Source organism: Styela clava, chromosome 3 (genome assembly GCF_964204865.1).
Source record: "Styela clava chromosome 3, kaStyClav1.hap1.2, whole genome shotgun sequence".
Classification (NCBI taxonomy): domain Eukaryota; kingdom Metazoa; phylum Chordata; class Ascidiacea; order Stolidobranchia; family Styelidae; genus Styela; species Styela clava.
In genome coordinates, this window is record NC_135252.1 from 14,319,794 (window position 1) to 14,443,511 (window position 123,718).

A 123,718-nucleotide genomic window follows, 5' to 3' on the forward strand; every position below is an offset into this window, starting at 1 on the left:
TTTAAATTTCTGCTTTGTTGTTTATTATTCTATAAGTTTGCCCTTTGTAAAATTTTCAAAAGATTTTATTGCAAAAGTTTACAAATTCTTTATAGTTGTTCATTTAACAGAAGGGCTTGTATATTATGGTTTTGTGCTCTTGGAATATTTGAGGTCACCTCTATGATAGCCTTATCTGGACACTACAAGGTGATATGTCAATAAATATTTGAGGTTCTATTCCATATCTATTCCTCAAGTAACTAGTAAAACCACTTCCAACTTTTAACATGAACAACGATATATTCTGCAATTTCATCCACTTCAAATTGCAATCCATGGCCAGATTGCAACCTTTCCTGCAAAGAATAAACAATGTAAGCTCAAGGTCGTCACGAATATGACCTCTGATTGTGTAACGAATCAGACTGATTCTTTGGAAAAGACATTTGTCATGACATCTTGCTTTTACGAACGGAATCGACAGGTCATGAAGTGGTAGGTCGACCCACAGTACACATACCAACTGCAAAGAGTCTGTATGTTATTCTGATATGTAAAAATCACCGTATTAAAAATATTAAACTAAAATTTTATTATTAATTCTGTATAACTTTGTAAAGCTTGCCATACTTCAGCCTTAATCGGGAGCTCAGGTAAATAGTTCGACGTTAAAATCAACCGTAAAACTCAAGCAGTCGAAAAGCGTTGCCACAGGCGTTTTCTCTTTAAATGTGTTTCAGTTAGATTGATTCGTGTTGGAGTTAAACTTTTAAACGATTACCTGGTATGTGGATGTTTTTTAAAAACAAATTGAAGTCGGGTATTTAACTGCGGTTTTATCAATGAAATATAAATAAACTATTGTGATACTTTGTCAATACCGACATTCAAAATTAATCAATTTCAATATAGAATTTTACTTAAAGTTCGAGATTTTTTAAAGTTCTTCTTTCGATATGTTTTTTGAGCGATGTTGTTTGTACTGCACTTTTATTCACTAAACCTCGTTACATCGATATATATATTTATATATATATATATATACACTATATTAACTATAACATAACGAGACTTCGGCATACTCAGCGTTCTGCCTTAGTTACTGTTACCGGTCTATACAAACTTGACTACGTACAACGTTACAGCCATTCTCTGAACTAGTGCGAAATCTATCAAAACAGCGTGACTTGTCTAATACTGCTCTTCTGCAACGTAGTGTAACATAGCCTGCAACGCATCGTAATACCGCGTTCAGCGTTAGTTCTGACGTTTCGGGGATCAGACAGGAACGCCTCTAAAATGAGACAATGCAGTGGATATCCGTTTTCTCTGCTGGATGTACATGTACATTTTTTATGACTCTGTTGGGCCAACGAGATTATTCTTCAATGGAACTGATTTTTAAAAATAGTTTAATTGAATATCTATTTGTCTTGTCGAAAGCAGATATCATAATATACATATTTTATGAATTTCCTAAAGAAATATAATTATAGTTCATCAATATACACGCATATCTGTGTACAATGACTCAAGTCGGTGGTGCAATATGCCATCTATTTGAAACGCAACCGAAAAAGCTTATCAAGCAGTAACGTTGCCGCCTGCTACAATGCTATTATTTTGTACTATGCTATATAAAAAATTTATCAATTCAAAATCACGAGTAATGATGCCGTAAGCCAATGAGCATTAGTACAATATATATAATACTTGAAACACAAAAAAAGTCTTGTTTTTATGAATTATATTTCTATTCCAAGAGTACAAATACTGTTATAAGTGCAGTAATTTGATTGTGTAAAACGTTTGAAAGAAAAATCCTATGCAAAGTAACATATATTACAATATTTGATTGAATGCAGTCACTTATTAACAAACGACCACGGCTTTAGGTTAGTTTAATTAATATGCTATTGCTAATCCTAATACAATATACATCAAGCGAAAGCAATTAAGCCTACGCAAAAATCATATACATACATAGTTTACACAAATGCTCAAAAAATACCAGTGAATGCCATATCTACATAAAATATTGTTGCACGGCTGAGCATGTGCTTGGTCGCCTCGACGTGGTTGTGCAGACATTAGAATCAAGCGTAACATGAAAAGTACGTCAACTTTCATTGATTATGATGGCTCAATAACTTCGGTAAGGTGAAATTAAGTGAGCCGTGAATTCAAGCAACTTTGCACAAAATTTAATTTCTTTCGAAGTTTTACTACAGAGATTACATATATATATGTTATATATATGTTATATATATAATATATATATTATATATATGCACTCACAGGTTAAGTGCACGGTCCTAAAACAACTCAGGCAAGCAAGATTTCAGATCCAAAAAATCCGGGGGTAGATAGGTCTTACAGCGTATGTCAATGAAATCGGGAAATTTGGTTTGGTTGAAGTCATCAACGACGGCTTAGACATATCTATTATACCACCCGCGTGTTTTTTAAAGATATTTTAATCCGGATAATCTGCTTAACAGTCCGCTTCTACAGGAATGCCCCGAACACTGATACGTGTACCGGGGCCACGCGATAGAGAAAAGCGAATTTGGCCAAGTGGGAAATCGATCGGGTTTACTAGGGCTGACAAAAACCTATCACGATTCGCACCATTCGCAGACATGAAAGTTACATTCCAGAGTCCTTACCTAATGGAAAATAGTCCTTCGACGATGGGTTCAAAGGGGCAAAGCTGCTCCACAGATGGAAAAAGGTCGTAAAAAGCTGACGCCGTGGGAATGTCCTGCGAAGTAGTCGCATCTACCGACTCACCACTATGTATCTTCCTATTTCCTCTTATTCAATTGCAACCTCCGGGAGCGACGCCGCAACACTTGGAAAAAGATGGCTTGAGCGTCGACGCAGAGGTGTGAGTGAGTAGAAGGCCCAACTGCCATCAGTTTGCCAGAAACCCTCTGGCTTGAGTCAGTGCCGAGAGGCAAATATGTTCTTGCAGACGTGAAGAAGTACTGCTGCTTACTCCGGTTGTAAAAATTAGAATTGTGAAGGAAACTTAGGACTATCAAGTAAACAAGACAAACAAAAGCGGCAACAATTTATTTATAACAAAATTGTTGCAGAAACGCCAGGGGTGGCCTCTAATAAAATTCCCGAACGGGAGAGGCCACTCCCAATACACCTATTTGGATCGGGCTGGTAAAGCCCTGGAATGGCAGAAATGAATAACGCCTAACGCTCCATGATATTGATTAAGGCTCGAGTTCTCACCGTAATCAAATAGCGAATTGATACGATCGTACTGAACAACCACAATACGTTGCTTTTTTACGCATTTACTAATTTTTACGTAACTTTCCATATAAGTTATCCAAAAACAATGTTAAATGATTAACGATCTGGCAGAAAATATTATGAAGTCCGATGGTTTATTTATCACAACAGCTACCTGCAAACCCTGCCTTACATAAGCAAGCGATATATATGCCTCAAAGTGTTATTTGCAGAGCCGCAATAATTCTATTCATTGTACTCGAATAACCTGAATCATAATGTGTGACCGCAATGGGATGTTCTTATGTACAATACATGAAATACAATGATAACGTAGCAGACTATACATACGTATCTGCATTGAAGCAAAACGAATGAGTGTGCTCGTTGTTTTTGACTGTGCTGGCGACTTGTTGTATTGTCCAGCTGGAATCTGTGGACCACCCTCTATTGTCGTTGAATATAACTTTACCTGGCCTGTAGTGTCAAACTTAGATCGACTAAACAGATGGGGCGAACAAAATGAGTGTTAACGATGTGACACTTTCCGGCGGCCCATCTGTGCTTTCGAATATAAGTCGGGGAATCGCCGGTTAGGAAAATGGGGAAGAGAAGACTGTGAGTTAATATTGACTTAATATTATACTGTTAATAAATATCTCAGAATTTAAAGACTGTGGCACTTTATCTGACTTGAAAAAAGTATAGCACACCATACTCAGACGTTGATAAAGGAAAAAAAGAACGATGGGCGCCGGTACGGTCCCTGCATTTGGTGAACCGACGTGTATCTAACACATGCTGATTTCAACTTGCAGACTTTCCATCTTTCTTTATGTTTGTGAACTTAATTACTGTACATGTCTTTCACTTATCTATGATTATCTTTCGGGTCCTTGACTACAATCAGTGTTTGTTGAATAATCTGGTATGATCTGACTCCAATCAGATAGCGGTTCTTTTTGTCATAGGGTCACCAAATGCAGGGACCGTACAGGCGGCTATCGCTCTTTTTCTCTTTTTTAACGTCTCAGTAGTAGATAAGACCAACTCAATTGAAATTTGCTTGAATCATTTATGAAGATTTTTATTAACATAAGAAATTACAAAAACTTTATAATATTCAGTATTTATTTTGGTAACGCCTTTTAGGCGCCCAATATAATATCACAACGTTTAGAAATTGTAGTTGTGTAGTATGTAATACATATATACATTCCATCTTTGAAATTGGGTGCCAATTGATGTTGATTGCCTTCAAAATCCATTTTATAATCAGACCTTAGCAAGCAACATATTCTGCAATTAAAATTCCAAAACGTTTTTCAGGCTATAAATCATAGATTTTATGCTTTTCCTATGTTCATAAGTCTTCAAAAGTATATGTAATAATAATAATGCCAAACAAGTGATTATTCATGAATATATAATTGCATTGAAAGGTGTCAAGAGAATGAGTTGTCACAGTCAGGTGGTTTATTGGACATGAAGTGTACGTATGGATGGATTGATATTATGTTGCTGTTGATCATGTGGTTAGTATTCTTTTTTATTCAATATTGTTGTGTACTACTCACTACTGGACCAATTGCTTCGGAAATTTCAATGATTAAAGATTGTTGTTGTCGCTAGAAGGCTATTATTTTTATTTATTCCTGAATTGTCTATGGATCCTATGAGATTTGATATTTTTTAGAAATTTGGCTGTACTATTTTTTATTCGTGGAAACGCGGTTTTTAATCTGCTAATCATGAATTTTTTCGATACCGACGACCTGACGCAGTGTAGGTAGGTAAGACACGGCAAGTGACTGTAAAAGGTAAAGTACTTAAGTTGTGTGTTGAATCAGTTATCATTTGAATTCACGTTGGCCTAAGAAGTATGAATCATCATTGACATAGGACCTGGTAAAGTTAGGGCAGTCCGGTAACGCTTCTAATTAGTCACGGTGGTCCTTAGTTTCGGTTTTGTCCAGCATATTATTGATGGCAAAATTGTGGTTAAAACATTTCATTTTGTTTTCGTGCCCATATGTTTGAGCATTGTTCTCTTTTTATTTCTGTAGTGCTTTTTTTGGGACGAATTTGAAACTCTTGCTTGCTATACTCGTCAGCAAAAAAAGTCCTGTAAACATTTGTGGATTGTACCATACGGAATGGCTTATTCAATACTTTCTCTATTTTTCAGTTTAACATAAACGCCATCCATAGGTCTCAAAACTAAATTCCCGGTTCTTCGTATATCTTCCAATTTGTCACGAGATTCAACGTCAAACTTCCTTAAAATGTGTGCAAGTACAACTTTTTCTTCCATTAAAGCAAACTTCTGACCAATGCAATTTCTTGGGCCGGCGGAAAATGGAATATAAGAATACGGATGTCGACTTTCAAACTGCTCGGTCTTAAATCTGGATCAAATCTATTAAAAATATTAATTAGTTACATTTTTAAATTCGTATGTACAAAGCCTAAAAATAAAATGATATTCTTGTTATTCCCATCGAATAAAAATTTTGTTAATGTGTATTTCCCATTTAATCCAAGCTCAAAATAACAAATTTTAAGATTTGTATATGTAAAATAATCTTTTTTTGTTGTACATTGTTAACAATCAATAACAGTGTAAGATAAAAGGCATGGCTGAAATCTTCAACTTGGAATGCCAACAAAATTAATTCCGATGCTTCAACTGCTTGACTATCGCGCCAATGTATGATAAATAATATTAATAATTAATCCTCACTTTTCTGGATTGGTCCAACATTCCGGATTGCTGTTGATCAATTGGATGAAGATCATGCAAAAGGTTCCTTTAGGTACGTCATATCCATCAATCCTGAAATACGTTTTGATTATTGAGTGAAGTCTCCTCTAATACTTAAAATTATAGATATATATCTCTAGAGCAGTGATCTCCAAAGTTGATTTACTGGGGGCCAAAATTAGAAGCGGGAGGATATTCGCGGGCGGGAGATAGGAGCGCCCAAGGGGCGGATACCGGCACCGATACATATAATAATAAGAAACCAGTACAATTGAATTGTTACGAATATACACTGCTTAAACTGTAATAATGACGTAACAATAGGCATTATTTAGAACTTAAAAAGGTGAAAACAAAAAGTTGAACTCTTCCACTCAAGTTTGGCGGGCCATATTAAATCGTTACGCGGGCCGTAATTGGCCGCCTGCCGCGATTTCGGAACCACCGCTCTGGAGAAACTTGTGTTTTTTTGTTTCGAGTTTCCGATAAAAATCAATCTGAAACTGAACTTCATGAAATTAAAAGACTAGTCAATATTTTTAAACTTTCAACTGCATCAAATATTGTATTTTATATGTAAAACAATTTTCTATTCTATAATTATGGTTAGTTAATAAAAGATATTTGTTCGAATCGGCGAATAGTTGAAAAAAAAATTGCACAAACACCGAAACTTTTAGTATATTTAGTTGTGACTTATTTTTTAACGAATATATTTCATCTGATAAATATTGTAGATTGTTTTAAGTGAAACTGTTTTCTGTTGTCTTGTTGAAACAGAAAATTTCGTGGAATATTTTCTTATAGCCAAGTGATTTAGATATATTTTTGGTTTGTACTGAGGCTGAATTCATAAAACAGATGAAAAGTTTGACACGTTTTTTAAGCTTTAATTTTATTTGTTCAACGGTCAGTTAGACTAGTGCGCTAGTTCTACGCGCTGTTGGGCATTACTCTAAATTACTTGTCATATATATGATGAATAACATTTTCATGATATTTTCAATATCGACATTCATTGTGATACTTACTTGCAATCATGAGCTGTATTTCTACTGACTATTGGGACAGGTGGAAGGAATCGATGAGATTCTTTGATGACCATTTCTAGATATTGAAGTTTCCGAAGATCTTCAAATGTTATTTTGCGATCAACATCGTCGACAAAAATATTGTCCAATTCCTCTTGAATTCGACGTTGAACATCGGGATAAGTACCTAATTAATTTAATTTATAAACTACAAATAAAGCATTTCTATTGAAAATTACGAACAGATACGCGTTGTAACTACATATCATTATTATTATAATATTATCAATACATTACATATTTCTAAGACGTTTAAAATATAAAAAAAGTATGTTTTAGTATAGCCTACTTTGCACATTCGGAAAATATTATGTTACCAATAAGATAAAGAGTCCATGTCATTCCTGCAGACGACGTGTCATGACCTATAAATAATGAGAACAAAAATGTGTTTCAAATAAAAAAGAATTTGTATTTTGTCATATTTCAAATTTTTTTATTAAATAGTTGTATTACGAATGAGAACAATTTTACGAAAAGAAAAGACACGGCAACAAACATGTTTTGTGGGAATGTTAAATTTGAGGGGTGATCAAGTTAATTTATGATCGGCCGAGTTAATTACATTATATCGCAGCGTAAAACAAGAGGTGCTCAAAAATAGGAACACGATGGCCAAAACGAAGTAGCATCAAATATTTTACAGTGCCGGTAAGTAGTAGTAGGGTAGTTGAACTATGTATGTCTGAAGAAGTCTGACCTTGGTCAGACGAAACGGTACAGAAATATATTTGTGTTAGTGTGCAGCAAGACTCTTGAATCACTTAGACTAGTACCGGTAGTCCTCTTTATCAATAAAATTCTGACTTTGCTGACCAAGAGATCGATGAAATGTTGCCGCAGAACCGCCACAAGACGCGATTTTTATTTTGATGAGGTCATCACAAAACACTTCAATATAAAAAAAAACTTCCACGGAGCTCACAAAAAAATGAAGGTAATATCCTTCTATAGAGACAACAATAATGTTCAGCCTATAAAAATTTCAAAGCGATTGGCTCAGTAGTTAAAAGAGATCTTTATCCTAAAAAACAAGAATACGAAGAACATAAACAAATCAACGAAACGATCAATAGTGTCCAATAATTGCAAGCTTTGTTACCTCCAAACATGAATGTATCAACTTCCTCTCGAATGTCTTCTATAGAAAGGTGTTTTCCTCCTTCTGAAACTTTTATTAACAGATCTAAGAATGCATGACGTCTATGGTTCCAAGTTTCGTCTTCTTTTTTGAATTTCGACATACGATCTCTGATAACTGATTTTGTGAATGTGTGAATAACGTTCAGCACCTTCCTATATTCTTTTCCCATTTTTGTTAAATTATAAGTTACATCGGGCCACATCCATGGATATTTAAATCGTTTCATTAGCAAATGAGTGATTCTGATTTAAAAATAAAAAAAATTTCAACTGTTTATCCATGTACATGAAGCACTCACAATTTAAAGCAATTCCTACACTGATTGTTTAAATATGCATGTAACTGCTTTTCGTGTTGTAGTTGAACTATGTATGTCTGAAGAAGTCTGACCTTGGTCAGACGAAACGTTACATAAAAATATATTTGTGTTAGTGTGCAGCAAGACTCTTGAATCACTTATAATTCGTATGTTTGTTTTTGTTTAGACACGATTGAGATGCATAGATAAGATACAGAATAAAATTGCAAGACACGGGAAAGATTTGATATAAAATTTGATATCGATTATAATCGATAATTGATAATTATCAATTGAATCTATTAAATTTGAGTTGGGTTGCGCGAGACTAACTTCCTATCTTTTCTCTATGCCTTTATGCTAGTGGATCCGTATGCGTATACTGCAAGGAAGTCTGACTCTAGTCGGACGAAACGTTACAGAAATACATTTGTGTTAGTGTGCAGCTGGACTCTTTAACACTTTCGATGCCAAGATCAGTTTTTTCAATTTTACCGTTCCGTGCCAAGGTGAAAACGAGAGAGTTCTCTCCTATTCATTCTCTCTCGTATTTAGTTTTTGATTCATCGGGAAAGGGGCGAACCCAGCGGTGTCATCAGTTATCGTTCACTCCGACACTTCAGTCGTAGGTGAAAGAACTCACCTACACACGCGTATCTTGTCGGAATTGCTCTCTCATGCTATTATAACATAAGTTGATGATAACTTGTCTTGATCTCTCATTGCGATAAAGATTCAATTCGAACATTTTATTCAGCAATCAGAATCATTTTATTATACGAAAATATCAAATTTGAACAAAAAAAACAAAATCGTTTACTAGCATAAAAATATATCCTTCATTCGCTATATATTCCAATAACATTAATAATGGCCAATTATTGTCACTCACAAGGATAACATATTGCAAAATAAACAAAGTAGTCACATTGCATATTCATACAACTGTAACACATATGTATCTCTATGACCTCGTCACCATTACAATACGTCGAAAGTATTGAAATCGGCCTCTTATCTTGCCATAGTAGTGCGAGTAATTGTCCTTTTCGTAGTGAGATGATTTCCCCTTTCTTTAGTTTTGTTTTTATTTCTGCTGGAAGTCCCTTCCGGTTTGCCATGACTGTTCCCGTTATCGATGTTTTCCTTCGCTGCAATTCCTCGGCTAATGCGACAGAGTTATAGAGTCTAAATTAAAAATGAATATTATTAAAAATTGGTTGTGATAAAACAGTTTATGCAATTGATTGATATATCCGACAATGATTCGTTATCTAAAATAGAACGCAGTATGGCGCCGAGACGTAAATTATCTAATTTGTCTTATCAATACCGAATAATCAACATACCTATCAACAAATACGTGATATCCTCTATCCAGATGACTTTCCATTAGTTGCAAAACTAAATTCGAAGTTTTTGTGACGCCGGGTGGAAGTTGTTCCAAGTTTGGATTACCATAATCTATTTTTACATTGAAAATGTATCCAGTTGTTGAATCACTCGCACTACTATGGCAAGATAAGAGGCCGATTTCAATACTTTCGACGTATTGTAATGGTGACGAGGTCATAGAGATACATATGTGTTACAGTTGTATGAATATGCAATGTGACTACTTTGTTTATTTTGCAATATGTTATCCTTGTGAGTGACAATAATTGGCCATTATTAATGTTATTGGAATATATAGCGAATGGAGGATATATTTTTATGCTAGTAAACGATTTTGTTTTCTTTGCTCGAATTTGATATTTTCGTATAATAAAATGATTCTGATTGCTGAATAACATGTTCGAATTGAATCTTTATCGCAATGAGAGATCAAGACAAGTTATCTCCAACTTATGTTATAATAGCATGAGAGAGCAATTCCGACAAGATACGCATGTGTAGGTGAGTTCTTTCACCTACGACTGATGTGTCGGATAATACCGAAACATGCGTAATACATTTCAGGTGCGTTTGTATCTTAGTATTGCTCCTGAGTTTTCGTCGGGCGCTTCTATATTTGGTGGGTTCAGTCAGTAAACGATGAAATTCGAAGTCTTTACTTGCCTCGGCAAACATTTCATTCAATCTGGTATTTATAGCGAGCAAATACTTATTTGTGTGGATATTTGAACTAATATTGGCGTGCAAATGAAGTATTTCCAAATGCAATTTCAATATTCATTATACGCATCCGGTGTCTCTAAGTTGACATAATAAAAAGGTTTAAAGCTTCATCGAAATTCGTCAGTTGATCTGTCAAGAACACGATTTTCCGAAATTGTCATCTCACGCAATTTGCTACGCAAGTCGTCTCGACTGCACGTAGTCCCGTCTTCGTGGCGCCAGACACGTGATCGCTATTGCGTAGCTACGTAATCAGTACGCCATGGCTGCTTATTGAACTTGTTCATCCGACACAAAGTCGTAGGATTGCATATTTTGCTATAATTATGGTTATACAATAGCTACGGAAGTAATTCAATATGAGCTGAAAGCATACGAGGGGCTCTGTGTTATTGGTAATATATTTCCCGCTAAATTACCATATCTCGGATCATATCTCACTGACAAGTAGAAAAATATATGTTCCGAATAATATCAATTTCTCACTTTATTATTTCAAAATGTAACATTTCACCTCTCAGGACGATAAAATTTGCTTTCGTTGCAGATGTCCGTCAATCCGTTACCCAAAAATGATAAAAAATTAAAAAAACGTTCAAAAATACCAACATTTTGAATCATTTCATCGTCCTGCCAATAAGACGACGATCATGCATATAAAAATATTCGAATTATTTCCCGGTTTAGTAATGTTTTTCTACATCTTCGTAACATGATTGATAATATTATCATCTCTCCTCACACCTTTCAATCATTTCACCGTAAAAAGTTGAAACCGTGTGTTGGCGTCAGTCGGTCTCGTACAAATTTTTGATGATAATTTGCGGCTAATATGTACCTCGGCCATGCTAAATAAGTTGATAATTTACTTCATGGCAGACCCTCCTTCCATCTTGGTATTTCTTGAATGACGCGATTGGCTGACGACGTCATTCTTTCTCCCCAACTTGACAACAAGAGAGAGAGAGAGAGAGAAGAAAAAATACGGCAAATACCTGAACTCGACCTTCTTCTATCTATTAAACTTTTTCCTTTTCGAATGACGTATATATACGTCATTTTGCATTGATGGCACGGAACGGTTGGCGCCAAATGACGTATATATACGTTCTTGGCATCGAAAGTGTTAATTGAATAGAATAGTCATGTTTATTCCAGCTACAGTATCCTTGCAGTATACGCATACGGATCCACTAGCATAAAGGCATAGAGAAAAGATAGGAAGTTAGTCTCGCGCAACCCAACTCAAATTTATGTTATTGTATTCGTGGGACTTCTGTATCCATAATGGATCCTTCTAACTCTGGACTCGACAACAATTGCAAGAAAGAAATATACAAATACCACAAGAAAGAATTCGATATTTCAAATTCATTTAGCAAATTTATTTCTTGCCATTGTTGTAAACTGCTTGTCTGAGGAAGTCTGACTCTGGTCGGACGAAACGTTACAGAAATACATTTGTGTTAGTGTGCAGCTGGACTCTTTAATTGAATAGAATAGTCATGTTTATTCCAGCTACAGTATCCTTGCAGTATACGCATACGGATCCACTAGCATAAAGGCATAGAGAAAAGATAGGAAGTTAGTCTCGCGCAACCCAACTCAAATTTATGTTATTGTATTCGTGGGACTTCTGTATCCATAATGGATCCTTCTAACTCTGGACTCGACAACAATTGCAAGAAAGAAATATACAAATACCACAAGAAAGAATTCGATATTTCAAATTCATTTAGCAAATTTATTTCTTGCCATTGTTGTAAACTGCTTGTCTGAGGAAGTCTGACTCTGGTCGGACGAAACGTTACAGAAATACATTTGTGTTAGTGTGCAGCTGGACTCTTTAATTGAATAGAATAGTCATGTTTATTCCAGCTACAGTATCCTTGCAGTATACGCATACGGATCCACTAGCATAAAGGCATAGAGAAAAGATAGGAAGTTAGTCTCGCGCAACCCAACTCAAATTTATGTTATTGTATTCGTGGGACTTCTGTATCCATAATGGATCCTTCTAACTCTGGACTCGACAACAATTGCAAGAAAGAAATATACAAATACCACAAGAAAGAATTCGATATTTCAAATTCATTTAGCAAATTTATTTCTTGCCATTGTTGTAAACTGCTTGTCTGAGGAAGTCTGACTCTGGTCGGACGAAACGTTACAGAAATACATTTGTGTTAGTGTGCAGCTGGACTCTTTAATTGAATAGATGAATCTATTAACCTGTGAATTGACGTAACATATTCTGATCCCTCGTCAACTTGAGCATTTACATTTTCTCCCATTGCTGTTTCACATATGATGTCCAAAGCACATAGACCAACATGTTCCAATAGTTCAAAATATTTGTCCGAATTTGCAAGTTTTTGTAATCTTTCCGTGAATATCTCGCACTTATCATTCATACTTGGCAAAAAATCTTTCAGTATACTAAAAAAAAGCCATATAGGTAAAGACAGTTCTGAAATTTGATGGCCAGATTTTCTAGTTGATTGACAAGTATATAATGCCCATTCAGTTTGTTGGTAAGACTAAATTTAAATCAAAATGTTATTAAGATTATCTGATTGCTTCTTTCTGATACCCAAATATCAATCTTTGTGAAAGAATTATAAAATCAAACTACTGGTAATATTTTTGAAGGAATCAATTGCTTTTAATTCTGTAGACATTTATCTGCTGTTATATGCACTTATTAAGATTTTTGTAATTTGATCAACATTTTCCAACGCGACACTGGACAAATTCAGCGAAATTTATTCTATAGACTACATCTCTAATGGCAAAATTTCAAAAATTATCTGATTGCTTCTTTCTGATACCCAAATATCAATCTTTGTGAAAGAATTATAAAATAAAACTACTGGTAATATTTTTGAAGGAATCAATTGCTTTTTATTCTGTAGACATTTATCTGCTGTTATATGCACTTATTAAGATTTTTGTAATTTGATCAACATTCTCCAACGCGACACTGGACAAATTCAGCGAAATTTATTCTATAGACTACATCTCTAATGGCAAAATTTCAGGATTGAATTACTTGACATTGTTTTATTCCTATAATATTTGATTATATCATAATATTATATATAGCTTGGAAAGTAAACTCAATACTTGAAGTGGAACGCAGGTGTAAGTAATTTTCTTCTAGATTTCCATTTTTCGCCTGTTGCTGTTAATAATCCAGTTCCAAGCCAGTCATGGAAAAACTTGTAGAAATACGATTTGTCCAAGTGTTCAGAACTTTTTAAAATCTCTTCTGCTGCTTTTGGACCAGTGATAAACAGAACAGGCATTGGCCCCCACCATATGCATCCTACATTGCTTTTGCAGGGTACTATGTAATCATTGATTATCTTTATTCTGCTTGCGTATATATTGTCAGGGTAGAAATTCAAAAGCTTGATGTGTCCGACAGGTGGATACGATGTGGGTGGACCAGGAATCTTTGAGTAAATTTTCCATTTTGTTACGAAGTTTTTGAAGAATGAAAAAGTTTTTATTATTAGCCAAGCCAGCACAACCGTAAACACTATTGCAGAAATGCTAAATGCCATCTCTTACGATCAGATATTGTAATTCTTTGTAATGGAATGAACAGTTCGGATTTCTGAATATCTGAAAAATGCAAGACTTCGGTTTATAATATAATTACGGTGACAAATCTTTATGATCTCAATTAGAACCGATCCAAAATAACATTATTGTTAATGCTATATATCAATACTAGAAAAAATTCCAGAATTTTAAAAGTTATATCTGACTTGTACATTTTAAATATGTTTGTAAATGATTTTAATTAATTAACGAATGGTCCTTCAGACATTTCAAACTCGTTGATACAAAATTTATCCTGTATACGATTAACTGGCATTCACCTCCCGACGGATATGGTACCAATTTTACCAAAAAAATAAAAAAAATTGAATTGAAAATATTTAAATTGAATCGTAATATAATATTATGGTTTTGTGCTATATACAATTCTGTATAACTTTGTATAGAAAATCTGGCTATACCCCGACAATAATTGGGAGCCCAAGCAAATACTTCGACATTTAAATCAAGCCTAAAACTCGAATAGCAGTCGAATAGCGTTGCCTAAGGCGTTTTCCCTCGTAATGTGTCTGAGATATATTTGTGTTGGTTTCACTTATGAACGATTGCCTGGTATGTAGATATTTTTTATAAAGTAATAAAAGTCAGGCATTGAACTCCGGCTTTATCAATAAAATATAAATAAACTATTGTCTCAAATACTCAATAGGTTACCTGGGTATACATACTTGACAACGCATAACTTTACAACCATTTTTAATCTGATGCAAAATCTATCAAATCCGGGGGGACTTGTCTAACACTTCTCTTGAAACACTTGTTCGGCGTAGCGTAACATCGCGTGCAACGTTATTTTTGACTTTACGGGAATCAGACAGCAATGACTTTATTATAAGTATTAGATATGACAATGAATATCCGTATTTCCTCGTTGAATTTATGACATTTTGGGTGACTCTGTTGCGACAGCGCTATTATTTTTTCTTGAAACAGAATTTAAAATTAAATTGGTTAAACATCCATTTGTCGCAAGTAGATATCGTAACAAACATATTTTCTGAATTTCGGAAAGAAAGTATATAGAAATTTATACGCAATATACCCACCGACCTGTGTACAATGACGCTTACTTAGAAGTGCCATTTGCGAGCTATGTAAAACACAATCGAAAAAACTTATCAAGCAATGAAGTTGCTGTCTGTTGCAATTCATTCATCTTGAACTATGCTACATAAAACATTTTTAAACTCGAAATTACGAGAAACATGTCGTAAAGCAATAGACGTTTGTACAACATACTTCTTGAAACACATAAAAAGTCATGATTTCATGAATTCTATTTTCTATTCCAAGAGTACAACTACTGTAATAAGTGCAGTAATTTGATTGTGTAAAACGTTTTGAAAGATAAATCATATACAAAGTAACAAATATTACAAAATTTGATTGAATGACGTCACGTGTTACCACGACTATAAGCTGAGTTTGAAATGCTATTGCTAATCCTAATACCATATACATCAAACACAAGTCTTCTACATAGTTTACATGAATACGCAAAATTTTGTTCCGTGGCGGGGCATGTGTTTGGTTCAAACACGACTCGATGTACTCGAGCTGACATTCGAATCAAGCGTAACAAAAAATACGTCATATATGGCATTGATTCTAAAAGCTCGATAAGGTGACATTGGTTAAATTTTTTTTATTCATTTTGAACATTTACGGCAGAGATTATTATATATGTTATTCATTCAAATATTGTTGAAAAAAATATCTACTCAAAGCTAAGGTTACACAAATACTCACATAGACTACGTATTACAAGACTACTTTTCAAATTCAAGCGTGTGCGAATAGTTTATAACATACAATGATCAAATTATAATTAGGTTTGCTTGGTGATCCTATGTCATACATAGAGATATATAAGTACCCTTATAAGTCATTTTGTATTTTAACTAAGCTTAGAAGGAATTATTTGTCCTGTATATAGAGAACTAAAATCTGCAACGCGGTTTGAAAGACAGGCGACCATACATTCGTTTTCTTGCAGACTTTCGCTTTCTATCATTGTAGCGGATTATCTGCAAACTTGGGAAAGCCATGTTGCTTCTGTACATTTTCAGTAACAAATATGGAGGTTTTGTTTGCTCGTTGGAACTTGTCGTTGTTGTCGAAGCCGGTGCGATAGACGTAGTTGTAGAAGCCGGTTCGGTAGTCGTAGTTATTGCAGCTTAGAATAGTAAAATATTATCAGATAAAAAACACAAAATTTCATAATAATCATGAGTGCATTCACATTAGACACATGTTGATGGCTAATTTAAAAAACCAAAAAAATAAAACTGAATTAAGCATAAAAATCGACTTGAATTCGAATCTAATACGTATTTGTCGACAAATACGAAAGTCCAATTTTGTATATAGAACATATGTTTAATGCTTCGAACCTTCATACTAAAAAAATGAATAAAATTATTCTCCAAACCAAAATCAACCAAACTAAAAAGTTTGAAATTTTGTAATAAAGACCCATCAGCATAAAACCCTCCAAACAGATACAACTAAAACCTCATCTTGCTATCACGTCGCTATGAAACGGGTATTTAGGACGCATCCTTACATTATCACCTGACAGAATGGCAGAGATTAATAAAAATTTCACATATAAATAACTTGTTTCATCGCTTCCATAAAGTTTGTTTGATTTTCCGACAGTGGGATTAATGATTTTATTGAAATACCTTCACAAGATATTCCATCTCCTTGAAACCCATCTTTACAAGCACATGTAAAGCTTCCTTCTGTATTCTCACACTCCGCATTTAAATGACAATTGCCATGTCCCAATGTACATTCATCAATGTCTGTAATGTTAAAATATGATAATAAAACATATTCGATTTCTGAAATTTCAAAAGAAAGAAAAAAACTAAAGAGCTGATTGACAAATCATTACCTACGCATAGTTTTCCTTCGCTTGAGAATCCAGTGCTACAAGTGCATTCGTATGTTCCGTCGAGATTGTTACATTCTCCGTTTGCACATATTCCGGCTGCTGCACATTCATCAATGTCTAAAAATAATATTATAGTGCAATTCTAATTGTAGCATAGTATATACGTAAGCACAGAATTTGCAACTTATGATATAAATGTGATAATTGTTATTGGACTTATGAACAGTATCAATTATGCAGACTTCCGCACCTGTACACGATGTTTTACCATCACCGGTATAGCCGTCCAAGCAGGAACATTCAAAGCCGCCTTCAATATTGATACATCCAGCATTATCCATCGCGCAATCATGAGTACCCATGGTGCATTCGTCAACATCTTAAAAAAAGAAAACATCTTCTTGAATTTTCATAAAAATACCGACACAATGAGGAGACTGGATTAAGAGTAGGTGTTCCTTGCGGCGCTCATTGCGTGGATATGGTAGAATACAGTTTGGGAAAAGTCCAAACGCTCATAGGCGGTCGACAGATATGATGCGGGTTATTTTTGTCGCGGCCAAAATTACAGAAATTCGTCCGGTGTAGTAACCCCGATCTATTCAGTTAATGAAGTCGTTCAAATAATGATATCAAACACGACAAGCTCTTTTCTAAGCTCTAATTGAATTGGGGTAGCGAGCAATCGATGTTTAACGTGATTAAAGAAACAATCTTTCCTATGTTTTTCTGCTCTACACATATATATAGTCTGCTGTTACATTTTTTTTCATTGTTGGACGTATATACATTACCTGCGCAGTTTGTTCCATCCAATTCATATCCAGCTTTACATGTGCATGTATATGACATAAACGTGTTGGTACATACTTCGTTAACTGCGCATACATTTGGATCCTCACATTCATCAATATCTGTATATTTAAAATGTTTAAATAGTTTATTAGTAATGTGACAATTTTGTGGAATTTCTGCAATACTATTCCACCAGTTTCAAAATGCAAACATGATGAAAAGTTGCGATTCCTTCTTAATACTGTAAAATATTCAAACGATTTCTAGCAATATTAATATTTGAAAATGGGAATTGGGTAAGAATAAAAGACCGGATTTTAAAGTAAATAATCCCATTTAAACAATAAAAATTTTGAAGTACTCTTTACATGAGATTAAATGATAGCTTTAAATAACAGTAATTTATATGTTTATCCGTTCTTCTTTAAGACCGAATAGAGAGAACTTACGAATCAATTACATTGCAATACTCAACATACATGGTGTATACTCTGACTTCATACGGATGTCTTCCTTACGAAATTTTAAATAACGGTAATATTTCAAATGAGTTTTAGCCCTTTATGTGTCATATAATTAAAAATACACTTCAGGGTCTTTATTGGAATCAAACAGACCGTACGGTCGTGCCTAATTCTCACCCACCGCAAATTGCGTGACCCCATTGCCTATTAAATGACATTATGTATATAAATATATAAAGTGCCTCAATACAAAATACAATCACTGCCAGATTGACTGGAAAAAATTCTGAATGATGTGTATTTAATGTATTTTTAATTTGAACCAGAATTATAAAAATATATTGACCAGAAAAAATGTTCGAATCTTATGTAACTGTATATAATGTATATATATTGTATACTGTAATGTATAAGTCTATTGTACTTATCTATGTAATTATACTGTTTTTTGTGATGTATTTGGAATGAAACAACGTTAAAAAACATAAATGAAAACAATACGTGTGAATGTGATTAAATACGGCAGGAAATCTTGGATTATGACGTATATGGGACTCGTATATATTGTTCCTATATTTGATGATTTTTATGCGATAACAATATTGATAAAACTGAGTCCGAGTTAATGTAGTTCCAAATTACCTTCGCATGTGTCTCCATTGCTTGCGAATCCATCATTGCAGACGCAAATATAACTGCCTGGATTATTCGAACAAAAACCAACGATAAACCCACTGATAACACGTTTATCACAGCCATCACTTCCAATCGAACATTCATCGATATCTTTAAAACATAAAACATAGGAAAATAATTTAGGTTAGTTTCAAAATTTTGTTTCTGGTGTGAGATATGTTGCAAAAATGCGTATATTTTCCTCACAGATTAATATTTATATATCAACTGTTCTTCGGCATATTTGCAAAGTACAGTACTACCATTTCTGTTTGGCGGTTAAGGTAAAGTCTTTGGAGCTTATTTACCATATTAACATTTGATCGCATTCGAACTGCATCAGGCTTTCGATTTATTACTGATTTATAAAGCTATTTCGTCTGATCACACTCAATCAATTTCATTCGATCCACTAGGTTTGTATAAGTTTTATAAATTCAATTTAAATTTTCGTAGCGAAGATATCCGAGTAAACGAAACTTGGTGTGGTGTGAAGAAGTAAATAACGATGACTTGAAGTCAGAAAATTATTAATGGTAATACCTAAACAACGTGGCACAGACATGTCCGAATCTAGTTGATATCCTTCTTTACAGCTGCAAATATATGAACCGTCGGTGTTTTCGCAGAAAGAATTCTCCATCGTACAAATTCCTTCTGTAGTGCATTCGTCAAAGTCTGACAAAAATAAGGTTAAGACTAAGGTTGTGCATGAGGTAGTATTTTCTACAAAGTTTAATGTTTACTTACGGTATTGTGTGATAATTCTCTGTGATACTATGTTATATTTTTATTGTACTGCTGATTTCGAAGGCCACTTGGTACACACAAATTGTTTGACAACATAAAATCATCAATTCTAACCGATGATGGGCCTACAGGTCTGCATCTGTGTATTTTCGACACGTTTCTGGGACGTGGGTCGTTTTGCCTCAAACATATTAAACCTATAAACCACACGTTTATATATAATATATATTCTATTTTTCATACCTTCACAAGTTAGTCCGTTCCACGCGTATCCGGTAGTAAGGCAATTGCATTGAAAGGATCCTGGTGTATTCTCACAGACCGATGTTGAATCACAGTTGTCAGTTTCAAGTTTACATTCATCAATGTCTACGAGAAAGATAAATGCATTTTTTAACCAGAGAGCTTTGATAGGTATGAAGGTGAATAAATAACTGTAATCTTGTAATCATAAATCAAATGTGTAAAGCAGGGACCTTCAAGTGTACACAGCGCGATTGCGTAGGGAGGAATGCATAGATAAAGTGCTAATCATATAAATGAGTGTATTTTATTGAAGTTGTTTCAATTTTCATATGTTGTTGGATAAACTGAAATAAACAATAGGAGCAATCTATGTCATTTGTCTTATGGTTATGAGAAAGGAAATATTTGAATAAACCTACCATAGCTTTACTAATTGAAGTGCTTTGACCACAGAATATTCAAAATTGGAATTGAAATGAATATGCAAACCTAGTACCCGAACCAAACGAAATACGTTCCTGGCAGTTTAAAATTGAATACGGTAATAATACTGAGCACACTAAAATTGAATACTGCAGTGCCAATAAGGCAGCAAGTGATTTACTTTCGATATCTGCAATAAACACTTGAGGTCACACTACTTCAAATTAAAATTTAGGATCCACGGCGAAAAAAGGTTGAGAAGCCCTGGTGTAAAGCAATAATTTCAGTATGGGTTTTTGCAACCATTCAATGTCTGTCATGCTTACACAGTAAACAGAAAACTGCGAAAACAACGAACATTGACCACTCTTCCTTTGCTGAGGACCGTGCATGAAGCCGACTATTAAACTGCTACATTTCTTCGTGAAATGTTATCAATGATATTAAAAAGATTTCAAAATAAGTAAAACATTTAAATTTCTTTCTCAATTTTAACATCCGCCATGTTCAGTGTTATACCCTTTTTGACGACTGAATGTTACATGTAAAAATATTGTGGCTAAATTTATTTTTCTCACCGGTGCAGGTATATTTTGTTTCTGTCCTGGTTTCATTGAGATCTCCAGCAATACAATTACATAAATAATAGTCTGAGTCAGGGTCCGCTGTACAAACGGAATTTTCACCACAGGCAATATCACGATACGTGTTGCATGCATCAATCCCGTTTGGAGCTTTAATATTAATTTGTTGTGTTAATTTTTCGAACAGATAATATTTTTTAAGAAGATAGGAAAATAATGTATTACAACATATTGCTTGAGAAATCAACAAAAGTGGTTGAAAAAAGTTTTCAAAACAATCATAGTTGTGTTAAGAGTTGAGAATCAAACACTATAGCTTTACAGCACATAAAAAACTACATTGGGCTCTTGTTCAACTAATACCGCAAATTATTACAAATTTTAAAATGACTTTCCGAAATGTAATATAACATGTCATTATTATTTTAATGTTTTGGTATTAGAGTCATAACATTTAAAATAACAATATTCCAACTCTAATTTTGATATAGATTTTTTTTTTATTTGATAGAAAATAGTCATACTTAAAAAACCCAAACTCGTAAATTGTGCACGCTTTGTTTCGGCTATCTCCGGAGTTGAAAATCCACGTTGGAATGAACCTGAATTCATAATGTATATTTTACTTAAACACAATGGAATAAATTCGAAATCTATAATGTAATGAATGTTCAGTGGTTACTATTTAGCATAAAACTCTGTAAAAATTGCCTATTCTACTTCAAATGCTGTTTATGATTTATTCCCAATAGAAATTTCTTTTTTAATATCCTTCAGAGCAGAGACGAATGAACAATTCAGAATTATTTTTGAGAGATAGTAAGATTATAACAAAATTTGATAAAACAAATATGCGACTTTCAATATATGCTCAAAATTGTTTAATAGTTTTATTTAACACTGAACAGTTTGTGCATCAAAGATTTTGATAAATAATAAATGAATAAAGCTTTCGCTATGTATTATTTTCAAGTTTTGTTCGTGTAAAATTCATTCTAATTTTACTATACCTGATGTATCTATTGCCAATACATAATATTGACAGTCAGCACAGTTTTCTTGTGCTTGTACCGTTGGGTGAAAGAAAGTCAGAGACATCAGTAATGATACTGAAAATAGTTTCAAATTTTTTTCCATCGTGTTACATTTAAATGTACCGAACTGCAAAACAATAATTGTATTTAAATATATTTTATAGATGTCCGAGAATTCTATGTTATAAAGATACACCTTTATATAATAAGATCTCAAACTATTCCGATATTCTTCCATCAAATTTTAACAATCCTCTAGCCTTTTTTGGTATAAAAACGAACTTGTTATTGTTTAAAATTAATTGTTTATAGCTAGCTAAAGATATTTTGCATATTCCACCTTCAAAATATACTTCTAGCACAATTTTACTTCGTACCGTTGTATCAAAAATTTCACGAAACATAGAAAATTTTTCACGATAAAATTACTAGATAAATTCAGTTGACAAACACAACCTAAATACACAAAGAACAAAATCTAACAGGCAGACAAGCCAGAAATATTTCAATGCTATGGCTTGCTTCGATTTTGAAATATTTCAATATGATCTTGTCGTCAAAAAAACTTAGCCACACCTTTACCAATTGAGAGCGGAAGTTATGAGAAAGCTTTTGGGGTTTTATGCTTTTTATGGTCACTTAACTGTGACAGTTTCTGTAGCCCTCTCAACAAAGATCACGCACGTCATTAGGGTAACAAGAAAACATCATTGATCTATTTTAAATAAAATAGATTCATCTTACAGTTACGTTAAGGAATTACGTTCCAAGCAGAACGCAATTCTACTGAAATAATCTGCACTATTTCATAAAGTTATTGAACTTTTGTCACAAAATCTATTTTATATACTCATAAATCTCCTCAATCTACTCATCACTCTCGTATTCTTTACTTTTTTGATCAGACCTCATGATCACGACGATATGGCAGCATCATAAAATGTTCTTATAATCGATAACTCGAGACTTCCGTGAGCGAAGCTACTTAACAAATTAGATGTAGAATCAATGCAATAGCAATGAACTATAATAAAAGACAATGAGCGTAATTGCCTCGCCCCTTTTCAAAACTTAACTTCGTGATATAGTTCAGTCATGAACGAGAAGCTGGGGAAATGGTTCAAATTTTCTACTTACCTTTATGATTTGTCAGTAACTTCAATATTTTGGAACCCTAATTGAACTGAAGTGAATTTTATTGTATTCAAGTCCCAAAGCATGGATTTCTGAAGATTAGTTTGAATATATTTTGAAAGCTGATAAAATTGAAATTCAGATGAACTGAATCATGTCTACTAAATCTCTGCATTACATGTTGATCTCAAATTTATTCAATGTGAAAGCCTCATTTTTTTTATCTTTATTTTTTGTGATGCCTAAAAACCGCTTGCTGCAAATACAAAACTTTTTTTAAATTATTCTATAACTTTATTTATTGTTGATGTAACCCTTTAAATATACAAATTTGGCGGCACGATTGCATAATTTAAGAAGATTTTCTAACAATTTCCCATATTGTTTATTGTATTCACTATTTAGTATATTTTGATGTTGATATTGACGAGCTGCGGAAATTCAATAATTTATATCAAACTACTTTTAACAGCAACAAATGTATGACAGACATTAAGGAATTGGTCACATATATGACCACAAATAATAAACGATCCAAATGGCCACTGTACAGCCAGCAAACTTATAGGGTGTTTGGCAAAATAGTTTTTTTTACCGCCCGAATTTTCTTTGCGTTCAATGAACCATTTGTAATCAAAGTGAGTTTCTCAATACCATATACACGGGCATTTTTCAATATTGAGTAAGACGTGTTCATATTAGTAGACGTATACGGAATTATAATACACAGATTCAGGTGAGTTGTTACTTTCTATCTGGAGGTATAAACCTGTTGTATATTTTGTCTGGCGTGTATTATATATAGAACCCGGTATGAAATGTTTTGTTTGATTATAATTTTTGTATTGATTGCCCTATATCAAATTCACGATTAAATTTCGTGATTTACTAATTTAGATTCGGCAAGGTACCTGAAAACGTTTACAATGATTGTTGGCACTTGGCAGATATTTCTCCTCATGCTTCTTATTGTTGTAAACAAAACCCAATCCATCTCGATGAAATGCCCCAACTGCAACTTTTATGTTTTTATCATCACTGATGATTCCACTGGTACTGGAATTCAACGGGGAGCAAGGAATGAGAACGAAGCCATTAGAATACAGCAAACCGCTAAATCTGTAGAATTACATGGTGAGCTTACTGCAAAATGACTATTTTATTGCTTAAATTTCAATATTCTTTAGTCGAGTGAATTATTTCAACAAATTATGAAGAATTAAACAAAAGTTATATTTTCGACCCACAACGGCAAACTCGATAGAACATACAATTTGAACCTAATTTACCTTTTATAACATATATATATATATAATAAATATGTTTCTAGTTATTACAGGCAAAGAGGCATGCAGTTCATACCCTAAATTAGCTTGTGGAAAAAATTCCAAATGCGATCCAGTAGAAGACGAAGTTCCGTATTATAAATGTTCATGTATAGAGGGAAATTACAAAGAAGTACGAGAAACTGAAAGATTTACTTGCTCAGGTACATACTCATATGCACTCAATATTTTATAACATGTGATTATATAATATTAGAATGGGAAAAATTAAAAAATAACGTATTGAATGTTTTGGGTATTAAAAAAAAAATTCCACCCTTGCTCCCATTTTCATATCAAATATTTTTCACTTTACAAAAGTCTCCACTAATAGCATATTTTCTTAGTTTATAGCCTTCATTTTTATGAAGCTCGTGGTAAATAGTCCATTTTTTATTTCATTTCAGAAATTGATCGGGATCTGTAATCGTTGTACGAGGAAGAACATTTGGGGAATTATACATAGCCATGGAAGATTAATAACAACAACCTAAAAATATAAAACTGCAATGCTATTATTTATTTAGTGAATGCACTCATATTGATTTAATGCATTTCTTGTAATGAATTGTTTTCATAAAAACTTATATCCGATTGCTTGTGCTTAAAAATGCTATTGCGCGGTATGGTAGTTGATTAAAATCCAACATATCAAGCATATCACATTTTATACTTTACCTAGGATCGTTTTAAAACTAATTTAACAATATAAAGAATATTCATTGGGAGTTTAAATGTTCGCAACATTTTAGAAGATACGGGATGACGTTTTCAAACATTTTCTAATGTGGTGATTAACGTCCTAAATTAAGAATAAAAATTGAAACTCAAACATTGTAATTTTGAGCATAAAATATGAATAACAAAGTAAAATTTCGACATTTGTATACATGGAAAAATATCTAATATTGTAATTTTTAAACTGCAAAAGCTTCTAGTTGTTGGTGTACAATTGTGTTTAATTCAACATCTGATTTGCAACGTTATGTGTTAGGGCAACAAAGAGAATTGAACAAAAAATTAAACTCTGATGTATTATGATATTCAGGAAATATTTCTGTGTGAACCAGATAATTTTCATTCACAACATAAATCAGATTTCGAAACAGCAAATAAAATCCTATTATGCTTCAATTGCAATTTTATTTATTTACTTTAATTTATTGTCATTGTACATCACAACAAGAACAAAATTCGGGCATTTGACACGATCATATTACAATGAAGTGATCTGGTCTAACATTTTTATTGTTGAATTGGATTTTACATTCAAGAAAGACGTAAATTTTAACAACTTCAATTTGATCGCCTTTATTTAGTCAGGCATTCATGAAAAAGATAAAGGTTTAACCTAGGTAGCATAGTTTTTATACCTGAGATTAATTTAGCTGAAAGACTAATTTATTGATCATCAGTTATTATTTTGAAATGTTAGTAAAAATAAATAGGACAAAAAGATTTCATGATACCATAATAAATTACACCTAGTTGACAATAATCTAGACTAAATACGATATATATATATATATATATAGTAACCACACAACGTAACTCGGTTCGTGATTACGAAAAGATTTTATTACCAAATCATGGCCCAACCCCGGATAGGAAGGTTAGGCTTTTTTACGCCTGATCGCAAATGTTAAAATATAAACACACCTAGGCACTCCAACGTTGATCAAAACCAATTTGTGGGTATTGGCAAAAACGAAATGACATATTCGAAAAAGCAAAAAGTGGAAACAGAAAGCTTTCATGGAAATGTTGTGATAAAATGTTTATTTGATAGTAGTCTTTTCTTTGTAAATAAAGGATTAGTTTTGAAGTATAAGGACTTTTAATTTCTCTAAATTACATATCAATATGTTACAAATCATAAACAATGCAATGTTGTGCAGTATAGGAAGATCAGTATTCACAACAATGCCATTTATATCTTGAATATTATTTCTTTTGAGCTCGATTATTAATAGGTTAGCGCAGTTAGTTATTCTGTTTGTATAATGTTTTCATATTCAACATTCTATAATAACACCTTATAGCTAATTCATAAAATAAGGGAAATATATAGATAAAAACGATCCTTTGATGGGTTAGTGGTGAAGAACTTGAGACATTTAAATGCCATTTTCGTTAGCTGTTTTGATATTATGTTCAATGAATAAACCCTTCTCACAAGGTCCTGTATACTGTTTATTGTTGTCTTCGTGTTTCTCCCGATACGACACTGGTCTTTGGTGCGATGAAACTTTTTGCAATCATTTTTTTTTTTACAAAAACAGCTATATCTGCAGGCAGTAAGATTATTTACTTTTGTGCTTCATTAGATTGATATGTTTCAAATTACAATACAATTATTGACGGATCTCGTCATTTTAGCTTTGATATCTCGAGGACAATGTGCTTCAGTAACATGTCCTGATTGCGAGTATTATATATTAATGTTAACTGCCGATAATGAAGGTGAGTGGCTTATTTGACTTTTGTTATCACAAAAAAACTGACACATGCGTTTGGCGATATTATAATCAACCTAATGAAATGAATAATAACATTTTGTTGCAGGTATTCAACGTGGTACAAATACCTCAGAATCAGTAATAAATATGTGGAACTTGTTTGAAACGTTCAATTCTAAAAGTGAGTTGAATATAATTTAGTTGATACTTCAACCCCTTTTCCTAAATATTATAGCCTCACATTTTCGATGCTGCTCAGACGTCAAAAACATAAACTCCAAAAGGATCCAAATCATGACATAGATGAAAAAATGTGAGTTCCTGTCCAGAGATGGAAAACCCGTGACCAGCGAGTGACAAAGTGACCCATCATCTTTTTTGTGACCCACCAAGTCACTAACTAATAAAAGAAACCTACCAACATTTCAAAGTTAAAAACTGATAATAAATTAGTATAGGCAATAATTCAATCCAACAATAAGTGAATTACTATAGTATATCAGTATATTACATTGTTAAAACTTTTGTATTGTTATTTTTTTGCAAAACTTTTTACAGCGGTTATCCTTCGAAAATGCAAAAAACAAAGGAGGCCACAGCATATTTTGGGGAGTAGGGAAGAACTAGATGCTACTTTTCAGTTTATGTTTTTCTTACACACAATCCCGTTTAGTAAACAAAGCTTATTACACTTAATTCACGACTACAGGATTCTTAAATAATAATGGAGCTGGATGATAGTGAATTCAATACGGTCGAAAAATATAATTCTTTCAAAGTGTAATACCCTTCCATACAATTTTCAACCATAATGTTTTTTAGTGATTCATACATGCGAAGCCGTGTTTTCGCTCATGAATTTCGTAAAATATTTTACCAGCCCACTGTTCTGATGTAAATACTGCATGAGTTAATATTCAAATACACAATATCAAGCAAGAATTGTAAGACTATCAGAAAAATGCAACAGCATGACCCATATTTATGACCCACAATTTTCTTTTCTATATCGAAAATATAGTTTTTAACCCATTTATTAAAAAACTTCCACCAATATTGCCGTGGTTAACCGCGTCTAGGGCACCATTCTGTTTTTTAATATGACCGTGAAACAATAAAGATGTGTCAGCTACAATAAAGAAAACTTCTTTGTCGAAGTTGCTATCCTTTTGCATTTTTCAATAAAAGTGTAACATTGATTTGAAATGCACAGACTACAGTGATGAATTTTAACCTACTCAGGGCATGGTGACCCCCCCCCAACAAAAAAAACTTAACTTATACAATATGTTCCAAATAAGCTGGTTTCCGCTTTTTGTGTCACTCTATACCAGCGTTTCACAAACTTCTTAGGCCACAGAACACTTACGATTTTTATCTCGTCTCGCGGAACACCAACAAATGAAAGGATAAAATTGATAAAGAACACTCGGAAGACGCCAGTGGAACACTAGTGTTTCACGGAACACAGTTTGGGAAACGCTGCTCTATAGTATACTTTCTTATAAAAATCACTAGTATTTTGGTATAGGCTAGCTACTCCATTCAATCCAAGAATGTTTCATAAATTAAAAAACGATTAAATTGAAGTGTGAATCCCAAATTTGTGCTAGTTTAGCCACACCAAATTGCTTGATACGAGACAGTTGAAAATTTGATTATTAAAAAGATGTTCTATTCAGTGACAACGGGAAACGAAGCTTGTACTTCGTATCAAGATAAAGCATGTGGGTCAACCTCAGCAATCTGTTCTCCAGGATCAGATGGTGCTGTTTATTTTCATTGCCAATGTGTCCCTGGATTTACGGAAACACGAGAAACCCAAATATATTATTGTACAGGTTGCAAAATTTTGATTTATCTCTGTATATTTTTACTTTTATTGGGCTTAATCTTGAACGATTCCTTTAATATATTTTTGAATTTACTGCCATCTCGTGGCTTTTAGAAAAATGCTTCACTCGAACTTATACTGATGATTATCAAATATCTTCCCTTGTAATATTTTAAGGTCTTGATATCATACTTTTCATATGATTGAAAAACGTTACATAGCTGTTTTGAGGTTATAAACGTGAACTGAACGTAATACGTCTTACAGAAAAAAACATTTAAAAAAAGTTGAAAAAAATTGCAGCAAAATTACTTACAGAGTCTTCGACAATAGATACTGCAATGTCTTCATCAGTTCCAACAACAACAACTATTGCTCAATATGAGAGAAACGCAACAATGACAACACTTAACTCAGGTCTGACATGTCATTCTTGCACGTGTACAACTAAATGCAGACTTTTATTCCTGGGAACGACCAAATCAATAAATTGAAATTCAAGATGAAAAAATTGCTTACAAAACATTACTACTATGTATGATTGTATAAAGGACATATCCTGCCTGAGCCGTGCAATTTTTTATTCACAAAATTAAGCGAAATTGTAATTCATTCCTGTTTTTCGTATGTCAAGTATTGTGGTCTAGTCTAGACTTCAAATGATTCAATAAGATAACATGTAAAGAGTATTTGTTTCATAATTGTCTTCTTATTGGAATTACCAACATTTTCAACAACTCTATACAGCAGGCATTAGTCAAGAGTATAATGTGATCTATTATTTGTTCATATTCGATATAAAAGTTTTAACCGCAGTTTTTCCATCCCGTCCACAGACACATTATGAGGGTGATGCGTTAATCTGGCACTGAACATAAAATTGTAAAACCTGGTAATTTTAAACACTGCAAGATCATCACACAACTAACGATATCATTTATTCAGATTTTCTCACCACAACTACAACAGAGGGGTCGACTTCACCTACCAGATTGTCAACAATGACTATTTCCGCAGAACTGATATCCAATAGTAGTTTTACAAGTAACTTAAATTTGCAAATGTTACATTTATATTACTATCATAATTATATTCAATTTATATATAATCCTCATACGCATTTACACGTCGGGCATCAATCACTTCACGGGTTAACAAAGACTGAATCCCAATTCAGTCATATTTTTTCATAATCTTTAGTCAGAATTGTTTTTAAATTCCCATATTTATCCTTCTAATTAGTTATTGAGCTTTCTCAATTTCAAGTACTAGTCTGATTCCGAACGATAGCTATATAGATTATTGCCAAATTGCACCTTTGATCCTAGAAGGATTGCTAGAAGATGTTCATCTTTTTATAATCTCATCGGATCTATTCAGTGATAATTATAGTGATTTTGAATTCACTTTGAAGTGGAAAAATTGAATTTTATCAGCTGAGGCAGCAACAAATAAAGCCTCACCGGCCGATAACATAGATTTACATGCTACTTCGAGTTCAATTACGACTTCCACAACAACATCATCAGCAACAACAACTTCAAGTAGGTTTCCACTCCTTGATATATTTTTGGGGGATTAAGTCGTAACATAATCTGAAAATTATCAAAAATGGCTTCCATCCCTGCAAGAAATATATGCTACGGAAGCAATTATTGAAAAAGAAATACAATCATAAATATTCAATATTTTGCTACATGAATTTCGTTTCATACTTACTACTTTGGTATTCTAGAGCAGGGCTACCCAACTATTTTACCGAAGATCTGCATTGAAAACTTCAAAATTATTTGGGTCCGGCGTTTCCAGAAATTATATTTCGGCATCCGTAAACGCGCACTTCCTCGACCGGCTAATGATTATCAGCTAATCAAGATTGTTTATTATGGTGTTATAGTTCTTTTCATATATATTCAAAACAATAAAAGTCATTTTATAATATGAAAATTAAAAGTGGGGCTAATGATCCAAAATAAAGAATTAGGTGCGGTCCGAATCAAATACTTAAAAGGTCCGGATTCGGACCATGGTCCGTCAGTTTAGTAGCCCTGTTCTAGAGTAGTATTATTATCTTAATTAAATTTTTATCTAAGTAGTCCGAATGAATTCACAGGTATCATACCAGGACAGAGTTCACATACCAGCAATAACATGGCATTGAATTCAACTTCGATCTCCACCGCGACCTCCACAACAACACCACCAACAACTGCAACTTCGAGTAGGTTTTAGATTCATGATATAGTTGTTAATTAAATTATTCTGCTACCTTTGGAGAAAAGCTGACTTAAAAAGAAAGACATCTCACAAAATGAAAGGATTTTTGTAAATATCTGCGTGATTTTGATACCATATCGTTTTGGTACTTATATATACTTTTTATTTCGTTTTATACATATATATATATATGGCCACCTACGACCATACGCTATAAAAGGTACTCCCGTAGTATGTGAACCACGATGGCGAGCACCGGAACGTAGTATGTGTACCAGGTTAGGGTTAGGCCATAAGTTTATTCCATTTTTCCTTATTTTAGTTCTATTACAAGTTCGAGGACCAGCCAAGTGACTCCCGTAGTATTTGTACCTGAAATTATGGCCCAATTAATTATTATAATAAATTATTTGGTTCATATACTACGGGAGCACCCTATAATACATATATATATGCCCACCTATGACCATACGAGATAAAATCTGCTACCAACGTACCAATGCCACATAAATAGTCTATTCTTGGTAATTATAGGGCAAACGTGAATTGGATAAACAAGTTTAACCTCCATCTGAACCCAACGGCATATATGCATTTAATAAATTGTAGCCCTGGTTATCAGTGCAAATAAACATACGAGGTTGATCTATGTGCTTTTGATATTTTACAAATATATTTAAACATTTCAGCATCAAAGAGCGGAGCAGAGAAGTGCGTCACAGGAACCAAAATGCTTTTAATAAGTCTTGTTTTTTATCGATTTTTGGTGTAATCATTTATCATAATTCAAATAAATAAATAAATTTGTTGATAAAGGTTGCCGTCAATTTGGGCGATATTTGTTTGGAAAGCATAAGATAAAATTATTTAGAACAGCGTGCGATTTCCAAAAAATGCAATTCGAGCGTAAATTAACTGTATTGAAAATGAGGAAAGCATTTACTATATTATACAAATACAAATATAAACGGTATACCTGAAACAGTGCAAGTTCGAAAATACCGCGACAAAACGGCATTCTTTAACAGAAACCAGACCATGTTCGAGAAGGCATGAGAAACGACGTTATCCCTTTTCGTTCTACACAACTCAAAACGAATGTGGTTGTCGATACAAACTTTAACAAATCGAAGAAAAAGATAGTGTGGAAAAACTAAAAATGCGTATAATTTTACTGTTTTTATTCACACCGTCACTTTTTAAATTAAAACAGATCAAATTATAATAGAGTATCAAATATAATAGTATCAGTATTGGCTCTTGCGCTAATAAATGCTATCTTTTTTAAATAAATCGTTTTTTTTTTTTTGGTGACTTGATTGGATTTTCCAGTAATAAAAAATCTTTGAAGAATGTTTGCCTCCAAGTCAGCGATTTTTTGACGACTCAACTTACGGAATGTACAGTAAAACCGTTTTAGAATAACACAACGTTAGGGTTAGGAACTATATTCAAAATAACTTTAAGATCTAGATTAAAAAAGCCAAGAATCCCGTGATCCCGGGATCGCAACACTAAAAGAGAATTATTCATAAAATAAATTAATAGTTATTTTGTACTTTGAACTCATCATTGAACATACGTGTTTCAATGAATCTGAATCGATAATTTGAGCTGAGAATTCAAAATTGTTGTTGCACCAAATACTTATATTTTACACAAATACTCAAATTCTACTTCATGAGATGTTAATTTCTGCATTACATTTCACTATTCTTTACATTTGTAATAAAGTTAAAAAAACAAACGATGCACACTGATGATAACAGGATATCTTGTTTTGTATTTTTGAACTCCGCTTGAGGCAAATTCTGACATGAGACGTTACGGGCGACACATGCGTCATTCAATTTAATGAATTTCGTATGCGCTTCCATTTATTATATTGTTTCAAATAAAAAACAATTCAAAAAACATGAACATTACCCAAAATTGGATATAAAATAATAGAAGGCGTTGAAATACATTTTCAATGCGAGTAGATTTTAGCATTGAAGAAAATTTGTTTCAACAAAATTTTTATTCGAAAATCTGCATTATTGAAAAAAAAAAAATTGGGCAAAGAAATGACTACATGTCGTTTGCATGTGGGAAGCGTCAATTTGCTATTTGGCATTAAGGAATGGCATTTCAAAATGAGGCATTACTAGACATCAAAACTACAACTTATGAACTGATTTGTTTGCTATTTTTTTTATCTTGTTGTTATTGTTGTCATAGAAAATCGTTCATATTAAATAGTTGTTTTTAAAATAGAACTCCTATATGTTATTTTAGTTCAGTCATTTATTTTATTTGGTATAAAAAAATTTTGGTGCACTAAATTAAACAGAAATTATTTACTTGAAATGAGGAAGTACCTATGCGATACTCTGCTACATAGCCTATAATTTGACTGTTAATTTATACTTCCACGAGGAAAGTAATAAAATCTCGTAACGCTGTCTAGTACGTTTTGTATTTTGTTTTGAAGCATTTTGAAATAAAAATTAATATAATGCTAATGTTATTGAGATACTCACCAAAACATATATACCTATCTTTCAATTCTAACTTCGTTTTGTATTTTACTCAATAAAACTTACTATTCATCTACATTAATTAATAACTTTTTATATCTATAGATTGCGTACTATGTACTTTATTTTAAGCATATGGCAAATATTCACAAACATGACGTTATGCTATTTTATGGTTCACATTCAAAATAATTTAAACTGGTTCTAAGGAACAGGTAATGTCACTATGGGTTGTTTGCGTTTCTACGTGCTCAGATGCTTTTAAAATAAACTAAATTAATTCTAAATTAGGTGCTGATTTAGATAAAATACAATAAAAAGTTACCTTCAGGGCATAACTTCGCACTATATTATCTGATTAAAAAGAATAAATCGTGAAGACCGTACCGGGGTATTTATGGCACTTGTGGCATTGCATAAACATTGAAAATCTTTCTGTGTGTCAGTCAGGCAGAATGAATGGTGATGTTCTCATGAATAAAAATGATTATTTTCAAATTTTTTTTTAGTTTAAAATTTACAACATGTTATACGCTATAAAAATATTGTTTATACTTGGAGTATGTTTCTCTGTTTCGTGTTTGGCAAAGCCGGGTGAGTCATTTTAATATTATATATGTTAAAGGGCTCTCTAACGATGAAATTTTGAGAAAGAATATCATATAACGAGAAATTTACTTTAAATGTATATTCGATGGAGCGAGTCAAATGAGTTTTTTCATTTTTGACAATATACACTATTTGAAGAAAATATCTTTTATGTATACGGCTGTGGTTTTTAGTTGGGATTCCGCCAGTCCAGTTCAGGGGGTTCCACAATTTTCATATAAATCTGCAAGTTTCATTCAAAAATTCGAGTCTATATTATTATTAATATTAATACGTTAATACGTTTATTAAGTTTATAACCAAATACCTATTGGGCTTACCCTATTTTAAGCTTGCTATACTTTAACGATAATTTTGTTTTGTCAGTATAAGGTTTGATTTCATGTATGTATTCGTGGTTAAAAATATCAGACAATAAAAGACAATTAAAGTGTGGAGCAGGGGTTTCTCAAGTCTCTGGAATGTTTCAAAAAGATTGAAAGCCATCGGTATACGGAATAGAAAACCGCAAATATTTATTTCCACTTACTTCGCATAAAAATAAAAGTTTTGTTGCTCACTTCATATAGAGTAATAAATCAAATTGTTTTTCACCGAGAATGAAAACAATGCATTTTCATAGACTAGTAATAAAACTCATTTCATTTAAGGAAAAGGAAAGAGTAAAGGAAAGGGAAAGCATTGTCTCTACAATCCATGTCCGCGAGGCAAAATATGCCACATAAACGGAAAATGCATCGGTTCGTATTGTTTGTGTTATAGTTTAGTTTGAATTCACAGGTTTAGAAACAAGCGAGACTTGTGATTTGTACAAATAAATTGACCTACATAACAAATGGAAGTAAATATCACTACAGATATATGTAATATATTCATTTAGTAAGTCTCATACATGGCACTTCTTAGTAAATTGTATACGATATTCTATAAAGCGATTGGGAACTTAGGATTTTGCTAAGACAATTAAAGCTAAGACACTTTCGGAAATTAGAGATTCTTTAACTGCTTTTTTAATTTGAGGTTTTAAAACCTGTTATTTTTTTTATAAAGCGGGATAACGGTATAGTTGTATATTAAATTTTACTTGATTTTTTTATAAATCGTTCCATATTCTGCAGGTAAACCTTTTCCTTTGCCGCATCCTTGCGCAAACAAATACTGCCCACCTAAAAAAGTTTGCAAACTTGGGAAATGCGTTTGCAAAACAGGTGTGGAAATCGCTGGAAAATGCTTGCGTGAGTATTTTACAACTTAATTTTTAATGTGTTAATTTTACCTATTATAATTTCGAAAAAGATTTTTAAATTCAATCAAGACTGTATGGGCTGGATACCGAATTGAGATAATGTACATTGAAAAATTATATATACTGAAATTATTATGCGCTAAAATAATGTTTAAGCTGTTTTGATCGCGTTATTACTCATTTTAAGCCCATTTCTGATTAAAAAATCAAAAAATATCAATTTGTGTAGGGCAGCTATTAAGCTGGACTGATTAATCCTAAAATGCCCTTGGGCGACATGCGTGCATTCACGTGTTTGTTGTTGCATTATAAATGTCAAACCCAAGATATGAGTGAAAAAAAATAGATTTAGATTTAACAGCATACGTCATTAAAATCTTGATGATATTTACTCGTATAGGTCATACTACGAAATCATTTTTTTTAATCAAAGCTCGCTTATCATTAACATCTAACTATTATAACTAACTATTTATAACGTAAAATTTTGTCACGACTGGAAGGATTAAGAATTCGCACTGGCTTTAGCTTCCAAACTTTGTCGTTACCTAATCTACGAGACTGTCTAATATAGGAAAATGTAGAACAAAAAGTCGTGTGAGAGTTAATCTCGTTTACACGATCCGATTTCCTAAAATAGGTGAGTTAAAATTCTGTTTAAAACAGGGAAATCGAAAATTAACGCACTTTATAGAGCCGTTCGTAAATATTGTAGTTAAAATTAACTAAAGGATCCATTATATTAAAAGTAAAAAGGAAAAAGTTGAACAATATTCTGTTTTGGCATAATTAGCAGTATAATAAGAAGAATAAAGTACTTTTAAGCAGAATGGCTAGCAAATAATCTGAATGCGGCAAACAATTAAAAAACCGAATCTGTACTGTTATCTGTTCTTTATTACAGAAATGCTTAAACTTCATACCCTGAAATTGTTTTGCACTGGTTTCATGATCACTTTGTTAGGTTTACTCTTAACAATCAAGCTTTATTGGCATAACAACACTCATTGTTCGATATGATCAAATATTTGTGCCAACGATTAATATTAACATTTGTCTTGCCTGTCCATTTATTTTTATTCAATAGTTTTAATTAAAGTCCATTTTTTGATGAACCCTTAAAATTGATTTTTAACGAACTAACAAACACAACCATTTTCAGTACTGCCAAGGTATTGCCCGTATGTTCCTTGTGGAAAAGGGAAAAAATGTTTCAATGGAAAGTGCATTGGTAAGTAGCGGTCATATCATGGCCCTTGTCATAGTTTCTAGGCATTACTGAAACTAGTTTTGAATACTCCATGTTTTTGAAATATAAGTATTTGCTTAATTGAAAAAAATCTTTTTTGTTCTTGTGTCGGAGACTTGTATCTCTATAATCTTTACGAATTTTGTCTTTTCAAACATCTGAATTAAGACACGAACGAAACTCCTCCGTGTTTACCGTTTTCTATTAATAAATTTGGCCGTAAACAATATTGGTGTACAGTTGCAACAACTAGAAACAATGATTCATCAAAAACACATCAGTATAGCAGACGAGGACACTTTTTCAAATGTACAGACATTTCATTGTAGGATATGCTTTTGAGCAAAATTGAAACGATATAAATTTAAAGTGTAATGCGAGAAAGCATATAAAATATTGAACTCTTGTCAGCTCTTTTGTTTTCAAAAGTACGAGTACACAAATTTTTCGCGAAAAAAATGTCCACTTTATTGAAAAAACTACAATTTATTACTGATTATTCTGTATATGCTGATTGCGAACCCAATTACAATATAACATTTAACGTTTTGCCCAATGAAAGATCTATTCAATGGAAAACATGCAAGTTAAAGTGAAGTATATAAAAAGTCTGATGTCCTAGGCCTCTTTTCCAATAGCGGTGCGTTTTTATTCTACACGTGTTTCCTAATTGGTATTTTAATTTGTGTAGATAAATTATACGAAAAATCATCATTAATAAACTCACTAGCAAGTTAGCGTCAAAGCAAATTCTTTATAAGAATATTCAAACAGCATGCCGCAGGATTCTATATTTTTTATATCACCTCTATATATATTCATTAGTGTCCAAGTCTACTTTCATTTGTATCGAACAATTAATTGCTTACACTGTTAAGCAATTATAAAATGTATCTTATTTTAGCACTGAGTTTGCGGTGTCCGTTTATTCCCTGTGGAATTGGAAAAAGATGTTTGAATGGGAAATGCATACGTTAGTATGCATTATATATCTTTAATCTGTAATTATAAACTCCCTAGCAATTTATCGTCAAAGAAAATTCTTTATAAGAATATTCAAACAGCATGCCGCAAGATTTTATATTTTTTATATCACCTCTATGTATATTCATTAGTATCCAAGTCTACTTTCATTTGTATTGAACAATTAATTGCTTACACTGTTAAGCAATTATAAAATGTATCTTATTTTAGCACTGAGTTTACGGTGTCCGTTTATTCCCTGTGGAATTGGAAAAAGATGTTCGAATGGGAAATGCATACGTTAGTATGCATAATATATCTTTCATTCGTAAATATATATTTGTAATCTTCCAAGGAAAATATTTTCTATTCCACCCAAATTTGACAATATTAGTTCATGGAAAAAGACAATATGATATTCGTTGAAGTGAGAAAAACTTATTCGCCCAATTACGAGATTTGTCGGAAGAAATCTTGCGTTCAATAACGTTTGCCAAACAGTTTGTTTGTTTTTGAATGGTATTTTATTGGACACGAAAAGGGAATATTGATAGTTTTTTTAAATTATTGTTGTTTTTGAAGTGATAGTTGTTTTGAAAAAAAAATTGATTTCCTTCTCAACCAATGTATCAATCGTATCAAGTTTTAGTTTGAGAGGAGATCGCTAAAAAGGCATTACGTTTATTTTTTAATGTCCCAAGTCCTGTGAAGCCTCTAAATTTCACAAACATTTCGCTGCTTTTTAAAAAAAATTTAAGTCTTAAACGCTTCCATCTTGCTTACCTGTCCATATTTCAGCACACGGTGTTGTTATATTTCTTGAGACTTACCGTAAACCGTTACAAGTAGGTGATATTCGTGCTTGTTTATTTGAGCATTGCTCTTTTGTATTCAGATTCTGACTCGTGTTATATTCACGGATGCAACCCAGGCAAAGTTTGCAAAAACAATGTGTGCGTATGCAGAACTGGATATGACTACAACGGAAGATGTTCTCGTGAGTGTATATCCCATAATAAAATCACATACTCCAATGTTGTCAAATACACCCAAATTGATTATTAAAATTGAAAAGTGACTAATTCAATTCAAGTTACCAAAAATGCCCTTTTTCAATTTTCCTTAACTAAATTCTTAACTACTTAAGTAACTTTATTTACTTAATTCCATTGTATCAGATTTAAAGCACGATTCCAAATAAGTTACAATTGTCAGCTGTAAACCATATAGCACGATTTATTTCATATAGCTTTACCACATGTAACAACAAGATCTTTCATTGTATTTGCATCGAAACTTATGTTGCTTAGTAATTTTTGTGTAAGCGAGCTTATTGACGTATATATATATATATATATATATATTCCTCAAGCAGGCTTATGTTGTATGTCAGTAACCCAATTAAAGAAAATTGGAAATATCTGAACTATTCATGATATTTCTATAAAGTATTTTCAAATAAAATCCCCATATAATATTCTCACTTAAGTCTTCAGAACCTCATCTTTATTCCAGGATGCCCAGCTCCGAAAATTCCCAAGCGATGCCCAACGAGTTGCCCGGCGACTTGTAAAAACCCAAAACCTTCATATTGCACAAAAGAATGTGACCTCAGCAGAAAATGTGTATGTCCTCCCGGTTTGGTACAAATCAGCAAAACTAATGATAAATGCGTTCGACCAAGCAGTTGCAAAAGAAGTGAGTATAAGTAGTTTCGAAAAATTAATATTGGTTAATGTTTATAATGATATGATCTCAAATTAGTGGAAAATATTAGAAGCATTCAAAATGTATCAGTATTCATTGCGAAAGGTTTTTTAGAAGATAATTGCATAATTCACTTAAATATTTTAAGATTGTGGCAACAAAATTTGCCCCGCCGGTTTCAAATGTCTTGCTGGATTATGTGCACGTCTTGTAGTTTCATTATGTCCATATAGCTGTCCGACAAATAAACACTGCGTTGGTGGACTTTGCGTATGCTTGCCTCCTTACTTCTCGTATAACGGACGGTGCATAAGTAAGTATTGTTTTGATTTTTGTTATGAGTTTTTTTGACTAGCGCAGCAGCAAACTAGCACACAAAACTGGAAATAGATCGTATCCTTCCTTTCCTTGAATTTTGAAAGAAGTCTCATTAGTTGTTAGTTCCACAAAAGTAATATGAACCAGTCGCTATATTGTCGTTCATGTAGATTGTATAGATCCAAATATTATCACTGACAACGATTTATTTCATAACAACACAATTTGGTGTTATAGTACAATTATTGGAGAAAAAAAGTTCATGTTGAAACCAGATAGGCAAATAGTCAAAATATCTGCTCCTGAGAATATAATATAAATAAAATACATCAGAAAAAGACGGTCTATGTAACATAATTTAGTTAAAATGAGGCGTAAATAGTTACTGTATTTTGTGTTTTGTGCAATTAAGTCATTTCGCATTGTTCTTAACAAATTTACTTTGTTCTCATCAGAACCTTGTTGGAACAATCACTGTCCTCTGCACAGTTCTTGCTACAACGGAAAGTGTGTTTGTCACGCTGGATACATGAAACATGAAGGAAGATGTTATGGTAATGAATGAAATTATCATTTATTTTTTATAGATAGTGGAAGAGTAAAGCAATTGTAAATTGATGATATTTAAACTTTCGTGGTTCCTAAGTTCATCGTTTTTGTTTTCGAAGAAATTCCCAGGACCAAGAAACTGTTTAATTTCACAACTGTACTCAATGATTCAATTTTTAAATTAAATTCAATTACCTCGTGATTTTTATAAAACATGTATATCTAAATAATTTAATATTCTCACAATTAATAATATTCCGTTTCGCTTACAGCTATACCAACATGTGACAGAATCCATTGCCCATATGGATACTATTGCACAAAGGGAAAATGCATACGTATGTATAAGAATCATTTAAAAAAAGAACTTATCTCAAAATTTTGAAATTAATAACAAAATACTAGGTTTGACCAGGGCTAAGAACAAAGTTAAAACTATTTTTAATACATTATCTTGTTAACTGCTTGTATTAAACAACATATTTGTTTGTAAAAAACACTACATATCGTCACGCTAATAACCGAATTGCGTAAGTCATTTTTGACGATTTTGAGTTTTTTATAAAATAGGTATTTATGTAATGCTGCGCACCTGTCTGTTAACTCAGATTTTATTTTAAGAATTCTAAAACCCATAAAAATGGAGATTTAGTATGACATGCACATTTGTGCAATTGTTTCGTCATAATGAATTATCATTGTTATCGCAGGACTATTGTGACGTCACAAAGGTAAAATAACCTCGGTGAAGTATTTTCGAATTTTTTCATCTTGGATTCTAGCTTAGCGCGTATTAATTTGAATTTATACTACAGTATAGGAAGACGTGCACTTGTGATATTCACTGTCCGAGTCCAATTCACCTTGGTTGGCTTTTATATTGGGTGCCATGTTTTTTTTTATTCTTTATATTTAATCTTAGTCTTATTTCGGAGGGTGTGCAGAACGTGTTATAATGATGAAATATATATTTTTAAACATAAAAAGTAATGTAATTGAAACTGATTAGCTATTTTGGAGATTAGACATTGTAGATACTGAGAATTACATTTGTTTTTGGAATGTTTAGTTTCCAGGACTGGTTCATATAGTGAGGTTGACAAATTGCGTATGTCCCAAAGTCATAGACACATTTCTGCCTAAGTCACAGTGCGCCATTATGACGTCACCTAACTGCGTCATACAAATTAACTTAAATCCGGCCACGATCAAAAAGTTCAACCATGGCAAATTATTGACTCTCAATGGCATAACAATATCATTAGGAAGTTTTTTACGTTTTTCTCAAAACTGCTAAAAATGACTTACGCAATTCGGTTATTAGCGTGACGATATTTTTATTGTGAGAATTTGGTTACAACATCTTATTAATATTGGTAATACTGTAATATTATTTAACAGCAAGCTGTACAGCAGTCCACTGTCCACATGGGCATTCTTGCAAAAATGGAAAGTGCATACGTGAGTAAATTAATTATCAATTAGAACATTTGATGAGAAATGTATTTTCAGTTCATTTTTCATAATTTTTTTTAACTAATTCTACGTTTGCAAGCAAATGAAGTTGTTCAATTAATTTGTCAAATAATATAAGTGATTCTCCTAACCTACTGATATGGTTTCTATATTATTCAATCTGGCTAACTGTGACAAACAAAAAATTCACCGTGTTATGTCTACAATATGTTACATGATTGTGAAACATTTATACTTTTACAGCGGTGAGTTGCGACACAATAAGCTGCCCACATGGACACATCTGTGAATATGGACATTGCAAACGTAAGTTTCTATTCCTATTGTTGTGTGTATATCCTGATGAGAAAACTTTAAATTAACCAATCCTAGTTTTAGTTATTAAATTCTACGTTTACTTGCAATTGAAGTTGTTCAGTTTATTTGACAAATAATATGGGTGACTATGCCAAACTATTGGTAGGGTTTTATATTATTCTATTTGGACAGCCAAGACACACATAAAAATTCTCGTGTTGTGTCTACAAAAAGTTAAATGATTGTGAAACATTTATACTTTTCCAGCGGTAACTTGCGACACAATAAGCTGCCCACATGGACACATCTGTGAATATGGACAATGCAAACGTGAGTTTCGGTTCTTATCATTGCGTAACTTTTGATAAGAAAACTTAACCAAGTTAGATTAGACCAGGGCTCAGAACAAATTAAAACTATTTTCAGTACATTATTTTGATAACTGCTTGCATTGACAACATATTAGTATGTTGAAACACTGCATATTTTTATTGTGGGAATTTTCTTACTGCATCCTATTATCATTGTTGATACTATAATATTATTTGACAGCAAGCTGCTCAGCAATTCACTGTTCATACGGGCATACTTGCAAAAATGGAAAGTGCATACGTGAGTAAATTAATCATCAATTAGAACATTTGATAAAAAATGTATTTTCAGTTGTAAACATTTTTTCTAATTTTGTTTATCTAATTTTACTTTTGCATGCAATTGAGGTTGTTCATTTTATTCGTCAAATAATATATATGAGTGATTATCCCAAACTACTGGTATGGTTTCTATATTATTCCACTTGGAGATCTATGGCAAACAAAAAGTTCACCGTGTTATGTCACAAAATGTTACATGATTGTGAAACATTTATACTTTTCCAGCGGTAACTTGCGACACAATAAGCTGTCCACATGGACACATCTGTGAATATGGACAATGCAAACGTGAGTTTCGGTTCCTATCATTGCGTAACTCCTGATTAGAAAACTTTAAAAAAATTCAGTAGCACACGACAATCCGCCGTAATCGAGCTATAATTTGCGCTTCAAAGCCACAAAACACTATTGGATAGCAAATTTATTTGTTGCTTTCATTCAATAAACAAACCTTGGTCAAATGCAGTTTAATAGTAATGGCGGCAAATAAAGAAATTTGATATTACAACAACAGAGGAATTCTTAACTTATAAATCAAGGATCGATTACCAGACACATTTGGAACATAATCTTGAGAAATTTTGCATTTTTATCTTTGTGGCGGAGAAAACTCTTACGAGGCAGCGGCCATTTAAAAAGGCATTAATGAATTTTAAAGTCATTTCTCATATTTTTTGTTATCTCAGATTGAGCAAAGTAATTTTAAATTATTTTGCGTGGTATTTCGACTGAAACGTTTTCACATCAATTTCTAGTTATTTCCGTTTACCAACAATTTTTACCAAGTCTCGAATAAATCAATTTATCAGTTAGTGTTTGATTTGTTCAGGAATCTGTCCGAGCTTCAAGTTGTACACTGATTGCGCAACCAGTTGCCCGAAAACTTGTGATAATCCTAATCCATCAATTTGTACGACTGTATGCCGACCAGGCGTACAGTGTGTTTGTCCTGATGATATGTATGAAAAGGGCGGTTCAACAGGAATTTGCGTTGCAAAGACCCAATGTAAAAGTAAGATTTTTGAAGATTTTAACATATATATAATTTTGACCTGGAATCAAAATCAATCATAATATAAAAAGAAAAATAGGTAATTTAGAAACCTATGGATGTTTCCCCGCGCATCGACATCCTTGTTAACTTCCGTAAAATTGGCTATCAGCAAGATGCAAAAAGTGACGTAACAATAGACGTTGTAGCAGCCGCTCAGATAATTTTGTCAGTCAGACAGATTTTTAGGCAACTCGCAAAACCATTCTTAAAAAACGCAACAAAATTTTGCAATCGTAAAGTATAGGAAGAATTTAACAGGGGTCAAAAGTCGTGGAAACATCTATTGTTTTGAATATGCAATTTTGTTTTTTCAGGATACTGTGGATGGAAATGGTGTCCCCCACACAGCATATGTGCTGGTGATCGTTGTATATGCACTGGTCAGGGACCACATTTTGGGTGTGAATATTGATCAATTTGTGAAGCAAACAATTTCAAGGATGATTGTGGCATACCCATTGACTATAACTACTTTAGTTATAGATTCTGTATTTTGTGTCCGATGCTTAATTCCTTATGAACTTCTTTTTGAAAGCTGATTAATTTTTTCTGTGTGATTTACAGTTTGAATTTGGATAAATGTACCACTAAATAAATTCTGAGAGCGCATGTGTTTCTAGTATTACATGTATTCAAAGTCTGATAGTGTATTTTATTATGGTAGGCGATATGTATTTTCGACAACAACTCTACACCTGATGACGGTTTCGGCTATACCTTTGCTCGTGAGTGGCTTCTCTTCTAGTTATATATGCAAAAAAATTCTTGTAATTTAGTTTTAATAAGATATTTAAAATCTGTGTCTCGCTGTGAAAGACCCAGTTTTCAAACTAATTACATTGATGATAAACGAATTTCATCACAAGAAAGATTCTAATGGCATGAAAAAAAAGAATATGCTCTTATTTGAGTAACTGTGGAAAAAAGAGTTAATAACATTGTATCTCAAAAATCTCTCACTCTGGCATGTCAGAATGAAGTAGTTCTCAAAAAATATATCCTTCCTGTTTGCTTATTTTCAGTTGTCAATAAAAAATACAATGTAGCTTAATATACCACGGCCTCTTAAAATTTTTTTAACACAACACACACCAGCATAAACTTAGTTACCAATTACATTATTGCAACAATATACCAAACAGCACATAAAATAGCAATCACTTCAAAGTCGATGAAAACATCCTTCACAAGCGCACAGTTGTGGATCACAAGTACAATTCGTACAGCAGTCAGACCTGCTTGATGAGACTTTAGTGGAAGATAGAGAATGACAACCCTCAGATTTTGAGTTGCTAACTTTTGAACAACTGCATGACTTTGTAGCTGAAACAAATACGAAGTAGTCACCATTGGATTTTTTTTTGTCAAAAAAAGTAACTAATTTTATGTGAATTATCATAACACAAAGGCCGAATAAAATTTGCAATTTTATGGAAATGAAAAAAAATCATGATATTCACAAGCTGACCCCTAATGTCTTTCAAGAGCCTACATTAATTGTTGGTTAACGCTACAAGTAAAATCTCATCATCAATCTGCATGAGTGATACATGCGCGATATCTTCTTTCTCTTTCAATCCCACCGACGAAATATGAACATAATCCTATTCAGCTGAATGTTTTATAAACTAAAAAGGCAAGAGATTACATCCAGTCATACTGAGAATTAAACACAACCATGCATTCATTACAGTTACACCAACTTACATACCTGCGCATTTGCAAACTTGGTATCTTTTTGTGCTTTCCTGTGGAATTTTTTTGTCCGACGAAGACTCCATTGTTTGAAAATAATGTTGTAACTTCAACAAAAATATCTATGCCAGTCCTCTGTAACGTGAAGCGCTTTCACTTTGATATGCTGATTCAGATAGTTAAATAAAGTTTCAAGTGTTCCGATTGCCAATGTCTGTTTTGCAAACATGCTTGTATTAAGTTTGGCAACGCTTACAAAAATATGTCAAAGGTAAAACCTATGTTTGGTTTGATGTATTTTGTGTTTGTGCAAGCTATATTATCCTACATACGTGAATTAAAAAGGCCTGTGTTTTATACGATTCATGCCAGTTCTGAATGCGTAACGTTTATCTTCGTATCACATATATTTACTAGGTAAATATGCTTGATAAGTCTGTTGACTTTTTGTGTGCTCGACTCCTTTCAAAAGCTCACCCTGGTCACATCTAGTGAATTTAAGCCACGATGATACATGATTATGGGTCATTTTCGATCTACTATCCGATGCGAGTGATTTTTGCCTAGTACGATATTGGATCTTGATTGTGGTATTTTTCTCGTGTAGCATACCAATCCACTATATGCATAAAAAGTAATCTTAAATAAACAGAAACAATAAAACATCAGCATGTTGCTTATAACAGTGGTCGGCAACCTTTTTCAAGTGACGGACCGCTAATGCGTGACCAAAATTGTGGCGGACCACATTTATACAAATGGACTAAGCCTATGCAATAAATTATACGCATTAGGAAATTTATGTTGACAATATACTTAAACGACTGTGATGCTATTTAATGCGATATCTGTATTTGTTTGATGGTCATTAACTGTTCCCATATTAGAGATATGGTCGACATTGACACACGTAACCTGTTTCTTACATCGAGCCAACTTCGATATTTCGTTTTTGAAGTTATCAATATTGAGAACCAGGCCTCATGTTAATAAGAAAGTTTCAGGAAAGTTAACAATGCCTGTATCATTTTGTTGGGGAGATCTTTTTCGGACTGATGAGAGACATTCTTTTACGGGCGTAGAGAAAACAATTGACCCAACTTTATTGCGACATACTGACATGACAATTGTTTATGAAGCCAGACATGCTGCTTAATAGTGTTGTGCAGTGGTCGGCAAACTTCATGTACTTGCGGGCCAAATACACATATTTCCGGTAGCGCGCGGGCCGTAATATTTACGCGGTCGAACAATCGTTACATTGTTTAAACCTCAAATTATGGCGCATTCGCATTGCTGTCCTTCTATTGCTGTGTTGAAAGCCCGTCCCAAGGAAATGTCTATGTGGCGTTTTATATATATTATGTTTTATATATATTATCCAACAATACATTGTTTTTATTTACTTAATATTATCAATGTGAAAGATGATGTTTTTATGGCAACTTGTCGTCCAAATGATGATCTGACAAGCGAGTACGAAATTTAATCTAAGTACGGTAAGCGTAATGCATTTTAGATAAAGCTGCTCGAGGCCATATGTTCTTGTGAACGTGCACATTACACGTTTTGAACTGTCGCACAGATGAGCTGTGGCGCAGTCCCGGGGTCCTCAGGGTCGAATTTTAGACGACTCGTTTCGTAACGAGTTTAACATTGAAACCCTTAACAACTGCATGGCTGACAGGGCATATCGAGTAAACCGTTTTTGGAATGCGTAAGAGATGAAAATATTTTTTTGTTCAAGCACTTTGGAATGCTCGACCCTCGTCGCCCCGGTTTACTGTTGGGTGCTGTTTTTTAAACGTAGGGTTTGTGGGTGAGATTGTAGAGGTTTTATTACGACCTTGTCCGTTTTTGTGTCACCTCTCTGCGGACCGGCAGTAACCTTTCTGCGGACCGGCGATGGGCCGCGGCCCGGTGGTTGCCGACCACTGGCTTATAACATAAAGCCGGTAGACATGAGCGCATTGAATAAGGTATAAAAGAATATTTACGACAACACGTCGGTTGCAAAGATTTGTTGACTTTAAACAGCTCATCACTCTTCAGCATCGTTTGATATACTTCTCGATAATTATTATTTATTGATGATTTCATATCAAAAATTAGGTTGGATGTTGTAAGACTTTGACATTGATGCAATCTTTCGTCTCCCAACCTGATCCTTGTATTAGATTTCAGACTCTTTACAACGGAGAAAGTGCTTTCCTAAATGAAGTGCTCTCGAACATCGATAACATACCGTTTTAAATTATATTCTTTTGGCACCGACATAACTTGCAGACATAGCCTAATATTTGGTGACCATACATTTGAACCCAGCACGTAAATTTGAACCCATACATTTGCACCCGTATATCCGCAGATTTGATCTATATGAGGGTGCTAAAATCCATGGGTTAGGGTTAGTATGGGTTCAAATATCTGTAAAAAAAATTTTCATAGGTGCAATAGTATGCAGGTGCAATTGTCGTGGGTTCAAATGTAATGGAACCTAATATTTATTTGTCTACGTAACCTATTGGAATATTGTTAACGAATATTCACGAAGGAAGAGATAGAATCAATTTGTGGAACTTTAATTCAAGAGTGTCATAATCGAGTAACTGACTTTTAAATCAGTTTAAGCTGGCCAAGCACACTATTCAATTACCCTACCGAAGTCACTTTTGTCCACTGACTGTCTCAGCTATCCATGTCCCTAATAAATTCAACGACGTTAGTGATGAGACAATGTGTCAAAGGATTTTCCGGTTGTTTTTATGACGAAACAGTAACAAAATGCTATTTTATGGTTATCACCAGTTGTTGCGTATATCAGAAAATGTAACGTGGGCCACTGTAAATGGCCCGCGGGCCTGGGTTTGGACCACCCTAGGATAGATAGTGAAGTGAAAATGTGAGGATTTTGATATCCATACCCATGAGTGCAATGTCTTATGAACAAACCTATGACATCCAAGTCGTAAAAAAACAAATGCTATATTTATTTACTAAAAAATATTCCTCAACGAAGTTATAATTACCACCAGGTTTCAAGTGTGGTGGTATGTATGTCTGTTGTCATGAAATAGGGCATTGAATATGAATTCTGTGGTATCAACCCATTCACAATAAGTGGAAAACGTGAAGATGAATGTCAGCAGATCTTTCTGAACTAATTGCAATTATTAATAAAAAAAGAAATATCATATCATGTTTAAATAAACCATAAATTAGCTGAACTTATTTGCTCAAATAAATAATTTCACAAATTGCAGTATACCAAGACCTTTTGTAAAGTTATGTCATCACATTGTATTTACAGCCGTATACCAACAAAAAAAACTGAAAACGTGAAGATGAATGTCAGCAGATCTTTCTGAACTAATTGCAATTATTAATAAAAAAAGAAATATCATATCATGTTTAAATAAACCATAAATTAGCTGAACTTATTTGCTCAAATAAATAATTTCACAAATTGCAGTATACCAAGACCTTTTGTAAAGTTATGTCATCACATTGTATTTACAGCCGTATACCAACAAAAAAGTAAATAATAACTATGTATACCGTGATAATTTTTGTTAGAAATGCCGAGCAACAGGAAACATTTTATTTTGTGTTTCGTTATTTTTAGCGCTAATAAAGTTTAAATTTATAACAGATGACAAAATGATTTATTTTGTGTTGGGTTTATTTCTACAATCTCAAAACCGTATTGTAAAATTATTTTGAATAAATAATGTAAATTTTGCTTACTCATGGTGATTCCTCTATTTTGAAACCTGTCAGAGTGAAATGATTTGACCAATTATTTATTGAACAATAAAAAAATCCAAGTTTTTTTTTTCTTTAAAACATTAAATTTTTATCACCAGATCACGGAAATTGCAGTGATGAAAGAATAGAACAGTTTTTAGTGGTATGCTATAAAATAATTAGTAATATTACTCAATTTGCCAGTGTATCGTTCAATTATTCAAGATAAATTCCTGATGATGAAAAATATGAATACCTTAGTCATATACAGAAATACAGATATATTGTGAGTCAAATTATTAGTCATTTATAAACGGTTTGGAAATCCTAATAAACGAGCGTGCGCTTGTGTGCTGATTTAAATCAACGCTTCCGTATTTGCGGAAAGTAGTTGTGTTCGTGATTTTAGGCATTAGACCAGCCTGGTAGCATTTGCAAAAAAAACTAAAATTTATTTGGATTTAACTTCTAAATACATTGTGACGTACTTTATTAGTCATTTATAAACTGTTTGGAAATCCTAATAAACGAGCGTGCGCTTGTCTGATTTTAATCAACGCTTGCGTACTTGCGAAAAGTGGTTGCATTATCAATTGCAAAAAATACCTACAATGTAATAGGTAATTATTCAGAACGTATAGAAGTATACAAGCGATAGTTTTAAGAGATATATCAGAGGTCTTTTCGAATTGCTTAGTATATTTGGTTTGGTATGATTGAATTTTTAAAAGATGAAGAAGATGAAAGTATACGGCGTAATTATTTTTAGGATATGTGTGACATTTGCTGCTAAAGGTAAGTTGTTGATAAGTGTTTAAGCGTTATCTCTAGTGCTGGATCAATCTACAGAAATGGGAAGTAATATATAAAAATCGATGAAAAATTTTCTAATTTTTTTAATTTCAGCTTAATTGGTATTCTGTTAATTAACAACTCCAACAATATTCGAAATCGTGGGGTATGAAGACAAGTTACTTATTTTTTTTACTACAGGTGACAAATGCTTTTCACCTGCTATTTGTCTAAAAAATGAACAAGTAACACCGAGCTGGATTCAAGTTCGTCCTATTGAACAATGCCACTGGTCTGTGTCCAAAGGTAAGAGCATGTAAAGAAACTTGCTAATAAATCAAAGCCTGTATATGTTATATAAGTACGTCGAGATATGGCTCTTTTTACCAACGTCGTACTTAGGATTACAGGTTATCAGGTAACAAGTTGTAAACGCGTTTCATTCTTTTTTATTCCAAACGCAATAGACTTATTAAATTATTATGAATTAATGAACACGAAAAGAACCCTGGAATTTTTTTTTTTAATTTTACCTTCTGGTCTATATATCTTAGCATTGTTCTCTTGTTACTCCAGGAAATATTTCTCTTCAAAATGAAAACAGTAGAATGAACAAAACTATTGAAGAATTACAATTAAGTAAGCAATAGATATTTTTTAAAAAAAAGAGATAAAATTCTGAGAATATTGAAAATGATTATTTTGTAAGAACTGATTTGTTAAAGTAATCCAGATATTTGAATTTGTCACAAAGTTTTTTGTTTTCTATATTTAATATAAACATATATAAATAATAAGCATTTATGTAAATAAACAAAAAAAAAACGTTCTATGAATATTATTTACGTAGAAACTATTCATTTTCAGCAATTCAGCTACATGAAACAAAAATGGAGAAAATGAAAGTGGAATTTGGAGAGATACTTGAGAAATTTAATGCATCCATGCTCTTGCTACAGAAATATCATTCAGGTTGGTAGAGAAAAATTGGAAAAGCACCTTATCATCATTTTCAATTATATAAATAATAAAATACTATTAAAATAATAATATTCACGTATAGTAGGGGTCTTAAACCACGGGAACCTTTTAGGTACGAAGCAGTAAACAAATAAGTACGAAATTATTGTTAACTTATATACATTTATATATATATATAAATTCATTTATTATTACCCAGAAACAACAATTAACAAATTGTTGATTTATTGATTATCTTTTGAAAAGCTATTGTAGGTACGGTGTTGGGTAAAATTTCAATACAGCTCAAGCAGTGCGTCTTTAAAAAGTGTCCACGTTGTCATTTTTCTGCGTTGTTAATATATTTTCAATATTGCATCTTACCCTTAAGAAATTCTTGTTTTTGTTTGCCTTTCCTAACCTTCTCTATTTCCAAATAATGTTATATAGACAAATCCGGAATGTTAGTCTGTGATATCGATATTCTTCTTACTCTTCAGACATGTTGTAGTGTAGTGTTTGATATAAACCAGAACAGGTTGCAATATCAACGTTTGAAATTATATTACCTGAAATTCGGGTCTTATTTACTTTGATATTAGATCACGCGTAATCTTAATTTCCTCCATCGTAAATCAATATCTTGCCAATAACGGTTAAACGAATTTTCAAAAAAACAATTCATTTTTTCAGATTGTGACGTTTACTACAGCGGAATGTGCTTCAAAATTCCTTTAAATAAACTGCCCACGAAAAAAAACTTCAACTTAACTCACGCTGTGGAATTTTGCAAAAAAATTGGATGGAAGCTCGCAAGCGTATATTCCGTTGATCATTACAATTTGATTGCATCGTATGTTCGTACCAAGATATCGTCATCAATGTCTTGGACGATGATTTGGCTTGGAATGACTTGGGATTCCAATGTGCGTAAAATTAAGTAGCACGTTTCTTAACTTTTTGTTTCTACTGGTTAATATTATTATTAGTAAATATTGATTCAATTGCATTTTAGGCGGAAACTATGCATTTGTCAAACGGGGAATTGGCTCCAGAACTTCCATGGCGTGAAACTAATTCTTCCAAAAACATGGGATGGGATAAAATTGGGATGCTCGTCAAACTGGACGAAAACGCTATACAAGGAATAGTGACCGTGCAATCGGATAACATGAGACACGGAGCATTGTGCGAGAAATGAATGAATTACAATGCTAGAATAGATGTTCAATTTTTTTTTGTGTATAAGAAACTTGATATAAAAATGTGACACTTACATTGTTATTGAATTGTTTATTAGCAAAAGTATATAGAATGGCAGGAATCAAAAATTTAAATAATTTTCGTTATTTTTGACTACAGGGAGCAGGATCATCCTTGTACAGTGATGAATTTTGAACACTATTTTTCGATAGAAGTTTTAGATTTCAATTTGATGGCGAGCGATAACGTGAACAAGTTTTTATTAACGACTAACTATTATGTATTATTTACTCTAAAAATGTCTAAATTTTACTTTTCTAGTGTACATTTATTATATGATTCTAAGCTAAATTACTGGGAGTTAGAAATAGAGGGGTCAAAATTACATCAATTCTAAAACAGAGAAGTCCAGCACCTCGACGAGAAGATATCTGTATTTTCCCCTTTCCTCTCAATACATTTGTGCTATTGCACAAATTGCATGACGGTCTTCAATCAACGATTTTAATCAATATTTGTATTCCAATATCTGTCTGTAAAATGAACAATCTGACAAGATAATAAAGATTTTTGAATTTATTTTATCTTCTATCTTTTTACGATTTACGTGTTATTATCATTTTTGGTGAAATTACATTTTTCTCTGTAGACGCCATGATTTCATAATTATTTGTGGAAATAAATTTATTGTTCAAAAAGGCAACGTCAACAATTATGAGAATAAAATACAAATCCGATAGAACAAATTTACAAACCTTATCAGGAAAATAAATAATTCATAGGGCCAGTTGCTTGTTTTATAAACTATTATGGCTATGGACAATTTTAGGTGTTTGTGAATGAGAACGATCGCTACACAAGGTAATTAAACCATTTTAAATATGAATGTCATGATCTGTTTCCACGAAATAGCAAGTAAGTTTTTTCAGGCAAAACAAGATACAATTGCAAATATGAAAAAACAGAATAATGGTCATTTTAAGTTATTACAATAAATTTTTAATATGATAGAGATGGGTACAAATATACTTGCTATTTTGTGTGAAGAGATTAAGCTATATACCTATTTATCTCTATACTACTAACTCGTTCGGGCATGCTTGAAGCAACTGGATCAGAAGTAGGAGGTAAGCAAAGTGAAAAGACTTACAGTTCAGTATAAACAAAACCTATTATCCTAGTAGTAGTCTCTACTTTTATGAAGTTTATTGACCAAATTACTAATATTTTCAACATCTGCATTTTAAGTAACATTCTCACAATTCTTGCTTGTAAATAAATGTCGAAAAACTAAGAATTGCAATTGCGTTACAATCTATTATGCACTTTTTGCGAACTTACCTCGAAGAAATTGTTGGAAAAGTCAAAGACAGATGACCTGGGCTTAGTAATTTGAGTAAAATCCGAGACTAGAATGATCTGTGTCCACGTCGAATGGTAGTTTTACGCATAATGAACCTGTAACAAACGTCTGAAAATCTGTGATTCAGACGAAGCTTCAACATGAAAATTATGGATTGCTGGCAACTATTAAATTGTCAATGATTGTCACCAGGCATGAATAAAATTCTCTGATACGCTAAACATTTTGAAGCATGTTTGCAGAAATTCTTTTTTCATAAATACCTACTGGAATAAACTTTCACCTCATTTCCTGAAGTAAGTGCAAAAATCACAGTGGCATCACATTCGTGGCAAAAGAGAACTGCTTCACAATACGTACTTGTAACTGTTGTAATATCTACCCTATTTTTCTATTTTACTCACCCAGAACAACATGCCTGAGTCCTTGTTTATCTATGCGTTGCTTGGTGGTAGCGCATCACTTTGCAAGCAAAATGGAGGCTGCCATTTTTTTTTATTAGATTCGTGATGATATACTAACTGGTCGCTGTTACCATTGAGCACCATCTCATTTATTTTAAGGCAGACTGTCTCAATGTCGATATGGGTGGGACCGCCACATGTTATTGCTCAAAGGTTACAAAACAATTGTGATTAGTTAAAAATTTAGAAAGTCTGTCAGTTACACTGGAACTGTGTGAAGTCGACTATATATATAACATCTTGCTTTATATTGCTGAAAACTACAATCTTAAAATTTTGAAAATTTCAACGCATTTGGTAAGTAGTTAATGAGAAAAGCATTTGTTCGTAACAACAATAATGAGAATGAAAAAAAGAATTCTAACAACAACAACAACAACAGCATAATGACGACAAGAATCATGTGTGCATTTCGCGTCCAATAAAAGCAAACTAAATATTTGCAAGCAAATCAACTCAAAAGTGAAATTTGAATTTAGAAACTGTTTCGGAAATTCGTGTTAAAATAAATTATCTCATTATTTTATTAATACGAAATTCGAATGTAAAATCCATATAAAGTTTGTTTGCGTCAATTGCTTTTTTCACTGATCTAACAGGAGACAAGGATAGCTTTAATTTCGTTTCGTGTTGTTCGATACAACTTTTATTTTTGGCAACTTTATTTTTTGATTTAGTGATAAGAATGCCAACAAGCAAGTTTTTCAAAGTATTTCAAGTTTGATAAATGTACAGTATATTAAGTAAAATCTATCCTACGGGCAAAATTAATCGTGATTATTATTACTCGGTAATCTACTATATTAAACCGGGTCTTTTTATGAAAAATAGATTATATGGGCAATTTTTAATAGGCTCACGTTTTTGTTTACAGCAGTTTACATCGAAATTGTTCGTTAAGTTCTGCATGATGATTCACGGTGTAACATTTTGCAAATTTGAATGTGCAAGTATACGAAATAAAATGAGTTGATCATTGATACAGACACCCCTATATGTCCAAATAATATGATTATTAATCAAGTTCACAGGCAAAATAGAGTAAAAGCATCACATTGGTTGCACTTCGGAAAATGAAAATAGAGGCAGGCAGTACATGCCGCGGCGATAAACAACTTTTCGAGAAAAAATGATGATAAACTTTTTAATTAAATTCTTTGCGGATTGCAGCTCATACTTGCACTGCTTGCGGGCAAAAAACATTATGGCTGCCTTAGTAAAATGTTTGATTGTTGTTACGCTAGTTTTTGCGCTTTTTGATGTGACATCGGGATTTAGTAAGTTATTTGACTTTATTAGATATAGAACATTTTACATACAGTAATATATTAATAGTCATATTTCGAATTTTCCCTGTCGTTGTGACTCAACTAAAATCACGATGCAAAATAAATTTGTCAAAATATTATAGATTCTAGCATCAATATTTTGCATTAAAACAACTGATTAAGACTGATTAATGCTACTATTGTTGCAATTCTGTTTTTTTCACGTTGACCGTGAATAATGCGTTCAGGCAATATCACATTTGGGGGTACACCATTTTGTACTTTCTGGTCAGTTTTTTGTGAATAAATTTGATGAAACATTTTCCTAATATTATTATATTATTCTGTTTAGCTTTCGGATGTTTTTTTGTGCGATGCAAAAATGGAAAAGTTTGTAAATCTGGAAAATGTGTTGGTATGTATACAAAACAGATGCATGATACTTTTTAATTTATTTTCATAAAGATTTTCAGTTGGCTGGTACTTCACAAATGTTTTGTAGATTTCATTTTATTTTGTGCTTGACGCCATTGTGTGTAGAAGAATGATTTTATCATATCCGATTCAAAACCTGACAAGGTTTTGCATACGTGATCTGGGTTGAAGATGAGGTAGAAAATTTAACGTTATTCCCAATAAGCTAACAATACTGTATGAAATATATCAAAATCTCTGTAGGATATGAACTCGTAAGTTTGAATTCAGACAAAGATCCGTGTTCGGCAAAACATTGTGGAACGGGCAAAATTTGCAGAAACGGGGAATGTGTGTGTAATAGAGGACAAGAAAAAAACGGAAAATGCGTTGGTAAGTATCATTCATTAACAGAACAGTTTGACTATGACTGATTTCAAACTTATTGAAAAACCAACTAATCGTTGTTCTATATTTTACGTTTTGATTTCCTTCTCATTGTGCCCATTGATTAACAGAATCGTTTTATGGTTTTCAACAACCTTGAACATAATATTCTTACGCAAAAAGAAATTTCCGGATTATACTTGGTAATGGTTAAAATGCTGTATTTATATTAAATATTATTTCAAGAAAAAGTTAAATCTGATTAACTTTTTTATTTTTTGTTGTTACCCTGTTTAATACAAAAAATTCTATTTTTAATTCTAATTTTTCTAATTCAATTTTCACGTTTCGATACAGAGGATGATGACAAATGCCCAGCAAAGCCGTGCAGTAGAGATAAGATTTGCAAACGTGGAAAGTGTGTATGTGAATCTGGGATTCAATTTGGAAGCAAATGCTACGGCGGTATTGATTTAATATCAATATAATAATAATAGCCAGTGCCACTCTCTTTTCTCTGGTCACATATATATGGACTTAACTAATCAAAGCGTCGACTTGCATTTACTGACAAGTGCAGAATAATGCCTTTGTATGGTTATGTTAAATTTTCTTCATTCAATTGTTGACAGTTTCTTTGCTCAGACACAGTTTTGCTTTACTTCAAAGTGATTACGCGGCATCTTCCCTTAAGCACATTTAAAAAAAAACATATCCGAGACTTATTCTGGGTTTTAAATGAGAGTAAACCTTATGAATGAAACACATTATTATACATCTTGATATGTTGAGCCTTTATATGTTGCGTCAAACAAAATTTAAAGACGACGCAACTATAACAAACAATACTTGTTGATAGTTTAAATATAATTGTGATCATATACCGCCCTCTTATTTAATATCGTAATTAATAAACTTTAAATTTTATATAATCATTTCAAGTGCAATCTAGCATTAGCAATAAAAGCAAAGAAACCAATATATAAGACCTGAAGATACAAAAATTAATCAAGAAATTTTCCTAAAAATATTTATTTTGTACATTAACTGTACGCACCTTGCTATTCTAAACATATACAAACTGACATTATCTTGGTTTATATTTCGATTTTCGGTGGTGCCAGGCTGTACTGTACGGCTGTGGTGTAAAGTACAAATAAATTTATATATTAACAATTACCACGCCTGCATTCACTTCAAAAATTCATATTTGTAATATAAAACAAAAAGATATTTTTGAAAATGCGTTTTCTGTGTCAAGAAATAATTGCAGAGGATGAAATTATTGATTACATACTTTATTGATATATATACCTACATTATCTTATTGATTACAAAAAGAAAAACAAAATGAATTTGACCCTTGAGTTGTTCATATCCCACTACCAATAGTATATATTTAGGCATAAACTTTAGTGCAAACAAGTATAGTTGTGATTACGGAAGGGTTTGTAAAAAGGGAAATTGCAGTTGTAGATCTGATATACTATGTTCAGCTGTGAATACTTGATAATACAGCTAGTTATAAATTTCATTTTTATCAAGATATTAGATAAAATATGTAGTTTCATTGCCAATTAGCTATTTCCTGAGGCGTAAATCACCAACATAATTATGATAAATAATCTTCGGACCAAAGCAAAATATTATTAACAATTGACTATAACCTGGTTTGAACTGTGGTGTTCTAAACATACATTATAACTACTTGTTGTTTTTATAAAAAAAACATTCATAAGCCCACACAGTCAGTTTGTATACAAAATATTCAAAACATCTGACGAATTTGGTAGACTTGAATTTTAAAATTATTTTAAAATGCGACCATATAATTAATCGCAAGCACAGCAAATAAACAATCCAAGTTTTAGGTCCTAATTAATAGATACGAATAAGCAAATTTTTAAAAAAAGTTTAATATATGCATTATCAGTATACACTCTGACAACATGAACGTATACAATCTGTCCTTATCTTTGTATAATTTTCGATTTCGGTCGTAAAAATAAATATTCATTTGTAATGTTCCCCACACCTTACATCCGCTTGAGAAAATTTATGTTTATGATATATATCAACAAGGTTCTGCTCAGCCTTGTTGTTGTTGTAAATATTTTTGCTGCTGAATATTGGCATATTTTAAAATCTTATATGTATTATTTTTTTTTTTTTTTTATATTTTCATCATGCGTTTTTCTCATGTTAAGAAATAATTAATATTACATTCATATGTTTTAAAACAATAAACTCATGGCTTACAAAAATACCAAACTAACAGAGCAACAACAGATAAGACTCAACCCTAGTCATAGAACACTATTAATCTTTTTTTAGGTGTAGACAAATGCAAAGGAGTTGATTGTGATCATGGAAGGGTTTGTAAAAATGGAAAATGCATTTGTAAGTACGGATATCATGAATTTGGCAGCAAGTGTGTAGGTAAGTTGGAAATTGTCATGAAAAAATATTTTTTAAGTGTATGCCCAAGATCCAGTACCATTTAAAAAATATATATATATTCAAATTCAATCTCAAACTACTATAAGATTCATAGTATATATAAGTACTGCAAGGTGCAATATAAATTTTTCCTCCGGTTAATAAATTGGTATCGCAAAAAAAGAAAAAAGTTAAACAAGATAAATCGACGTAAAATATAAGTTATTAATCATATAAATAATATTTTTAACCTCACGGATAAATAATCTTCAGAATATATCTATGTATTGTGTCTTACATGAAAAGTACAAATTTTTATCACAATCTGTTTTTCATATGATCTTAGTATGTAAAGATCCGAAAAAGTTTGACGATTGTGCAACAAAATGTCCACCAACTTGTGGCGATTTTCACCCCTACTGCATCAAATCTTGTGATTCAAGCAAATACTGCGTTTGTCCTCGTGGATACGTTGAACACGGTAATTCCTGTGTCAAGCCGGATCAATGTCCAGGATGTAAGTTTTTCCTTCGCGATATTACTGATCAAAAAATTCAAGTGTTGTTGCCACTTTCTTTCAAATGTGATTCAATATCTTGTTTTTAAGCAACCATTGAATTTTATTCACCTTATTTAAATTTTTTATTATGGTCAATCATACACATCAAGAAATCATACAACCCAATCGCTAACACGGCATAGTGACGATATTTGATATAAACGAAACTTGGACCTCCTGAAGTATGCGCACCAAGATGGCGCACAACCTGAACTCAGGTTGTGTACCAGATTAAGGTTCAGGTTGGTGCGCATACTTCAGGAGTACCCGAAACTTAACCATATCATCAGTTTTAATATAAATGATAAAATATAAGAGATAAGTGAAGAACAGTGAGAGATTAGTCACATAACAATTGTACGAGGGAAAATTATGGAATACCATAGAGCACACAAAAAGCACGATGCGATCTATGTGAAATAAATAAAAAATTGTATTATTTGTTCATAACTATGAAAAAAATTGACAACAGGTAAACAAAAATTGAAACATATAAATATTAAAAATGTCAAAGGTATGCAAAATATGAAATACGTCAGCAATAAACTTGATATACAACTTGAATTTATTAAACTTCCAATTCGACAAACAATACATGCTTTGTAATTTAGATTGTCACGGAAAGATTTGCCCCCCGGGTTATAAATGCTATGGTTCCAAATGTGTCAAATCAGGTACGTACTTGAACGATTGCATACGAGTAAGATACATTTTTAATCAGAAATTGCGTATAGCCTAGATCCTAAAAGTTACAGAAGTTTATTTATGTTGCAGTGAATTGAGCGGGTTGCACCATGTTGGAAATGTTTTAAACCATTAACCTAGAACATTGATACAATTGAATAACTTTATGGTAGAAAAAATCAACTAACAGATAGTGCTAATAAAGTATTTAAGTCATGACGTAAACCATTGGTATTTGGTTTCGAAAGAAATTCAGCTATAAGATGTTATGGATTCATGCTAAAACCTTAAAATAAATGTGAAAAGCTATCATACAGTCGCCACCTTATTACTACATTTTTAATTTAACTTAATCAATTCATTTACTTTAACAATTTTTTGAAATGGTATATTTCCTTATTAACAGATCCATGTTACATGGTAAAATGCGAAAAGGGGAAAGTATGCAAATATGGAAAATGTGTTTGTGCACATGGTTACGAGGACTTTCGGGGAAAGTGTGTTAGTGAGTATGATCGTTAATGTGCAATGTGAATTTTATAACCATACTAGTACTTTTCTGAAAAGTCCCCAGTACATAGCCACAAGTAAGCACCTATACATTATGGTATTCTTATTCTAGAGTCAAATCATTTCACAATAAGGAAGTCTTTTGTCCAACATCTTCTGTTTATTGGCAATGCATTGTTTTAAACGTTCAGATGAAAATTGCAATAATATTGTACGATTAAACACAATAAATAATGTGGAAAATACCCATCGATTTCATATTCAGAATGTCATCTACCGAAGGTATTCAACGACTGCGCAACAAACTGCCCAGCATCTTGCGAAAATTTGCATCCGTCGTGTACAAAAGATTGTTCCCGTGACAGATATTGCGTATGCCCGAAGGGAAAGGTTTTGAAAACAAAAAGTGACAACAGCTATTGCGTATATCCGAAGGAATGTCCACGTTGTTAGTAAAAAAATCTTTTTGTTTAATATTGAGCATGTTTTGTACGAACATTGTAAGAATTTTAATCCTAACATAGACATCAATTATTTTATATTAATTGACAAATTGCATTAGGAAATAGTATTAGATGTCGTCTGGATGGAAGTATAATCGAATGTATTGTGGGTAGTTATTCTCGTTTGCTCATATGTTTTCAACTTTTATACATTAGGTATCTGTAAATGTATAATCCCAAACTTTCATAATTTTCAGACTGCTATGGAATAATTTGTCCACACGGTTACAAATGCTACAATCGAAAATGCGTTCTATTTTGGTTTCTTTATAGCTTTTATTTTTTGTCACTTTCTTCTAGTTTGTTAAGCTGAACAGATATCCTCACCAAGTAATAGGTATTCAGTCAATATTCAGTAATGAGTCACGATTTTGAAACATAGAAATTGTTCCAATTTCCAGAACGTTACACGTTCCAGTCGTAGTCATTAACGGTTTTGAACTTAAACTTTAATAACAGATGCTTGCTACAACATAGAATGTCCAAAGCACAGTTATTGTAAAGATGGAAAATGTATTTGTGATGAAAATTACGTCTGGAAAGGTGATAAGTGTGTTGGTAAGTAATCTGTAAATATAACGAGCAATATCATTTAAAACAAAATATTAGCATTCATGATGTTGTGAGCAATAGCATATTAATTTCCGCGGAATGCTATTCTACTTACAATTATGTTTTATTTGTTATTCAAAAATGACACAAGTTGTGATTGAAAATATTTTTCACAGATCCATGCCAATGGATAAAATGCGGATTTGGGAAAGAATGCAAATGGGGGAAATGTGTTTGCAAAAAAGGTTTCAACGAATTTCATGGAAAATGCGTTCGTAAGTGGCAGATTAAAACTACTACTATTAATATTATGTAAACGTAATAACAGTGTTCAACATTAGTCAGGTATTTTTAATATTTATTTTTAGTAAAATCTGTCAGAATTATTATATGTATTGTAATACGCGTTGTTGGTATAATATAAGGAATATAAAAAATTGACGAATCTCCCGGTTCCTATTTCGTATCTGTGAAAGCACTTATTATACTTTGAAAAGATTACCTGAAAGTGAAACTAACAGCTTACTGTTTATGATATAAATATCATAGCTACAAGCAGCTGAAAACCGTATCCTACATACAATTATAACAACGTGCTATTATCATTATGTTGTTAGTGGTATTATTTCTAGGCAAAATTAGCAACTCAAGCACGATTAAAACTGGTTGTCATTAAAAACATAATAGGACAAGATACAAAACACGTTAACTGCGAACTAACTGATAAACAGCCACTTGGAATTATTTCTCATAAAAACAATTCACGGAGATCGCCGATAAACGTTACATTATTGGTTGAACTTGATCACAAAGAACTTAATTGCTGCTTCCATTGTGCCACTTTTTTAACTTGCCGTCACAAATGGACTAGAATTTATTATAACAAAATTTAGGATCATCCGAAATGTTTTTCAGAGTGTCTTCCACCAAAAGTATTCAAATCATGCGCAACGAGATGCCCGGCATCTTGTGAAAATCTATACCCGTTCTGCACCAAAGACTGTTCTCGTGATAGATATTGCGTTTGTCCCGATGGAACAGTTTTGAAAACTAAAGACGATAGTAGCAGTTGTATCAGCCCGGAAGAATGCCCTCGTTGTGAGTACATTGTATACCATATTATAAATATATTATTTTAGTGATTCGTATATATCATTGAATCATATGTTCATACTTCTTCCAATTAAATGCCTCGTAGTTACAACACTGTTGATTTTTTCTAGGCGGTAATTTTCGTATTGCAATAACGTATAGGGTTGTCTGTAATAATGTGATCGTTTATTACTCAATAAAATTATTTTCTCATTTTTCAGTTCTATAGAATTCCAAATTGTTGCTAATGTTTAACCTTTGAAATATAATGTATTTACAGATTGCTATGGAAAGATATGTCCACATGATCACAAATGCTACGATAAGAAATGTGTTAAATCAGGTACATAAATTATACGAATCCACGACGAGAAAAAAAGGGTGATGTAACAATTTACAACACCACGATGCGCACATCGCAATGCGTGCAACCGTGAATCTTCATCTGTTTTTTTTTACACTTTTTAGATCCATGTAAAAAGGTAGTATGTCCGGATCACAGCAAATGTGAAAACGGAGAATGTGTATGTGATGAAGGATATCAATGGAAAGATCATAAATGCGTGGGTTAGTGTTTGTTTAATTGATGAAAATTAATTTCTGTGATGAAATGCAGTATATACCGTCGTTGTTTGAGTGTCGCCTCAGATTATAAATCCCTACAGTGATGTCAATTCTGGTAAACACCAATGCTGTCATAATTTAAGCAGTGATTTCTGATCAATGAACAAAAATATTTATCATGTACAGAATATCTTTCGGACGTTTGGTATTCGTTCAAAGTAAACTCATAAATTTGGAGATATTTAGTGACGCTAAATGTTCAACATAATTTCTGCTATAATTTTAAGCTCACGTTAATTCATTTTTTTACAAGCCATCTGCTTTCATCCGAAGATTTATGAAGACTGTCCAACAGCGTGTCCACCAACGTGTGATGATTTGAATCCTAGTTTCTGTACGGATAATTGTAGGCCTGGAGTAAATTGCATTTGTAAACATGGTTATGTAGAAAAAAGCAAAACAAACAACCGATGTGTTAGAAAAGAAAGCTGCCCAGGATGTAAGTTCTACGTCATTGATTACAAATGATGAAACAACCATTTGGAAAAAACAAACAAAGCCTAGTTTTTTATGACAGAGCACTATTGAGTTGTATTTGACAGGATAACAAAAATAGTTAAATTGTTTTAATTCTTTTTCACACTTATGAAAAGTAGAGAAATTGACTTCTTTTATAGAAAATAATTAGATATTGCCCACATTGCATATTACATTTTTTTTTTATTTAAAAACGTATTTATGATATAATTTGTGAATCTAATTCTACATAAATTGAAATGTGTTGAAAAAATATGTGGGTATATAATGTGAAATCCAAACTACCGATACGTGTATTAAAACCTTTTTAATAAAAAGTACTCCATTACAGTTACAGTCATTTACAGTTTTTGTGTTTTACTTGAAATAAGAAAATATTTTTGTATATTTGTACAATATATATTAAACTCTAATATGATACAAAACAGATTGCGATGGAAAAATATGTGCTCATGAATACAAATGCTACAAAGATAAATGTGTACCAGAGGGTGAGTTTGCTGTCCAACATAAATTATGCTCTTTTCCATATTTTTTAATTATAGCATAGTAATCTTAATAATCAAATGAGTATTGATCCCCAGAAAAACTGATTTATTTTTACATTTTATGTGTTATGCTGAATACAATTTCATTTATTTGTAAATGTTCGTTATTGTCACTCACTAACAAAATTATTTTCTAGATCCATGTAAAAATGTTGAATGTCCAGATTACAGTGAATGTAAAAATGGAAAATGTGTATGTGATAGAGGATATCAACGGAAACACGATAAATGCGTGGGTTAGTGTTTTTATGATCAGCGAAAACTAAAATTGAATCAAATTGTGTTGATGTTTGACTATCGGATTGAAGAGTGAAAATTATATTAGTTTACTATGATTTATGATTATTGTTAGTTCATCCTTTTCGAATTTGCCGCAATGATTATGAATTAGTTTCGCACTGCAAATTTTTTCTAGCAATTTGCTCTCATCCAAAACAATATGATGAATGTCCAACAGCTTGTCCGCCAAGTTGTGACGGTTCGAATACAAGATTTTGTACCACCGTTTGTAGGCCAGGTGTAAATTGTGTTTGCAAGCCAGGATACGTTGAGAAAAGCAAAAAAGACAGTCGATGTACTAGGAAAGAAAATTGTCCAAGATGTAAGTAATCATTCGCCTTACATATCCACGTATTATATTTAATTTACACTCTTTGATTGGTTTAATTATTCACTAATGTAAAGTATTATTGATGTGTGTAAGCAGTGTTTTGACCTGTACAATACAGAGTGGCTTTTGCTAAAATTTAATATCGTTTTCTATAACGCATTAAAAAATTGACTTTAATTCTGATTAGCATATTGTGTCAATAAAAATTAATGCAATATTTAATTCCTCGAAATCAAATTACAGATTGTGATGGGAAAATTTGTGATTATGGATACAAATGCTACAAAAATAAATGTGTACCAGACGGTGAGTTACAAATAATGAGCAAACGATTGTATACCATAACGGCGTAACAATTCTAATCTAATCAAACAAACTTCCAGTCAACATCGAAAATTTTAAATTATATATTTTTGATGACACAAACTTTGGTTAAAATGCATGGAAATATTTACTCTCGAATATTGTGTCAATGTGGAATGAATTTATATGATGTTATATATATATATGAAGCTATATATTATGTTATATATATGTAATATATATATATGATTTTTACAATACATTGCATCAATCAATTAATCTAATCGTGTTGCCATAATTGCAACCTTTAAATTTCTGGGAGTAAAAAGCAAAGGCATTCGGCTCCATAATTAAATCCAAAATAGTCTTCATGATTTTCTTAATTTTTCATCATATCAACGTTACAAATTAAGACCATCTTGTTTATGTAAAGAAAAAGTTCTCTGAATGACCATTTATCAGATAACCATCAGTTCTTTAATGAACAACAAATAACATTCTAATTCGGTGATGGCAAACCGCTGAGCCGTGTTTTTTCAACGAGCGCTAGGTCACGAATTGCTGTAAAATTCAACTCTCTGTAGGATAAGTGCGCTTTAGGGTATAGCACTTCCCACTACGGCTCTAAGTACAGCATGTAACTGAAGTTGTGACCTGTTGTTTGGACCTCCAAATAAATGTCTTCAATTCATCAACAACTGACAGTACAAGAATACTATAACAATCATACCGATGCCCACAAGCGCAGCACGCTACTGACCATACACTTGTGTCGAAAGAAACATTAATCTGTTCACAACTCAAGAGGTGTGTGCATTGAGAAGAAGCCATAAGACGAAGGCTTAAATACAACTAGTTTTGATGTCGTTGTTACTGTTAGAGTACTGTCTTCGTTGTAGAGATAAATAGGCTGTTTTGACATGGTCTTAATCAACTGCCGCTAGTATGCTACAATATGAATGAAACAACAATAAACAATCGAATTAAATCGATTCGTCAAAGTACAGTTATCTACAAAACCCCGCAGGCCAACAGATGAACAATCCCGACAAGATTCTAAGTATAAACTCACAAGAAGCTATGGGCCGCGGCCCCGTCAGGAAAAATTCAATTATCTTACCAAAATTTTCAATTTTTACAAAATTGTCAATATTCGAACCAAAAAATAAACTCCTGTAGGATGTGTACCAGGTTAGGGTTAGGGCAAAATTTTGTTCAGATTTTTTACATTATAGTTCTATTATGAGTTTGGGGACTGTTTGTGTTAGCCAAGTGAATAGTTTCTTTACACAACTTGATGGGCCGCGGCCCATAGCCTGATGGGCCGAGGCCCAATTTGATGGGCCGTGGCCCCGGCCCATGGGCCGAAGAGGAGTCACCACTTCCACTCCAAAACTGTTCAGCCGTCTACAATCTACATCACGGGAAGAAAAGTTCAAGAAATCTAGGAAGGTCTCAAAGCGTCACCCACGGTAGAAAACGAAAGTGTACAATCATTTGCCAGTGCTTAAATTAAACATAGAAATCCGTGAACCGTGTTAACCTGAAACTGAAACACAGGGTATAAATTAAAGTCGTAAAGTAGTTCCATAAAATGGGTATCTCCCTTATGCGCAGTGAGGGTGTAATGCAGAGGTTTGAAATAGGCAAAAGGAGTAATTAATCGAAAACGATTGGGAGTCACTAATCTGAATACTACTAATACCTGGATACTATCTAAATACTTTTTTCTGTATTTCAGACCCATGTTATGGTATAAAATGTACTCCGAACAGTAAATGCAAATACGGCAAATGTGTTTGTTTTGATGGATATATTAAGAAAGGAGATCTGTGCATTGGTAAATATCATTCATATTATGCATTTTTGATATTTTATGTCATATAACATTGGTCAACGAAAAACACAATTTGTTTATACGCTCTCACATTATGTGCAATCAATAACAAAGTTAACTCACTTATGTGTACTTGACAGGAGATTAAGAATAACTCTACCCTTTGTGATACGTTTCATGCAAAGGTTGGAATGAAAATTAACTTAAGTTTAAATGCAATTTTATCTACAGATGATCCATGTCATGTAATAGATTGTGAACCGGACCGGTATTGCAAGCTCGGAAAATGCGTTTGCAGATCAGGATTTATAGAACACAATGACAAATGCGTTAGTAAGTAACTTTTGTATTGTCGGGGACATTTTACATTTTAGTGATAACATGGTACATAGTTTCAAATTAGAAGAAACATTCGACGTCAATCATTTCTTCCCATTTATAAGTAACAATTATCAGACATAAAAAAAAACATAGTTTTATTGATTATTAGAAATTATAATGTAAGTCTTAGGTTACGTATGATTATTATAGATTAATAAAAATTATAATGTAAGTCTTAGGTTACGTATGTTGGAAGAATGTTACGAAAATGCCGTTTCAAATACATTTTTATTTAGCACTATTTTTAAATCTGATTACTAATTCTAATTTGATTTAAAAACACTTTATTTGAGATGAAAAACGAACTGAACTACGTGTTGCATAAAAATCGATCAAGTTTCGAATAGAAAAAATCGTCTTTATATTGAATGTTATCAGTGAATTGTAGCCTATTAGCACAATATTACAAAACTATTATCTAAAATTATGTGACATGTTTGTAACGAAGCATGATATTTAATTTGTTAAAATCAAAAGTGAAAAAATAAAATGGTCGGTATAATCGTTTGGTTTCATTTTGTACGAATATGAGTAATTAGCGCAGACATGCGCTCGATTAGGCAATACAAAAGGTTGAATCAAAAATTTCAACATTAAAACTTTAGGATGCAACAAACCGAAGGTTTTTGACAGCTGTGCAACAAGGTGTCCTGCATCCTGTGATGATCTGCGTCCTAGATTCTGCACTACCAAATGCGACTACAATAAATACTGTGTTTGTCCTGAAGGATATGTGCAGAAGAGCAGGAAAGATGATTATTGCGTCAAACGAGAGCATTGTCCGAGATGTAAGAATTTATTATTTTCATAATATCTTTGCTCCGTAGTAATCACGGCTTCAATTGTATGTTCTTGCGCTATCTAAGATCATATATAAATATCGAAAAAGTATAGGGTTTCTCTATTGGATTAAATTTAATCCTTATATATTCGGTTCCCACGGGCTTGTTGTCTTATTGACTTCCCGAATTATTCACATTATCATTCCCATTATAAACACGAGGACAGTCAACATCACCAGAAATTCAGCATAACTTTTTTGATTCAGATTGCCACGGAAGAATTTGTGCGCGTGGTTACGAATGTATAGATGACGAGTGTTCAAGAACTGGTAAATCCAAAAAAATTGTACTAGTACTAGCTACTACAAAAAGTACTAGCTAGACGCTAGACTTTAGACTCTAAAACATTATCTGGTATTTATTTATCTAAAATCCGGAGATATATATAGAGATACATGATGATCTTTAGCACAACGTCAATTTTATTGAATATTTTATTGCGGGATTGCGGTATTTGGCTATAGTGGGACTGGGTGTATAATATAAGGGATTAAGTAGCTTTGCATAAAAATCCTTACAATGCCCAACCTTCCGAGTAAATTTTCTACGCCATAGACTGCTTATAATAGAGTTCGTGTCTCTAGATAGATATAAGAGATGATAAAGTAAGCTAACGATCTGTGGAGAGGTAAGGATTAATAGCATTCGTGAAGTTTGAATAACACATGAGGCATAAGGAAAATGGGTTAAATCAATAATTGCTACAAGTTTTTTTCTGCTTTCGCGTAATTCAGAGCTTCGTGAATATGATTTCATAATAAAGTACACAAACAATGTGAGCAATTAGCTTGTTATTTTTGTGCAGCGATCCAAAATAAATCTGCTTCTTTAAATACGGGGAAACAATCATAAAAACTTGGTTATTTCATTTTCCTCACTCTTTTTTCATTTTACATTTATTTAAATTTCTTAATTGTACTTTTTTGATAAAGAAAGCCTTTAACTTTGATCTGACAAATTTTGTAATTCAATAGAACATAAATTACGTATATTGAGGGTGTTCAATGCACAATTGTCTTTCATTGAAATAATGTTAATATGTGAATTTTACAACAACAAAAAACATACTACTTCGTTCTGATTATGTATAGATTCATGCAAAAACAAGGATTGTCCATATCACAGCAAATGCGTAGACGGTAAATGCGTTTGCAAAGATGGATATTACTTGAGGAGAGGCAGATGTGTAGGTAATAATGCAAATATTTTTTATTTTTCTAACATACAATCTAAGCATTGTTTCGAGTCTTCATAATATCACTGTTTTCAAATATTATATCATAATAGATACTGATAAAGTTATACTTTGATATCTATATTCCACGTATATACCGTCCGTTAACTCGGGAGGTGGCCTCACATTTTATCAACGATGATTTATATATATTTTTTTTATATATCCAGAATTGGCGTTCTAAGTGAATATTTAATGTTATTTTATTTCGTCTTAGATCTATGTCGATTTAGAAAATGTCCTGATCACAGCGAATGTAAATATGGAGAATGTGAATGCGAACATGGGTATTACATGAAAAGAGGAAAATGCTACAACGATGGTACATCTATTTTCATAATTAATGTTCAAGTTAGATCATCTCTATTTTGGCTTAGCTGGAGAACCGTTTCTTGCGCAGGCAGTATTCATTTCATCGACAATATTAAAGATGTTACAAAAATTATTGTTGGATAATATTATTTTCACATAAAACAATCAAACATCCAACAAAAACAACGATACAAATTTGAATATACTTCCAAGTAGAAGTGAATGCGATCGCGGATAATAACCTCACGATGGGATCACGTTTGAAACATACACTCTATATCCTAGTGTAACTTTTCTATGCGTCGCAACCGCCGCTCGTTACTTTTGCAAATTATTTTTTTCCAACCTTAGCCGGGATGTTGATTATGTGCTTATAGATATGGCTACAATATGATTAGTTAGTAAGAGTTTATATATTTTAAGTATACGTCTTATCGCGGACGTATGTTGTAAACAAAAGCAATAAGACACTTTTGCGCCGTACTCAACCATGATTCATGCTTGATCCGAGTGTTCGTAATTACGGTAAGCGTGTCATTTTTTTCGCATATTTTCCATTCCACTAAATGGTGAGTTTTATGTGTGTAAGTATTGAAATATACAAAGAATCTGTTATTACTTGGAAGAGAAATAATTTGCTAGCAAGAGTTCTCCGCACGTAAGCAAGCGAGCAATCATTCTCCGCACATAATAAACAAACAAAGATACTGTACGATCGCAACGGCTCGCAAAAACAAGCGCGCACATAATCTTGAATATATTGTGTTTCTTTACACTTCAAAGGTTAGTCTGGGCTTGTTTGGAAGGGACGTAATTCGTATTTCGAGAGTATTTGATGTCTCGTCCATCCCGCTTGTGCCTATCACAGCGCTATAAATTACAAATCTTTTTTTTTTAATTTCTTTTTAAATTTTATTCATATTCATCGCGACAGGGTAGATAAAAGGGCGCACGTATCTCGATCAACGGCTGGTATAAAGCGACACAAACAAGCTTTACAGCAAGATGCTAGTGAAGTTTCTCACACGTTTGAACAAAAAGTTATGACAATTTTAAGATGGGTCATACAAGAGGCTCATAAGCCGACGGGGGGGGGGATTAAGTTGCAATTGAGCAAATCTAATACTATAATCGTTCATGTTTACAGAGAAAAAGTGCGGATGGTTTTCTGAATGTCCAGATAACTACTACTGCAAAAACAATTATTGCTATTGCAAAGATCCACACGGAAAAGGTTGCCAAGACATCATTATCATCGGAGATTAGTAACTACGAAGATCTTAAACATACAGCCCATGAAAAGTTTTCAGCATGCCTATTTTAAGATTAGATCTCACGCACGTGCTTGTTATTTTACGCGCTTGCTATTACAGCGGCCTCTTAAATCGAATTTAGTTTTCTAGGATTAGGGTTTAGTTTTGGTTTAGGTGATTTTTTTGCCAAGCAATTCATTAGCTACGATCTGTTAATTTCCGCTTAAAGATGATGATAGTCCTATTGTTTGAAGAACCATCAGCTGTTAATCTTGTATCAATTTTATATGTGGTCTCTGAACATTTTCTAACTTGAAAAATAATGGATACATTTGGATTTAGAGTGAAGATCTGGATTGGAACGCTATTCGAATATTTCATTCATAAAATTGCATATTGAAGTTTTTCCATTTGAATAAAGATAAGAAATGGACATTTGTTCGAAATCTTGATTCGTTCAATTTTGCCATTTCTACTGCAACCCGCTATTACTTAATTGGTTACTTTTCAAATATACAAAAATGGGAAAATTATTAATCGGTATTTAACCAATAATTTCGTTCATTTTAAATTGTATATCTGATAAAATATCTTGCTGTGCGCTCAGCTTCGCTAATGGTGTAATAAAACAAAGAAATCAAAAAGTGCAATTTCAATTAAATTTGTTGGTGAATCTTATCGGCGATGACAGAAAGTTTATACAAATTTTGAGATGTGGGTCGCAAGTGAGTGATGCTCGTGCTACTACTTGTAACACTTCGCCCTTATTTTTGCAGTATATTATTGTTATTCCAAATCATATTGACCTTCTAAACTCGAGTTGAAGTTTGTCTATAGGAAAACTAAAAAGTGCTATATTGAGATGCGAAAATGGCGGTAAAAAAATGAAAAACTACCAGAATCTTTGAAGCAGTTCACAACTCACGCACGAAATATTTTTTTAACTGTTGTTACTTTTTTGACGGTTGAGTTACTTGAGCGTTTTACATCTCTATTTTATTCATTTTTTTATGATGAAACTGTCATGTCAAGGATAGCTAGAAACGTTACGGTCAGAGTGAAGATCAACTAGCTAGCAACCGCTGTTGCTAAGCAAAAAAACTTCAAAACTTCAACAGCTTGACTCTGATTAAGGTCTTTTTGATTGTTATGTAGAACACTATGTTATTTTTCTTTGGTACGTTGAACTGGCGGTTTAATAATAGAATACCCCGGTCTTGTCACGGAGGCACTGCGTATGTTAAGTCAGGTTCAACCAGTAAAAAACGATCGCCTATAAATTACATAAATAAAAATAAGAAAACAGTTTTACTGGCGAAGTAAAGACGCTGGGAACCAAAGTTATCGAGCTGCGACACCCACGGATTTAACTTCTGATTGAAAGTTTAAAAATCTTGACTTTGAGGTCTTTCTCACTGCTGTTGTTGATGAGTATGGCTTTGACAAACTACCCAACCAGCATCGCACTACAAGGATTAAAATAAAGAGCTATCAAACCACCATATGTTTTTTCCCATTAACTGGATGACTTGGAGGCAAAAGTGTTGCCCCAGACGAAATTAGTTTTTGGAATTTAGTGATCTAGTCGTACTGGTATCAATATTGTTGAATTGATAAAAAATACAAAATAAAGAAAAATTTAGTGCGCAATAAAATTATATTGACATTTCATTGGTAAACACCTGTAAAGATATTTATCGTAATATTATTCAAGGTTCATGGTCTGAAGTGCCATGTCGATTGTGATTGAATGCTGAAAATTAATCAGAACAAATTTTTTCATCAAAATATAACTAAACAATCTTGACTTCCTGTGTGACGAAATAGTACAAGTCTAAGAATACCGTAATGCTAAAATATCGCACAACTGTACGGAAATCATAAGAGATTAACAGTTCAGAACCTATACACGTTATTCAATAAGTCATTTTGTAATATATAATAAAATTATTATTTTATTTTTCAAATTTGTTTGTCTCTCTCATTTTTTCTCTCTGTGGCAAACAACATTGCTAATGTCCTTGTCCAAGCTTTTCTCAAAGCCAAATATCATAAAATTGTCGAAGGGTTTGTCGTTGTTGTATTTAGCATGCTGTCAATGGTGTTTGCTTCCGAAGACAATTGTTCATCTGCGGCCTACAAAGACAAATTATTTCTTGTTTTGAAAGGAAGTGGATTAAAATATGAGATTCTCAATGAGACAAGAGCGTAGTCAACCCAAAAAAAATTTTGTGCAAGGCCAAATTTTTTGAAAAGACAATTACTCGGTTCTTCGCTTTGAGCAAGGCAGTCACTATCATCTAACGACAGTTGTTCCAACCTTTTATGGCTCGTGGCGTCATGCCTGAGTCATTAACACTCATGACCCCTTTCCTAATAATTCCATTGGTATTTATAGTGTTATTTTGATTGGTAGTACAAGTCATAGTTACCCGAAAGTAAAAAAAAAAAAAAGAGAGCTACGCCCAAATATATGGACACGTCTGTTCTCAGTACAGTACGGTTTACCGTACCGTCAGATCACAGTCTACAAATATATTCACACCAAGTAGTACAGTCGGACATAAAATGGCGTCCGATGTCCGCAGAACGTTCGGTGGCGTCATAGCAAACAAAAACAAATCTCACAGAGCTAACAGAAATATTTGAAATAAATAAAAGTAATAAATAGCCTTATAGAGAAAAAATTTATCTGTAACCATTGAAAATTTCAGAGCAATTGGTCCAGTAATCAAAGAGAAAAGCGACTTTTTAGATTTTCCACTAGGTGTTCAAAAAGTGTCAAAGAACAAGAACAACAACATAATATTGAAACGATCGCTACGTCCACTACGTGACCAAACACGGTGATTACGGAAGACTACATTGAACTTGACAAAAAATTTTTTTTTTTAATTTTGCAATCGTTATTTTAGCTAAACTGGGTCCCATTATTTAAAATTTGTGACCTAACAGCTCTTGTTCTAATTTCATATAAAATAAGAGAATTATCACATTCATCTAAATTATAAATAAATAATGCTGCACTTACCAGACTAACGACTGTTACGAACACAATAATTGGTACAATGATTGTACACCAAACAGCCATAATTACTTGATTACGAAAGTCTGAAATATAGGCAGAAAAGCAATAAATACACAACTTTTTCTTTTATTATCTCTTCCATATTTCTTATCCTGGAAATCTTTTTCAAACTTAATCTTGTCAAATACAGTTACTTACTAGTAGATCTTTTGTACGGTTCTTCTTCATTATATTGAATTTCAACATCCATTCAATCTTGATTCAAATCTTGATTCAAATATTATTTATCTACAGAGAATATCTGTTGTAACAATTGCTCAATAAGTTACTCGAAACAAATATCAAAATCAATTCAGTGAAACATAATTCAAACATTGTCACCGTTGGCCCTAAATCTAAACCCTTTAGGTATAACTCAACTTTGAGCATACTCCCGGTAAGTGCATACTATATGCTGGTGAAGAAGATATGATTACAATTTTTGATCGTACAGTAATACTGATTTTCTATTTAATTAAATACATGGAGGTATTAATTTATATTGTCGTAATATGTGTTCTTAGTCACAGTGTTGTCATTAGACGCTACAAAATATCATGATCATCGGAAACAGATTGTATACTTTACAAAATATGTGCAAATACAATATCTTTATGTGAAATTGTGGTATGCAACTAAAGAAAATTTAACCGCCGAAGCCATGAAGCATTAGCCATTAACCGTATTACACACATATTTATTTTTTTCAACTTTAAATTATCATTATTGTCCCTTTTTTGCTATAAAGTAATAATAGTCATAAGTGCTTTTTAATTAATGTCGTATTGGAACTGATTTTTGCACGTTGCAGTAAAATGAAATCGTCTTTAGTCTGAGTGTGTTGGAAATGGCCAACGTATATCTGAGAAAACAGCTTCAGTGAGCTACCTAGTCGCTTTAGCACTTGCCTGTGAATTAATAGTTATGTAAGTAGAGCCAAAAATCTGAGTAATGAATAATCGCGATGAGAAAGAACATTGCTAACTACATTACAATATTTCAAATTATGTCGTTAACAAACTGACTCCCGATTATTCAAACTGAAATTGTGCGATCAAACGTGAATAATGAAAACATGTGAAAAGCGATTATCAACCTGCTGTCTTTATACACTCGACCGAGTAATATCTACTGAGTTATTGACATATTATTTAAAAATTCAAGGTGAAGGTTTATTTTAAAAATCAACAAATTTTGAATGATTTAATTCCGCTTCATTCTCGTAGAATACTAACAACATTAATTTTGCATTTTGAAAACAATACACTCCCTATAGCATTTTGATCAAAATACATGAACATAGATTATTGAAACAGTCTCAATGATGTTCTGCAACTTTTTTTATTAGTTTTTTTTTTCTCTGAATTAACTTTACAAAAGCACAAATTTCCCGACTGAATTCAATTACGTACCCAACCGTTCCCAATCTTTTTTGGTCGCGGAATATTTTCTCACCGGCGAAAATCTTTGTGGACTCAAGGTGCGTTTATTGCAACCGTACTCTGTGTGAAGAAGCAATAAAACCAAACACAACCGAATTATATTGAATTTTAAAATCGGAAATTCACCGCAATTGCGTATTCGTTAAAAGAGCCGACGTTTTAAGTGTATAACGACTTTTTCTGTCGCACAATATTCAATCCATGACAACGACGAGAATTTAGAATGTTTTTCTATTATAATTTAATTGTGTGCAAGATAACTCTCGGTTGCGTAGACTTACGACAAGATGAGAGCATTACTTCTTTAAAATGTCACTGCAATCTGCGAACATAATAATGTGAGAATTTATTGCCCAATTATATTTAGTTTTGATACATATATTTTGCAATCTCGCGAATTTGGTATTGCAAAAACAAAACAACAAAAAACTCGAAAAATAGAATGACAATCCGTGGAAACAAAAATGCGTGCCCGGTTATATTTTTTTTTTCGTATTTTTGTGAATTCGACAAATCTGAGCTGTCCGTACAACACTTATGGGGTTCTAGGACTGTACGTACCAATGTGGCAATAACGCAAAGAATCCTAAGGAAAATGCCCTGGTACGTATACTGCGGTAGCACCCAAAATTTTGCGATTTGCAATTTCTAAAAAGCGTTTTTAATCGGTCGCGGACTATCATAAAAGAGAACTTTTGGTGTTCTCCGTTTTATTTTTAGTATTTTGTATTGCCGCTTTTCAATTTTGAAATTTTGGGTTGCCACCATTGACGCCTACCACCTACCACCTACCATCACCTCGTTGCCCAAACTCGCGAGAAACACCACTTAAGTATCTGTCGAAGGATGTATAGACTCGTGTTTTCGTCGGAATTCTGCAAGTGAGTTATGAAATCTAACCTGTTACCAAATTTTCGAATAGTAAATTGCTATTCTAATAGTTGAATATTCGAATATACGCCCAGCCTTACTCAGTAACCAGTAATTATTGACTCGATTATTATTGTGTAAATAAACTTGCTTTTTATGTTCTATGTGAATTCTAACGTAAATCGTAACTTGGCTAATAGTTCAGTTTTGCAAAAACGTTCGCGGCCCGCAGTAAATTTCTGGCTCGTTGCAGACTCATTCAAACGCTCCGCAGACTAATTTGAGACCGCGGACTCGGGTTGGGAAACACTAGGAAAAATTATAGTGGAATATTCCTCGTAGAAGTGATTCTTGGATATACCAGTGTCAACCAAATATTTTTTTAAATCATGTTTCCTATTTTTACTATGTTAATTAACTAAATTGTTCCTCGAAAATAAAAAGCACGAGACACATTTGAATGCTGAATATATTGTATTAGGAGAAATATGGTGATTTAATTCTGTGATTTACCCACGATAATTAAAGCATATTCTTTCACAATAGTGTAACAAGTATTTGGACTTGTCAAGGTTTTATTATTACGGACAATAAATTCCAACGCACACACAATTTCCCGAAACGCATTTCCATCCTGGTTTACAACGAGGGCGACATTGTTCTGTAGAAAGAATGAAAATTAATATCAGTATTGGTTAGTCGATATTTCAAAAAGGGGATTATTTCGTTTCAGAAAATTGAGAAACAAGAGGAATATTAAGTAATCATTGCTAATTAAAGCAGGTCGTGAATTGCACCAACTCGAGAGTACTTTATATTTGAGTTTGAATTTCATATTATTTTACCTACGGTGTGGTCGAGGGCAGTTTTGTAGCAAAGTACATCTAGTGTCATGTTGACTCACTTGGACGAATCCCTTTCTACACTCGCATTTTTTTATTCGGATCGCAGGGGGCACAAATCTCGGGATTTGGGTTTTGGCAAGTGCCCACACAAAACGAAGCACATGTGGTAGGTTTCTCACCATACCCACATTCTAATATTCAATTTATAAGCAAATTCCATTATATGAATATTTTCTATACGACGAGAAAAATGAATAAAGCAAATTTATTTATTGGTTTGAACAGGCAAATGCTTTTCTAATAGTTTATTTGTTCATGTCAAAGGAGAAAGACAAAATGCAGTTTAAATGCATAGAAAGTCATACCTCAATAAAATGAAGCAAGTAATTAGAGGATATAACTCAGAAATTTAGTGTTTTTACAGATATCAAGTATTAAAATAAATCTCATTTGAAATTATAACATGACAGGTATGCTCAATGTCTAAATTCATTTTCCCTTATGACTCATACAATACCGTAATTTTAAAATTGATGGAATTTAATTCAAAATATAAAACCTATAAATGAAAAAGAAACATCTGTCACAGCAAACAAAATATAGATACTTATTCACAGGACATTCTAAAATGGTACAGGTCAAAACTCATTAATCTGAACCAATGATGTTAGAAAGAATGAATCATCGTGGAATTTTTAACAATAAAAATGTCTGCTTAGGGTGTTGTTGTACTTTATATGTATGCAAAATATGGTACTAAAACGAATGTTCAATTTAATTAATATTCTTTGCTAGAAAATATTCTAGAAACCTACTATTAGGACATTGGTATCTTTTCACGCATCCACCATTGTGTTCCAGAAACCCATTAGGACAAACGCAGTACCTGTCCAAATTACATTCCTCTGTACAAACTTGCGGGAATGGTTTTTCACATGTCAATGGACAGTTCGAAGGACATGCTTTGAATATTTTACCGGGAGGACAAGCTGAAAATTAAAATTATCGAAGGTGATAATGATAACAGGTTATCATCGCTAAATGAAAAACTAATATAACGCAGCGACATCACGTATTCGTTTTGGAAAATTGTGTTAGAAACAATGAATTCTATACAAAAATAAGTTTCGAGTTAAATTCAGGAATCACGATGGAATTAAACAGACAAGCATACTCGTAATTGACGGAGAAATATTAGTTTGATATTCCAGAGAAATATGCTGTTGGGTTATGACTGTTATTGACGATATTGAATTATATATAAAATATATAACGCAAAATTTACTTGTATTGGAAATGATTTGCCCACAGGGATATGCAACGTCACAGGAGTCGTGTTCTTATATATTAGCTTCGAAACTACAAATTAGCTTTATTTATTTATTTTTGTTTAGTTTATAAAATAAAGAGGCTTCTCTTCATTTCAACGGTACCTGCGGAATCATGTTTACTTGGAATAACAAAAATATTATCAACTTGAATATGATTCAGAGTTATTTGATAAAACCTCAAATCGGGTTAAACGCAGGTTATAATTAAAAAGTTGTGATCTCAACAGTATGATTAAATCCTTGTTGTTACTAATTATAGAACTGAAACATTCCCGATATACTTCTACACTTATAAGGCATTCGGAAATATTCAATTTTTATACTGTTGTTATACATAAAAGTGCTCATGAAGATTTAGATTAATCAAGCACATGCAAAAAGGTAACTAAGTGATTACTCACGTCTTTCCAAATCATTCGAGTTTTGGAAGGGGTAATGTTACGTATGGCCATAATGTGTTGATATATTTTCACTTGACAATGACTATTGAAAAAATAAATTGTAAAAGATTAATCATCCTTACTGACGCATCTTCCATTGTAAAAGTCTCCTCTTCTGCAAACGCATCTGCCATCTTCACATACTTGACCAGGCGCACATGATGATGAACACGTGGACACTTGAAATAAAATTACTCTTTTACTCACTGACACATTTGTTTCCTCTATACCCTTTTTCACACACACATTTTGCATTTTTACAGATACTGTTAGGGGGACAATATAATGGGCAGGTTTTATCTGAAAATCCAGAAGAAAAAAAAACCGAAAAACAATGATAAACGTATATATCTTTGATATATATTCATTTTTTGACCAATCTCATGCTGTATTATTCAACTGAGTTCAATAATTTTTAAACTTAAATCAAAAAGCCTTTATCTTTTTTCATTTGACAAGTTAAGTCTAATTTCTAATTGTTTTACCTCAATTCTAACTTAGACCCCAAAACGACCCAAATATGTAGGTCTAATTTGCAATTCTGTTATGCCTGCTGAAAGTTTTTGTAAAACTGTTTTGGTATATCAGCGTTTTGATGTTATAATTATAACTAGAGAGATTGGTTTTCCTGGAGAGTATAAAAGTCACTTACATGACACGCAAACTCCATTTTTTCTGTAATGTCCTGGTAGACATTCGCATATCCCATCTGGGCAATGTTCGTTCGGGGGACATCGTCTACGACATTGACACTTTCCGTCAATACAATCACTTCCAGGCGGACAATTTTTTTTACACACTAAAAAAATATGACATCAAGAAAAATTAAAATTATGTATTGATTGTGATTCAGAGTCATTCATATTCAATGAATAGTTTGCCGTTTGTCGTTGAATGATCAACGTTACCTCATAGTAATAATTCAGTTTTCACAGTCAATTTGAAACTCTCCATAGTGTGGCGTCATTAACTTTTATTCATAGATATTTATGAGCATGAACCACAACTTTTATGACATTGTAGAAAATTGAATTGTTAACTGGTAAGTTTCAGGTTTATATTATTTTACTTACGTTGCGGTCGAGGGCAGTTTTGTAGCAAAGTACATCTAGTGTCATGTTGGCTAACTTGGACGAATCCCTTTCTACACTCGCATTTTCTATTCGGATCGCAGGTGGGGGCACAAATCTCGGGATTTGGGTTTTTGCAAGTGCCCACACAAAACGAAGCACATGCGGTAGGTTTCTCACCATACCCACATTCTGAAAATCATAATAGTCAATTCATAGGTAAATTCAATTATATGAATCTTTTCTATACGACGAAAAAAATGAATGAAGCATATGGATTTATTACTATTTATTAGTGTTTAATTTAACTAATATTTTTTGCTAGAAAATAAACTATAAACCTACTATTAGGACATTGGTCACTTTTCACGCATCCACCATTGTGTTCCAGAAACCCATCAGGACAAACACAGTACCTGTCCAAATTACATTCCTTGGTACAAACTTGCGGGAATGGTTTTTCACATGTCAATGGACAGTTCGAAGGACATGCTTTGAATATTTTACCGGGAGGACAAGCTGAAAATTAAAATAATCGTGGGTGATAATGATAACAGATTATCATCGCTAAATGAGAAACTAATATAACACAGCGACATCACGTATTCGTTTTGGAAAATAGCGTTAGAAACAATGAATTCAATACAAAAATAAGTTTCGAGGTAAATTCACGAATCACGATGGAATCAAACAGACAAGAATACTCGTAATTGACGGAGAAATATTAATTTGATATTCCAGAAAAATATATTGTTGGGTTATGACTGTTATTGACGATATTGAATTATATATAAAATATATAACGCAAAATTTACTTGTATTGGAAATGATTTGCCCACAGGGATATGCAACGTCACAGGAGTCGTGTTCCTATATATTAGCTTCGAAACTACAAATTAGCTTTATTTATTCATTTTTGTTTAGTTTTATAACATAAAGAGGCTTTTCTTCATTTCAACGGTACCTGCGGAATCATGTTTACTTGGAATACCAAAAATATTATCAACTTGAATATGATTCAGAGTTATTTGATAAAACCTCAAATCGGGTTAAACGCAGGTTATAATTAAAAAGTTGTGATCTCAACAGTATGATTAAATCATTGTTGTTACTAATTATAGAACTGAAACATTCCCGATATACTTCTACACTTATCAGGTATTCGGAAATATTCAATTTTTATACTGTTGTTATACATAAAAGTGCTCATGAAGATTTAGATTAATCAAGCACATGCAAAAAGGTAACTAAGTGATTACTCACGTCTTTCCAAATCATTTGAGTTTTGGAAGGGGTAATGTTACGTATGGCCATAATGTGTTGATATATTTTCACTTGACAATGACTATTGAAAAAATAAATTGTAAAAGATTAATTATCCTTACTGACGCATCTTCCATTGTAAAAGTCTCCTCTTCTGCAAACGCATCTGCCATCTTCACATACTTGACCAGGCGCACATGATGATGAACACGTGGACACTTGAAATAAAATTACTCTTTTACTCACTGACACATTTGTTTCCTCTATACCCTTTTTCACACACATTTTGCATTTTTACAGATACTGTTAGGGGGACTATATAATGGGCAGGTTTATCTGAAAATTCAGAAAAAAAAAACGAAAAACAATCATAAACGTATATATCTTTGATATATATTCATTTTTCGACCAATCTCATGCTGTATTATTCAACTGAATTCAATAATTTTTAAACTTGAATCAAAAAGCCTTTATCTTTTTTCATTTGACAAGTTAAGTCTAATTTCTAATTGTTTTACCTCAATTCTAACTTAGACCTCAAAACGACCTAATTATGTAGGTCTAATATGCAACTCTGTTATGCCTGCTGAAAGTTTTTGTAACACTGTTTTGGTATATCAGCGTTTTGATGTTATAATTATAACTAGCAAGTTTGGTTTTCCTGGAGAGTATAAAAGCCACTTACATGACACGCAAACTCCCTTTTTTCTGTAATGTCCTGGTAGACATTCGCATATCCCATCTGGGCAATGTTCGTTCGGGGGACATCTTCTACGACATTGACACCTTCCGTCAATACAATCACTTCCAGGCGGACAATTTTTTTTACACACTGAAAAAAAATTTAACATCAAGAAAAATTAAAATATGTATTGATTGTGATTCAGAGTCATTCATATTCAATGAATAGTTTGCCGTTTGTCGTTGAATGATCAACGTTACCTCATAGTAATAATTCAGTTTTCACAGTCAATTTGAAACTTTCCATAGTGTGGCGTCATTAACTTCCATTCATAGTTATTTATGAGCCTGAACTACAACTTTTATGACATTGCAGAAAATTGAATCGTTAACTGGTAAGTTTCAAGTTTATAATATTTTACTTACGTTGCGGCCGAGGGCAGTTTTGTAGCAAAGTACATCTAGTGTCATGTTGGCTAACTTGGACGAATCCCTTTCTACACTCGCATTTTCTATTCGGATCGCAGGTGGGGGCACAAATCTCGGGATTTGGGTTTTTGCAAGTGCCCACACAAAACGAAGCACATGCGGTAGGTTTCTCACCATACCCACATTCTGAAAATCATAATAGTCAATTCATAGGTAAATTCAATTATATGAATCTTTTCTATACGACGAAAAAAATGAATGAAGCATATGGATTTATTACTATTTATTAGTGTTTAATTTAACTAATATTTTTTGCTAGAAAATAAACTATAAACCTACTATTAGGACATTGGTCACTTTTCACGCATCCACCATTGTGTTCCAGAAACCCATCAGGACAAACACAGTACCTGTCCAAATTACATTCCTTGGTACAAACTTGCGGGAATGGTTTTTCACATGTCAATGGACAGTTCGAAGGACATGCTTTGAATATTTTACCGGGAGGACAAGCTGAAAATTAAAATAATCGTGGGTGATAATGATAACAGATTATCATCGCTAAATGAGAAACTAATATAACACAGCGACATCACGTATTCGTTTTGGAAAATAGTGTTAGAAACAATGAATTCAATACAAAAATGGGTTTCGAGGTAAATTCACGAATCACGATGAATGACAAGCATACTCGTAATTGACGGAGAAATACTAGTTTGAAAATTTGATATTTTGATATTCCAGAGAAATATGTTGTTGGGTTATGACTTTTATTGACGATATTGTTGTGTATATTTTCAATGAAATATATAACGCAAAATTTACTTCTATTGGAAATGATTTGCCCGCAGGGATAGGCAACGTCACAGGAGTCGTGTTCTTATATATTAGCTTCGAAACTACAAATTAGCTTTATTCATTCACTTTTGTTCAGTTTATGACATATTGAGAGGTTTTTATTCATTTCAAAGATACCTGCGGAATCATGTTTACTTGGAATAACAAAAATATTATTAACTTAAATATGATTCAGAGTTATTTGATAAAACCTCAAATCGGTTTAAACGCAAGTTATAATTAAAAAGTTGTGGTCTCCACAGTATGATTAAATCATGGTTGTTACTAATTATAGAACTGAAACATTCCCGATATACTTCTACACTTATCAGGTATTCGAAAATATTCAATTTTTATACTGTTATACATAAAAGTACGCATGAAGATTTAGATTAATCAAGCACATGCAAAAAGATAACTAAGTGATTACTCACGTCTTTCTAAATAATTTGAGTTTTGGAAGGGGTAATGTTACGTATGGCCATAATGTGTTGATATATTTTCACTTGACAATGATTATTGAAAAAATAAATTGTAAAAGATTAATCATCCTTACTGACGCATCTTCCATTGTAAAAGTCTCCTCTTCTGCAAACGCATCTGCCATCTTCACATACTTGACCAGTCGCACATGATGATGAACACGTGGACACTTGAAATAAAATTACTCTTTTACTCACTGACATATTTGTTTCCTCTATACCCTTTTTCACACACACATTTTTCATTTTTACAGATACTGTTAGGGGGACAATATATTGGGCAGGTTTTATCTGAAAATCCAGAAAAAAAATGAAAAACAATCATATATCGTTGATATAAATGCATTTTTCGACCAATCTCATGCTGTATTATTCAACTGAATTCAATAATTTTCAAACATGAGTCAAAAAGCCTTTATCTTTATTTCATTTGACAAGTTAAGTCTAATTTCTAATTGTTTTACCTCAATTATAACTTAGAACCCAAAACGACCCAAATATGTAGGTCTAATATGCAACTCTGTTATGCCTGCTGAAAGTTTTTTGTAACACTGTTTTGGTATATCAGCGTTTTGATGTTATAATTATAACTAGCAAGTTTGGTTTTCCTGGAGAGTATAAAAGCCACTTACATGACACGCAAACTCCCTTTTTTCTGTAATGTCCTGGTAGACATTCGCATATCCCATCTGGGCAATGTTCGTTCGGGGGACATCGTCTACGACATTGACACCTTCCGTCAATACAATCACTTCCAGGCGGACAATTTTTTTTACACACTGAAAAAAATTTAACATCAAGAAAAATTAAAATATGTATTGATTGTGATTCAGAGTCATTCATATTCAATGAATAGTTTGCCGTTTGTCGTTGAATGATCAACGTTACCTCATAGTGATAATTCAGTTTTCACAGTCAATTTGAAACTTTCCATAGTGTCATTAACTTCCATTCATAGTTATTTATGAGCCTGAACCACAACTTTTATGACATTGCAGAAAATTGAATCGTTAACTGGTAAGTTTCAAGTTTATAATATTTTACTTACGTTGCGGCCGAGGGCAGTTTTGTAGCAAAGTACATCTAGTGTCATGTTGGCTAACTTGGACGAATCCCTTTCTACACTCGCATTTTCTATTCGGATCGCAGGCGGGGGCACAAATCTCGGGATTTGGGTTTTTGCAAGTGCCCACACAAAACGAAGCACATGCGGTAGGTTTCTCACCATACCCACATTCTGAAAATCATAATAGTCAATTTATAAGTAAATTCAATTATATGAATCTTTTCTATACGACGCTAAAAATGGATAAAGCAAATGGATTTATTAGTTTGGACTGGAAAATGCTTTTCTAATAGCTCATTTGTTCATGTTAAATGAGATAGACAAATGCAGTTAAAATACATACTAAGCCATACTTCAATAAAATTAAGCAAGTGATTAGAGGATATAACTAAGAAATTTAGTGTTTTTACAGATATCAAGTATCATAGAATTTTCACCAATAAAAATGTCTGCTTAGGGTGTTGTTGTACATTTTATGTATCCAAAATATGTATTAAAACGATTGTTTAATTTATTTAATATTCTTTGCTAGAACATAATCTATGAACCTACTAGTAGGACATTGGTGTCGTTTCACGCATCCACCATTGTGTTCCAGCAGCCCATCAGGACACACACAATACCTGTCCAATTTACATTCCTTGGTACAAGCTTGCGGAAATGGTTTTTCACATGTCGGTGGACAGTTCGAACATGGTTTGAATATTTTACCGGGAGGACAAGCTGGAAATCAAAACATTCGTAGGTGATAATGATAACAGATTATTATCGTTAAATGAGAAACTAATATAACGCAGCGACATCACGTATTCGTTTTGGAAAATTGTGTTAGAAACAATAAATTTCATAGAAAAAAAAGTTTCGAGGTAAATTCACGAATCACGATGGAATCAAACAGACAAGCATACTCGTAATTGACGGAGAAATATTAGTTTGAAAACTTGATATTTTGATATTCCAGAGGAATATGTTGTTGGGTTATGACTTTTATTGACGATATTGATGTATATATTTTCAATGAAATATATAACGCGAAATTTACTTGTATTAGAAATGATTTGCCCGCAGGGATAGACAACGTCACAGAAGTCGTGTTCTTATATATATATTAGCAAAGATACCTGCGGAATCATGTTTACTTGAAATAACAAAAATATTATCAACTTAAATATGATTCAGAGGTATTTGATAAAACCTCAAATCGGGTTAAACGCAGGTTATAATTAAAAAGTTGCGATCTATACAGTAGGTTCAAATCATGGTTGTTACTAATTATAGAACTGAAACATTTCTGATATACTTCTACATTTATCAGGTATTCGAAAATATTCAATTTTTATACTGTTATACATAAAAGTGCACATGGACATTTAGATTAATCGAGCACATGCAAAAAGGTAACTAAGTTATTACTCAAGTCTTTCCAAATCATTTGAGTTTTGGAAGGGGTAATGTTACGTATGGCCATAATGTGTTGATATATTTTCACTTTACAATAACTATTGAAAAATTAAATTGTAAAATATTAATGATTCTTACTGACGCATCTTCCATTGTAAAAGTCTCCTCTTCTGCAAACGCATCTACCATCTTTACATACTTGACCAGACGCACATGGTGATGAACACGTATTTGGATCTGTAAACGAACGGAAGTCAAGCAATTTTGCACTTGTTCACTTAAATCAAATAAAAGCAAATTCAGAATAACAATAAAACTATATACAGCAAAAATGAAACTCTTCGACTATAACATTAATATCTCATAGACTTACCAACACATATTCCATCAATACATATCTGTCCTACAATGCATGTAACTGCTGCACATGAAGTACTTCTTCCTGTATATGGAGTGTTGTCTTGTTTATTCAAAAGTAATACTGTGCAACGGTTTTATCGCGTGCGGAAAGTGCATTTATATTATCAAAATTATCTTTAACAAAATTACATATTTTAACAAATTTCAAACATGAGCATTGTATATCTATATATGTTGGTTTTTCTGGTGATTACTGTATCCTAGCCTATAACATAACCTAAAGGATGTTTACGCCTGAACTGCTATCTGGAGATTCTAATTATAATAGTACCCAAAACATGCTCTTTATGAGAATTCACTGAAAAGACATTCATTTGTTATTGTATAATGAAATTGTTTAAAATTCGAGAATATGCAATTGTATACGTACGGACGCATTCGCCAAACCGACAGTCTTCCGTATGTTTGCACGGGGGCCAGCATTCACCAGGTGGTATACCGATGGCTATAACTGAAAAAAGATTTTAAAAAGTAATAAATAAACATGATATTTTCTTTCTTTCGTATTTTTACGTTATTTTGAAATAAGAAATCACTTAGTATGCAGATGTACCCTTATACGCGCTTGAACAGCACACACATAATTTATTACGTAAATTTTTTATCATTTCTATCATTTTTGACAAAGTATACAATTTTTAAATATATTGTTAACCAGTACTGTGAAAATTGCCTAACTTGACAGTTTTCCACACCTATACAGATATAACTTACGATCGATACATCTTCCGTCAACACATTGTTTATGAGGTGGACAACCAGTAACCTCACACGGGGGAACTGAAAAATAATTTTGGTAGAAAATTATTCTCAAAAAAACGCTGTTTATGCCTGAATATTTTAGTATATAGTAGACACAATATTCTCATCATATCAGCAAGCATAGCCAATGAAATGGTCGGAAGGTATTCAGACAAAATAAATTCATTTCAATTATATTGCGTTCTCAGATCTCAATTAACACCATTGTAATGTTTTTTATTACAATAATATTATGGGATGTATTTCAAAGCTATCACTGTTTTCTGACATATTTTATTCTATGATCAGTAATGTTTTCACTGTTTCAAATAACGTGTTGTGAATATGAAAAAGATAATATATCAATACACTACTTGTCTCTTTAAATGATAAATTTGTAAAAAATGATATATACAATACAACAAAATTAATGTTACATTTATGTCTATTTTTCAACTTACCGTATTTGTCAACTGATAAGCATGACGCGGTGACAAATACAAAACTCGTCAAACACAAACTCGATAAAATGGAGGCCATATTAGCAATATGAACCTCTCAGTATCAAACAAGTTCTAGTTTAATGATTTCAACACGCGAATTACATTTATATATACCTATAGGAAAAGCGACAGTTGTTTTCTCCTCCTTGACTAATCTAAAAATATGATTTAAGTTCACGGTTTGCAAAATTGATTAAATCAAATTTTCAGCTTGTTTGCTGTAATAAAATAACAGTCATTCACGTGAATTATACAGTAATTGCTTTAATAATTCATTGAAAATTTTCTTGTTAAAGAAAATAATCGAGTATGCTTATGTATATAACTGAAACGAATCATGTCATCCTTTTTCTACCATTTTTTGATCAACTATTTCATTACTATCACAAAGTTACAAAGATATGACAAGTACTTCACTATTTTTTTTAAAATTGTTGATTGCACAGGTATTGTTGCTCGAGAAAAGATTTTAAACTTATCGATTAAATTCGATTGCTTCGATGTAACATTTTAAGTTTAATTTCAAGTTACAATTTTAAACTTAATAGACTTTTGTAAAAATACATCTATTGGGAAGGTTTCATAATTACAAGGAAAGCTAACCTCAAATTTGGCATTGTAACGCCTATCGGTTGAGATGTGCAATTTGATGGTTTCTGAACAAGATCTCAGAAAACATTTTTTATCGACCTTGTTAGACACTGCCCTTTTAAGATAGAAATTATGCACAATAAAACACATTTGTACACATCCGATCAGCGTGAATATTACCACGCAGTATAGTTCTACGATTTTAAAGCAACTCTATTTCTAAAATTAGGATTCCGTCACAAAAGTAAACAAACACTATAGACCTGGCATCTTGGCGTTATTCACAATGCTAATATTGATGTGATTTCAATGGGCGAGTGAATTTTTTACCGAAGTTTGGTTATACTATGTATTCATGCAGTTTTTATTCTATACCAAACTGTTTTCAATTTCCAGATCAATCTATCAGTCAACTTCAATTTTCAAAATTTTGGAAGTTTCGAAAGTTTGTTTCGTGCACGTTTTTAGAAATTCGTGAAATTGGCGCATTGTCTGAACTTAGTTTTGTCTTTACATAACACTTGACATTCATCGTAAATTCCCCGATTAATCAATTATGAACTGGCGAATATAGCGTGCAAAATATTGCATTCATTGCATACTTTTGCAATTGCGTTGCAAATCACGAGAGTTATGAAAAAAATCTTTCATTCAGTAAATGCAGTTTTGTCCTGATTAATATGCGATTTATATATTGAAAAAAACGTTTTGCTTTTAACATAATCGTGTAGATTTAATGCGTTCAATTAAAGCAAATTCGACCTGTTTACGAGTTTTAATATTGTTAATATTTAACTAGAACAGAATATTTAACTAGAATTGATTAGGCAACAGGCTGAAACTCCCGATTACAAGCTTTCTTCACAAAATCACCGGCACATTCATTTCTTCCCAGAAATAGATGATGGTTTACAACCAGTCACATCACGGCCTACGAAAGGGAATGTCCATGACCAAACTTGACTGGTGTTAAAGCTTGATAGACACGTTTGCGGCAAGCAATAAAAAGGTTAGGCTGGTCTGGCATATGCCAATGGCCACGAGACAATACAGGAAATATATACAAAAGTTTATGGCATTACTTGAGTTTATTCACACAAATAATCAAATTTAATCCAACACCGCCAGGTTAATACTATATATATTACGGATTTGGCTATACATGACTTAATTTATCATTATTAGTTTATGCCCAACAATCTGTTATAGACGGGAACAAAATATCCATGGTGCAACGTGTTTATTAAAGCAATAAAAATTGTTGGAAAAAGTAGATGTATTAGATCTGTTCATCAAATAAATAAAGCTTCGAGCTAATAAATAAATACAGTTTTAACGTTGAGCGCAAAAAAAGATATCGTAAGATTTTAATCTCTTTAACCACAGTTTCTAGATCAATATGATTTCGATGACTCCAATTCATCGCCCATAACGTGTATTTCCTGATTTATATTTTGTGAGATAACTAAATGAAAATACTACATATACGTAATAGTTTACGCCGCCGCTTTACAAGCTAGCAAATAGATTCAAACACTTTTATGAAATATATTTGGCAAAAACTTTCTATTTAATTATGATTAGATAGAACTAAGCCGTATTTCTATATAATTGTGAAATTGCCCATTGAGCATTCTAGAGAGTTTTATATTTAACAACAAGCGTCTTAATTAACGAAATGAAAAACAGGAAATTCCAATATAACTCGTTTGTCAACACGAGACTGCGGGTATGGTTAATAATGTGTTGTGTTTGTTTCACGAACTCGGAAGATATATTGAGCAATCATTGGCGACGAACGCTGAGTACAATTATAGCAAATAATTTTCAACCTAGGTTTACAAATTAATTTCATTTTGATTACTATTTTTCGTGTCGGCTTTGATCGTTCTTATCACCAACGTAAAATAAAAAATGAACAATAACTTTGCTACTGGCTCCGAGATTCGTTGTGTTTTTCTGTATGCATTTTAGTGCGGTGACCGGAAATTTGCACCCACGTACATTTGAACCCATACATTTGAACTGATGTATCCGCAGGTTCAATCTATATGCGGGTGATAAAATCCACGGATTGTGCATTGTGCAATCCAAGTCTTTATTTCAACAACGAGCAGGTGACGTCCCTTGTTCACGTGCATTTACCAGATTTTTGAATTCGTAAACTGCTATTTTAATATCCGACACCAATTCGAATATTTTGCCCAGACCTACTCGGTAACCCGTAATTGAATATTGACTTGATCGATTTTATGTAAATAAACTTGTGTTTGATGCAATATGTGAACATTTACGTATTTCCGAACTTGACTGGTATTAAAGCTTGATAGACACGTTTGCGGCAAGCAATTAATTTTGTCATGCGAAAGTGGCTTGCGAGACGTAAAAGGTTAGGCTGGTCTGGCAAATGCCAATGGCCACGAAACAATATACGTAATATATACAAAAGTCTATGTCATTACTTGAGTTCAATCACACAAATAATCAAATTTAATCCAAGACCGCCAGGTTAATATTATATTACGGATTTGGCTATACATGATTTGATATATTAGTATTAGCTTATGCTCAACATTCTGTTATAGACAGGAACAAAATACCAATGGTGCAATGTGTTTATTAAGGCAATAAATAATCGCTGAAAAAAGTGAATATATTAGATCTGTTCATCAAATAAATAAAGCTTCGAGCTAATAAATAAATACAGTTTTAAAATTGCGCGCAAAAAATGATATCGTAAGATTTTAATCTTTTTTGCGGCATCACAGCTAGGAAATTGATTCAAACAATTTTATGAAATAGATTGTGCAAGAACTTTCTATTTAAATATGGTGAGATACAAAAAGCCGTATTCCTATATTATTGTGAATTTGCCCATTAAGCATTTCAGAGAATGTTAAATTTAACAACAAGCGTCTTAACGAAATAAAAAAAAAACAGTAGTATGCATTCAAATAATCTTATTGTAGAATATATATTTAAAAACATTTCGTCACGCCAACTGCAGTTTGAAACTTTTTGTCTCTGGCTGAGCTTAGATACCAATTGGCACTCATGTAAACTGGTAAGACTGTAAGAGGCACGCGATGAAGCAGATACTAAGAGTATCCATCCCCCAGCTGTCATTTGAGTGGGTACACTGTAAAAAATATTAGGGGCGATTTACAACCAAACGCGCGGCAGCAGCGATGCCATGCACTTTGTTGTAAACACCATATACAACTTCAGATGTATTGGATCGTTGCAAGCGGTTGTAATTTTACAACCAAATGTATGTACTAGGCAAAGCAGTGGGTTGGATGTCTCCGATTTTTACAGCCATAGCGATGCTAACCTTAACTACAAGAAGAAGTTGTAATACTAAACAACATCCGCAAAGTAACTCGATTAACCCTCATTCCACCACCTGAAGAAATGAAATACAATTGAAAAGAAATCACTTTTAATAGAATATGTGATCAAATATTAGCAACGAAACAGTATCAAATACACTCGAGAAGTGATTGTCTCCGCCAGCAAAATAGTTCATTTCATCTCTTCAAATAGGTGGAAACCATTTGAGGTAGATTCAACATTGCAGTGGCCCCTGTCATTTTTTCTTGCACTTTTTGATTTCTCTGGCTGTTTATTTTGACAATTCGACTGAAAAAAAATGGCATAGCTTGAATAAAATGCAAACAAGTAGTTGAGTGAGAAGTCAACATATTTACATATGTTATATCTTGATCTTCTGGGGTAAAATGATTCCATTAGCAAAGTGGTAGATTCATATTATATTCAATGCTCAGAAGAAGTTAAATTTATTATCAATCTCTCCTGAAGCTCGCAATTATATCATTATCACTCCAAACAATGAAAATTGTTATATAAAAAGACAAAAAACTATGTTTGAATTTATTTGCCTATTCATTGCACAAAAATCAACTTAGTGCAAGGAGGCTCACTATATACAGTAATATGATGCTCATATGTATAAGAAAGGCTTTGATTTATTAAACAGTTAAATTCATACCATTGCCATCGAAAAATGAAACACCAATAGGCTACCAGTTCCTGATCTTTCTAGAAATTCGTTTGTAGTGTTGATACAATGACAGACTTGATAAGGGCCAAATGCGAATGCCCCAGAGGTAAAATGGCAGGATATGTTTTTCCACTTTCGAACTGAAAGGAATCAGCAGATTGAGGATGTATGAAAATGATATAGGCATAAAAAGTTCACGACTTTCTACTGCAGTAGCTAATCTTGCAGTTTCACTAGAGATGTCATAAATTAGAAGATCATAAATTAACTCACCTTGCAAAACCTGAAGATCTACCGGTAGCCTAGTCTACAGCACCAGTAGTCCAGAGTTTACAACCTAGGTAACGGTATTTCTTTCTCCAAACTTTCTGTTTTACAACCTTCAGGCACCATAGTGTAAAATATACAGGTTCACACTTTCAAACTAGGCTACTTCAATTGTTTTGAGAGTCGAACCAAGCCAAGTTGCATCCTAGCGAAACTAGAATCTAAACAGCCATTTTGGCGGGAAGGTACGTCAGGCTTTGGCGGAGCAATGAGCATATAGAGGACTTGCACGGGTCACGTGACCTTGTTTACTGGACGGCAATAAAACAAAAACGTCCATTTGGCTCCTGTCAGTTGCAAGTCGGGTTATACGTTTCCGTTTTGTTTGGCTGTTGAAAATGGTTATTTCGTATTGTTCCGCTGGCTGTACGTATAATATAGACAACGAAATGGATCTTCAGTTATATTCCACTGTTTTCCAAAGATCCGGAACGTCGCGCAATGTGGATATCATCTATTGGCAGGACTGCTTGGTGTCAAGTCCAGAAGCCATCTCACTTGTGTTTCACTGTTTGCGGACAGCACTTCGTTGATGGTAAGTCATAATGTGCCGTTATCAATTTTTTTGAATATTCATAAGCTCCATCATTTCAATGGAAAGCAGATGACAAACTACTGTTATTGGTAGGCGTAGGCCTACTTGCAGAGTTGCAGACTTGACTCGTGTAAGGTATTAATCAATAATTGCCATATGGTATTGTTTCCCTAGTTCGCAGGTAATCTATTAGTAAGTGTGAAAAGTTGAATAGATAACTAAAGTTTAACGCCAGTGCTAATGCAAAAAATAACCAGAATTCAATTGAATTCTCCATCTAAGAATACGCTCGCCACCGCATCTCTGATCCCCCTGGGAGTTTCACAGGTTCCAATCCCATGCGGGGATAGTTATGTGTGAGGGAATTGCAGCTCTCATCCCACTGAGGGTGGTTCACACGACCGCTGGTCGATTACGACATCCCCCACCATCAAGTCCATGCTTCTAAAACAAATAACTGGCTAACTAATCCCGACATAGAATGGTAATCGTACGATGTTGCACCTTGCAATCTGTCCCCAACCACAGATAAATTCTATCCTAAAAACTACCCACATTGGTAGGCATAGTTGCGTTTTAAATTGAAAGAAATCTTCATTAATGGTCAGAAGGTGTTGCCTGATTGTTTTGTTAGTTAGCAGGTAATTTATTACTGATCTGATACACAAACTTGGCACTGTCAAATGATGATTAGTGTTTAATTCATTTTCAGGAAAAAGGGAAGATAACCCATTATCAGCTGCTTATATGTCCCATCGATATTTGAATTTTCGCCATCCCGAGAGAGGAAGAGAATAGTTAGAAAAAGGGGGATTTTGAAGAAAGGCAAAAGGCAGGACCATTTCAACAAATTCTGTTAACTTGTATGAGTTGCAATATTAATTTGCAGTTGTTAGCATAGACATTTAATGTGTCTTTCGACTAGACCTACCACACTTTAAAAAAAGCCGCCTACACCCCTTTTCACTAGAACCATAATACTGTAAAATATTTGATAGAAATTACCCCCGAGGCATCATATCTTCTATTTGAAAGGGCTGTGGAGGCAGATACATTTTTTACTCTAAATTATGGAATGTTACTTCCAGGTTATCTTATCCTTGCTTATAGATATCTTGAGGTTAGTGACTCCAACTGACCCATGCATGCCACACTGAAAATTCTCTTGTGTACCCATAAAATAATAAGGCTGTTGGAGCCTTCAGACCTTGAAAACAGTCGAATCTGAGCACGATGGATTCATGTGAAACACGTAATATGCATTTAGAGGCAAAAATATCCCATCCTGAGCAGCACCGATCCACAACCTCCTGCCTATGGAATCAAAACATTAGACAAATTGGTGTACTGTGCGCATTCACAAATCTTTGCGAATCAATTGTGCCTTTTGACTAAAGAAAATTTAGCATTGAAATGGTCAATCTCAATATCAACCTAGTATCTGCAGATAAAACCAATTGTTTTTTAAAAATACATTTTTGATGTGCTTTATTTTTCAAATATAATTTATAATTACTGTAAAGTGTGTGATACATTTGGTACCATGAATACCATTTGCAAATTAGCTTGGGTTACACCCCTTTCAAATAAAAGTTTAGACTCTTAAGTCATATCTCATAATATTCTTTAAATAAAAGGTTGCGGCTAGCCGGCTACCCATCAGAATTTCCTTTCAAATCACAAAGTCGCAATATTACGCCTCGGTAAGTTTCATTGGCAACTGTATCTTGTTGTAGTATCGGTGTCCAACGTTAGACTAAAACCTTCACTACCAGACCCACCGAAACAATTTTTTTTTCTTGATAGGGTCGTCTTGAAGTTGCTTTCGTTAAAGCACAATGGACACTTTATCTCCACCAATCCACAGTAATCACAAGTTACTTTATCATTACGATAAGCATCAATAAATGGATACTGAGGATGTATTATCAAGTCACGCAAGCTGAGGTCTTGTGCCACTGTGGTCTTGTTGCAACTTATAGGCTACTTTGCCATCCATCTATTCCATGGTCGCACCCATATCTGTAAGATAATGGATACAGATAGAGTTTTCATGAAATCTAACGATCAAGGAGTGTGAAATTTAAGTCCATATCCCACCACAGCCACTAGTCGTAAATGAATTTGATGCCGGGTAGCATATCTTTTTTACCAATGACAATAAAAAGACATTTTGGATCAGTTGTACAAGCACCATTAGGATAGGATTTATCTGGGGGGAGCCACTTATTTGTTTTCAGAAGCACGGACTTGGATGGTGGGGAATGGTCGTAACCGATCAGCGGTCATGTGAACCACCCTCGGTGAGAGTAGAGCTGCAATCCTCTCGCACATAACTATCCCCGCATGGGATTGAAACCTGTGAAACTACCAGGGTGATCAGAGAGGCGGTGGCGAGCGTATTCCTGGATGGCGAATTCAATTGAATTCTGGTTATTTTTTGCATGACCACTGGTGTTAAACTTTAGTTATCTATTCAACCTTTCACACTTAGTAATAGATTACCTGCTAATTAGGGAAACAATACCTTATAGCAATTGATTATTAATTCCTTTCTGTCTTACACAAGTCAAGTCTGCAACTGCAAGTAGGCCCACGCCTAGGCCTACTAATAACAGTAGTTTGTCATCTGCTTTCCATTGAAATGAGGGAGCTTGTGAATATTTAAAAAAATTGATAACGGCACACTATCACCACATTATCACTCACCATCAACGAAGTGCTGTCCGCAAACAGTGAAGTAATATGGCTTCTGGACTTGACACCAAGCAGTTCTGCCAATAAACAATAGATGATATCGACATTGCGCGACGTTCCGGATCTTTTGAAATCAGTGGAATATAACTGAAGATCCACTTCGTTGTCTATACTATACGTACAGCCAACGGAACAATACGAAATAACCTTTTTCAACAGCCAAACAAAACAGAAACGTATAATCCGACTTGCAACTGACAGGAGCCAAATGGACGTGTTTGTTTTATTGCCGTCCAGTAACAAAGTCACGTGACCCGTGCAAGTCCTCTATATACAATGAGTGGAAACTTCCAAATATTTGCTCATTAATCCAAAGTGCCCTGCATTTTTTACGTCGTCCAGCTAAATGGTTCGTTGCATATGGAGGAAGCATATCGCTCGCTGCAATAATCCTTTGCTTCGGCCGCGCCGGGTGCGAAATTGGCCGTATTGAGGCTTTTAATTTTTCGATTCGTGTTCGGTTTTGGGTTTCGAAGAATGGTACGTTGAAAGCATACTAACTATAAGCATATGCTCATTGGGAATGCTTATCTATTAGGCAAAAACGTAGCTATAGCACAGAATATGAAGTCAAGTGCGGTTATTTCTACTTATAGCATGGGATTTAGGTACATATTTATCCAGGAGAAAGCAATGGAGATAAGAAGGCTCAAATGTATGGCGAACCACGGTTTCTCACAATCATAGTTTATAAGGTGCTCCATACGAATCCCCAGAGCTCCCCTATTTTAAATTACTCTGTCAGTCTGGGATATCTTGACATTAAAAACGAAGACAAAAATTCGAAGAATAGCAGGGAATCGGCTTTCCTCTCCACCTGGGTAAATATGTTAACCCCATCCTATATCAATAAAAACAATGCCCCACGTCCCCTTTTTCATGGGTCGCATTCCGTTTGTGAAACTTTTTTCATGCGAAACTTCTTCCACAAAAAAGCGGCACCGTCGTCTTACGGTCGCGCATTATGGTTTCGTCAAAACGATATTATTTTGTGTATTATCACTGCAGCGCAATTAATACCGCAAGACTTTTTTATCTTTACCACATGTTATCTTTTTTAGTTGGCGCTAATAATGATAAATAAGAATGCGTGATTGTTATTCAGTAAAGCGCATGTCGTTTAGGGCGTTCAAAATGAAAGAAGGGTTATAAGCTAATTTAAGGACATTCTCTTTTATTTTAATACAAATACAGGGCGCATTGAAAGCAAATTGAAATTTATTAACATAAATTTACAACGAGTTACGTAAAATTTACCGACGGCTATCGCCAACAGGCAGAAACGATGAATGTGAGAATTTTTTGTTTTGTTTCATTTTTGCGCCATCATATTTTTTAATTTCTAATATTGCGTAAATCGTGTCAACATCGTTTTTGTAAATTTAGAAAAGTTGAATCAGATAAGCAAGGCATGTGAATAAGGTATTCTATGCAAATTTCCCGGGATATTATGGAGAAATAATACTTTGACCACTTGGAAATGCCATTATTGCTGATTTATTCACGTGCTAAGTATCAGTGTTTTAAACCAAAGCTGAGTTACGTGAATACTCAACAATTTGCGGGTTTTTTTAATTATTATTTGATACGAAAGTAACAACGATATAAAATTAAAACATAAAAATGTCAACTATCAGCTTCACAAATATCGCATCCCGGGGTCAGTAAGGATTTTATTGTTCGCTCAAAATTGGTACCGTGACTGTGATACAAATCCTACACAGAAGATAAAAATCAGAATAAAATTAATTTTTGTTGTGAATGCATTCCTTAATAGTTGTCTTTAACATCTTCGCCGATATTCGTTAAAATATTCGAATAATTTTACATAAAAAAATACGATTTTGCCCACCACTAATCACGACGCATGTAAATAATCATTGAATGACAATGAAAAATCAACTTTATTAGCATCAAATTCCAAATAAAAGTTCCACCTTTCATGCATTCGATCGGCGCTACACGCGAGCGTGTTTTTGTATATATTCACCAAAACCGTCAGAGGCGAGCTACACGTAACTGTAGAATTTCGCTGTGAACGACGCATTGTTTTTAATTTATTACCCGCCATTCGCCGTCATGAACTGAACTTTTGGTGCACTGTTTTGAAACCACCGTAGTCCCCCACCCCCCACCTCCCGTCGGAAAAATCCTGGCTGCGCCCTTTTTCCAAGTTCTATATCTCACTATTAATTACAAATATATAATTGCATCCAAATCAACAGTATCTATATATATGACTATATGAAGGATCGTTAAAATTAAATAATATATATGCAAAAATCATATTTGATAACAAAATGTACTCTAAATAATATAATAAAAAATTTTTTTATTGAAAACTGCAAATTTTAAATTTCAATGGCAAGATATCCCAGAGTAATTTATAGTTAAAATCAGTATTTTTAAGAAGTAAACGAATAGCTTACAAAGTCCTGGCAGTCTGGGGGTTCATATGGAGCACAGTGCAATTTGGAGAGGCCATGGTTCGCCATATATGTTCAGGCTTTCGGCTCTCCTCTCCCCCTGGATAAATATGTAAGTTCCATGTTATATCAATGAATAAATACAGCAATAACCGCACCCCACGTGGCGACTGATTCATATTCTGTTCTGTAGCTACGTTTTCTGCCTAATAGATATGCATTCCCAATATGCATATGCTCCTAGTTAGTATGCTTTCAACGTACCATACTTCGAAACCCAAAACCGAACACGATTCGAAAAATTAAAAGCCTCAATACGGCCAATTTCGCACCCAGCCCAGCTGAAACAAGGGATTTTTGCAGCGAACGATGTGCTTTCTCCATATGCAACGAACCATTTAGCTGGACGACGTAAAAATGCAGATCACAATGGATTAATGAACAAATATTTGGAAGTTTCCACTCATTGTATATATGCTCATTGGGCGGAGTCAGAAAATTCAAATTTGAAATTCGAATCCGTTGCGATCTGAGATATTTCTAAAACTTAGGAGCATTAAGCAAATAGTCAAAATAAAAAAATATGCCACTCGATTCAAAATTATATTAACCGAAACATTTGCATATACTCAGTGGCGTAGCAAGACTCTCGTGCCCCCCCCCCCCCCCCCCCCCCCCCCGCAAAAATATTTCATGGAAATGACCATAAAAACTCTCGGACATAACACATAAGCTAAAACAAAGTTTTTTTTTTATTTCGTCAAAAGCATAACATGTTGCTATAAAAAGGCTATGGTAACCTAAAATTTGCGCTTTCGTGTTAGCAAACTCATCCACCATCTTCGTCATATCAATTTTGTCAATTTGCTTCAAAAATTAGTAGCTTACCTGTGATCATTGTCGTGTAAGTTTTGGAAGAAAATTTATTCGCGGCGGCGCCATCACTTTTGGAGATTCTGGTTTTCTACCGATACCACCAATGCTAGGCTTAATTCATCCTCAGTTACGTTCGGTATTCCCAAGTCTAATTGTTTCAATTTTGGTTTAAATATTTCGTTTATCTTGGTTACTTTAGTTTTTTTCTTCGTCCTTCATCTTCTGCCCTTTATTCTTCGTTTTTGTGCGCCACTAAGGGGTTTTGCTTTCGACATCAATCTGACAGCCTTCGTAATTGTGGATGCGATGGTGTGATCAAACCACACGACGCCGAAAATCGACGACATCGGCATTGTTACGTAACAAAACGATTTATATATTTACGGCAGAACTAACATCAACATTATAAGATATGCATTACTGCTTTTGCAATGCAACTTTTGGTTTTGCAGCTTAAATTTCTAAATTTTACCCGCTTGGGGGCCCCTTTTCGCTGACCCCCCCTCCGCGATCGCGGGGGTTGCGGGGGTGGATGCTACGCCACTGCATATACTGTGGTCCGATAAAAGATATAGCGATACAGCGTAAAACTACTAGATTCGCCAGTAGTTGGAGTCGTGACTGCAGGTAGACCTGTCCGTTTGAGAATGAGTGCTGTCAGTTTAATCACCAGTTTACATGATGCCTAAAATAAAATATCCTTCCACTCGATATAATATTAAGTGCAATATTAGGATTTTTTTTATCGTAAGCTATAAATTCTATATCGCGATGACATGCGAAGCCGCAGGTTTACGTAGCATTGTATGACTTGCGCCTTATGACGCGAAGCCAAATTCGTATCAGTTTGGGACCAAATTCGTCGCACCAATGTATTTTTCATGGGCATGCATTTTGCTGATGATATGTGGAAGACTGTCTTCTGAACTCTTTGCTTTTGATTACTACCAAGTGGACTTATTTCAACATAACCGCGAGATAGTTGTTTTCAGTAGCCTACAGCCGTTTTTGTATGTTACGTATAATTCATTGTATATTTAACAACCGTATGTTTGTTTTATGATTATGCAACAGTTAGAACAGTATATGTAATTTTACGTCGTACATGCGGTGAAATTACATAACGATGATGTAAAAATACGTATAAATAGTTGCTCGTCCAAAATACTGCCAAACGGTCGTATTTTTTTACAAAGAAATGGCTTTAAAATTACAAATTTATTTACAGTGTACTGCTGTTTTTATTGCAGATGTCACTGATCTTTTTGTATTAAAGATTTACTGGCATCACCGATTTAAGGGTGTTGGAAACCAACGCGCAATATTACAGAACTTACTTTCAACACGCGGTTTGAATGAATGAAAAAGCTGAAACTAGTATTCTTTAGAACAGCATAGAAATTCTATGGAATGAAATACACAAAAGCTCGTCAAAAACCTATAGCTCAATAATCAAGTGGAATTTGATTCATGTGCGCAAAAATGTGCGCGTTACTACGTACAACCGAAGCACGCAAGAAAATGTGTGAGATGTACTAGTATTCAAAACGTTTGACTCAACTATGTTGGCATAACAGGTGCACATCTTGGTTTCGCAGACGCATACCTTCTATCTCCACAAGGATATATTAATTTTGCCAAAGACAATGCAGCACTGAAAGGTTGCGGTTCTTCCAAAAGAAAACACGTTACACATCGTTAGATACCAGTGGATGGTTTTACATGGCCTTGTTCGGAGTGAAAGACGAGGTCAAATATTCCAATTCAATTCAACTAATAAAATATTTCCCAAGTCCCTAAGCTTAAACTAGGAAAACGAAATGCGCGCGGCAACGCAAATGTAGTTTGAAGAGCGCAATAGAAAGTGGCTAGATGCTGTCGATGGATCTTGGCTTGTATTAGTGAAATAAACTACCATTTATTCTACTAAAATTGAATTTCTGACATTGTAAGGAGATTCAATGTTACTATGTATGCAAAACTAAACCATGTAGTTATGAAATAATTGTTTTTAACAAAAAGGCGCTCCTGAAGTATTCGTACTAAGATGGCGCACAACCTGAACATTGTATGTTTACCAGGTTTGGGTTCAGGATGTGCGTCATCTTGGACCGAATACTTTAAATCTACTTAAAAAAAATTGCTCAACATTATATACTTCACATTCACCTGGGTATCTTTATATATGTCATATACATTATATCTAAACAATGAAAAAAAAAATTTATGTCCCAAAACAATGTTAAGGCCCGATTCTGCCGGACTAATAGGCCTGGTATCTTGGCGTTATTCACAATGCTAATATTTATGTGATTTCAATGGGCGAGTGAATTTTTTGCCGAAGTTTGGTTATTCTATGTATTCGTGCAGTTTTTATTCTATACCAAACTGTTTTCAATTTCCAGATCAATCTATCAGTCAACTTAAATTTTTACAAAATTTTGGAAGTTTCGAAAGTTTGTTTCGTGCACGTTTTTAGAAATTCGTGAAATTGGCGCATTGTCTGAACTTAGTTTTATCTTTACATAACACTTGACATTCATCGTAAATTCCCCGATTAATCAATTGTGAACTGGCGAATATAGCGTGCAAAATATTGCATTCATTGCATAAATTTTGCAATTGCGTTGCAAATCACGAGAGTTATAAAAAAATCTTTCATTCAGTAAATGCAGTTTTGTCCTGATTAATATGCGATTTATATATTGAAAAAACGTTTTGCTCTTAACATAATCGTGTAGATTCAATGCGTTCAATTAAAGCAAATTCGACCTGTTTACGAGTTTTAATATTGTTAATATTTAACTAGAACAGAATATTTAACTAGAATTGATTAGGCAACAGGCTGAAACTCCCGATTACAAGCTTTCTTCACAAAATCACCGGTACATTCATTTCTTCCCAGAAATAGATGATGGTTTACAACCAGTCACATCACGGCCTACGAAAGGGAATGTCCGTGACCAAACTTGACTGGTGTTAAATCTTGATAGACACGTTTGCGGCAAGCAATAAAAAGGTTAGGCTGGTCCGGCATATGCCAATGGCCACGAGACGATACAGGAAATATATACAAAAGTTTATGCATTACTTGAGTTTATTCACACAAATAATCAAATTTAATCCAACACCGCCAGGTTAATACTATATATATTACGGATTTGGCTATACATGACTTAATTTATCATTATTAGTTTATGCCCAACAATCTGTTATAGACGGGAACAAAATATCCATGGTGCAACGTGTTTATTAAGGCAATAAAAATTGTTGAAAAAAGTAGATGTATTAGATCTGTTCATCAAATAAATAAAGCTTCGAGCTAATAAATAAATACAGTTTTAACGTTGAGCGCAAAAAAAGATATCGTAAGATTTTAATCTCTTTAACCACAGTTTCTAGATCAATATGATTTCGATGACTCCAATTCATCGCCCATAACGTGTATTTCCTGATTTATATTTTGTGAGATAACTAAATGAAAATACTACATATACGTAATTGTTTACGCCGCCGCTTTACAAGCTAGCAAATAGATTCAAACACTTTTATGAAATATATTTGGCAAAAACTCTCTATTTAATTATGATTAGATAGAACTAAGCCGTATTCCTATATAATTGTGAAATTGCCCATTGAGCATTCTAGAGAGTTTTATATTTAACAACTTGCGTCTTAATAATCTTAAAAACAGGAAATTCCAATATAACTCGTTTGTCAACACGAGACTGCGGATATGGTTGATAATGTGTTGTGTTTGTTTCACGAACTCGGAAGATATATTGAGCGATCATTGGCGACGAACGCTGAGTACAATTATAGCAAATAATTTTCAACCTAAGTTTACAAATTAATTTCATTTTGATTACTATTTTTCGTATCGGCTTTGATCGTCCTTATCATCAACGTAAAATAAAAAATGAACAATACCTTTGCTACTGGCTCCGAGATTCGTTGTGTTTTTTTGTATGTATTTTTGTGTGGTGACCGTAAATTTGCACCCACGTACATTTGAACCCATACATTTGCACTGGTGTATCCGCAGGTTCAATCTATATGCGGGTGCTAAAATCCATGGGTTAGGGTTAGTATGGGTTCAAATATCCGTAAATAAATCCAGGGTGCAATATTATGCAGGTGCAATCATCTTGGGTTAGAATTACGGAGCAAATGTACGTGGGTGCAAATGTAATGGAACCATTTTTGTGCATATTATGTTTGCGTTAAATGAAACTTTTTTGCAGATTCTCGTTTGATTGTCAGAAATCCATAAGTGCATTGTGCAATCCAAGACTTTATTTCAACAACGAGCAGGTGACGTCACTTGTTCACGTGTTACCAGATTTTTGAATTCGTAAACTGCTATTTTAATATCCGACACACTATTGGAATATTTTGCCCGGACCTACAGAGTAACCCGTAATTGATTATTGACGATTTTATGTAAATAAACGTGCGTTTTATGCATTATGTGAATATTTACGTAAATCCGAACTTGACTGGTATTATTGATAGACACGTTTGCGGCAAGCAATTAATTTCGTCATATGAAAGTGGCTTGCGAGACGTAAAAGGTTAGGCTGGTCTGGCATATGCCAATGGCCACGAGACAATATACGTGATATATATGAAGGTCTATGTTATTACTTGAGTTCAATCACACAAATAATCAAATTTAATCCAAGACCGCCAGGTCAATATTATATTACGGATTTGGCTATACATGATTTGATATATTAGTATTAGCTTATGCTCAACATTCTGTTATAGACGGGAACAAAATACCAATGGTGCAATGTCTTTTATAAGGCAATAAACAATCGTTGAAAAAAGTGAATATATTAGATCTGTTCATCAAATAAATAAAGCTTCGAGCTAATAAATAAATACAGTTCTATAATTGCGCGCAAAAAATAATATCGTAAGATTCTAATCTTTTTTGCGGCATCGCGGGCTAGGAAATTGATTCAAACAACTTTATAAAATAGATTGTGCAAGAACTTTCTATTTAATTATGGTGAGATACAAAAAGCCCTAATTATTTCTATCTTATAGTGAAGTTGCCCATTAAGCATTTCAGAGATTGTTGAATTTAACAATCAGCGTCTCAACAAAATACAAAAACAGGAAATTTCCATATAACTCGTTGGTCAACACGAGACCGTATGTGTTATGCTCGTACACCAAATATAGGTATATATATTCAAGTGATGCGCACACACATTTTACATACATGCCGTGTGAGTGACAAGGTACAAGTTATGAAAGGTATTTATTCTATATTAACAAACAAAATGCGACAAAAAAATGCCAGACGATATGAAATTAAAAAGCATAAGGCCATTAGAAGAAAAAAAAAACACCGAGACCGCTGCTGCCAAAATGGGACCCAAGCACTAAAAGCGTTTAAGTTGTGTTCATCAAATATACTCATATACTCATCGCATACTGCGACAATATGAACGTACTGTTAATGGAGCTACTTGATACGTGCAACAGGTGGGTACAATAATTGCCTGGCTTGAAAATCGGCCTAACCAGCCAATGAAAGACCAAATCATTGTTGATGAGAATGACTCGCCAAGCAGCGGTAATATCAAATGTACAATTGAGGCCGCTGGGAGGTACTTACAATGCAGACAACGTTCCAAAATCCGAATCGGAGGTCAAATAACCCTTCTCAAATGCAACTCAATAGTTATAATTCAATTGGTTAAAAAGCAGATAATAGTATATTAGTCAACTTCACGGATCAAATATTTTTATGTAGCAAGAGTATTTTTCGACATTTTTTCAATTTCGTCACCAACTCTATAGAAAAGCCAAAATGTGTATATTTAATATTATGTATTTATTGTGTTTTATTCATGAGATCAACATAAGAAGTATGTGGTTAAATACGCAACACCATCTTTGTATTCCGATATCATCTGTCGACCGTGTGTTATGGGCACATACCCTCATGCAATTCACGATTGAAACGATGTCGTATTTTTAAAATAAACGTTGAGTTCATATAAATCATGAACGCCCGTTATATTTATGTTTGATCGTTGCATCCCATATTACTTAATAAAACCATTCACAAAATGAATCAATGTGAAAAACGAATCTGGCGTGATTTCCGCTCTCGCGTTTATTATTATTGAAACCCAGCAATAAGGAAACACCGCGTTAATCATTATGGCAGATTATGATTAAAAGCCAAATTGATCACTTCGTACTTCAACAGAACGAGGATATCCACTGCTTATCGTAGTTCTCGTTAGCAAAACATTTAGGACCGGTAGGATTTGTTACCAGCGCGTTTGTCATTGAAAGATTGTTTTAGTATTTATCCCGAAAAGTGATGGAATGGACATATGAAAAATAAATACCGGATTTACTTTATGATTGTTCGCAATGTTTATGTACTTTTAGTTATATTTTATTACGTTATCTCACTAAAAAAATGCAAAGTAAGGTGTAGTCAGCCAGGATCGCAGATGGAAATTTACAATGCATGAAATTGCATGCTGAAAGCTTGTATTGCGGACGAGCGATTGCACGACCACTCAATCGCGATATGTCCAGCAATCATCTAGCACACCGGTTCTCAACCAGTGGGCCATGGCCCACTGCTGGGCCACAGAAAGATTTGCAGGTGGGCCACAAATTTGTTGAAAATTGTTAGACTTATTGATAAATTGGTTACATTTGATGGTATTAGAAATTAAAGATGATAATGCCGTATTTGCTATTGATTGATAATTTTCACATTGCATATGAAAGTTAATAGCCCCCGAATTTTTTTGTGCAACGAAAGTGGCTACGAAAGGAAAAGGTTGAGAACAACTGCAATCTAGCACAAGTAATTCTCATAGAATGCAGGCGTACAGAATGATCAGTGATGTGTTTGATGAGGCATTAATTACTTACAGCACAGCCAACATTCCAACGTTCCGCCAAGTATCTTGCTATAAAATCACTGGAATATCATCGTTTTTATAGCCTATATAAAAATACGAGTTAGATATTAATTATGGCAACCCGTGCGTACGAAGCTTTGAAAAAAATGAAAACCGAGATATTTATTCACAAAGAGTCGACAAACATAATTAGTAATTACAACAAATGGGCAGAAGAATATGAAAAAGATATTGATGCAATCGGATATAAAATTCACGATGAATCAGCAGAAGTTCTAATGCGTCACTTGAAGGAAAATAATAGAGACACCAATGTGTTGGACTTACTATCTGGAACCGGACTTGTCGGACACTACCTGCGAAAAAGAGGTTATTCTGGAATATTGCACGGTATAGATGGAAGTACTGAAATGTTGAAAAAAGCGAAAGATAAAGATGTATATCAAGAGCTTCAAAAACAGCAGTTGGAACCTGGGAACATTGGAATTCTTAAAGACAGAGAGGGCTATTATGATGCGGTCACGTGTGTTGGGGGTTTTCTTCGTGGTCATTTGGATCCCAAAATGCTTCCAGAAATGGCAAAGCTGCTAAAAGATGGTGGCCATTTGGTATACACTGCTCGAGTGAGTGTTGACAATGAAGATTACCGTCTGCCACTCGAGAGCGAAGCTAAAAATCTTGTAAAATTGAAAATCATTGACAATGACGAGATTGTCAAGACTTCATACGACGTTGACTGGAACGTGGAAAATTACAACGACGGTGAGGCAGAAAACCGTGACCCGTCCCCTGTTTGGATTTACTGTTACAGAAAAATTTGAGCAATTTTGTCAAAGGAAAATTTATTGACTACGTCCAACGTCTGAATTTGTCTCTTTATATAAAGTTTTATTATACATTGTCAGCACTAATTGATAATAGGACCCTGGAGGGTGCTATTAGGTGAATTACATTTGGCTATAGGAAAAACAAACAAATATGAAATATTAATGATCAAAACTTTTCCATTTTATGAGAGATTACATTACATATAGCATTGCGCGAATTGTTAGTCTTTTAATATCTTCTCTTGAATAGGAGGAAGTCGGTGTCATACTAGGATGAAAGAACAATATTTCTCAGTAAATGAGAATGTTTTGAACTCTGACAATGGTCTAAGCCCAAGGGTACTCCTGAAGTATGCGCACCAAGATGTCGCACAACCTGAACCCTAACCTGGTACACAAACTGAGTTCAGGTTGTGCGCCATCTTGGTGCGCATACTTCAGGATGTCCGGTCTAAATATATGTAATCAGATGAAAAAGACTTTATTTCATTATCAGGCGTTTATTGATATATATTGTTTTATATATCATATACGAAACCAGGAGGTTTGGAACATATAAAAAACTTTTACAACTGCAAGTCTTCAGATGGTGCTTAATAAAAAATTGTATGACAAAGCTTTTATTCTTGTTATTTTTCGGACGCACTAATATCCGATGTAGTTGTTGATCATTATTCTCAAACAATTTTGCAATTAGTATGTGAAGTACTGAGCTTGTGCGTGGTTTAACGCTGCAGCGTTTCAAAGATCGGTGTTTTCTCACGCGGTATCAAGACATTTTGCAATGTACTTTTTGTACTCGTACCAAAAAGTGAAGAGGAGTTTACAATGAAGCTTCGACAGAGCTTCAGCTTCCACTGACTACAATTTAGCATCCATTGGTTTATTGTACATTAAATGATAAGTAAAATATTTCGACCTGTCCAGGTTTTGAACATCGAACTTTGCTAAATTTGTTGGCAAGGCTTCAATTTGTTGTTAATTGTATATTTAAAAAGGAGAGTAATGTCATAAAGGTATTATGCTTTTGGATCGAGTACCGAAATGCCATGTTGGCGAGTACATTAACTCAGCAATAAAACGGGGATTTGACTACCGATGCTTAATATTACGATTGCTGAGCTGATTCTGAGTTGTCAAAGTTAAATTCCGAAATACTGTTTAGGTGGGAGTGAAAACTTATCTCAAAATGTGAAGCAATGTAATGCGGTCGTTAGTAGTAAATGTCGTGTTTCGGCTACTACATAATGAAACATGTTTTTGCATAAAAGTCTACAATATTGTTAGCCTATTCGGATATAGCGTGAGAATTCTACAAGGCACATAACATTTTACATTTTTCTATATCGCTGAGATAATGGATCCAGATATGTTTTATTCGTTTTACTATAAACTATTTAATTTTTAAAAACGATGCCTACCAAGGGAGTAAATTCAGACAGTAATTCTGTTATTTACGCTACTGAATCGACCCCGTATATTGTATAGTCTGGTTGGGATGGTGCCGAGAGTACTATTTTTTTCATTTTATACGTCCGCATCTTTAATGAACTTGAATGTTGCAATGTCGTCAATACAATACTATTCTGATAAAATAGTAATCATGAACTTTTATTAACATAAACATTAATGGAAACGATATTTATATATAAATAAATTAAAATATTTGACAAATAGTAATGCAAAGTATAGAACAATGAAAAATTTAATTTGTTTTACGCAACTACTTTATTCATTTAAGTGGACGGAAATAGTTTTAAATGTCAATAAATTAGGTATATCTGATATGCTCAGTCATTGATACATACCTCCATATTATGTTTTCACTCTATCTGTTTAGTTTTTGTAAATTAGTTCCAAAATAAACTTTTTTTATAAACAATTGTTCTGACGTGTAATACAAAATCAATCAGTTTGTTAGGTATATTTTACCCAATACCCTTGAACATAGAAGTAACCATGTCAATTGTAAATCATCAAAAGTAACGTACTGAAGAGGTGACTCATGTTGGTCACCAGAACTAAAATAATTAACATCAACATGATCTTCTTTATTCAACAGATCCTCAGTTCACATGTGACGTATTGGGAATTTGTGGCTTAAGTCGGACGTTGAATTTATTTTCGTAAAAACCCGAAACACGAATTAACCACGTCAACCTTTTAAAAGATTAATGTCATTCTTAAAATCGTGAGTTAATACTTTTCAACTTTACCCCGGTCGATATCTTCATTTTTAGGTGTGAGTCAGGAACAATAAAAGGAGTATTCTTTGCTTATTTATACCTGGTCGTAGCGACCGTGCTCTGCCTTCTACAGTCAGTCAGCAGAGGAAAAGATCACAAACTAAAAAGAAAAGAATTGTGTTTTATTATTTCTGTTGAATATATGATCGACTTTGAGTGATAAGAGGTATAAAATATGCATTCCAATATCTACCAGTTGCGTTTGTGGTATGATTTTTCGGAAGCAAATTATTGTATTAGCTCAAAAAATTTGTATCTTCGATTAACTAAGTAAAACAATAAATTTTTGCCCATAAATTATATTTGAAGCTGGACTCGTCAATCATTAAATAGAGTTCAAATATGTATTTTAACTTCCATTAAACAAAGCCAAATTGTTTAGGCTTCGAATCGAAATTTCGCGATTTTGCAAAAACATTTTAAGTGAAAGGTTATTTCATATCGTAAAATTTCTGTTTCTATTATCATGCGAATAAGTTGTTGATCATTGTTTTTAAGTTAAATAACTATGACGAGTAGGAATTGTAGCAGTAATTTCAGACAACTGATAAAAAAGTCTTTAAAATTTGAGAATGTTGAGGTAAAAAATTTAAATTAGTGGTTTTTGAGCAAACTATCACATCAAATTCATCTTTCATGTCATTGAATTTACTTCTTTTAGATATGTTTTATTACATTTTTGAAAAATATAATTTAGTGTACTAAATTAAGTATTTCAGAAAGTAAACGGAAATCACAAAGAAGAGCAAAATGAACAAAGTAGCCGTTTTGATCGGCCTGGTTTTAACACTAACTGTTACTTCATTCTTTCCACTCGTAAGCGCCATGAGTGAAGATAAAGGTAAGACAATACCACCAACAAACTTTTTATTTTTATTGCACTAATACTCGATTTTCTATATGTACAAGCATGGAGATGTCGAAAATTAGGTACAAATACCCTAAAACGCAAATACTTATCGTGCCTGAAATTTATGATTTGATGCGCATTCCTCTTCACGCGGTGCGTCAGCAAACCTTTTTACGAATATATATAATTTTTTTTGTCGATTACTGGATTCGCGTTACATAAACTTTTTAAACCGCATTAGACTATAATTTTCAACATTACATAAGTGAAAATATACAGTTTCTCATTTTTGTTGGTTTCTTTTATTTTTAGTTCTTGATATAGACAAAGTTATTGTCTACTATGTAAACTTCCCAAATCTTTTTGCGTCTGACTGGGCTATCAATCGATCCGCACGTTCAAAATGTCTGGTGTACACGTAAAGCTGAATGTACAAGTTAAACCTAGAGCCTAAAAATAAGCTTGGAAGCTTATATAGCGTATAGCTTGGAAGTCCACTGACCTCTAAAGTCGTAAGTTGAAGCTGAAACAAAACTGAACTGCCCGTGGAATACTTGATTCGGGATTCGTTTTTTGAAGTTGAAAAACATACGGGAACATTTTGGTATATTTTGTATTAGTGCTATATATACAATAAAAAACTGTAATGAAAATAAAGTGTGTAGTAGTTAAGTCAGGGTTGGAACAGATGTAAATCTACGCCATGTTGAATCTCAACCGTAGCGCTATATGCCGATGCTCTGTGAGTTTATTTCTGGCCACTAACTTGAAATTGATCTGGCAGACGGTGAACTGTGGGAATTATAGACATTTGATTGGCATGACATAATTCTGTTAATTTTCTTTTGAGATGAACAAACAAGTAAGCATGTTTTATACCACTAAGCACTGGTTCCATTCCGAATATGAACCAATGAATGCAAAGAATTCCAATTCGCACGATTCGGCGACCACGTGGAAAATCGCCGAGTATTTCGCAACTTTATAAAAGAGTGCGATTGGTTCAGCAAAAGACAAAATGGCAATTTTAAACGACCCTTCTTTCTTCTATCAAAAAACGTCTTTATCTCGTCCTATTCTCAGTATTCATAACTATGAAAGAAACTATAATACATACTTTATAAAAACTAGTTTTTCTGTAGTAGCATATATTAATTTATTGAAAATATATTCACACATTTAAATACTGCCTAGTAGCGCATGTTGTTAAAACTCTCTAAAGAGCGCCACAGAACTTTTGAAGTAACCCGTACTCAGACAGACTATTATAAATTCGATCGATTCGATATTTAGTGTTGGAAATTATATTGGTGATGTGCAGACCAATAGGTATTTTAATGACAATAATGAATTAAAGTTTCATTCCCCTTTTTCAGTTAATACAAATGAATTAAAATGTATTATGTAATGTATTAAAAATTTTCTAACAGTTCATTGATTTGATTTTTAATATCTATTTAGGTGTCATGATAAGTCGGATAATTGCCAGATGTTCTTCGAAATATTGTCCGGTACTACAACGATCAGTAACTTGTTCCGTATTTGCGACAAAATTTGAACAAAACTGTAAGTTATAGGACACTTATAACATGAAGCAAGTACAATCTTGTTTAAAATAGGCTACAGCATCGGTGAAATCACTGTAATGGATAGCGTGCGTGAAAAATAAGGAGAGGGTAAAATCAACAATCATTTGAAAACGAAATCATATATTTTTAGCAGTATTGAAGATATTTTCCCATTCACTTACAAGCCCAATTTTGAAACAAATTGTGTTAATTTAAAATGGACGCAAGTTTAAAGCATTCAGTTTTCCAGATATTTTTCATTGCTTTACAAATTCATTATAAATTTGATTTTAATTTTATATTCTTCTAGTTTGTCAGATGTGCTGGAATCAGGAAATCTGCGCAAGAAGACGATACAATCCGTTTATCGTCACCGGCCGAAAGTACGAATGAAAGATAAATGTCCACTTCATTTTGTTTTTATATCAGTAAAGCAATAACATAATTTATTGTATTTTTGCCCGCATATAGATTTTTAGAACAAACTTTATATTATTAAATATAACTTAAATTCGTTGATTTCGCTTAAAATAATATTTTTTTTATGTCATATAAAATTAATGAATCAAAATACTGACAGGCATATATATGACAAATGCACCCAATGAGATAATTCTAAGTTCCCAAATAATGGTGTTTTCGTGTAAATCCTGCTTCTACTCAATGTTTACTTTTTATGTTATCGTCCTTTATATTATTCTATTGCGTTATTAATCCTTAATACAGAATACCTGTATGACAATATTTAATAAAATGTTTGCAATTATCGTGTGCTTATTTTCGTGTTGTACTAAATTATATAGGATTAGCCAACACCACTAAACTTTAGAATAATTTTAGCATGGAAATAGCCTGCTAGTACGCTCACCAAATAAAAGCTTTTGATTCCATAAGTGAATTGAATAGTTTTTCGTAATTGAATCAACTATTAGTCCAAATTGGACTGACGGGTATATTTTTTAAATATTGTAGTAAGAGGTAATAAATTAAAAAAATAATATTTAAATCCCGTTTAAAGACCGTGTTCCACGCTATTTTAATTTTTTTATGTTTTTTTCTCTTGACAATTGTTTTTTAATATTTATTTTGATTAAATTAGTTGAAAACGGTTCTGGCAAATTATTAAATTCTACTGTAATGCTCTTCTTGTATTTCACACATGTGCACTAGGTTTATTTATTTTCGGCCAAGTATTTAGGACTCATGACAACATATCGACTGACCATAAAGGTCAAAATATTTAGTTATTTTCCACTAACAAGAACAAGAATACTCGCACTTGGCTTGGATTGAATGTTATCAGAAATAACCTGCCAATATCATTGAAAGTAGGATAAAATTAATTCATAAGCAGTCCATAAGCGTAATGGATTGCACAGCATTACGAAGCATCATCCTACGAATTACATCCCAAATAATATGTCGAACAGGGCAAAATGGACAGGAAAAATGACATTTATTAGGAATTGTATCTGGTGAATGTAGGAGCGAAGATAACTTCTAGTTTTGCTTTCCTGCAAACGATACGATAAGTTCAAAACATAAGCATGACGTAAATTGACTTATGTTCGATATTATGTACATGCTTTTAGTTTATTAACAAAAAGATATCCTGAAGACAAGCTACTGGTAAAAGCCATAACAGCTTCTATTTTTATACTTGTCTTAGGTCATGTTCATAATATTTGCATAACGGTATCCGGTTTGGGAATAGGAGAAGAACTTGAGTCATGTTTCGATAGTTTATGTCAAAGGTATTAAAAAGCAAATACCAAAAATGATAAATAATGCAAAAGTTTGAAAAGGTACGAGATGACAGGTTCAATTTGTAATTCAACAAGGATATAATGACAGATCTCTCAATGCGTGCCGATAGTTCGATTGCCGTGACATCACAGACAATAAAATATTTTATTCAAAAACATTATGTGAAATGTCGGTCCCGTGATCAATGATCTTGGGTATCATTTTGTGTAATCATCAACAGGTATTTTATAATAATATCAGATATTTTCATTGTATGATCTTGTATAATATGCATTTTTCCCCTTTAAAATAAGTTGCTCTTAACATATCCTTTCATGAAACTTGACTTTTGTATTGTTAAATGCTGTACTCCTTTATGGTGTCAATAAAAGATTGTTGAAGACTTCTTGGTCAAAATTGTTTTATTCATAGATAGTTTTTGCAATACAAATATATACCAATAATGGGAAATGGAGTATTGCCTAGAAAAAAGAGTGATTATGTAAAATATTTCCTCATCTCTAACATACACAATATAATCTCCCGTAATATATAGGATAATAGGGTAATGACTTTGCGCCTGACATATTTTCTGATGGTTACGCGTATCAAAACATATTACATAACACATTTATTAGAATAGGACCTATGTCGACGAAAACATTTAACACTTTTATTTATTCTGATATTCCATATTCACTCGATGCTTTTATTTATTCAGACATCACTTAAATTATTGAATAGCCTACAAATTCAAGTAATTGTATTTGATTTGCTCAGAAGCAAACCTGTTCGTGGGAAATGGTAATTTGATCAACATTATACGAGTTCATTAGCACTTTGTCTGGTAACGTAGCAGAAGTTCAAACGGTAGTCTCCTCTATTTGGTTTAAAGGTCAAATGCTTCGTTCAATACTATTTTTTTGCAATCCACACGACGTCCGTGATTTCTTCAAATTGTCCATGCACTAATGCACTAATATATACTTTAGGAGTAGTAATTGCATGAATTTCAAATGGCACGGGCCTCAAAGCTAGAGTGTCACACATTGTGGTCTAGATCGCATTTCCATTCTTGTGAACATAATCACGAACATCTGAAATTTCACCAGGTATTTTTTCTCTTTGTTGTTGTGTACATTTACAATAAAACTGTTTTGTGTCATATATATTTAAGAAAATATATTTCATGCCGCTGCCACATTTTAGGGTAAAGGTTATACGGAAATTAGTGAAATGTTCAGGTTTAAAATATGTATTGAGATGAAATATCGATCATGTTTTAACGAAAAATGGATTTGGAAGCCATGTCGATGCTGCATATGTTATAATCTGCTGGTAATTATATCGCATTGCTCCTTTTGTAGTTTACGGCTCAAAATGCCCAATTGTCCATTTTTCAAGTTGACAGAGAAATAAAAACTTGATTGAAAACAAGCGTTATAATTCGCATTTTATTACTATTAGTAAGGCTATAGATCAGATACACTATCCCCGACAATATTTAACTAAGTGGAAACATATATCAATAAGGATACTTTGTTTGTTCGCTGTAATCACTATCCAAGCTAAATTTGAACCCTCACTCTGAAAGAATATGCATTTTCATTTAGTGGTTTTAACTCAACACATCACCGGGTTAGGAAGATATTTTCCCAAAGGAAGACATAGAAAGTTTCAGGGTTGTTAATAGATTATGTAAGTTTAATTCTCGTCATATTGTTAAATTAATAACTAAGCTTTTGTTCCATCTTCGGGAGGCTGTTCATTGTGTTCAATGTATTCATATGCATATTGTGTAGCTATAGGGTAAGGTTTGTCATGGTAGTTGCGCATTTGTGCTTACGATTTCTTTTAGAAATAGGGAATTCAAAATCACGAGTTTTCTATTAGATTGTCCAACACAAAGAAAGTCTCGTTATATTACTTTTTCGCGTGGATTCTTCACAACGCTGGACTTCGTTGAGACGTGCATATTATCCATCCACAACTCAATAATGTTTATACTGCGTTATGAGATAGTTTTATTGAAAATAATATTTGTTCAAGTGCACTCAGAAATAGAAAGTAAACATACAACTAGTAACAACAATAAAGTTACTGCAATATGAGATTTATTGAAAAATTGCATTTGTTCAAGTGCACTTAGAAGTAGAAATTAAACATACAACCGTATTAAAGTGTCACGCCCCCACTATCCTTTTATATTCTGTCGCGTGCTTTATGATATTTGAATATATTAAATTTATAGAATGATATTGAATCTAGTCTGTTGGTATTCAAACGATTCCAACCATAGATGCAATTGTCTCGATAGTTTCAGTGAAAGAAAATATGGGATACTTTGTTGCACTGGAAAAATGCAATATTGAACAATGTTTTGATTTATTAGTTTTGATTTGAGATTGAACAATATCGGTATTTCGTTATGCTGCTTGGGGTCACAAAAGGTTAATATGTATGAGCGAAGATAACTTCTAGTTTTGCTTTCCTGCAAACGATACGATAAGTTCAAAACATCAGCATGACGTAAATTGACTTATGTTCGATATTATGTACATGCTTTTAGTTTATTAACAATAAGATATCCTGAAGACAAGCTACTGGTAAAAGCCATAACAGCTTCTATTTTTATACTTGTCTTAGGTCATGTTCATAATATTTGCATAACGGTATCCGGTGTGGGAATAGGAGAAGAACTTGAGTCATGTTTCGATAGTTTATGTCAAAGGTATTAAAAAGCAAATGCCAAAAATGATAAATAATGCAAAAGTTTGAAAATGTACGAGATGACAGATCCAATTTGTAATTCAACAAGGATATAATGACAGATCTCTCAATGCGCCAGATTGTACAATTTCGATTGCCGTGACATCACAGACAATAAAATATTTTATTCAATAATATTATGTGAAATGTCGGTCCCGTGATCAATGATCATGGGTATCATTTTCTGTAATTATCAACAGGTATTTTATAATGATATCAGATATTTTCATTGTATGATCTTGTATAATATGCATTTTTTCCCATTTAAAATAAGTTGCTCTTAACATATCTTTGCATGAGACTTAACTTTTGTATTGTTAAATGCTGTACTCCTTTATGGTGTCAATAAAAGATTGTTGAAGACTTCTTGGTCAAAATTTTTCCATTCATAGATATATCAATTTTTCAATAAATCTCATATTGCAGTAACTTTATTGTTGTTACTAGTTGTATGTTTACTTTCTATTTCTGAGTGCACTTGAACAAATATTATTTTCAATAAAACTATCTCATAACGCAGTATGAACATTATTGAGTTGTGGATGGATAATATGCACGTCTCAACGACGTTGAGCAGCGTTGTGAAGTATCCACGCGAAAAAGTAATATAACGAGATTTTCTTTGTGTTGGACAATCTAATAGAAAACTCGTGATTTTGAATTCCCTATTTATAAAAGAAATCGTAAGCACAAATGCGCAACTACCATGACAAACCTTACCCTATAGCTACACAATATGCATATGAATACATTGAACACAATGAACAGCCTTCCGAAGATGGAACAAGAGCTTAGTTATTGATTTAACAATATGACGAGAATTAAACTTACATAATCTATTAACAACCCTGAAACTTTCTATGTCTTCCTTTGGGAAAATATCTTCCTAACCCGGTGATGTGTTGAGTTAAAACCATTAAATGAAAATGCATATTCTTTCAGAGTAAGGGTTCAAATTTAGCTTGGATAGTGATTACAGCGAACAAACAAAGTATCCTTATTGATATATGTTTCCACTTAGTTAAATATTGTCGGGGATAGTGTATCTGATCTATAATCACGAACATCTGAAATTTCACCAGGTATTTTTTCTCTTTGTTGTTGCGTACATTTACGATAAAACTGTTTTGTGTCATATTTAAGAAAATATATTTCATGCCGCTGCCACATTTTAGGGTAAAGGTTATATGGAAATTAGTAAAATGTTCAGGTTTGAAATATGTATTGATGTGAAATATCGATCATGTTTTAACGAAAAATGGATTTGGAAGCCATGTCTATGCTGCATATTATGTCATAATGTGCTGGTAATTGTGTGCTTTTGTTGTTTACGGCTCAAAATGCCCAATTGTCCATTTTTTAAGTTGACAGAGAAATAAAAACTTGATTGAAAACAAGCGTTATAATTCGCATTTTATTACTATTAGTAAGGCTATAAATCTGATACACTATCCCCGACAATATTTAACTAAGTGGAAACATATATCAATAAGGATACTTTGTTTGTTCGCTGTAATCACTATCCAAGCTAAATTTGAACCCTTACTCTGAAAGAATATTCATTTTCATCTAGTGGTTTTAACTCAACACATCACCGGGTTAGGAAGATATTTTCCCAAAGGAAGACATAGAAAGTTTCAGGGTTGTTAATAGATTATGTAAGTTTAATTCTCGTCATAATGTTAAATTAATAACTAAGCTCTTGTTCCATCTTCGGAAGGCTGTTCATTGTGTTCAATGTATTCATATGCATATTGTGTAGCTATAGGGTAAGGTTTGTCATGGTAGTTGCGCATTTGTGCTTACGATTTCTTTTAGAAATAGGGAATTCAAAATCACCAGTTTTCTATTAGATTGTCCAACACAAGGAAAATCTGGTTATATCACTTTTTCGCGTGGATTCTTCACAACGCTAGTCTTCGTTGAGACGTGCATATTATCCATCCACAACTCAATAATGTTTATACTGCGTTATGAGATAGTTTTATTGAAAAATAATATTTGTTCAAGTGCACTCAGAAATAGAAAGTAAACATACAACTAGTAACAACAATAAAGTTACTGCAATATGAGATTTATTGAAAAATTGTATTTGTTCAAGTGCACCTAGAAGTAGAAATTAAACATACAACCGTATTAAAGTGTCACGCCCCCACTATCCTTTTATATTCTGTCGCGTGCTTTATGATATTCGAATATATTAAATTTATAGAATGATATTGAATCTAGTCTGTTGGTATTCAAACGATTCCAACCAAAGATGCAATTGTCTCGATAGTTTCAGTGAAAGAAAATATGGGATACTTTGTTGAACTGGAAAAATGCAATATTGATCAATGTTTTGATTTATTAGTTTTGACTTGAGATTGAACAATATCGGTATTTCGTTATGCTGCTTGGGGTCACAAAAGGTTAATAAAGGATTGCTTTGAATAAATTGAATGAATGAATGAATGAATGAATGTAAACATGCTGTAGCCTACAACCTACAGCTGTAGCCTTTTATTATTTATCAACCTGATTGTCCAGGTTATTAATTAACATGGTCGGTCACTTTGATAAATGACATCATTGACACTTTACATCAAATTGCTTTAAAAAAATATTTGTATCATAAAATTAGCAATAGCGAACAGTTTAGAAGGCCGGCAAACAGGAATGAAAATGAAATCATCAGATACCAAACAACATTTTTTAAATTTATAAATTAATTCTATGAAGGCTTGATTACGTAATTTTTCATCTCGTAGGAAAGATCAGGACGTTAACAAAAGCATGGTTTTGATGCTCATGAAGCGTGGAACGATAGTAAAGTTATAATAATAGTAACAATTCGTTGCCATTTGGAAATGACCATCTGTCATCGTGTAGCAATCGATGGCATTCATTAGCAAATTTATTGAATATTGCCTTAGATTGCGTGCTTGTTTATGTGAAATAGGTAGATTGTAACTAAACTAATTCCTTGTTTTTACCTATTCACCTAGCAGAAGAGAAAAAAAATTGAAAATAATAGTAAATATAAGCATGTACAAGTTGACAATTATAGCATGTGTGGCAGTTTGCGTTGTGGTTCACATCGTGCTGTTGGATTATGCGGATGGAGACTCCACACGAGAAGGTAATCTAGTTGTAAATTAAAATTACTCAATTACATCTAATGCGGTAATTCAAGTCACAACTCCGTCAATATTCACGAATTATCGCAATAATTACACTCCTAGAAAGTGTACTCTACACGCTACTAATTGCTGTTAGATTTATTACACTTCGATGATACTTTATAGATAAGGCCTCCTTTTTGTTATGTTATTATTGATGATAATGCTCGGAGTCAATTTACTGTCAGATATATAAATGTAAGAATGCTAACAAGTTTGAGTTTATTTGAGGCAGACTCAAGCAAATTTACAACCTTAGACTCAGTGGTTCTCAAAATTTTTAAGCCGCACCCCTTTTTAGAATTTGCAACTCTCGCGTTCCACCTCAAAATTAACTAGCTAACAATAAGCTACAAATAGCAAAGCAAAAGTATGTTTTATTCAAAAAACACGTTGAAAATACGTGGAAGAAATCGCAATCTCTAAACAATAAAGAAATGTGAATATTTAAAATAAGGCGTGCAAGATCAAATCTGAGAAATAATTTTTTTTTTAATTAGCTTCATGCCCCCAAAAAATTGTCTACGCCAGCCCATAAAATCCCCCCCCCCCCCTTGGAGGACGCGCCCCGCCGTTTTAAAAACCACAAGTACATAGTTTCAATATACCGGCTGAAACAAAAATTCCGATGGTTTGACTTGCATATTCGATAAGTAGATAGTAAGTTGATAGTTGTTACATTTATTTGTGTTTTTATTTCAGTGTTTAGAAGGATGAAGAGAAGATGTTTGAACGCTTATTGCAGTAAGCTTAAGCAAAGAAGAACGTGCGGAATATTCCGGGGTCCTCTACGAAGAAACTGTACGTTACATTTTCCTCATTTAGTTGTTAATCGATTGTTATTAAATTGTAGTGAATAAGATCAAATTTCCATGAAAAATTTTATAATTTTATATATGCCTTTTACTTGCATATATTCATAAAATTGGATAGATTTTATTCTCGTTGGATTGAATCTCAAATATAAAGTAGCAAAAATCATTCGTACCTGGTACCTGTCTTGACTTACTTGCTACATTAATCCTTCACATGAACATAACGAATTGAATCAATCAGTTAAAGAACAACAATGAACCCGTAAATATAGAAATGATGCCGTGAATTGAACTTCAGTAATATTCAGTATTGTCAATCCATACCAGAGCTATGATCGTTCATTAGCAAAAGATATATATGCCGTCGGTTTTGCATTTCCATGCATCTGTTTATGAATCACCTGTCGAAATGACGTCACTTTCCCACTACGTGGATTTATAGTTATGAACTAATTGTACTCCTTTTAGATTGTGTATTTTGCTGGAGGTATCATTGCAAAAGTTCAACAAACACCCGTTCTATGTACACTATGGGAGCTTTGTCTCGATTACGTTAGAGATGAACAACGTCATATGGAATCATGAAGATGTTGTAAATATTGATATCGCTGACAACAAATAAATACCACATTTATGTTTTGACTAAATGTTGGCTAGAACGTTTTATTTCGAATCAAGTTGGAAATAAATTAAGTTACGTCATCGAAAAATTACTGTGTTGTTTGTAGAATTTGTGATAAACCGAGCAGCGGTTTACAAACCTCAGGGTGTTTACTGATACACCTGATATGTAACATCTGTAACTTCGACCCCTTCTCCAGAAGGTTTTAGAGTTCTTCGAAAGACAAGTTTCTTGTAGTAGAGGAATAGTATTTTAATTTGAAGCATATATTGTTGGGGAATAGATTTTTTACTAAGGGCTTGCTTAAGATTTCGTAGAAGTTTCATAGACTTTTTGAAAAAGGAGATGGTCTAATTACCTTATGTCTGTCAAAAGTTCTTGTTTTGCAGTTATTGGGAATGCTACTGCTGTGAAAATAAGTAATATCGCGCAGATAAAAATAAACTTTGTAGTGGTGAAGTCTGCAAACTATGTCAGAATAGTGATTAGTGAACGGAGGATAATTTCTATCCCAAAGCATCTGTGCGTTGATATATTTATAAATTTAAACAATTGCTCTTTCATTAGGATATATTTATAATGATATGTTTTCCTATATTTGTGTAATTTGCTGAAATGCTCAATATAGCGCTGAAAATTTTTATGTAAACAATATTAGGTTCTAGTCATCTAGTTAGTCTATATCTGCAAAAATGTATTTAGAAGGATTTTCACAAATAAATATTGTGTTTCTCCATATATCAAAATATTGAGATAATCTTGTAAATGGCCAAAACCGTATATTGCACTGTTCGGAATACATTCTGTGTTCATTCGACTACGGTCTAAACTGGACTAAATGGTCATGTGAAAAATTACAAAGACATACCGAAACGACATAAATACAAAAGAACAATGCTAAAGTATATATTCATGCGATTTGCTCACGTTTTGTCCTTGGTCCAGTCGATGGTTTGAGTTGGTCGAAGTCGCTACAACCTCCACACGTGTATAGTTCTTGCGAACACTTGAGAACACAACAAAACTGGCGATGAGGATAAAATACACACGCGTGGAAGATTCGTAAGATTACAGCGATTGCTCAGACTTTAGTGAGACACTGTTTATTGTTAATATGCGAGACCGCGTAACAAATTTCCTGTAACTCAAAAAATGGCTAAGAATATGATTTGATATGATGAAAGTGATTGGCCACTTAGTATTTTATTGCAAATGATATTGTCGATGAGAAAAAGGTACCAACGTTAATAACTTACCTACTAAATACTACACAATCTTTTTGCACCGGCCCAGTTCCAAAACATATTATGTTATAAAGTAAACCTTGCAAGATGATTCAAAACCGATGCGTTCCGTTTTTATGGAAAGGTTCACATTCCACAGAGAAGATCAGAAGCTTTCTGAAGGGTTTCGTGAATATGCAGCAGAGCCAAGAAAATTGTCCCGAAGGGTGTAAATTCGGTCCATTGAGAGATGATTTCATTCGCGATCGCTTAATTTTTGGTATACTCGATGAGGCTACAAGAAAAAGGTTGATGGTAAAAGATGAGGAAAAATTAGATCTTCAAAGGACATTTCGAATTGCAACGTCGATGTAATTGGATGTGGCTGAATTATCGGGTGGCAGTGTTATGCCAGTGGTGAAGGAGCAGTATTTTTCTACAAAGCAACGGTTCAATACCGCAAAATATACCTAAGCACTGTGGAAAAACTGCACACGATTTCAAAAACTGTCGTTACAAAAACTTCCGGTGGTCGCCGTGGTCATAATCAACAGGTTTGCACACGACGTAAGCCAGTGGTGTCGGCAGAAAAGACGAGTGACCAGTGGCGTATCTAGGGTGTGGCAGCCATGGCTCGTGGCAGCCATGGCTCGTGCAAGCCATGGGCGCTGTTTGAACAGGGGTGCAAAAACGACGAAAAGTGTTAATAATAAAACGTTTCAATGAAATAATTTCAAATAGGGAATAACTAAAACTCGTATAGAAGTATCCTAATTCTTTAATAATCATTATAAATTATCAAACAACTATCAAGGGGGCGCATTTTTAGACTTTGCCATGGGCGCCATTTTAAGTGGAAACGCCACTGCGAGTGACCGACCCAATAATGATGAATCACAAAGTGCAAGTGTTATGGAGAACGACAGCAGTGACAGTCCTACTTTGGGGAATTTGTCGTCTATAGAGGTTGGTAATTTGTCTCCTATCCGTTTTAATAATACAAAAATTTGCCTGAAACTTATTCCAGGGGGAAGATGTATCCACTGGGTGTCCTCAAAGTCAATATAGAAATGAATGACCAGAGTTGAAAACCCAGATTGTACGTAATGAGCACAAACGGTCCTAGTTTGTTTGGGCGTGATTGGTTGCATCAAATTCAATTAGACTGGAGAAGGATTTTCAATATACGTGAGGTAACGGAACCAGATTGTTCTCCCAAAACTAAAACTCGATTGAAACATTCATTAAATAAAATACAGTGATAAATTTTGGCTGCATAAAAGGGAAAAAGATAAACTGGTTTCGAAAAAGGGCGCCACACCTAAATTCTTTCCTCCTAGGCCTGTACCCTTTGGACTTTGGCCTAATATTGAAGCGGAGTTGGAAAGGCTCAAACGTGATGATATAATCACCAAAGTCTCTTTTAATGAGTGGGCTACTCCAATAGTTTCAATTCTTAATAAAGGCGGTAAAATACGATTTTGCGCTGACTTCAAAGTAGCTGTTAATCCTGTTCTTTGAGTAGATCAATATCCATTACCAACAATAGATGACCTTTTCACATTTTTTGCAGAAACCCAGTATCAAAGCCTACTATTCTAATAATCGTGAAATACTGGCACATGTGATAGTGGTTTGATGTGAGGTTTGAGAGTAATCATACCAAAATCTCTAAGATCACGTTTGCTGCAAGAATGCCATGTTGAACATTTTGGAATTGTACTGGTGGCCAGGGTTAGACAAAG

The 123,718-nt window shown here is 33.3% G+C and overlaps 9 protein-coding genes and 4 long non-coding RNA genes across 26 annotated transcripts; 9 read left to right on the forward strand and 4 right to left on the reverse strand.

The window, feature by feature from the left end:
- Positions 1-3,890: 3,890 nt before the first annotated feature.
- On the reverse strand, positions 3,891-15,411 carry LOC120342785 (cytochrome P450 4V2-like). The gene is made up of 7 exons (XM_078110559.1): positions 13,776-15,411; positions 12,882-13,088; positions 8,192-8,475; positions 7,407-7,454; positions 7,030-7,216; positions 5,978-6,070; positions 3,891-5,642 (listed from the first exon to the last, which is right to left on the reverse strand). The coding sequence occupies exons 1-7, from the start codon at positions 14,216-14,218 to the stop codon at positions 5,396-5,398; spliced, it is 1,509 nt and encodes a 502-aa protein (XP_077966685.1). The 5' UTR covers positions 14,219-15,411; the 3' UTR covers positions 3,891-5,395.
- On the forward strand, positions 4,644-26,749 carry LOC120342825 (uncharacterized). 2 transcript variants are annotated; one of them, XM_039411812.2, is made up of 4 exons: positions 4,644-4,769; positions 24,184-24,420; positions 24,617-24,775; positions 25,019-26,749. In XM_039411812.2, the coding sequence occupies exons 2-4, from the start codon at positions 24,213-24,215 to the stop codon at positions 25,036-25,038; spliced, it is 387 nt and encodes a 128-aa protein (XP_039267746.1). In that variant the 5' UTR covers positions 4,644-4,769; positions 24,184-24,212; the 3' UTR covers positions 25,039-26,749. The 2 variants fall into 2 exon arrangements, with proteins under 2 accessions (XP_039267746.1, XP_039267748.1); XM_039411814.2 differs by lacking the exon at positions 4,644-4,769 and adding an exon at positions 23,802-24,022.
- LOC120342786 (uncharacterized) lies at positions 15,542-22,279 on the reverse strand. Its single transcript, XM_039411765.2, has 11 exons — positions 22,129-22,279; positions 21,643-21,720; positions 21,113-21,268; positions 20,109-20,234; positions 19,659-19,793; positions 19,083-19,226; positions 17,976-18,095; positions 17,432-17,560; positions 17,182-17,298; positions 16,967-17,089; positions 15,542-16,455 (listed from the first exon to the last, which is right to left on the reverse strand). Exons 1-11 carry the CDS (start codon positions 22,253-22,255, stop codon positions 16,220-16,222), a joined length of 1,491 nt encoding a protein of 496 aa, XP_039267699.2. The 5' UTR covers positions 22,256-22,279; the 3' UTR covers positions 15,542-16,219.
- Positions 26,750-26,900: 151 nt separating the features above from the next.
- On the forward strand, positions 26,901-31,936 carry LOC120341985 (uncharacterized). 2 transcript variants are annotated; one of them, XM_078111224.1, is made up of 8 exons: positions 26,901-27,074; positions 27,177-27,251; positions 28,753-28,911; positions 29,223-29,321; positions 29,850-29,948; positions 30,341-30,448; positions 31,018-31,125; positions 31,811-31,936. In XM_078111224.1, the coding sequence occupies exons 1-8, from the start codon at positions 26,945-26,947 to the stop codon at positions 31,891-31,893; spliced, it is 861 nt and encodes a 286-aa protein (XP_077967350.1). In that variant the 5' UTR covers positions 26,901-26,944; the 3' UTR covers positions 31,894-31,936. The 2 variants fall into 2 exon arrangements, with proteins under 2 accessions (XP_077967350.1, XP_077967351.1); XM_078111225.1 differs by having other exon boundaries at positions 29,238-29,321.
- A 2,145-nt stretch (positions 31,937-34,081) lies between these two features.
- LOC120343085 (uncharacterized) lies at positions 34,082-44,370 on the forward strand. Of its 11 annotated transcripts, XM_039412183.2 has the most exons (16): positions 34,082-34,234; positions 34,900-34,989; positions 35,368-35,484; positions 36,658-36,726; positions 38,603-38,704; positions 39,223-39,405; positions 39,563-39,727; positions 40,188-40,286; positions 40,554-40,619; positions 41,683-41,742; positions 42,001-42,063; positions 42,322-42,384; positions 42,607-42,666; positions 42,933-42,995; positions 43,537-43,719; positions 44,076-44,370. In XM_039412183.2, the coding sequence occupies exons 1-16, from the start codon at positions 34,165-34,167 to the stop codon at positions 44,171-44,173; spliced, it is 1,551 nt and encodes a 516-aa protein (XP_039268117.2). In that variant the 5' UTR covers positions 34,082-34,164; the 3' UTR covers positions 44,174-44,370. The 11 variants fall into 11 exon arrangements, with proteins under 11 accessions (XP_039268117.2, XP_077967335.1, XP_039268121.2 ...); XM_078111209.1 differs by lacking the exon at positions 42,933-42,995; XM_039412187.2 differs by lacking the exon at positions 42,607-42,666.
- LOC120343088 (uncharacterized) lies at positions 44,262-46,025 on the reverse strand. Its single transcript, XR_005569571.2, has 2 exons — positions 45,473-46,025; positions 44,262-45,084 (listed from the first exon to the last, which is right to left on the reverse strand). It is a non-coding gene; the product is annotated as an uncharacterized LOC120343088 (long non-coding RNA).
- Positions 46,026-49,859: 3,834 nt separating this feature from the next.
- On the forward strand, positions 49,860-52,698 carry LOC120343524 (uncharacterized). The gene is made up of 6 exons (XM_039412725.2): positions 49,860-49,998; positions 50,197-50,301; positions 50,572-50,634; positions 50,863-50,967; positions 51,649-51,881; positions 51,971-52,698. The coding sequence occupies exons 1-6, from the start codon at positions 49,935-49,937 to the stop codon at positions 52,154-52,156; spliced, it is 756 nt and encodes a 251-aa protein (XP_039268659.2). The 5' UTR covers positions 49,860-49,934; the 3' UTR covers positions 52,157-52,698.
- Positions 52,699-55,171: 2,473 nt separating this feature from the next.
- On the forward strand, positions 55,172-72,945 carry LOC120341751 (uncharacterized). Its single transcript, XM_078110849.1, has 26 exons — positions 55,172-55,262; positions 55,606-55,668; positions 55,959-56,060; positions 56,412-56,519; positions 58,389-58,493; positions 58,840-59,010; positions 59,664-59,726; positions 60,143-60,241; positions 60,512-60,694; positions 61,209-61,307; positions 61,478-61,576; positions 62,217-62,399; positions 62,674-62,736; positions 62,862-62,960; positions 63,271-63,456; positions 63,923-63,985; positions 64,180-64,278; positions 64,458-64,643; positions 64,896-64,958; positions 66,697-66,795; positions 67,024-67,125; positions 67,779-67,961; positions 68,222-68,284; positions 69,107-69,205; positions 69,467-69,571; positions 70,709-72,945. The coding sequence occupies exons 1-26, from the start codon at positions 55,190-55,192 to the stop codon at positions 70,825-70,827; spliced, it is 2,877 nt and encodes a 958-aa protein (XP_077966975.1). The 5' UTR covers positions 55,172-55,189; the 3' UTR covers positions 70,828-72,945.
- Positions 72,946-76,648: 3,703 nt separating this feature from the next.
- LOC120341750 (zonadhesin-like) lies at positions 76,649-87,816 on the reverse strand. The gene is made up of 19 exons (XM_078111058.1): positions 87,661-87,816; positions 87,173-87,238; positions 86,829-86,909; positions 86,412-86,480; positions 86,177-86,275; positions 85,190-85,360; positions 84,620-84,808; positions 84,204-84,350; positions 83,646-83,741; positions 82,592-82,765; positions 82,250-82,438; positions 81,828-81,974; positions 81,265-81,360; positions 80,225-80,398; positions 79,883-80,071; positions 79,462-79,608; positions 78,893-78,988; positions 77,854-78,027; positions 76,649-76,854 (listed from the first exon to the last, which is right to left on the reverse strand). The coding sequence occupies exons 1-19, from the start codon at positions 87,737-87,739 to the stop codon at positions 76,775-76,777; spliced, it is 2,463 nt and encodes an 820-aa protein (XP_077967184.1). The 5' UTR covers positions 87,740-87,816; the 3' UTR covers positions 76,649-76,774.
- Positions 87,817-92,986: 5,170 nt separating this feature from the next.
- Positions 92,987-95,153, forward strand: LOC144421091 (uncharacterized). Its single transcript, XR_013474948.1, has 2 exons — positions 92,987-93,179; positions 93,892-95,153. It is a non-coding gene; the product is annotated as an uncharacterized LOC144421091 (long non-coding RNA).
- A 10,512-nt stretch (positions 95,154-105,665) lies between these two features.
- Positions 105,666-107,191, forward strand: LOC144421021 (methyltransferase-like protein 27). The gene has a single exon (XM_078111072.1). It carries the CDS (start codon positions 106,260-106,262, stop codon positions 106,965-106,967), a length of 708 nt encoding a protein of 235 aa, XP_077967198.1. The 5' UTR covers positions 105,666-106,259; the 3' UTR covers positions 106,968-107,191.
- A 240-nt stretch (positions 107,192-107,431) lies between these two features.
- Positions 107,432-112,657, forward strand: LOC144421022 (uncharacterized). 2 transcript variants are annotated; one of them, XR_013474878.1, is made up of 4 exons: positions 107,432-109,164; positions 109,931-110,060; positions 111,531-111,635; positions 111,948-112,657. It is a non-coding gene; the product is annotated as an uncharacterized LOC144421022 (long non-coding RNA). The 2 variants fall into 2 exon arrangements; XR_013474877.1 differs by lacking the exon at positions 107,432-109,164 and having other exon boundaries at positions 109,868-110,060.
- Positions 112,658-119,117: 6,460 nt separating this feature from the next.
- Positions 119,118-121,400, forward strand: LOC144421071 (uncharacterized). The gene is made up of 3 exons (XR_013474938.1): positions 119,118-119,273; positions 120,016-120,114; positions 120,597-121,400. It is a non-coding gene; the product is annotated as an uncharacterized LOC144421071 (long non-coding RNA).
- The last annotated feature ends 2,318 nt before the right edge of the window (positions 121,401-123,718 follow it).

What these genes read in the sequence shown, in the direction of transcription:
- LOC120343085 (XM_039412183.2), top strand. Translation starts at nt 34,165, where the DNA reads ATGTTATACGCTATAAAAATATTGTTTATACTTGGAGTATGTTTCTCT. An exon ending in ACCAAGCAGTTGCAAAAGAA is followed by an intron (nt 39,406 to 39,562) that starts GTGAGTATAAGT and finishes AAATATTTTAAG; the next exon opens with ATTGTGGCAACAAAATTTGC. An exon ending in GTATAACGGACGGTGCATAA is followed by an intron (nt 39,728 to 40,187) that starts GTAAGTATTGTT and finishes TGTTCTCATCAG; the next exon opens with AACCTTGTTGGAACAATCAC.
- LOC120342786 (XM_039411765.2), bottom strand. Translation starts at nt 22,255, where the DNA reads ATGGAAAAAAATTTGAAACTATTTTCAGTATCATTACTGATGTCTCTG. An exon ending in TACGAGTTTGGGTTTTTTAA is followed by an intron (nt 21,269 to 21,642) that starts GTATGACTATTT and finishes TTAATATTAAAG; the next exon opens with CTCCAAACGGGATTGATGCA. An exon ending in AGATGGAATATCTTGTGAAG is followed by an intron (nt 16,456 to 16,966) that starts GTATTTCAATAA and finishes TACTATTCTAAG; the next exon opens with CTGCAATAACTACGACTACC.
- LOC120341750 (XM_078111058.1), bottom strand. Translation starts at nt 87,739, where the DNA reads ATGGCCTCCATTTTATCGAGTTTGTGTTTGACGAGTTTTGTATTTGTC. An exon ending in TATTGATGGAATATGTGTTG is followed by an intron (nt 86,276 to 86,411) that starts GTAAGTCTATGA and finishes GTTCGTTTACAG; the next exon opens with ATCCAAATACGTGTTCATCA. An exon ending in AAACTGCCCTCGGCCGCAAC is followed by an intron (nt 84,351 to 84,619) that starts GTAAGTAAAATA and finishes AATTTTTTTCAG; the next exon opens with TGTGTAAAAAAAATTGTCCG.
- LOC144421021 (XM_078111072.1), top strand. Translation starts at nt 106,260, where the DNA reads ATGGCAACCCGTGCGTACGAAGCTTTGAAAAAAATGAAAACCGAGATA.
- LOC120342785 (XM_078110559.1), bottom strand. Translation starts at nt 14,218, where the DNA reads ATGGCATTTAGCATTTCTGCAATAGTGTTTACGGTTGTGCTGGCTTGG. An exon ending in ATGGACTCTTTATCTTATTG is followed by an intron (nt 7,217 to 7,406) that starts GTAACATAATAT and finishes TAAATTAATTAG; the next exon opens with GTACTTATCCCGATGTTCAA. An exon ending in TGTTGGACCAATCCAGAAAA is followed by an intron (nt 5,643 to 5,977) that starts GTGAGGATTAAT and finishes GATTTGATCCAG; the next exon opens with ATTTAAGACCGAGCAGTTTG.
- LOC120341985 (XM_078111224.1), top strand. Translation starts at nt 26,945, where the DNA reads ATGTTTCAAATTACAATACAATTATTGACGGATCTCGTCATTTTAGCT. An exon ending in ATCAGCAACAACAACTTCAA is followed by an intron (nt 30,449 to 31,017) that starts GTAGGTTTCCAC and finishes ATGAATTCACAG; the next exon opens with GTATCATACCAGGACAGAGT. An exon ending in ACCAACAACTGCAACTTCGA is followed by an intron (nt 31,126 to 31,810) that starts GTAGGTTTTAGA and finishes TAAACATTTCAG; the next exon opens with CATCAAAGAGCGGAGCAGAG.
- LOC120342825 (XM_039411812.2), top strand. Translation starts at nt 24,213, where the DNA reads ATGATTGTTGGCACTTGGCAGATATTTCTCCTCATGCTTCTTATTGTT. An exon ending in TAAATCTGTAGAATTACATG is followed by an intron (nt 24,421 to 24,616) that starts GTGAGCTTACTG and finishes ATATGTTTCTAG; the next exon opens with TTATTACAGGCAAAGAGGCA. An exon ending in TGAAAGATTTACTTGCTCAG is followed by an intron (nt 24,776 to 25,018) that starts GTACATACTCAT and finishes ATTTCATTTCAG; the next exon opens with AAATTGATCGGGATCTGTAA.
- LOC120343524 (XM_039412725.2), top strand. Translation starts at nt 49,935, where the DNA reads ATGAAGAAGATGAAAGTATACGGCGTAATTATTTTTAGGATATGTGTG. An exon ending in TGTGACATTTGCTGCTAAAG is followed by an intron (nt 49,999 to 50,196) that starts GTAAGTTGTTGA and finishes TTTTTACTACAG; the next exon opens with GTGACAAATGCTTTTCACCT. An exon ending in CCACTGGTCTGTGTCCAAAG is followed by an intron (nt 50,302 to 50,571) that starts GTAAGAGCATGT and finishes TTGTTACTCCAG; the next exon opens with GAAATATTTCTCTTCAAAAT.
- LOC120341751 (XM_078110849.1), top strand. Translation starts at nt 55,190, where the DNA reads ATGGCTGCCTTAGTAAAATGTTTGATTGTTGTTACGCTAGTTTTTGCG. An exon ending in ACACAATGACAAATGCGTTA is followed by an intron (nt 67,126 to 67,778) that starts GTAAGTAACTTT and finishes TTAAAACTTTAG; the next exon opens with GATGCAACAAACCGAAGGTT. An exon ending in ACGAGAGCATTGTCCGAGAT is followed by an intron (nt 67,962 to 68,221) that starts GTAAGAATTTAT and finishes TTTTTGATTCAG; the next exon opens with ATTGCCACGGAAGAATTTGT.